General features: G+C 39.6%; 7 protein-coding genes across 13 annotated transcripts in view; 4 read left to right on the top strand and 3 right to left on the bottom strand.

Annotated features, from left to right (window-relative positions):
• Positions 1-302, bottom strand: part of LOC143021105 (uncharacterized) — a 561-nt gene extending 259 nt beyond the window's left edge. The window contains exon 1 of the mRNA XM_076178390.1: positions 1-302. This exon is cut by the window's left edge and continues 259 nt beyond it. Coding sequence (XP_076034505.1) covers positions 1-302 — 302 coding nt within the window.
• Positions 303-1,643: 1,341 nt separating this feature from the next.
• LOC143020931 (uncharacterized) lies at positions 1,644-19,553 on the top strand. 4 transcript variants are annotated; one of them, XM_076177885.1, is made up of 9 exons: positions 1,644-1,745; positions 3,232-3,414; positions 12,527-12,731; positions 12,903-13,083; positions 13,585-13,701; positions 14,141-14,280; positions 16,788-16,941; positions 17,959-18,035; positions 19,279-19,553. In XM_076177885.1, the coding sequence occupies exons 2-9, from the start codon at positions 3,233-3,235 to the stop codon at positions 19,414-19,416; spliced, it is 1,194 nt and encodes a 397-aa protein (XP_076034000.1). In that variant the 5' UTR covers positions 1,644-1,745; position 3,232; the 3' UTR covers positions 19,417-19,553. The 4 variants fall into 4 exon arrangements, with proteins under 4 accessions (XP_076034000.1, XP_076034001.1, XP_076034003.1 ...); XM_076177886.1 differs by lacking the exons at positions 1,644-1,745; positions 3,232-3,414 and adding an exon at positions 9,174-9,421; XM_076177888.1 differs by lacking the exons at positions 1,644-1,745; positions 3,232-3,414 and adding an exon at positions 11,183-11,248.
• Positions 19,554-37,392: 17,839 nt separating this feature from the next.
• Positions 37,393-85,309, bottom strand: Msh6 (DNA mismatch repair protein Msh6). Of its 2 annotated transcripts, none has more exons than XM_076177883.1 (25): positions 85,108-85,309; positions 63,976-64,135; positions 63,315-63,490; positions 61,519-61,674; positions 60,656-60,759; positions 59,735-59,905; positions 58,876-59,049; positions 58,209-58,343; positions 57,509-57,644; positions 57,007-57,146; positions 56,292-56,435; positions 54,505-54,715; positions 53,909-53,978; positions 52,173-52,308; positions 50,510-50,625; positions 50,064-50,219; positions 48,893-49,047; positions 48,299-48,402; positions 44,905-45,060; positions 44,044-44,270; positions 42,685-42,811; positions 42,060-42,260; positions 40,775-40,952; positions 38,698-38,849; positions 37,393-38,500 (listed from the first exon to the last, which is right to left on the bottom strand). In XM_076177883.1, the coding sequence occupies exons 1-25, from the start codon at positions 85,214-85,216 to the stop codon at positions 38,234-38,236; spliced, it is 3,861 nt and encodes a 1,286-aa protein (XP_076033998.1). In that variant the 5' UTR covers positions 85,217-85,309; the 3' UTR covers positions 37,393-38,233. The 2 variants fall into 2 exon arrangements, with proteins under 2 accessions (XP_076033998.1, XP_076033999.1); XM_076177884.1 differs by lacking the exon at positions 85,108-85,309 and adding an exon at positions 77,644-77,735.
• A 157-nt stretch (positions 85,310-85,466) lies between these two features.
• On the top strand, positions 85,467-109,650 carry LOC143020928 (pre-rRNA-processing protein TSR1 homolog). 2 transcript variants are annotated; one of them, XM_076177879.1, is made up of 16 exons: positions 85,467-85,743; positions 89,458-89,581; positions 92,027-92,297; positions 92,543-92,621; positions 92,747-92,887; positions 95,991-96,074; positions 97,280-97,477; positions 98,791-99,030; positions 103,618-103,768; positions 104,276-104,497; positions 104,621-104,838; positions 105,032-105,295; positions 108,439-108,549; positions 108,703-108,789; positions 108,911-109,031; positions 109,182-109,650. In XM_076177879.1, exons 2-16 carry the CDS (start codon positions 89,476-89,478, stop codon positions 109,421-109,423), a joined length of 2,535 nt encoding a protein of 844 aa, XP_076033994.1. In that variant the 5' UTR covers positions 85,467-85,743; positions 89,458-89,475; the 3' UTR covers positions 109,424-109,650. The 2 variants fall into 2 exon arrangements, with proteins under 2 accessions (XP_076033994.1, XP_076033995.1); XM_076177880.1 differs by lacking the exon at positions 95,991-96,074.
• Positions 87,802-88,158, top strand: LOC143021104 (uncharacterized). The gene has a single exon (XM_076178388.1). It carries the CDS (start codon positions 87,802-87,804, stop codon positions 88,156-88,158), a length of 357 nt encoding a protein of 118 aa, XP_076034503.1.
• Positions 109,651-122,612: 12,962 nt separating the features above from the next.
• LOC143020929 (pre-rRNA-processing protein TSR1 homolog) lies at positions 122,613-130,436 on the top strand. 2 transcript variants are annotated; one of them, XM_076177882.1, is made up of 5 exons: positions 122,613-122,751; positions 129,229-129,339; positions 129,495-129,581; positions 129,702-129,822; positions 129,968-130,436. In XM_076177882.1, exons 2-5 carry the CDS (start codon positions 129,271-129,273, stop codon positions 130,207-130,209), a joined length of 519 nt encoding a protein of 172 aa, XP_076033997.1. In that variant the 5' UTR covers positions 122,613-122,751; positions 129,229-129,270; the 3' UTR covers positions 130,210-130,436. The 2 variants fall into 2 exon arrangements, with proteins under 2 accessions (XP_076033997.1, XP_076033996.1); XM_076177881.1 differs by lacking the exon at positions 122,613-122,751 and adding an exon at positions 125,213-125,780.
• Positions 130,437-134,947: 4,511 nt separating this feature from the next.
• The window catches only part of O-fut1 (O-fucosyltransferase 1), a 16,754-nt gene continuing 7,522 nt past the window's right edge, over positions 134,948-144,179 (bottom strand). Inside the window, exons 5-7 of the mRNA XM_076177878.1 lie at positions 141,716-141,885; positions 141,038-141,271; positions 134,948-140,260 (exon numbers count right to left, since the gene is read on the bottom strand). Coding sequence (XP_076033993.1) covers positions 140,057-140,260; positions 141,038-141,271; positions 141,716-141,885 — 608 coding nt within the window. The 3' untranslated portion in view covers positions 134,948-140,056. The remainder of the gene's footprint in view (positions 140,261-141,037; positions 141,272-141,715; positions 141,886-144,179) is intronic.

Genomic DNA, 144,179 nt, shown 5'->3' with positions numbered 1-144,179 from the left:
AATAATTTAGTTGCTCTCCGCTGTACATTCTCCACAGCCTCCAAATCCTTCACTAGATGGGGACACCAAACCGGGTTGGCGTACTCCAAGTGCGGCCTTACAAGAGCCGTGTACAGAGGCTTGAAAATGTATGGTTCTAAATGTTGAAAGGTCCTGATCAGCCCTACTAACATATTGGCTTTATTGATCTTTTCTGCCAGATGTATGGAGAAGTTTAGTTTGTCATCTATGATCACCCCTATGTCTTTTACATTTCCTGTCTTACTGATGTTGCCGTACATACTATAACCCTTCTCTTCCATTGTGGTCCTCCCTAACCTCATATACTTGCTCTTCTCTGATATATATATATATATATATATATATATATATATATATATATATATATATATGTGTGTGTGTGTGTGTGTGTGTGTGTGTGTGTGTGTGTGTGTGTGTGTGTGTGTGTGTGATCCAGTGATGTGACACTTCATGTAGGAAGTTTCACCACTTTTTGTGTATCGACAGGAGCGAATCCCGACAGAATGAGAGCGAGAGTAAAAACAAGACTTGATGTCCCTTGGCTGGGCTATTGTATGTATGTGCATGCGTGTGTGTGTGTGCACGCGCGTTAGTCTACTGAATCTGTGTTTGCGTGTGAATGTTTTTATGTGGATGTGTGCGCACGCGTTAGTCTGCTGTATGTGTATCTGCCTGTGAATGTGTTGTGTGTGTGTGTTAGTGGGTTTGTGAAAATCGAACAGCAATTCAAGGATTTCTGCTTGGATCCCATTGGCTCACTGCTGCCGGGCTCGGCTTCGGTTTTTGTCGGTTTTTGTCGATTTCCCGCTTTGGCGAATGAATCGAAAGTGGGGGTGGTGGTTGGAGAGGACAAGAAGATGCTCTTGAAAAAAATAGTAACCAATTGATTAAATATATAAATAGACTATATCAATAACAGAAGATGAAATACTAAATACTAAAAATAAATACATAATATGATGATAGTAAAAATGAAAACAAGTTAACAAATTATCAAAGATAAAATAATAGTAATAACGAGCATGATGTATATCGTTTAGGGCAGTGAATGCAATAAAAAAAATCCCTTACTGGCAACTAGGAAATATTTTCTAAAACTGTTGACAACCAGAAACGTAGCCTCTTCCACCCACTAAGAACCATTTGTCGGGGGTGGAGTTCTTTGCCTGCCCCCCACCCCCCATTGGACGAAGAGCGGTTGGCGGTTGACATGATTTTGATAAAAAATTGTGACGAGTCTATTGCTACAGGGTATATGAAAATGGGTTTGTTGTTATTATTATTGCTATTGGAGTAGGATTTTTGTTGTAGCGCTTGTGTGATTAATAATCTATTGGAAAAAAATAATTTTCAACAGCGTGCAATCTTGTCAAAAATTGTGAAACACTTTTTGTCTGAAGTATGACATCACTGGACGTGACTGGTCGTCCATCTCAGGGTGTCTTCTAGCGGTATGATCTGAGTAACAACTTTCCAAATATTCCATATAATTGATTAGTTGATTTATATTTTTTATTGTTATTATTCCCTCGTTTGGATTACACTTAGACGATAACAACTGCATCAAACGCTGCCTGCCGCTTTTTTTAGCGGCAGCTTCCAGTGTTGCCACTTCCTCGGAGTCTTGATCATCTTGAAGCGCGTGGGACGTGCAACCGACTCAGTCATCATCTTGGACACACCTGACGCGAGTCGTTGAGCGCCTTCGTCCATTTTAAAAACAGGTGAGACATTTCTTGTTTGTTTTAGCAAATGTAGTTCATTTGTGTGTGTGTGTGCAAATATTGTCAACTAACAGGTTGCTGTGGTTGCAGTAAAGTTGGAGAAACAAGTTTCTTAATATATATGTATTCTTGTGCAATATTGGTGTCTGAAAAAGGAGAATTGTCGTATTTTAAGTAGTTTTATGTTATTTCTCCTGGTGGTACGCAAAGCGCTGAAGAACTTAATTTACCAACTTTACAACTGTTTGACAAATTATCCGTATAAAGTCTGAGTAACCCCCCATTGGCTGTGTGTGGCATTGCAGCGTGACGCAAACGGGTTAAAATCACGAAAGTTTGTATACATTATTGTAGACCTCAAATGATTCTAGATATGGGGCAATAGACCATGCCTCTCATTTGATCAGTTTATTCATATATTAATTAATCTATCTATTTGTTTATTAATTAAACAATGGTGTGTCCTCATTTTTTTATCCAATTTGAGGAACTAAATTGATGTTATGATCATTTTTAGACATTTAAGATGATATAGCTGGCCCCCCTCCCATCCCCTATGTATTGTGAATCCCCCTCTCCCCCTCCCACCCCAACCACACCCTGAATTTATCGTGACGTCATCCCTGGGGGGGATAGGAGTGCTGGTAAATTGTCGGTGGAGATGGAAGTTTAGCATAACAAGCTTAATAATATCGAGGCGACAGGTAGAAAAATCAACACTATATATCTCTTCTGTCAACGGGTTAAATTGGTTAATTATAACTATTAAAATTCCTTCTGAGTCTGTACAGTAGTGCACGCTGTCGACATGGAGCGGTAGTGACTTTGATCAGAAAAAAGAGATTTGAAGAGGATGACTTTGCATCTCAGAGAGATGCGTGACTGCTCCAATAGAGGCCAGTGACGTCGCTACTCTGTTCACACTAGCGGTTTCAACCGCCGCGGTTTGACCCGCTTTAGTTCAGTGACATTGTAAATCAGTTGAGGCGTTCACACAAAACAGCGCAGATTTTCCTTGACTATACGTTACCGCCACGGTGTCCGCGCGGTTCAAACCGCTAGTGTGAACAAGGCTTTCGTCTGTTGAGTACCCTGCCACCAGGTCGAAGTGTGTGTGTATTCACCTCGGATCTGCTGCAGTCTCTGTCGAGACAGCCAGACACCACCCTACGGCAGTGAGCTCAGAGCTCCTTATTAGCCGATCTCTGGGTAGGTCTGAGACCACTCACACACCACACACCGGGACAGCAAGGTCACAACTCCTTGACTAACGTCCCGTACCTACTCGCTGCTAGGTGAACAGGGGCTACACGTGAAAGGAGACAAACCCAACTTATCTCCGCCCGATCGGGGAATCGAACCCCGGTTCTCTGGCTTGTGAGGCCAGTGCTTTACCAATCCGCCACCGAGCCGGTGTATGTGTGTTCGTGTGTGTGTGTGTGTGTTTGTGTGTGTGTATAAGAACATTGGCTTCTTCCTTTTCCAGGATGAGCGTCGTGTACTACCTCCTCCTGGGCTTCTTGGGTACCTTGGAGGGCGCCTCTGGTCAGAGCGCGTTCCGGCTGCCTCCCATGTTACCTCCTTTGATGCAAACGTACCTCCAAAGGCCGCCGCCTCGTCCTCTATCTCCTCCTCCTCCTCCTCCTCCTCCTCCAGCGTCCTGTGCCAAGTAAGTCATGTAGGGCTCATGCAGGATGACCGCACTAACCCCTGTAAGGCAATACAGCCTGTATGTCTGAATTTGTGTGTGGATCTGTATACTGTACATATATGTGCATGTGTGCGCATATTTGCCTAATTGTAATATTCAGGGAAGAAGTTACAGTCTCTTTTTCTCCAACTGTCGTACCTAGATTTGAATTCGCTTGTGATTTTAGCATGGGCTCTATCATCTTGTGTAAGACTGGAAATTTGTCGTTCTTGAAGGTTCCTGTGCATACGTGTGTGACTTGCTAGTGAACCTCTGTCGCTTCAAAATCACGTGATCACTAACCTTCTTTCCCTCCCTTCTTCGCATTGCAACCGACATGTCCACCTTTCAGCATGTCGTCCACAAGCCACCAAAGCTTAGGATTTATACTTCTTGAAAGATTCCACGCAGCCATGAGAAAGCACGGGCTTAATCCGAAAATCGTCTTAGTGGGGATTTGTTGTTTGATGCTTAAAGTAATTCTCTCGCAAAATCTCACGATTCTGCACGTCGCGCGACATGACGTCACGACGTCATCGCTTGACTCTGCGAAAACACAAACCAAGTTTTTCTGAGGCAGTTCTTTCTCAACCTGGGGACGCGATAAATTACCGCAGGAAAAGGTAGGAATTTTCCAGACTGTATATCTATGGAATTAAAGAAAATTAGTAGAAACGCAGGATTATTAAATTGTTCCCTATTATACATTAAATTCGTTCATTTCATTCATCTAATATATTTATGTTTTATTTCTTGATTGATTAACTTGTCCTTTTTAATTTTTTTCGTGGAAGTAGTATGGAAGGCAGATGTAGAGGGAGTGAACATGAGGAGACGTTCTAGGATGAAGTGATGGGGTGAAGGGGGCTTTGGGGAAGAGGGGAATGTCTGTTGAGGAAGGAAGGGAGAGGACGGAAGACAGAGATGAGTGGAGAATGGTTGTATATGGATGATGTTGTGATTGCATGAGGAAGAATGGGCAGTAGGGGTAGTATGTGTGAGTAAATTTTGACGCACCCCGAAGGGATTTCTCCCCGTCCTCTCCTTATATGCAAGGGGGGACGGAGAGGGGGGGTCGCCGATTAAATGAAGCGGCCTTGCTGTGGATGTGCTGTGTCTTGCTACTCCTTCTGACCCAGGGCGGTGGGCAAGGTGCAGGGATGACCCGTCATCCAGGAGGTGCTCAGATGAGAGGGAGGGTGGGAGGGGGTGTGGAGTGTATTTAGGGATGAAATGGGTGGGAGTGTTTTTATGCCTTTCCCTTTTTGGCTACCTCCCTTGAAAGGGGGAAAAAGCCTTGGTATATGTGTGTATGTAGTATGGAAATATGAGTGTAGAAAATGTGTGAAAAATACTGTTCCAGATGAATTAAAATGTCAGCTTATCGAAATGACGTCACTGAGATTCGTTAACCCCTTCAGCATAACATCCCTCCCTCGGCTGAGTAAAATCGCCTGACAACAAAATTGAATATCCAACGGGTGTCATGTTGATGAAGAGATTAATTAATTAATTTATTTGTATGTTTAAATATTTACTTATTCTTTTATTTACTTCTCTTATATAACCTGTAAGCAGTACACAGTTTGTGAATAGATGTGTACCATTTTTATTTATTTCATCTCATCACCATCGGCTGCTGTACGACACGACGTCATAACGCTCATAGAATATCAAACTCTACTGCACCGCTTGTGACGCAGCGAGTACGAGTATCTCATATAAAACAGAATGTCATGCCATTTCATACCTGCGTTGCATACCTTAATATATGCATCCTGTAAGCATGTTTCACACTAATTTCTGCATCTGAATAAGGATGTTGATTCGCAGAACTGAATACGCGACTTAATTCACATTCAAAAGCTTGTAAATAGTGGTTCTTTCATCAATGTTTTGTACCTGAGAGTCTGAGAAAAGTTGGAACAGTGTATTGGTGAAATAATTCAAAGACGGCAATCCTGAACAAATTAAGGTATTAAAAAGTATATACACGAACCCAGAAACAGATATATTATACTCTCCAAAATTGAAAAAATCACAGTAAAGAAAAATAATGATAAAAATGAACAATTGGGATATCTTTTTCATTCAGTCAGCCGTAACGAGATGGCTGGGCATGTCTAGACCAAGGTATATACCAGGTCTAACCACTTCCGACCGAATTTCGAGGGTGTTGGCGCAGCGGGCCCGTGACGTCACCGGGCTGTTCAAAGTGGGGTTCGCGTGCCCCATCGCTGTTATAGTAGACGCAACGAGAAGTGACCGATAAGGCGGGGTTAGTGAATTCCCCGGTGTTGCCACATCTCCACAGATAACACGGCCTGCATGGCTCGCCCACCCTCTCTCTCTCTCTCTCTCTCTCTCTCTCTATATATATATATATATACATATATATATATACATATATATATATATATATATATATATATATATATATATATATATAACGTAGAAACCACTGTTGGAGTAGAAAAGACTGGAAACGGGGACTCTATATATTTCGATTGCAAACTGCAATCCTCTTCAGTAGATACAAATAAGAGAGGGCGTGCTGTTTAAGATTCTCCGTTTCCAGTTTTTTCTACTCCAACAGTGGTTTCTACGTTATTGACAAATGTGTATTTATCCATGGCGAGAACGTGCGTGTGGATGCAATGCTCTCTGAATGCAGTGTGAGGGCGTGGCCAGAGAAAGATGGAATGGCAAAGTCGCTCTCTCCTGCTCATATGCCATGTCTACGACTCGAGGAAACGAAACCTTTGTATAGAAAACATTGCTTTGATTTTTACCTCACTGGTGGTGTGTGACAAAAATTATAATATATGTGGCAACATTATAAAATTATAAAATAAAATTATGAAATAAAATAGAATAATAGAATAATTATATGTAGCAACACAGGGGGACTCCCCGTGCTCCGCCCTAACGGCCATTTTTCGATGCACCGAGTATAGTTGTAGCTGGTTCGTTGCTTGGATATGTTGCTGCCTCCGCTCCACGCAATTAGCTATATTCTGATAATGAAGATCTATATATATGGAAGTATCGGCGGTACCTGGTTCGAATCCTGCCCAGGGCTGAATTTTTTCAGTATCGCTGCGCTTCGAGTCGTTACTCCAACTCTCGTTGGGGGTGTGTGTGCATGTAAGGTCATAGATCGGACATACGAGCTCTGAGCTCTCTTCCGGGAGGGAAATAGCTGTCGATCACGAGTCCAACACGTGATCCAAAAGACCAAGGTGAATCACACACACACACACACACATGTGAACGTGTACACATATAAGCACACACGACGATATCTCCCCTTCCCGTAAAATACAAGTATATAAATACACACACACACACACACACACACACACACACACACACACACACACACACACACACATACACATACATTTGTGAACGTGTACACATATAAGCACACACGACTATATCTCCCCTTCCCGTAAAATACAAGTATATAAATACACACACACACACACACACACACACACACACACACACACACATGTGAACGTGTACACATATAAGCACACACGACGATATCTCCCCTTCCCGTAAAATACAAGTATATAAATACACACACACACACACACACACACACGCACGCACACACACATACACACACACATGTGAACGTATACACATATAAGCACACACGGAAGCAGCCTGATGACGTCAGAAGCTGCACAGAACGGCTCAAATGGTTAGACTCTGGTATATATATATATATATATATATAGACCTTGGTCTAGACATTACGCCTATCACCACGCAACTTCCTTGTATTCATTCCTGCTTAGAAAATATACGAATATAATTATCATCATTTTCCCAGATTCATTTTTACCAGTTCGACAACCTGACCATGTCTTTCACTCTCCTTCCCCCGACAGTCCATAACAACAACATGCGTTTGTCGAAAATATTCACTCCACCCCTCCCGGCATGACCATAACACCTCAAGTTAATTTATTGAATCCTTTATGTAGCGCAGTTTTGTTCTAAATATTTTTCAGATAAATATGTAAGAAATTAGACAATTTTGTGAAATATATAATTTTAATTTTTCACACGGGTTGAGGATTATCATCCACGTAAGAAATATCTATCAGGATATATGAATATTATAGACACCCCCCGTATGGTGGCGTCTTCCTCTGATTCTCAGCAATGATTGTTCATTACCTGCCCCCTCCCCCACCGCCAACAGATCCCAATGCGCATAATAAGGCTACTCAGCGTCTCCTGGCGTAATTTTCTTTAGGAATATTTCGAGAACAAGATGAAAATCAGTGCAGTGTAGTTGGGAGTAACTGCAATGATAATAATAATCATGGTGATAAAACAATAAGATACTATCAGATATTGTTATCGTTGTACTTGCCATCATTGCTATCTCTGTTAAATTTTTTATTATATTGCTATCTCTGTTAAAAAAAGCGAACGATAAGATAGCTTTTCATATCTACATTGTACCAACCGTCTCGCTGAGCAAGAGGGAGGGAAGGTGTGTGTGTGTGGGGGGTGAGTAATAGACTGAAAAACTGGCTGGCGACAACCTAAATAAAAGTATTTTTTATTTAAATGGTAAGATACAAAATCTAAATCCCCATTATCATGTTGTAAAATCTCATGGTTTTCCTCTTCCTGACTTCAATTTTATTCCACGCTTTTATCGCGACCAATAAAAGATGCCTTATTAACACCCTCCCCTCTGAAGGTGCAGCCTCAAAGGGCTGGCACACGATCCCCGGATCTCATCTAAGACATAAAAACAAATGAGGAAAGATTAGGAAAGAATTATACAAATGTGAAATCACAGTGTATCGATATATTGCAATACGATAGTTTTCTTCTCTTAAGATCCTTAATGGGTTAGGTCGACTGTGGCAGAGGTTCTTGGCTGCGACCCCCTACAAATTACTTCGATAGAGTCGCGACCCACTTCCCCAACAACAACGAATTTCTGACAATCACTATAACGCATTTCCCTGTCTCCGTGTATCTGCTTGCCTGTCTATGTATGCATGTATGTATGTATGTATGCATATAGCCTATGTACGTGCGCACGTATGTATGTATATATGCATGTACGTATGTAAGCTTGTATGGATCTCTCTCTCTCTCTCTCTCTCTCTCTCTCTCTCTCTCTCTCTCTCTCTCTCTCTCTCTCTCTCTCTCTCTCTCACCGTCTTTAAAGGCTGAACAACTTACCATTATCAATGGGAAGTATGGGCTTGCTTCTTGGAGCACAGCGTCTCCTGCCTTGGGGCGATGCTGGAAACCGCAACACGATCGCGACCCCTCAAAATTATTTCGCGACCCCTCTGGGGGTCGTGACCGCCACTTTGAGAACCTCTGGACTATGGCATCGTTTTGATATTTTCATAATTGACCACCTGTCTTAGAGGGGAGATATTTCATCTACCATCGCCGCAATATACAGAGAAAACGGAATAATACTCAAGTATTGCATGAGGGTTTTTTGAAATTAATTAAGATTTGTTATGCTTCCTCGTAGAGGAACGGTTGAGTCACTAGATATTAGGTAAACTTAATAAACTTTCGGCATATTAGAACTTTCATTCATAATAAAAGAGATATAAGTTAAATACAAGAAGGCATCAACACCAATTTATTTGAAAGTTTACGCGTGTAGATTTTACAGGCGCATGCGCGCACGCGCACACCCTATGTCGTCTGAAATTACGATGCTTGTCCAAATATCTCAGGGTGATGACGAGACGGGATGAGGCCATAACCTTGCCCCCTCCTCTCCACACACCTCATTGCCTTTCTGCGCACTCCCTATAGTATCTTGGTTCATGTTCAGCATGAAAACCGGAATTTTAATCTTGAGCAACCTCATAGTGGAGTGACAGCGTCCCGCAATCGTCTCTGGAACGCCGCGCAGACGACATCTTCCGTCGGTTACATCTGCTGTTTGTCCTGTCGACTTCTGCTGCTAGTCAAGGTAAATTAATTTTCTGTGTTCCATCGTTGTGTTCACCACTGAGGTGTGTGATGTATAATTATTTCGGTTTTTGTTCATGTTCGAGTGTAGAAAGATTAATAAAAATGAGGACCATGGGGACATCCGTGATGTCTATAATTCGACTTGTGTAACTGTAGCGTGGTGCTCCATTTTAAATTGTTCAATATTTTTTTTCAATCAGTCCTGAATTAGTTAATATTAAATTAGCTCAGTTGTACACCCAGTGCTTACGTCAAGAAGGCGTTCCTGATGCGTTGTGCAATGCTAAAGTGATTTTGCTTCATAAAAAAGGAGACCAGAAGGACTTCAGTAACTATCGACCGATAAGCTTGCTATCACATTTATATACAGTATTCTCCAAGATCCTTACAAATAGAGTAAGTCAAGTTTTAGATGGAAATCAACCGAGAGAACAGGCAGGCTTTAGGAGCGGATATTCGACTAGACCATTTGCGGGCGATGAACCAACTAATCGAGAAAACGACAGAATACAATATACCTCTCTGTTTAGCTTTTGTAGGTTACGAGAAGGCCTTCGACTCGGTAGAACAAATAACAATACTAAACTCTTTACGCAAGCAGGTTACAAACGAAAAGATCGTAAGAGTTTTAGAAAGGATTTATGCGAAAGGTACCGCTATAATTCGACTACATAAAGATACAAAAAAGATCAAGATCGAGAAAGGAGTACGGCAAGGCGATACAATTTCACCCATAGCTTACTTGAAAGATATTTTCAGAGGATTGAGCTGGGAAAAGAAAGTTTTAAAGATTAATGGCGAATATTTGAACCACCTAAGATTTGCAGATGGCATTATTCTTATTTCAGAAAGAGCAGAAGACTTGCAAGATATGCTGATTGATCTAAACAAGGGAAGTCTCAAAGTAGGTTTAAAAATTATTAAGAGTAAAACCAAAGTAATGATTGAAGAAGTTGAGGAGTATAATTATTTAGGGCAGATGGTGAAAGTGACGAAAGATCATGATAATGAAATAAAAAGACACATTACAATTGGTTGGAAAGTGTTTGGTAAGTATAATAAAAACCTGAGAGGCTCTCTACCTTTATGTTTGAAACGTAAAGTTTACAACCAATACATTCTGCCAGCAATAATCTACAGGTGTGAGACTTGGAAACTAACGAAGGCGATGGAAACAAAGCTAAGGACCGCATAGAGGAGAATGGAGAGATCGATGATAGGAATAACGCTGAGAGACCGAAAGAGAGCAAGTTGGGTGAGAGAGCAGACTAGAGTGAAAGATATTGTGGAGGCGGTAAAAGAGAGGTGGAATTGGGCAAGTAAGTTAGTGCGAACGACTGATGAGCGATGGAGCGAGTGTGTTACTGAGTGGACGCCGCGAGATGGGAAGCGTGGAAGAGGGAGACCAGACAGAAGGTGGAGAGACGAGATTGAGAAGTTTGCAGGATTGATGTGGCAGAGGATAGCGCGGCCTTTGTTCAGCAGTGAACTCAGGATGGCTGATTTGATTGACTGATTGAAATACGATTTGTGCACGGTGTAGTGGACATACGCTTACAATTATTCGAACATAATACGATAAATGGAACGATTTACAATGAAGGTGATGGTAAGAAAGTTTATTTTGAATTTTGCAAAAAATATAGTCCTATGTCAATCCAAGACACTCGCCCCACTCGATTATATAATTACTATACGACAGTTTTACATCTACGACTATTTGTCAACATTAGGCCAAGAACAGAAATTCAGCTCAAGTTCAGCGAAGTTGATTGGGTCAAGGAGAGTATGATAAGCCTTAAACATGCAACACGTGCTAGATTAGGTACATTGACTTTTGCACAATATCTCGTTCCTTTGAGCTCTGTGCCACTGAACAAGCCGACTCGCTTGAGCACGTGCATATACCAAAGTAGCTTGTGCACAACTTCTTTGACACAGGCTTGCAATAATAGGTAGGGGAATACTCGAATGTCACAATGTGTACTAACAGATCAAGCATGCTTGTTGTACACCTTACGTATATTCAATTATACGTAATTTCGGATTACATAAGTAGTAGAGAAGGCGATACCTTATATTGAACCTAAACCATATGTTGTCATTGGATACTATCTTTGGGTAATGATAAATTTTATCATTGACAGAAATGGCAGAAAGCATAATCATAATGATAATACTTTTATCATAAAATTATGCTCTCTGTCATTGTAAATGGTAGAATCAGTGAGAGCCATTACCATAATAGTTCTGTTGCCTGGGATGTACTGACTTATTCACACTTGGTATAAATCATTACTAACTGTAGACTAGTATTTACTTTGTAGCTTATTAGAATGTAGCTGTTTTTGTGACTATATGCTCAATGCTGTGCTTCTAGTGCATTACTAAATATAATTGCTTACAATACTTATTTCTTGCAGTTTGTTGAACAGAAGGTATAATCTTGTCACTCAACTAAGTTGTTTTTCTAGATATACTAGAGAAATTGAATAGAATAAGCTTCTGTAGTCTTGATGTGATTATTTGTAGGTTGATAATTAATTGATGAAGTTTAGCAATAACACCAAGGAATACATGTGTGGATGATTGTTTTGGCCCCAGTGGGTTTTCAAGTTTGGGTGGTTGTATGGTACTGAAGCTAGTCATTATTATATTGCTTTGATTCACTACTTCAGAAGACCTGCAGATTTGAGATATCTAGTGTCCAGTAACATTAATGTACCATCCAGCTGTGAATTGCATAATTATTTTTCTTATTCAAAAACCAAAACATCCTAATATTATATATTGCATACTGTAGGTCTCTTCAAAGACTAAATTTTTTTTATGGTTTCCTACAAGGTGTAACATTGTCACCAATGTTGTTTAAGCTGCAAGTACAATCTTTCCACCCAAAACATGTCAGAGTACTCATACACATATATAACAGTAATATCACAATACCACAACCACAAGATTATTATTGTGATATTATTTCTGTACTCTGAAACTGTTTATAGGTTTTTGAGAAATTACCAATTGACATAGTCCAAAGATTCATAGATTTGTCATTATTTCCTTCCTGAATATGTGTACAATGCTATATCTTAACAATTTTCAGTGCATTCCAAAAGAAGATGGCTCCAAAGGTGATCATTGATACAGATCCTGGTCTGGATGATGCCATTGCAATCTTCATGGCTCTTGAGGCCCATAAACGGGGAGAAATTGAAGTCATTGGTCTCACAACAGTGCATGGCAACTCTGGAATTGAAAATGTAACAAAAAATGCTGTTTTTCTCCTGGAGACTGTAAATATGACTAAGGTAAGTATGTTTTTATTAAATGTCATTCATCATTGAAAAGAATCTGCTTGTTTCCTTCAATTAGAAAGGGAAGGAAACCTTTGCTATATAGATATGTATGCACAATTTTTTTTATCATAATATGTGATGGTTTTGTTTAAATGTAACAAAGGTGATACTTTTCATTTCTAGATTCCAATATACAAAGGTGCTAGTGATTCCTTAGTACAAAAGTGGGTTTTTGAAGAAGAACCCTTCCATGGTCATGATGGCTTTGGAGATTCCAATGTTGTTCCAAACAGCACACCTGTTGATATTGTTCAACCACAACATGCAGTCTTTGCACTTGTGGATATTGTTAATCGTCATCCTAGTAAGTCCAAGTCATTGATTCTCAAGAACATTACAGTATGAGTGCTTTCTTACAGAAAGATGTGTTAGCAATGAGTGAAAAAAAATTGAAAGGGGAAGGTGAGTTTGAGTTTGTGAGTGTGGAAGGTAGGGTGTTATGAATGAAGATATGGTTGAGGAGGGAAAGAGTGTCTTTTGTGTAGTATGAAATGTGTAAGTGTATGATCAAATGGAAGTGTCATCAAGGATAATGTGATTATTTTATTTTTTCTTCTTTCCTTTCCATTCTTTCCTTTTAAGTGGGTGTATGGTTTTATTCAGCCACCCCCTTATCTCTATAAGGAAGAGAAATATATTGCTATGTATGTATAAATGTATTGTCATTTCAAGTGTTAAGCCAGCATGTATAACATTGCAATATTGGTATAATGTAATGTTGATCATGATTTCTTTTATGGCATGAAAATATCATTACATTGGTGGAACAGCATAGTTAATGCTCTGGTAAATACGTACCTTTCAGATGAGATTTACTTAGCTGCTCTAGGACCCCTGACCAACATTGCCTTGGCAATTAAAATGGACCCAAACTTCACATCCAAGTTGGCTGGAATATATGGAATGGGTGGCAACACTACAGGTTTGTCTTGTGCCTCAGAAAAGTGTGTTCAGGAAGAAAGATTGACATGGTCTCTCTTGTTTTTGTTTCCTTAAGTATTCATGAACTTTGAGAAAAGTAAAATACTAAACAGGCTAAAATAGTACTAATTCTAGTAGGACACAAAGATAACATGTTCTTTGTGTCCTGTGTGGCATTTGCTTCCAAGGCACTTGATGTCTGTTGTCAGGCAAAGTCAATGCTGGTACTGTTTTATTGCCAGATAACTTGAGTTTAGGCAAACTAGTACTGATATTTCATATGTTAGGAGTGATTTGTTGGCTGGATTGATATTTAGGGGTGTCTAGTGAAGTCATGATAAAATCTAATGATGTCCCCTTACTCTTTGCTACTTCATTACCTTTTGTCAGATATGAAGTGTCCTTTCGGGGATAACCAGGATTAACTCTTTGCCTTCTAGGTCAGGGGAACATAACGTCATCAGCAGAATTCAATTTCCATTGCGACCCTGAAGCTGCCTATGTTGTCTTGGAGGAAACCCAACAGCAGCTGAAGATTGTTCCTTGGGAAACGTGTATTCATAAAATGAAGTTGCCGTATGTAAGTGGTGTTGCTCATCTTTTCAAGAGTCCCTTTTTCTTTAGCATGAAGTTACCAAATATAAGAACTGTCATCAGTTATCTTCTTGAATGAAGTTTGGGTTTATCAACATTATAAATCAGTATGAGGTAAGTGAGACTTTGTGCATGATAGCATAGCATGGTATATAGGTAGTTAACATCTTTGTTAGTAAAACATTAATCTTAGTTGTTACCTTTTTTATGACAATTTTCCTCTCCTTTTTTCTATAGATATTAATTTTAGGCTGCACCAAATAATTTATCAGTGTTCATTTTTTGGTTGAATTTGTCTTTATGTGGGAAATCTCGATAATGGATAAGTAGGCATGAATTTTAACCTGTACAGCATCAACAGCTTTAATTTAATGAAGCAACATTCATCCAGCTTGAACATCAATGGCATTGATTTAACACCATGATAGTTACCGTAGCAGCTGCCTCCTAACAAACTGGTTTGGATGAGCTGCAAGGTTTCCATACATCCCCAGAAGACATGGCAATTGTATGCAGTCGTTGGATCCTTTTTTGAATCTACTTCTATAAAATTTTGATGAATTATAGGTGTCCTGCTGTAAACTACATAATTCTGCTGTCATGGGTTGACTTAGAGTTCCCCTCCTCACCCTTTTGTAACATAGTAACACTGCAGAGTGCTGGGGTGAGAACTGGCAATACATCGTCTACACATTTTGGCTAAAATTTTGGTGGTTGTAATGCTGTTTCTCCCATGACCTATTTTTTTTTAGTTACATGACATTCATGAGGTATAAATCCAGTAAGGTGGTATACACTGTAACGGGACGGGTGTAACGGTATCGTTACATCGTTTCCATCCAACGTCACTTGTAGACACAAAATGTAACGGGGTCGTCACATCATCACAATAAGGGGTCCACTGCACAATAATTGTACATAATAATTATGGGTATGGCCTACATCTTTCATAACATACATGGAAAGCATGAATGAGAGGGAAAGAATATACTAGGTTACCTTACCCTGTCAACTTGCTTACCATAGGCCTGTGTGTCTCCCCGATCTCTTGCTAGCAGTGGTTACAGATCCAAGATGTATTCAGCTGCGAGTACTTTTTTCATGCTATACCTTCATTCTATGCTATCTGAAGACAAATTATGCATAAACATACATAACATATACCAAGGGCTTTTTCCTCTTCACAAGTGAGGTAGCCAAAGTCAAAGGCATCAATCCACTCCCACCCATTTCATCCCCCACATACCTCCCATTCACCACCCCTCCCTCCTTCTTTTCTTCGTTCTTCCTGGATGATGGGTCATCCTGGTATTTTGCCCACTGCCCTGGGTCAGAAGCAATACAGGAAGACACAGCACGTCCACAGCAAGGCTGCTTCATTTAATCAGCAACTGCCCCACCCCCTTCGTCCCCTTGTGCAGAAAAAGAGAAGACTGGGAGAAGTCCCTTTGGGCTGCATCAAAATATTATTCACACATACTCCCTAAGCCCCCACATCCCCCCACCCACTCCCTTCCATGCATCACAACATCATCCATACAAAACCATTCTCCACTCTCTTCTGTCTTCTCCCTTCCTTCCTCAACAGACATTCCCCTCTTTTCCAACACCTCTTTCACTCCATCCATCCATCTCATTCTTGATTGCCCTCTCATGTTCACTTCCTCCACCTCGGCCTTTCACACTTCTTATAGTAATCTTTCTTCACTCATTCTTTCTATGTATCCAAACCATCCTAAAACTCTTTCATCAACCCTATCTCCCAATTCCTTTTCCACCCCTGCTTTCCTCCTCGTTTCTCACTCAATTCAGCCTAGTAACTCTTGCCATACTTCTCAGACATTTTATCTCAAACAAATTTGAACTCTTTCTTTCTTACATTTCATGTTTCTGCCCCATACAGTGTTGTCAGCACAATCACCCCTTCATACAATCTTCTCTTAGCATCCGTTCCCAAATGTCTATTTCTCATTACACTTTTTAATCCCCCAAGGCTTCTGAAGGATTCTTGCTTCTCTCAGTCTACTGATGCTGTATGGGATAAAGATGAAATTGCCATGTTGCAAGAGTTGTCATTGTAAATAGAATTAAGTTTGTTTTGCAGCAATTGGAAAGATAGTAGTTTTCAGTTCAAGTCACTTGTAGATATTGCAAATTGTAAATGTGCTGAAAGTAATCATCTTTTGTGTAAAGTAAACTGCATAAGTAGTTCATATTGTCTTCCTCTTTTTTATTTTATTTTATTTTATTATTATTATATTTTTTCTTCTTGTTCCTATTCCATTGACCCAGGTCTCCAGTTTGCTGCATTTTAGCAATTTTTCACAGTCTTTCCATGTCTCTAGATAACTTTTCTTAGTAATTACTCTCCATATTTCCCTCTCATATTTTACATTTAGCTGTTCTTGTTGTACAGTATGCATAAAAGATAAATAAGAAAAAAGGTAAAGTAAAATAGATTAATTCACTTTGCTCTTTTTTTTTTTTTTCCAGTCTTTCAGAGAAGAACTGGGAAGAATAAACTCACCTGTCGCTGAGATAATGAACAAAGGCGAACAGATAATGATTTCGAAAAGATCCTATGGGATATACATCACCTGTGATCAGATCACCATGGCCTGGCTATTGCACGACTTAAAAAAAATCGGTAAGGTGTCCAAAATTTATGTACATTTATCTATAATATATGACAATAATACAGGGTTAAGGAATTTTGCAAGAACATTATGAAACCACACATTATCACAGTGGCATGATTCACTTTTTTTTTTTTTTTTTTACCCACATTCATCCAGGTTGTGCCTAAATCTAATATTAATCAAACCAAAAATCTCTACTGCCAGGCTTAAGGGTTTTAATCTTGTTAATGTGTCGTAAAAGGTAACTCAAGAAGATGAAGCAAAAGTAATGTGGATTCTTTATATTTTTCTCCCACAAAATACTGAGGCAGAATTATACTTGACTTCCCCATCTTGGAATGAAGGCCTTTGTTTGTGTTTTAACTATCATTGGTCAGTATTACTTTAAATACATTTACCGTAAATTGTCTTGCTTAAGAATGAATGAGGACCCTTTGGGCCCATAATAATCACCAGCTCATGCAAAAGGCTGGTAATATCTGGATTTGGTTGTAAAGAATGGTGCAGGGAATTTGAATTTAATTTAATTTGTATTTATTTATTTGAATTTATATCTATGGATGCTTGCTGGCCAAGTGGGTTAGTGTTGGTACCTGTGATGGAAATCAAGGTGACAGCAGTTTGAAACTTGCTGCAAGCAAGTTGGGCCTAGGGCATGGTTAATTAAATTTCACACTGCAAAGTCCTCTGTAAGGGGCAGTGTCCTAACCTCCTTATAGATGGGAGTTCAAGACATTAAACCCAATTAATCATCATCATCAAATCAATCTATAGAGATCAGTTCAGTTTTTTAACCTAGTACACCAAAAATTTATTTACCACTGCCCATTACTTGCACATGTAGATGTGCTTAGCACTATAGTATGTTGTATATTTTTCATTATGGTGTAGTATAATAATGACAAACACTAACCCACTGCAATCACTACAAAGAATCTGGTACGGCTGATAGTATGAGCTCTGTGTAATGCACTATTGGGTACTTTAGTACATGTTTTGAAAAAACTGTTTTTTATCCTTTTCAGGATGTGATACTGAGAAACAAGATAAGGAAGACTTTGTAAAGACAACAACAGAGATGTTTGCAACCGTGGAATTACATGTAAGTGTCTTTTCTTCAACTTCAAGTTCTCCACTACAGACTGGAGGGGTTTCAATTGATTTCCACTCTTTTAGTAAAAAATTATTATTATTATTATTATTATTATATGTATATAGTACTCATCAAAAGTGCCTACCCCTTGTGGTGGCATATTTATGACAAAAAGAGGAAGGCATTTTCTGAGGTGAAATTATGTAGATAGAATGTATCTGGCAACCCCCTGCTGTCATGCTGGGCCAACAGAGTGGAACATGAGGGAGAACCCAGCCAGTTGCTCCCACACTGCTGTGGGAAGAGCATTTACAGGTAACCTCTCTTTGGGACCTTCCCTTTTTTCACAATGGTTTTCTTCATTTCCATAGGGTCTGTATTGTTACCATGGCCCCTACAAAGGAATTAACTAAAGAAATAGTTGCCTAATTCAGTTGACTCAAAAAGGTAGGCCATGGAACTAAAGAAATCAATGAAATGTTGAAGGTGGCCAAATCCAAAATCAAGAGATACACAGTGCAATTTTGTGAAGGAGTGCTGGAGATATCATCCCAGTAACTTGGTATAGGGTGTCCTAAGAAGACTTCTTCAGAGATTTTACTTTTGTTAGTGGATATGACTCTAAAGTATGCTTTATGATGTTCAAAATCCTTGAAGAAGTCTTCTTAGGACACCCTATCCTATTGTTTCTGGGATGGTATCTCCAGCCCTCCTTCCCTCCAGGAATTGCCCCATCTATCTCTTGACTTTGAACTTGGCCACCTTCAACATTTGACTGATTTCTTTAGTTCCATGGCCTGCCTTCTCAAGTCCAATGAATTGGGCAATTATATTTTTAGCTAATTCCTTTGTAGGCATGGTAACAATACAGACCCTAGGGAAACGAAGAAAACCAGTGTGAAAAAAGGCAAGGTTTCGAAGAGAGGAGTTACATGCTCTTCCCATAGCAGTGTGGGAGTAACTGGCTGGGGTCTCCCTCATGTTCCACTCTGTTGGCCCAGTGTGACAGTAGGGGGTTGCCAGATACATTCTATATAATTTCACCTCAGAAAATGCCTTCCTATTTTCGTTATAAATATGCCACTGCAAGGGGTAGGTGCTGCATACTTTTGACGAGTACTGTATATATATATTTTTTATTTTGTAGATGAATGAAATGGCTTTATTTTTGTCTGAACAAATTCTATAAAGGATGGCAGCATGTTAATTTTCCCTAATCTTTATTCTTCACTTCATTCAAATATGCCCACAGGGCAAAATGACTCGAGGTCAGATGGTGGTTGATCACACAGGAATGAAGAAGAGAACACCTAACCTCCTCATCCTGGCCGAAGGCAACATGGAACTGTTCAAACAGTATTTGCGTATGGCCTTTGGTGGCCCATTCTAGAAGCTCAGCACTTTTAAAAGGAATGCAATAGGGCTTTATTGGATTAGAAAATGAGATTTGTGTTTCCATGCTTGATTCTGCCAGAATTTCCAATTGGTATGGTTTATATTAAAAGGTCAACAAAAACCCCCAGTGAATTATTAGTCATTACACTATGGGGGGGGTCGCCGATTTAATGAAGCGGCCTTGCTGTGGATGTGCTGTGTCTTGCGACACTGCACAGGGCAGTGGGAAAGGTGCAGGGATGACCCGTTATCCAGAAGGTGCTCAGATAAGAGGGAGGGTGGGAGGGATGTGGAGTGTATTCAGGGATGAAATGGGTGGGAATGATTTTATGCCTTTCCCTTTTTGGCTACCTCCCTTGTAAGGGGGAAAAAGCCTTGGTATATGTATGTATGTACACTATGTTTTCCTATTTGAATATGAATATTGAAGTCATTATATAAATATTGCTTGTTGTAGGCTTAGAAAGTAGTAGCTCAATGTTAGTCATTAGAAAACATGAAAACAGGAAATGTTTTACACAAAGACCCTCATCTCATCCATTTAACCTCCATAGGCATCATGAGGTGCGAGTGGGTATGTGAGGATGCTGGTGTTTGTGTCTTGATTATATTTATTTTTGTAGTTGTAGCTGAGTGACCCCCAAATTCGGTGAACTGGCCTGATCATGTTATCTGTGTTTATTATTACACAGAGTGATAGAGAATGAGCAAATTAGGAGTGACTTTATATTTCATGATGCGACTATTGTGACGTATCATCATACATCAGGTATCCTATGCTGCGTATGAGACTTTGTCTCGTTTTGACGAGGTAAAAAGGGATGGATGTGTCAAAGTATACTTTTTGCCTCACTTTTAGATGGAGTTAGCAATATGTTTCAGAGAAAGCAATAGTTTCAGGGCATTAAAGTAAGTGAATGAGGTGGGGGGTTGCTGTGCAGGGAAGTAGTTGGGTAAAACCACCTCTTAACATTTGTACCCTGCTGTAAAAGAGTTGTACCTCACTTTTGACCCAAGCAGTGTGGTTGGGGAGAGTGTGACCCTTCATCCCCAAGGTGCTGGGATAGGAGGGGTGGTTGAATTGGTTTTATATTCACCTCGGATCTGCTGCAGTCTCTGTTGAGACAGCCAGACACCACCCTATGGTAGTGAGCTCAGAGCTCCTTATTAGCTGATCTCTGGGTTGGTCTGAGACCACTCACACACATATGTTTACAATGTGGGTAATGTGCTTTGACGTGGCCCTCCCCGTCATTATTTGAAACCTTAACCATTCCTGGCACATGCATTGAAGTTCATGCATCACACAACAGAACATGTACTTGATTTCAAATCAGATCAGACATAATTTTGTGTATATTATTCTATCTCGATTTTTCAGTACATTAATTCAGATTGTCATTGGCACAATTTGTATTACTATTTGTCTTGCTATTATATATCTGATGGTTAGACAAGTGTTAGTTTGCAACAATGTTTTTCTTTTCTATTACATTAAATTCTGTACAGTTCAAAAGCCTTGAAAATTGTACATATTGTAAGATGGCTGGTGTCTACAAATTATTGAATTTAACAACCTCTCAGAAAAGGCTAGGACATTACCTCATTACAGAGAACTTTTTTAAAGTATGGAAATTTATTATAGTGTGCCCTTGCTGTGTGGCACTACACAGTCTTGAAAAGATTTAGATTTCAAGACCACATATTCATATACATAAATAATACAACTAGGTAAATACATACATACATATATCAAAGGCTTTTTCCCCCTTACAAGGGAGGTAGCCAAAAAGCAAAAAGGCATAAAAACTATTCCCGCCCACTCCATCCCTAATACGTGTGGTATGTGCCAAACACACAGTATTTTGGTAGAAGTTTATTGCGGAGGTCTACACACAAGTATGGCAGGAAGTAATCTGTCAAAAGCGAATGCTTGGGGGGCCTAGCTTGGGCATTAAGACGGCTAGGCAGGAAAAAGATTGGGCAAAACAATACATACTAACATATCTAGGTATATACATAGGAATATACAGCAACAAGAGAACAATTACATATACTGATGAATATGCATGCAAAATGGTTAAGGGTAACATATATTTAGTTCCTTAATTCTACGACGTGTACAATTGGCATAGACGTATATGCATTTAGCGTACGCCTAATGACGTATATATATTCGGTTATATAATTATGTATAGGGCACTTATATAATGTAATGACTACATAGGCTTACTTATACAAAACATTTACAATAGATATATGTTGATATTAAGTCCTCATGTATAATAAAGAAGTGTGACATATACATTAAAGGAGATACATATACAATAAATATATACAATAATTAAGTAAGGAAGGGCTTCCCTACATACACTCCACTCCCCTCCACCCTCCCTCTTATCTTGGCACCTCATGGATGACTTACATAAAGGGTACATAAATAGATAGATACATAATGGATACGTAAAGGTACTTTCCCTTTATAGTGGGGCATGGCCTAACCAGGGCATGAACCCATCCTGCAAACATTTGTTGTCCTATCTATCTTAGTACCTTGTGGATAAGTTTGAGCAACAAATGGATGCGAGATCAGTGGGGGGTGGGTGTGTGCCTTGGCTAAGCATAGTTGGCAGGCAAGTTCATAGGAAAGACACCACATTAACTTCCCATGCTTCAAAAAGTCATTTTTAAGGAGGTATTTCAAGACGATTGATGCTCAAAAATATTAGCACTACCAACTTGAGTGAAATTTACCTTTTTCTTTCTCTCAATTTCATGTTATCTTGTCCTCTTTATTATCACACCAGCTTTTAACCCCTTTAATAAGTCATAGATTATATATGTATTCTTCCTATAGTTTTAAAACAGGAAAGGAGCAACACTAATGAGGGTCTCATCTACAGTGAGACCTCTCATTAACGGACATTAAATAGCTGTGTTTGCGGTGTTTTCGCTGTGTTTTCAGTGTTTTTGGTGCTGTTGTTTAGTGCATGCAATCACTATGCCACCTAAAAACCACTCCAAATCAACGGATTATTCACATCAACGGACACCGTTACCCCCTTTTAGTCCGTTAATGAGAGGTAGTACTGTACTGTGTGTATGTGTGTAATGTTGTCCTGTTGCATTGCCCCTGATCCAGATAATGGGTTGAGACAGGGATGGCCATTCATCAACATGGAGCTAAGATTTTTTAAAAGGGAAACAAATGGATAGAGGGTGGGTGCATGCCTTAGCTGACAACTTCCCTTATGAAGAGGGAAGAAGCCCATTGATATATATGTGATATATATGAATATACACACACACTCACACTATATAGAATCATAAAAGGAATGGAAATCCTTGACAGAAAAGATTTAGAGTGCTGGATATATGGAATAACTTAGATGAAAAAACAGTGTGTGCAAATACTATTCATGATTTTAAGAATAAACTTGATGCTGAAAGATACAAAGACGGGTCACCACGAGCATAGCTCCCTTCCTGTATAATACAACTAGGTAAATACACACACCTTTCATACCCCTGAAACATCTCATTTATATAAAAAAATAAACCAGTCCAACAACACTTTCCGACCCCATGCACTATCCATTAAAACCATCTCTGTTCCTATGTAGATATACTTCATCATGTGGCACAAAAGAAAATACTCATAGCTCCAGAGTCTACTATGAGTTACAGAAGTAAAATATAGCAACAGAGATTTTTTAGTTAATATGAGGTTAGGGTTTCCTCAGAAGCATACAATACCAAGGCTTTTTCACCCTTACAAGGGAGGTAGCCAAAAAGGAAGGGCATAAAATCATTCCCACCCATTCCATCCCTGAATACACTCCACACCCCTCCACCCTCCCTCTTATCTTAGCACCTCCCGGAGGACGGGTCATCCCTGCACCCTGTCCACTGCCCTGGGTCAGAAGCAGTGTCGCAAAACACAGCACATCCACAGCAAGGCCACTTCATTAAATCGGCGACCCCCCCCTCTCCGTACCCCCATGCATAAAAGGAGAAGATGGGGAGAAATCCCTTTGGGCTGCGTCAAATTTTGCTCACACATACTACCTCACCCCCATCCCCCTGCTCATTCCACCTCATGCATCACAACATCATCCATATACAACCATTCTCCATTCACCCCTGTCTTCTGTCCTCTCCTGTCCTTCCTCAACAGACATTCCCCTCTTCCCCAAAGCCCCCTTCACCCCATCCATCCACCTCATCCTAGGACGTCCCCTCATGTTCACTCCCTCCACATCTGCCTTCCATACCTCTTTTACTAGTCTTTCTTCACTCATCCTTTCCATGTGTCCAAACCATCCTAATACTCTTTCATCAACCCTATCTCCCAACTCCCTTTCCACCCCCGTTCTCCTCCTCACCTCCTCATTTCTCACTCTATCTAGCCTAGTAACCCCCATCATACTTCTCAGACACCTCATCTCAAACACATTCAAACTCCTTCTCTCTTCCTCAGAAGCACCCCACATAAATGGTAGTTGTCCACATTACATTGTGACATACTGCAGCTGACTGAAAACTAGACTACATTTACCAGACAATCCTTCCCTCATATCAGGGAGTTGGCCAGCCAAGGCATGCGCCAATACCCAATTGTTGTTCCTTTTATCTTAGCTCTTTGTAGATATTTTAGGATAAACTATTTTATTACATTGGTAGTTAACTTCTGGGCTGCGTGGTAGCTGAATGGATACCATGTTGAACTTGTGAGCAGGCAGTCATGAATTTGATTCCTGGGGCTTACTATGCTCTTCTTATGTTGGGTCCCAACACCCCTGGCCAGACAGGGAGGCATCCTAAAAAACCCAGCAGCTTTCCGTAACTGACAGGACTTGGCCTACCAGGGGTTTTCCACTTCCCACTTTGTGGGAGTGGGTTGGTAAGTTGAGTAGTTAACTTTTACTTGCATGGGTCAGCCTGTGTTGCAGTGAATCATACATCCATGGACAATTCTATACTTGACAACAGCATAGTACAAAAGCCATTGCCCTTTCCATATGATAAAAAAGCTTCACAAATTTTACTAAGCCTCAGGAACAGGTACACTTTTAAGACGGTTAGATTCCAAAGCAATCCAGTGTGTTAGCAGTTCATGGGCAGATCCTCATATGCTTGTTTGTGGTGATGAGATTGGTTCATTTTGTTCTGCATAAGGACATGTGGGTCGGTTCTAAGTATCCCTTTGCCGTAGGGCATTAGTTGCCCTTATTCAGAACAAAATTCATCATCATACTCCTAGGAGTTTTAAATCAGTAATGATAGACTTATGTTTCATACAGTTCCTGAACAATAGTACAGACATGTAGGGGCTCACCTGTTTCATTCATTGTTAAAGGTAAGATTTATATATACAGGTTTTGTTACTGGAGAATTAAATTTACAGAATAGATAAGTTACTACATGTTCACTGTAGAGAAAGTTAGTTCACACAGTAGCTTATTTGCTCATCCAATATGTGGTGCATTTAAAACTTGTATAACATTTAATTTTTTTAAGGTGGGGTTATATGGAATAGTTTCTAATTGTTGAAATGTGCCCACTGAACCATGTATTTGCTTTCTTTGGGGAGGGGGGAAGACAGGTTATTAGTAGAATGATACATACTACTTATTTGTAGCAAGAGTGTGGACTGAGACCCGCACATTGAATTTGGTGACCGTACACTTGTTACCCATGTGGAATAAAGAAGTGAACATTGTGTTTGCTTGGAATGTAGCATATCAGAAGATTGTTGCTGTTTATTTAATATTCATTATTTTATGAATATGATAGATGGAATGGACTAACGATGGGTACCTGTATGTGATGGCCCAGTTAGATGGTTATCAGTCAGTCATCAATTCATCAACAATCTCACTTCCATTTGGAAATGCAATCCAGAGGTGGTAGCCATCAGGTTTCTGGACTGGATCCAAGATCTTTTTTGGGTGCAATTAACTGTATTCCACCTTTTCATACAAGTAGAACTAACAACTGGCAACTGCACCCTTGCTGCTCCCATTACTCAGTGACAAAGAAATGGTCCCACATTGCAGACATCAGCCCAAAGTTTCTTCCGAGAGATCTGTCATAGGGCAGCAATTGCAGGTTTCCAGTCTGTGAAATATGAGGCATCAGCTGTTATTATCTTATTTGCCGGCTCTTTCCGTCTCGCCTCCACATTTCTCACTCTGTCCATCATTGTAACTATACTTCTTAAACATTTCATCTCATACAAGTTTAAGCTTTTCTTTTTTTCCTCCTATGATCCAAGTCTCTCCATATATTACATTAGACACAATTCCTAATACTCTTGTCTCAAGATACCTATTTCTCTTGACAGTTTTCATTTTCCTCAGGTATTTACTTACAGTATGGAAGTCTTTGTACCATTTTACATCTTGTATATTATAGATGTTGTAGATGAGCTGTAGGACATTAGTAAAGGCAGTATTATGATTGGACTTTGTAGCGTACAAAGAATTTTCATCATTAATATACCATTTGAATGTTTTGACTTGAAAGTAGTATTTTTATAATACATAAGCTTTCATATAGATGATTACATTAGTGTAAGTATAAATCAAATAGATGATACCTTAGTAAATATTGATCCCTTGATGAATATTAGTAACATGTTCACTATTCCCCTTTACTTGGATTGTAATGTTTATACATATCAGTAAGAGTAAGACTGAAGTTTAGCAATTTTTTTTTTTTTTTGTAAACAACAATTTAAGATGACATCGAGTCCTGTGTTACATTAATCAAAAGCATGTCCCTGGGGACCATAATTGTCATTCCATACTGAAAAGTTACTGATATGACTACCAGTAATCTGCTTAGTATCATAGCTTTTTTTGTACATATGACATAACTCCTTGTCTTCGCAATTGTGCAGGGGAGGGAGGGTTGCCATATAAATGAAGTGGTAGGTGTAAACCATCTTCAGCTGTCAGGCCCTGCTGTGCCTTGCTGCATTGCTTCTGACCCAGGCACTGGGGAGAGAACAGGGATGGCTCTTTATCTATAAGGCGTCAGATAACAATGATAATTACTATGTGATTTACCTTGACTTTAGCATAGTGTTCAACAAGGTGCCACACCAGAGACTAGTAAATAAAATCAAAGCCCATAGGAGGAAAAGTGTAAGAATGGATTAGAGCTTGGATCAGTAACAGAAAACAACGGGTCACCATAAATGGAGTAAAATCCAGGTGGAGCAATGTTACTAGTGGGGTTCCCCAGGGCTCGATTTTGAGTCCCTTGTTGTTCATTATGTACATAAATGACCTAGACAATGGGATAGTGATGTTAGTAAGTTTGCAGATGACACTAAAATAGGACGCCTAATTAGGTCAGGAGACAAGGCAGAGATTCTACAGGATGATCTTAACAAATTGTTCACATGGTTGGTGAAATGGCAAATGACCTTCAATATCACAACCCCAAAAATAGATACAGCTTAGATAACACATTTTTAGAGAAAACTGAGTGCGAGAGAGACTTGGGAGCTCTAGTGAGTCTGGACCTTAAAACCAGGAAACAGTGCATTAGCACCAGGAATAAAGCTAACAGAGCATTAGGTTTCATTGCTAGGACAGTAACAAATAGAAGTGCAGAGGTAATTATCAAACTAGCAATAGTTAGACCTATTCTTGACTATGCGGTACAGTTTTGATCTCCGTCCTATAGAATGGACAAATTCACTGGAGTCAGTACAGAGAAGAATGATCAAAATGATACATGGACTCAGAAATTTGCCTTACGAGGAGAGGCTTAGGCACCTTAACTTACACTCGCTGGAAAGATGCAGACTGCGGGGTGATCTAATAGAGGTGTTCAAGTGGGTCAAAGGCTTTAATAAGGATGATGCAAACAAGGTCATCATATTAAAACAACAGGACAGGACTCACAGTGATGGATTTAAACTGGACAAATTTAGATTTAAGAAGGAAATAGGCAAGAATTGGTTTACTAATATGGTGGTCAACGAATGGAACAGACTTAGTAACCATTTAGTGAGTGCTGAAACTATCAGTCGTTTTAAGAAACGGTTAGACAGCTTTATGGATGAGGATGACAGGTGGTGATGGATATGGAGCTGCCATGTGTAGCCTTATGGTCTCTTGCAGTCTCCTTCATTTTTATGATCTTATTAGGAGCCAAGAAAAAAGGTAAACGAATGAGCATATGACATCCTTCATGTACATATCAGGTTATGCTTACTGTAGCAGGTAGTTGTGATATACAGTTTTTAATGATTCACAGCTTTAATAAGAATTTTGTGGTTAATTAAAGTGAATGAATTACAAATTTTGGACAGAATAGACGCCTATTCACTACATGTTGACCTGTATTAATTCAAGTATTTGCTCAATGTAGCACTTGTGTGCTTCATGATAGTATTTTACAATATCTGAAAGTGATTTTAGTGGAAATAATAGTAACATTTGTGTGCAGGTGGGTATGTTAGCAGCTACACACAAAAACCTAAATTCATAGTGTGCCATATTTTTGTCAACTGTGATTAAGTATAATAAACTACAGCTGATTTTGATTTTTTTTTCCCTTTCTCCATCAAGAACTCTCTTTTTCTCCTAAAACACTCTTTCACTACTTTATTCTTCAATTAAAGGCCTAAATTATTGGCTGCATGCTACTGCACAAATTATACATACATTTACCAAGGCTTTTTTCCCCCTTACCAGGGGGGTAGCCAAAAAGGACAAGGCACAAAAACATTCCCACCCATTTCATCCCCGAAAACTCTCCACACCCCACCACCCTCCTTCCCATCTTAGCACCTCCTAGATGACGGGTCATCCCTGCACCCTGTCCACTGCCCTGGGTCAGAAGCAGTGACGCAGGACACAGCACATCCACAGCAAGGCCGCTTCATTAAATCGGCAACCCCCCCTCTCCGTCCCCCCATATAAAGAAGAGGACGGGGAGAAATCCCTTCGGGCTGCATCAAAAATTTCTGTTCACACACACTACCTCACCCCCATTCCCCCGTCCAATCCACCTCATGCATCACAACACTTTCCATATACAACCATTCTCCATTCACCCCAGTCTTCTGTCCTCTCCTGTCCTTCCCCAACCGACATTCCCGTCTTCCCCAAAGCCCCCCTCACCCCATCCATCCATCTCATCCTAGGTCGTCCCCTCATGTTCACTCCCTCCACATCTGCCTTCCATACCTCCTTTACTAGTCTTTCTTCACTCATTCTTTCCATGTGTCCAAACCATCCTAATACTCTTTCATCCACCCTATCTCCCAACTCCCTTTCCACCCCTGTTCTCCTCCTCACTTCCTCATTTCTCACTCTATCTAGCCTAGTAACCCCCATCATACTTCTCAGACACCTCATCTCAAACACATTCAAGTTCCTTCTCTCTTCCTCTCTCATGTTCCATGTTTCTGCTCCATACAGTGCTGTTGGCACAATCACTCCTTCATACAGTCTCCTCTTAGCATCCATTCCCAGATTCCTATTCCTCATTACACTTTTTAAACCACCAAGGCATTTACTCGCTTCTCTCAATCTACATTCTACCTCCACCTTCACTCCACCCTTTCCTGCCACATTTGCACCCAAACATCTAAAACTGTCCACTTCCTCCAGTTGCTCTCCCTTAATGCTCACTTCCAGATTACTGCCACTTTCACCCCTTGTACATCTCATCACCTTACTTTTACCCACATTTATCTTCAGCTTTCTTCTATCACACACTCTCCCAAACTCTGTCACCAGCTTCCTCAATCCCTCCGATCCTGCCACAAGCGCAGTGTCGTCCGCAAACAACAGCTGGCTCACCTCCCACTTTTCTCCATTTTCCTTAACCATCTCCAATCCCTGACCCACTACCCTTGCATTTACCTCTCACACCACCCCATCCATGTATAAGTTGAACAGCCAGGGCGACATAACACATCCCTGACAAAGTCCCACCTTTACCTCGAACCACTCACTCTCTCCATTTCTAATCCTGACACAAGCTCTACTACTCTCATAAAAACTCTTGACAGCTCCCAGAAGCTTTCCTCCTATCCTGTATATCCGCATAACCTCCCACAGTGCCTTTCTGTCTACCCTGTCGTAAGCCTTTTCCAGATCCATAAAGGCCCAGAAAACATCCTTCCCCTTACCTATAGCTTTCTCACATATGTCTTACCACAAAAATCTGATCTACACAACCTCTACCTGTCCTAAACCCACACTGTTCCTCACCAATTACTCCCTCTGTTCCTCTCCTAATCCTCTCAATCAAGATCCTCCCATAAGCCTTCCCAACTACATTTAACAAGCTAATCCCTCTGAAACTACTACATTCACACTTGTCCCCCTTTCCCTTGTAAAGTGGAACTATACACGCACTCCTCCAGTCCTCTGGCACTCTACCTTCTCTCCAGCAAACATTAAGTAACCTCACCAACCAGTCCACCATCACTATACCTCCTTTTTTAAGACATTCTGCATGGCATCCATCCAGACCAGGTGCCTTACCTGCTTTCATCATCTTAACTGCTGCCTTCACTTCATCCTTCCTTATTTCTCCTCCATTTTCCTCACTCATCACTCTCATTTTCTTAGCATTTCCCACTGCAGCTATCTTTCCCTCCCTATCCTCCTTCACATTAAGCAACTCCCTAAAATATTCTGCCCATCTTCCCCTTACTGCCTTCTCCTCCATTATCATCTCTCCATCTGCACCTTTTACCTTTTCTTCTCTACTTGATTCGCCTCTTCCTCTCTTAATTTCTTTCCAAAACATCTTTTTATTACTTTCAAAATTTTCTGTCATACTCTTACCCCATTTGTTACGGGCTGCTGGTATGTGAAGAGACGTTACGTATAACGTCTAAGTGCTTAAGAACCAGCGCACTTCTAGAAGCCACTGTAGGACTGAACTATCTGGTCAGGGCCTAGATAATTCGTAAGACTAGAAGTAAAGGTAACAAAGAAGATTCCAGGAAAGGAATATTAAACTAGCGATAAAACTAGTAAACGAAATTATTAATGGAAAATATTTACAGGCAATCAACACAAAAGAGAATGGGCAGTAGGGTCAATGGGACCGTTACATGATTATGGAAATTATCGTTCAAATAAGAAACACAAGATAAGTATACAATATGGTACTATCTAAGTACAAAGAGATCAGGAACATGCATCAGAATAAGTAATAAGTACAAATATAAGTAAAGTAATGCAATGTATATCAGACACGTAATGTAGGCAAAAAGAAGGGTGATCACTTCACACCAATCGTCTCATGAATCTAAACCTTCTAGTTTTTATCAAGAGATCAATATGTGGGAAATGACAAGGAATCAGCGAGTTCCACCGCTTATATACCATTGGACCGGAAGCGGGATACTTCCGGTTAAGGGTGCGGGTGAGGAGGAGGGTAAGTTAACACGTCAACATGGGTAGTTTTAGGACCCTCGACTTGCTTGAACAATCTATTTATTTAGTAACTGTCAAATCTGTGCGCTCCGAACTATTCAGGATTTCGCTTGTCTGTTTGTTCTACAAGAGTGCGCACCTCTCCGCACGTAGGCAAGATTACATATAGTGGACGGGCGTTACTGCTTAACATTGTTACAATACATACATAGACAAGAAATATGAACATAGTTATGTAATACAAAGGAACACAATTCTATAACATAATTACACATATGACGTAATATCTAATATTACGTTACACCTCCACCGTTTGGGAAAGCTTTTCACTTTCTGTTGAAAAGCTACGTTCTAGAAACTACGGAGTAGTTTTTCTGCGCAGGGGACAGCTTCTTGCTGTAGTAGGCGATAGCGTGAAGAACTTCATTATGTTCTTGCAAGAGGGCGGCACCGATACCGGTGTCGCTGGCGTCGACTTGCAGAAGAAAGGGTCGTTGGAAATCGGGTGCCCTTAGAACTGGTGCGTTAGTGAGAAGGGACTTCAGGTTTTTGAAGGCCGTCTCACAGGTAGGTGTCCACACGAAGTCGTGGTCTTTTCTCAACAGGTCAGTCAATGGTTCTGCTACATCTGAAAAATTTGGACAAAAACGGCGATAATAGCCACTCATTCCGAGGAATCGACGTACCTCTCTACGATTAGTGGGTGTTGGTACATCATTGATGGCTTTTATCTTGGCGTCTATTGGAAACACTTGGGAATTTCCAACTTTAAATCCCAAATAGGGGACCTGTGTATGTCCGAAATCACATTTGGACAAATTGATGGTAAGGTTTGCTTGGTCTGCTCTATAAAAGAAATTATTTAGGTGTTCAATGTGTTCTGTCCAAGACTGACTAAATATTATCACATCATCTAGATAAGTTTTTACTCCTGGCAATCCTGCAACAAGATTACTTATCATTCTTTGGTAAGTGGCAGGGGCATTTTTAAGCCCAAATGGCATTGCTCTGAATTGGAACAATCCCTCTTCCGTAATGAAAGCGGTAACTTCTCTTGAGCGAGGGTGTACAGGGATTTGATAGTATCCCCTTAACATATCCAACTTGGATACGTACTTGGCAGTTCCTAGACTGTCTATGATATCATCTATCCTAGGGATAGGAAAAGCATCGGCCTTAGTATGGGCATTGATTTTCCTGTAGTCAATGCACAGGCGATAAGAATTGTCAGATTTAGGGACAAGAATGCAAGGAGATGCCCAAGGACTACTGGAGGGTTCAATTATTCCCTGTTGAAGCAGAGTGTTTATTTCTGCTTTTATGAACTCCTTCTTTTTTGGATTGACTCTATAAGGGGCTTGTTTGATAGCCCTTGGCGAGTCTAGAATTATTTCGTGTTCTATCCAAGAAGTGAATCTTGGGGAATCTAGAAATAATTTTGGAAAACTTCTTAAGAGGAAAAGAATGTCTTTACCTTGTTTCTCAGATAAGTGTCCTACTTTCATCTGAAGATTTTGTAGTATCTGAGAGTTTTCCAAGGGAATCTCAGGAGGATTAGGCAGGTTATCAGGAGGCTCTTCGGATTCTATTGTGGTAGAGCTGCAAGCTGGAATTGGATCTCGGGAATGATAAGGTTTTAAGGTATTTATGTGACAGAGACGGGAACTCTTTCTTCTGTCTGGAGTTTTGATTATGTAGTTGAGATCACTGGCTCTGGACAAGACTTCATAGGGTCCTTTGTATTTAGCCTGCAATGGATCTCCTGGTATGGGAAGATAAAGTAACACTTGATCTCCTGGAGAGAAAGTTCTAAGTTTAGAATTTTTATCATACCGACCTTTCATTACTCGTTGAGCATTCGTCAAGTTCTCTCTTGCCAACTTCCAAGCTTCTAACAACTTCTCGGTGACCTGGGACACGTATTTCAAAGAAGGAACAGGTGGTTCTTCTTTCATCCATTGTTCATGAAGTATCTTTAGGGGACCACGGACTTCATGACCGAAGACTAATTCTGACAGGCTGAATCCAAGGCTTTCTTGAATTGTTGTTCGGGTGGCGAACAACAAAAAGGGGAGTCCGTCTTCCCAATTTCGCGTGTTCTCAGCACAGAAGATTCTTAACATTGTCTTGAGCGTTTGGTGAAAGCGCTCTAGAGCACCTTGTGATTGAGGATGATAGGCGGAGGAAGTTACATGAATTATACCTAGTGTTACAAGAGTTTCTCTAAACTTGTTGGAAAAAAAAATTACTTCCTTGATCACTTTGAATGTTCTTAGGAAATCTTACCATAGTGAAATATTTCAACATTTCTCTGATTATGTTTTGAGCTTTAATATTTTTCAAAGGAATTGCTTCTGGAAAACGAGTGCTCATACACCTGATTGTGAGAATGTACTGATTTCCTTTACTTGAAGGAGGTAAAGGTCCTACACAGTCAATAAGAACTTTTTTAAATGGCTCTTCCATTACAGGAATGGGATGGAGTGGAGCTTCTACAATTTTCTGGTTGGGCTTACCTACAAGTTGACATGTATGACATGTTTTACAATATTGGGCAACATCTTTGACAACCGTGGGCCAATGGAAATGTTGGGTTATGTTGAACAAGGTCTTTCTTACCCCTAAGTGACCTGCTAAGGGAGTATCATGAGCCAATCTTAGAACATTATTCCTGAAACCAAGAGGGAGGACTATTTGATTCCTTACTTGCCATGGCTGGTCAGCGGTTGCGGTGGATGCTCTCCATTTTCGCATTAGGACTCCGTTTTCTATATAAAAACCTCGTGACATATTTTCAACTTCTTCTGGAGATGAAACAATCTCGTACAAATTTTTAAGAGAATGATCTGACTTCTGTTCTTTGATTAATTCTGCTCTAGATAGAGAAACTGGTGAAGAAGAAGATGGGTCAGTTTGGGAGAATAGGGATTCTAAATTATAGGTCTCCTCTTCAGATTTCTTGTACTGAGATCTGGTTACAGCACAAGCGGGAAACAACTGTAAGTTATCTGAAGGTTCTACTGAGGTCTTAGGGTTATTTGTTATTAAGGGAGAAATGACTTTGCTTCCAGCGATGTCATTGGCCAACAATAAGGATATTCCTACTATGGGAAGAGAGTCTACTACTGCTACTTTAACCATTCCGGTTGTTAAATCAGACCGCAAGAAAACATTATGTAATGGACATTTTATAATTCCTCCAACTCCTTCTATCAATATATCATAACCTGTATATGACTCACCCAGATTCTGCAAGACAGAATTTAAAATCAGACTTTGCTTTGCTCCTGTGTCTCGGAGTATGGAAATAGGATATTGTTGTGAACTACTACTATGAGATATAGTTCCTGAAGATACAAATGGTTTGAAACAAGGATCATGATTTGATGAGGGGGGTTCTACATTACTTGACAATACCGGCTTCTTTGGTAGTGTATCCTGAATAGAGGATTTTGAATCGTCTGATTTTATATTACTTACAAGAGTTGGTGTCTTATTGGAGAATGAGGGTGTCAGTCTCTTTCTGCAATTAGAAATGTGATGGCCAACCTGTTTACAATATGAACAAGTTACAGGGGGATTAGTCTTAAACCTTTCCATTCTTTGCCAAGGTTGGTTTGGAGGATATTGATTGAAATCAGACCTGTAACTGAAATGTGATGGGCTAGACTGATTTTCAAAGCGTTTCTTTGGGGCCCAAGGATCAGAGTATTTTGTTGAATCTGGAATATATGACTTTGACTTTTGGGATTCCATTTGTCTTGACTTAGGTTTATGATTTAGTGTGAACTCATCAGCCAATACAGCAGCTTTAGTTAAAGTTTCGGGAACATGATCATCTATAAAAATCCTAAGATCTGTCTCTAAGGTATTCTTAAACTGCTCCAATAAAATCAACTGTTTAAGTCCATCTAAGGTGTCCGTTTCACTAGCCAAACACCACCTATTGAATAACCTCTCTTGTTGAGCCGCATATTCTACGTATGTTAACTGAGGTGTCTTCCTATAATTACGGAATTTCTGTCTATAGGCCTCTGGTATTAGTTCATAAGCTTTTAAAATACAAGCTTTCATATTATCATACTCGCTTTCTGCTTCTGAAAGAGAAGTATAAATTTGCTGAGCCTTACCCTTAAATTGTGTTTGAATGATTAATGGCCAATTTTCTTTAGGGATTTGTAACTGTTGCGCCAATTTTTCCCACTGAAGAAAGAAAATTTCTGGCTCTCCCTCTGAAAATATGGGTAAAAGTTTTACATACTTGGAAATATCTATACGACCTTCCTGAACTACGGGTTGTCTATCAACAATCCTAGCTTCTACTTCTGCCTTCTTTAATTCTAACTCTGCCAATTTGACTTTAGTTTCGTCTTCTCTAGCTTTAAATTCTGCCTCAATTTGCATTTGTTTCAGTTTAGTTTCCTCCTCTTTAGCTACTTGTTTCGCTTTAGCTTCCTCTTCTCTAGCTCTAAATTCCGCCTCAATTTGCATTTGTTTCAGTTTAGTTTCCTCCTCTTTAGCTACTTGTTTCACCTTAGCTTCCTCTTCTCTAGCTCTAAATTCTGCCTCAATTTGCATTTGTTTCAGTTTAGTTTCCTCCTCTTTAGCTTTAAGTTCTGCCTCAATTTTCATTTGTTTCAGTTTAGCTTCCTCCTCAATTTCTACTCTCCTGACCTTTAATTCAATCTCCTTAATCTTAAGTTCGGTTAGTCGTGCCTCTATTTCTAACCTATTTGAAGGAATTTGTATAGCTGTAATCTCTTCTGGAGATAAGATCTCATCTTCGATCAGATTTTCAACGAGTTCCTGAAGTATTTTTTTCTTTCGCAAACTTGTATCAATGTCTACTCCAAAGTGCTTGCCTATTTCTATCAAAGTGTCTTTAGTTTGTTTCTTTAAGAAACTTACCTTGGGATTTTGAACGAATTCTTGAACTATATCATCCATCTCTATAAGAATGTGTTAAATACCTTATAAAATATCCTTGGCAAGGGTCGCCACTTTGTTACGGGCTGCTGGTATGTGAAGAGACGTTACGTATAACGTCTAAGTGCTTAAGAACCAGCGCACTTCTAGAAGCCACTGTAGGACTGAACTATCTGGTCAGGGCCTAGATAATTCGTAAGACTAGAAGTAAAGGTAACAAAGAAGATTCCAGGAAAGGAATATTAAACTAGCGATAAAACTAGTAAACGAAATTATTAATGGAAAATATTTACAGGCAATCAACACAAAAGAGAATGGGCAGTAGGGTCAATGGGACCGTTACATGATTATGGAAATTATTGTTCAAATAAGAAACACAAGATAAGGCAATATGGTACTATCTAAGTACAAAGAGATCAGGAACATGCATCAGAATAAGTAATAAGTACAAATATAAGTAAAGTAATGCAATGTATATCAGACACGTAATGTAGGCAAAAAGAAGGGTGATCACTTCACACCAATCGTCTCATGAATCTAAACCTTCTAGTTTTTATCAAGAGATCAATATGTGGGAAATGACAAGGAATCAGCGAGTTCCACCGCTTATATACCATTGGACCGGAAGCCGGATACTTCCGGTTAAGGGTGCGGGTGAGGAGGAGGGTAAGTTAACACGTCAACATGGGTAGTTTTAGGACCCTCGACTTGCTTGAACAATCTATTTATTTAGTAACTGTCAAATCTGTGCGCTCCGAACTATTCAGGATTTCGCTTGTCTGTTTGTTCTACAAGAGTGCGCACCTCTCCGCACGTAGGCAAGATTACATATAGTGGACGGGCGTTACTGCTTAACATTGTTACAATACATACATAGACAAGAAATATGAACATAGTTATGTAATACAAAGGAACACAATTCTACAACATAATTACACATATGACGTAATATCTAATATTACGTTACACATTTGACATCTGCTCTCCTTTTTGCCTCCTTTACCTTTTTCTTTAATTCTCTTTTCTTTTCCCTGTACGTCTCATATGACTCCCTCGTCCTACTTTGTAACCAATCTGTGAAAGCTCATTTCCTCATCCCACCATTTACTACCCTTCCTTCTATTTCCTCCTGACCTTCTTGTTCCACACACCATCCTTGCACACTTTGTGACTCCCTCCTTGAACCATCCCCATACCTCCACCACTCTATCCTACACACCCTCCCACTCCTTCAGCTTCCTCTCCTTTTCCTCTTCGTTTAGAGAGTTCACTCTAAGCACCTCCCTACCTTTTGTCCCTTTCCTCTTCCTCCATCTGTCCTCCACTCTCAACTTACCTTCCACCAAAAAATGATATGATATTCCCCCACCCTCTCCCCTTAGCACATGTACATCCCTAACTCTTCCTATCATAATCCTATTTACCACTACATAGTCCATTAAAGCTCTATCTACCACCTTTCCCTCCACCACCCTCTCCCATGTGTACTTATGCTTGACTTTCTTCCGAAACACTGTATTTGCTATCAACTCTCTAGACACATTTCCACCATCAACTCTCCACTACGATTCTTTCCTGGAACTCCACATTTCCCAGACAGGGTATGGAAACAGTAAAAAACAGTATATATAAAAGTAGTTTAATTGAAATTAAGGACATACATGTGCAAACATTCCACTGAAAGCTATATACATAACATACACTGAACACACTAGTTACATTTAAACAAAGTATTCAAACTAGTCAAGATGCATTTTCTCTATCTCATGCATTCACTCCTCTTTCATGTTTCACATATATGGCTTATACTTTTAGATAATAATACTGCGAGTACAAACAGATCATATAGGCAAGACAAAATTCGCTGCACAATTTTGAGTTGTAAATTGTTCTTTAGCTCTACAGTGTACAAATCCCTGTGCACCATGCAGGATCAAGGACTGGCTATCCTTAACTCATGTCATACAAGTATCAGATGACATCTTGTTTGATGCAAACATACAATGAAAAAGCTAAGGGTCTCTTTCCCAAATGTTCCATTTTCCTGAGTTTATATAGTTAACATGAAGTATATAATTACTGATGAACTTGGAATGTCCTTATTCAAGTGATCAACTTTCTTTTTTTAGAAGGTTAGAGAATACATTACAATTATCCTTAATTTTTCATATGGTGTTTAACTCGTCAATTATCCTTAACTCGTGTCATACAAGTATCAGATGACAGCCTGTTTGATGCAAACATACAATGAAAAAGCTAAGGGTTTCATTCCCAAATGTTCCATTTTCCTGAGTTTATATAGTTTACATGAAGTATATAATTACTGATGAACTTGGAATGTCCTTATTCAAGTGATCAACTTTCTTTTTTCAGAAGTTTAGAGAATACATTACAATTACATATCTTCAAATAAAATTTCATGATATGACAAGTTATTCCTTGAGAAATATTACACAATAATTATCATTATGCTGCCAGAAGTTGGACAATTTCGAAAACCTTCCGCAAATTTCCCACATCCTTCTTATGCTGTAACATCTCCCTAAATATTCGACGCCTCAGGTTCTCTCTTTCTAATTCCTTTGCTTTCTTACTGCCTACAGATATAATACTCTGTGGCAAGTCAGCAAGCCTAGCAGCATTAAAACCGTAAGACTTAGGACATGCTCCTGAGGTAAATTTGTACAAAAATGTGATTGTTTCCTTTTCTCCTTCACCTTCAACCATACATGCCTGAAAAAGAAAACAGCATTAAGATGAAATTTAAAGCAATAATAACAATACACTACATCTATCTGTATGTATCAAAGGCTTCTTTCCCCTTATAAGGGAGGTAGCCAGCAAAGGTCACCCATCCATCACCCGTTTCCCTTCAATCTTAGACACATAACTACCATAAATCATTCAGAACTATGTTTAGTTTTTCTTACCATATGACCTAGTGACACTCCTTTTTCATCCTTAAAATCGTCAACAAGAGAATGGTAATGAGTTGAAAATAATGTTCTGCATCCAATGTTCACTATAGCACCAACTACTGATGAAGCTATTGCGGTTCCATCATACGTCGCTGTGCCACGACCTGGAGAAAAATGTAAGTAATTTTTAAAATTTTGGGCCTTTATGGATTTGGAAAAGGATTATGACAGGGTAGACAGGAAGGCAATGTGGGAGGTTTTGCTGTTAAGAGCAGTCAAGATATTTCACACGAGTAGAAAGAATGAGTGAAGAAAGATTAGTAAGAGAGGTGTGGAAGGCAGAGCTGGAGTGAACATGAGAGGGCGCCCGATCAAGGATGAGAGGGATGGATGGGGTACAAGGAGCACTGGGAAAGAGGAAGGAAGGGAGAAGACAGAAGATAGAAATGAGTGGAGAATGGTTGTGTATTGATGCTCTGATTCATGGAAGGGAGAGGGTGGGGGATGGGGGGGTGAGGGAGTATTATGAATGATATTTTGATGTAGCCTGAAGGGATTTCTCCTGATCTCTTTTCTGCATGAGGGGGTTGCTGATTGAATGAATGGTCTTGCTGTGGATGTGCTGTATGTTACTACATTGCTTTTGACCCAGGGCAGTGGGCGAGATGCAGGGATGACCCTTCATCCAAGAGCCAAGAAGAGATTGGAGGGAGGGGTGGTGAATGAGAGTGGAATATATGGGATTGAATTTGACTTTGTAAAGGGGAAAAATACTATGTATGTAGTAGAGCCTGTGTTAGAATTAGAAATGGAAAGAATGAGGAGTTTGAGGTAAAAGTGGGGCTTTACCAGGGATGTGTCGATGTCGCCATGGCTGTTCAATGTGTACCTGGATGGGGTGGTGTGGGAGGTACATGCAAGGGTAATGGACTGGGGATTGAAGGTGGTTAAAGAAAATGGAGAAAAATGGGAGCTAAGCCAGTTGTTGTTTGCTGATGACACTGTGGTTGTAGCAGGATCAGAGGAGGGATTAAGGAAATTGTGAGGGAGTTTGGGAAAGTGTGTGAAAGGAGCAAGTTCAAGATAAATGTGGGTAAAAGTAAGGTGATGAGATGTACAAGTGATGGCAGCATATTGGAAGTGAGTATTAAGGGAGAGAAACTGGAGGAATTGGACAGTTTTAGATGCTTGGGGGTGTATGTGGCAGGAAAGGGAAGAGTGGAGGTGGAGGTACAATGTAGATTGAGAGAAGTATATGCCTTGAGAGGTTAAACAGTGTAATGAGAAATAGACATCTGGGAATGGATACTAAGAGGGGATTGTATGAAGGAGTGATTGAACCAATAGCACTTTATGGAGCAGAAACATGGAACATGCGAGAGGAAGCGTTTAAATGTGTTTGAGATGAAATGTCTGAGAAGTATGGAAGTAGTTACTAGGCTGGAGTGAGGAAAACTGCAGGGGTAGAAAAGGAGTTGGGAAATAGGGTTGATGAAAGAGTATCAGGATGGTTTGGACACATGAAAAGAATGAATGAAGAAAGATTAGTAAAACAAATATGGAAGGCAGAAGTGGATGGACTGAACATGAGGGGGCAACCAAGGATGAGATGGATGGATGAGGTAAAAGGCATTGAGAAAGAGGGGGATGTCTGTTGAGGAAGGAAGGGAGAAGACAAGATAGGGGTGAGTTGAGAAGGTTATGTATGGATGATGCTGTGATGCATGGGTGTGTGTGTTGGGGGGGGTTAGGGAGTAGTTATATATGAATGATATTTAGATGCAGCCCAAAGGGATTTCTCCCCATCTTCTCTTTTCCTGCATGAAGGGATGGAGAAGGGGGTTGCTGATTAAATGAAGCAGCCATGCTGTGGATGTACTGTGTCTTGGTGCATTGTTTATGACCCTGGGCAATTGGTAAGTTGTAGGGATGACCCGTCATCCAGGAGCCATGAAAAGAGGGAGGGAGGAGTGGTGAATAAGAAACTATGTACTGTACACTCCTTCCAGCTCATCTGAATACAAACCTATATCAATAATTATAATAAATCCTATTATATAATAATACAGTTTTCTTGACATTTACATACCCAGCTCATCAACCAAAACAAGTGAATGTTTGGTGGCATGTTTCATTATAGAAGATGTTTCTGACAGTTCAACAAAGAATGTAGATTCGCCCATAGTGATACGATCTGAAGCTCCAATTCGTGTGAACACTCGATCTATGGGAGTAAGTGTGCATTCCTCAGCTGGTACAAAGCAGCCCTGCAAGAGATAAAAATATTAAAAACAACTATAATACATACCATGGGCTTTTTTCCCCCTTATAAGGGAGCTAGCCAAAAAACAAAGGCATAAAACCCACTCCCACCCATTCCATCCCTATCACACTCCACTCCCCTCCACCCTCTTCCCTCCCTCTTTTCTTGGCACACAAAAGGCCTCTTCCCCTTTACAAGGAAGAAGTCAGCCAAGCAATTCACCCACCCTTCACCCATTTGTTCTCCTGTATTAGCTTCTTGTATAAGCAAGTAAATGCCTTGAGGAATTGAAGTGTCACAAAAAATAGGCATTTGGGAGTGCATGCCAAGTTATATGAAGGGATGATTGTGTCAATGGTACTGTATGGGGCAGAGGAAGGGTTTATATGTGTTTGAGATGAAATGCCTAGGGAGTGTGGTAGGGGTCACAAAGTTGGAGATAGAGTGAGAAATGAGGCGAGGAGAGTTGAGGTTGAAAAGGAGATGGTAGACAGATCTGATGAAAAGGTATTGGGATTGGTTTGGACACATGGAAAGGATGAGTGAAGGAAGATTAGTAAAAGAGGTGTGGAAGGCAGATGTGGAGGGAGTGAACTTGAGGGGACAACCAAGGATGAGATGGATGGATGGGGTGAAAGCCCATTGAGCAAGAGGTAATGTCTGCTGAGGAAGGGAGAAAGCAGAGGATAAGGGTGGGTGGAGAATGGCTGTGTACAAATGATATTGTGATACAAAGAATGGGGATGGGGGGAGTAGAGAATGGTTATGTGTGAATGATATTTTCATGCAGCCTGAAAGGATTTCTCCCTGTCTTCTCTTTTTCTGCATGAGGGGATGAAGAGGGTTGGGGGAGGGTGTTACTGATTAAGTAAATAGCCTTGCAGTGGATGTGCTGTGTCTTGCTACAGTGATTCTGACCCAGGGCAGTGAGCAGGATACAGGAATTCTTATTTCTTACTATCCATCCTCGCATCCCCTACCATACTTGAGCATATCATCTCGTACACATTGAGACTTCCTTTCTGGACATATATACCTAAAGAAAACAATATAAGAATACAAGAAGATTTCTGGATTTAATGCATAACACTATCATAAGTGCACCACTTACCAACTGTGCCATTAAACAAAGGAGAGCTGTCTGGCGCATGAGGGTCGATTTGCCTCCCATATTGGGACCCGTAACCAAAAGAAGGGACGAATGAGCATCTTCACTTTCACCTCCAAACACCACGTCATTGGGAATGTAGTCGCTGCCACTGAAGGTTAGGATTTGTGCTGGATGACGCCCATCACGGATATTGATGAATGGCTGTTATTAGAGAAATATTAGAGAGGGAGTTATATTACTATTAGTTTGTGTGTACATAATATGTTCATTCATACACACATATACCAAAAGGCACATTTCCCCATATACCAAAAGGCACATTTCCCCCCCTTATAAGGGGGGTGGGGGCAGTAAGGCATGAACCCACCTTTTGCCTATCCCACAACCATTTCTTGTCCCTTATATTAAAAAGTATAGAAAAATATACCTGGAGTGTTATGGGTACAAGTCAAACTGAAATAATGGAAAAGTCCTTCTGAGGAACAACCTTAAGCTTTTTCCCCCTTATAGAGAAGGTAGCCAAGTCAAAGGCACCTATCTATTCCCACAATAACATAAAATTAATAACACAGCTATCAACCCAATTTGAATCACAACACCCCAGGGAAACAGCCTCCAGTCTTACCTGTGTATCTGTACCTGGTGTAACAATCTTAGGACAGCAAGTCTGGTTCTGTTGTGAGTACTGCAAGAAGGCTATCAAGACATCCAAGACTGCTAAACAGTCAGTGGCAGCCTCCCATTTCTCTGCACTGCAATAACAAAACCATCATCTTTAAGTCTCATTCATTACTACCCTGTTTAAGAGATCATGATGAAACACCTGAACTTTAGTTTCAATAGTTACCTACATGAATTGTACAGGAATGAGTATAACTTAATGAATCCTGCTTATTACTTAGTTGGAACCCCCCGGTACATCTATTATTACACTATAACTCATATTTCTACTGTTATGTAATTTAGGGTTAGATCTTAAAATGGATGGTATATATAGGAGTGTGGTGGGAAGGGGAGGATTGGAGGTAGTAGAATATAGATTGAGAAAAACAAGTAAATGCCTTGGAGGATTAAGAAGTGTAATGAGAAATAGACATTTAGGAAAAGATGCCAAGAAGAGATTATATTAAGGGGTGATTTTGCTGACAGCACTGTAAGGGGCAGAAACATAGAACATAAGAGAGGAAGAATTTAAATGAATGAGATGAAATGCCTGAAAAGCATGGTAGGGGTTAGGCTACATAGTGACCAATGAGGTGAGAAGGAGAGTTGGGGTGGAAAGGGAGTTGGGAGATAGGGCTGATGAAAGGTATTGGGATAGTTTGGACACATGGAAAGAATGAATCAGGAAAGAGTAGTACAAGAGGTGTTGAAGGCAGAGGTGGAAGGCGTGAACATGAGAGGGCTACCAAGGATGAGATGAGATGGATTGGGGTAAAAGGGGCATTAGGAAAAAAGGAGAATTTCTGTTGAGGAAGGAAGGGAGAAGACAGAAGATAGGGGTGAGTAGAGAAAGGTTGTGCATGAATGATGCTGTGCTGCATGAAAGGGAATGGGTGGGGGATGGGGGGGGTGAGGGAGTATGTGTGAACAATATTTTGATGCGGCCCAAAGGGATTTCTCCCCATCTTCTCTTTTTCTGCATGAGGGGATGGAGAGGGAGGGGGCCACCCATTAAATGAAGTGGCCTTGCTGTGGATGATCCATCATCCAGGAGGAGCCAAGAAAAGAGGGAGGGAAGGGTGGTTAATGGGAGTGGAGTATGTGGGGATGAAATGGGTGGGAGTGGATTTATGCATTTGACTTTGGCTACCTACCTTGTAAGGAGGAAAAGTGGTTGGTATATGTATGTATTTATATAGGAGGAAGGGCAAAAGAAAGAGAAAGAAGAGTAATATTTCAAAAAAAGAAACAAATCAAGACTTATAGCAAAAGAATTATCCTCCACTCGTAAATGAATCCAGTGTAAAATCAATATACTCACTGTTGATCAAATTGCTCAAATATTCTCCTAGCAATATCTTTAAGAGCTGTATTTCGCTGATCTTCTGCTTCCATTATATCGGCTAACAGTTCCTTGGTGGTTGATGTCCAGTAACGCTTAAAACCTTTCTTCTGGCTCTGCAGTTCATATTCATCAGTAGCCCTACGAGATGCATGGTCAGGTACTTCTAACTGGAAGCGCTTCTTATCGTTACCCCAGTATGTTACCTGTTTTGAATGTATTTAACATGTAAGTGACTACTTTGATATATGTACCACATATATCAAAGGCCCTTTCCCACTTATGAGGGGATGGCTGGTCAATGAGCACACCATTATACACAAATAAAACCCGTTTCACCATCCCTCCCATCTCAGCATCTCCAGGATAATGAATCCCCTTCATCAATTTATAAAGGTACAGAAGACAGAAATGTACATATGACATACTAATGAATAAATCTGCTCAATCAATCACCCAATCCAATATAACTCCTTGAGATCTACAGCCCCCAAGGAAACCACCCACACCTACTAGTTCATCCTGTCATTCTGAGATTTGGTTGCTGTCTGGAAAAAGCAAATGTAAAACACTGTAAAATAAGGTGCTCTATGTCTTCTGTGAGCTATGTGCTGGTGGGCCCTCTTTGAATCTATGTTGATTTAGCAAAATAGGTATATGTTGTTTGATTCTTTCCATCAGTTTAAACAGGGTGGAGAGGAGGGAGATGGGTTTGTAGAATGCTGGGGTTTCTGACAATTTGTGTGGTTTCAGGGCAGGAATTATGTGTGCTCTTTTCTATACTATTGTGGATCTCCTGAATAAAATTTGTGGTACAAGGCATTGCAAGATGATACTTACCTTTGTGCCAAAATGTTTACATTGCTCTTTGAGGTAATCTGAAAGTCTGTCTTTGGTCGTTTTGATGACCTCACTGGCATGATCATACTCGGCATCTACACCCGAGGATGGAATAATCTTTCCTTCACGCTTTGCATCTTCTTGATTAAAAGCATTCTGTAATATATTAAATCATTTTGTATAAGATCTTACATATAAAGGTAATGTCATAAAATTCTAACATGTTCAACTCATACATACATATACCAAGGGCTCTTTTCCCCTTACAAGGGAAGTAGCCAAAGTCAAAGCATAAATCCACTCCCATCCATTTCATCCATACATACTCCACTCCCATTCATCACCCCTCCCTCACTCTTTCCTTGGCTCCTCCTGGATGAGGGGTCATCCCTGCATCTTGCCCATTGACCTGGGTCAGAAGCAATAGAAATGTCTTAATTCTTGTTCTAGCTATGCAACATGCCCAAGAGACTACCACGGATGAACAGGGACAGAGATGGGTAAACATGGTACTTGCCCATAACTGATAACAATTCTAATTTGCAGTGGAGCAGAACCCAGAATGAAATGGATCTGAAAACAAGGCCACCTCTGTTTAGAGGTCTACATACATATACCAAGGCTTTTTCCCCCTTCCAAGGGAGGTAGCCACAAAAGGAAAGGCATAAAAACACTCCCACCCATTTCATCCCTAAATACACTCCACACCCCTCCCACCCTTCCTCTCATCTGAGCACCTCCTGGATGACGGGTCATCCCTGCACCCTGCCCACCGCCCTGGGTCAGAAGCAGTGTCGCAAGACACAGTACATCCACAGCAAGGCCGCTTCATTTAATCGGCGACCCCCCCTCTCCGTCCCCCTTTGCATATAAGGAGAGGACGGGGAGAAATCCCTTCGGGCTGCGTCAAAATTTACTCACACATACTACCCCACCCCCCCCACCCGCCTATTCCTCCTCATGCAGTCACAACATCATCCATATACAACCATTCTCCACTCACCTCTGTCTTCCGTCCTCTCCCTTCCTTCCTCAACAGACATTCCCCTCTTCCCCAAAGCCCCCTTCACCCCATCCATCCACCTCATCCTAGGACGTCCCCTCATGTTCACTCCCTCCACATCTGCCTTCCATACCTCTTTTACTAGTCTTTCTTCACTCATTCTTTCCATGTGTCCAAACCAACCTAGTATTCTTTCATCAACCCTCTCTCCCAAATCCTTTTTCACCCCTGTTCTCCTCCTCACCTCCTCATTTCTCACTCTATCTAGCCTAGTAACCCCCACCATACTTCTCAGACACCTCATCTCAAACACATTCAAACTCCTTCTCTCTTCTTCTCTTATGTTCCACGTTTCTGCCCCATACAGTGCTGTTGGCACAATCACTCCTTCATACAGTCTCCTCTTCGCATCCATTCCCAAATGTCTATTTCTCATTACACTCTTTAAACCACCAAGGCATTTACTCGCTTCTCTCAATCTACATTCTACCTCCACCTTCACTCCACCTTTTCCTGCTACACTTGCACCCAAGTATCTAAAACTATCCACTTCCTCCAGTCGCTCTCCCTTAATGTTCACTTCCAGTCTACTGCCACTTTCACCCCTTGTACATCTCATCACCTTACTTTTGCCCACATTTATCTTTAGCTTTCTTCTATCACATACTCTCCCAAACTCTGCCACCAGCTTCCTCAATCCCTCCTCTGACCCTGCCACAAGCGCAGTGTCGTCCGCAAACAACAGCTGGCTCACCTCCCACTTTTCTCCATTTTCTTTAACCATCTCCAATCCCTGACTCACTACCCTAGCATTCACCTCTCGCACCACCCCATCCATGTATAAGTTGAACAGCCAGGGCGACATAACGCATCCTTGACGAAGTCCCACCTTTACTTCAAACCACTCACTCTCTCCATTTCCAATCCTAACACATGCTCTACTACTCACATAAAAACTCTTGACAGCTCCCAAAAGCTTTCCTCCTATCCCATAAATCTGCATAACCTCCCACAGTGCCTTTCTGTCTACCCTATCATAAGCCTTTTCCAGATCCATAAAAGCCCAAAAAACATCCTTCCCCTTTCCTATAGCTTTCTCACATATCTGTCTTACCACAAAGATCTGATCTACACAACCTCTACCCGTCCTAAATCCACACTGTTCCTCACCAATTACTCCTTCTGTTCCTCTCCTAATCCTCTCAATTAAGATTCTCCCATAAGCCTTCCCTACTACACTCAACAGGCTAATCCCTCTGAAATTACTACATTCACACTTGTCCCCTTTTCCCTTGTAAAGAGGAACTATACAGGCACTACTCCAGTCCTCCGGTACTTTACCCTCTCTCCAGCAAACATTAAATAATCTCACCAACCAGTCCACCATCACTGAACCTCCCTTTTTCAGACATTCTGCATGACATCTACATGCAGATGAATAATCATTTCATACAAGCCAAGATAGAATCTCTTACTACGTCACCAGCTAAGGGGAGGAGGAGGAGGTTGACAACTTTCCTTATACGAAAAAGTGGGGGGATAACAGCAAAAGCTGAGAGATATCCCAGTCACAGTCCTTATATATAGAGTGTCACCCTCTCAGTGCTGCATCTGCATATGAGGTGGGATGTTGATGGATTTTGAAGAGAGATGCTTGGGAGAATATTCTCTACAATATCTATCTTGCATGATCACCACTGTAGTACTATTCCCAATTACTTTGATTCTACATTTAGCTAGGAATATGAACATGCATGGAATATCAATTACAAATATGCACCCCAAAACATATATCAAAGGCCTTTTCTCCCCTTACAAGGAAAATGGACAAGATCTATGGGAAGGCCCAAGGACTGCTGCCAACTGCTGCGGGACAGCGGGTTTCCCACTCAGTGAAACTCGAGCCAACAATTAATCAACTATAAAACACATTCATACATACATACACCAAGGCTTTTTCCCCCTTACAAGGGAGGTAGCCAAAAAGGAAAAGGCATAAAATCATTCCCACCCATTCCATCCCTGAATACACTCCACACCCCTCCACCCTCCCTCTCATCTTAGCACCTCCTGGATGACGGGTCATCCCTGCACCTTGTCCACTGCCCTGGGTCAGAAGCAGTGTCGCAAGACACAGCACATCCACAGCAAGGCCGCTTCATTAAATCGGCGACCCCCCATCTCCCCATTGCATAAAAGGAGAAGACGGGGAGAAATCCCTTTGGGCTGCGTCAAATTTTGCTCACACATACTACCTCACCCCTCATCCCCCCGCCCATTCCACCTCATGCAATCACAACATCATCCATATACAACCATTCTCCATTCACCCCTGTCTTCTGTCCTCTCCTGTCCTTCCTCATTCAATACATTAATAAACAAAGGACTTACATCAAAGAAGCTAAGAACTTCCTCAAGCTCAGGGAACTTCCCATCCTGTGAAGTAAGGCTTAGGATGTTTTTAAGAAGCTTGGATTTGAAAGACTTGTTCACACCTGCAAAATGTTATTGAAAAGCATAAAGTGAGAAATATGTTATATTCTTTCTATAACAACATAAAACATTATGCAACAAGCTGGGAAAATTAAAATTCTTTTTTTTTATATAGCAGTGTTAAGGAGAGATAACAGGAAAAAATTAAAAAAGAGGTACTCGGGAGGTGGAAGTGGAGAGAGAGAGAGAAAGAAAGGAGAGGAGAAAGAGAAAGGAGAGAGAGAGAGAGGAGAGAGAGAAAGAGAGATGCAGAGAGAGAGGAGACAGAAAGAGGAGATAGAGAGGGAGCAAGAGGTGAGAGAGAGTATATAGAGAGAAAGGAGAAAGAGAGGAGAGGAAAAAGAGAGAGTGAGGAGAAAGAGGAAAGAGAGAGGAGAGAGAGAGAAAGAGGAGACAGAGGGGGAGAGAAAGAGAGAGAAAAAGGGGGAAGAGAGAAAGAGAGAGAAGGGGGAGATAGAGAGGAGAGGAAAGAAAAATATCATAAAGCCTTACCTGAAAATGTCTGAATGATATCAATTGCAGATTTAAATCCTGACATAGCTGTAAGGAAGTCGTTAACCTTGCGCTTGCTATATTGATGGTCTTCGAAAAAGATTGCACGGTTATCAGGGTGGTCCTTGCTTAGTTTTAAACCTTGACTGTGGACCCTACAAGAAAAGTTTAAAACAATTTTAATGTGTAGGTTGGGTGTGTATTAGCTGAAAAGGCCTTTCTGCATAATACATGTATGTGGAACAATTTTATTTGTATATACAAGTCTCTATGGTGTTTATTAAGTAACTTGTTTATTAAAAATTCCCAGATGTTGACATTTCACTTCCAAATTTGCAAATTTTCTAAATCTGCATGTCTATAAATAACATCAAATCAATACACGACTCCTGAGTTAACTTGTTGAAATCTGATTCCAACATAAAATGAGGGTTATATAAATGGGTTTTAATTCCGTTTTCACGCTAACTCCTTCAACACCCTAATCACCTGTTACCTGGAAAGCAAAGTGGCTGGACATGGGAGAGGAACATCCTCTCTTCTTGGACTCATCACATGCATCCTTTCGATCAATGCAATGTCCCTAGTCTCTTGCAGATGACCTACAGCCTTCCTGCACCCTTCCACTCCTTCCTAAATCAAACTATGCAAAGATTGTCCCTCAGCACTTTCTCAGCAATACCCTAGTGCACCCTTTTCGTGGAACAGGTTATTGCATTAATCTACAAATTCTTCTTCAACGATGTCAGTGGCATTCTTTATCGTTTGTTTGACTTCCTGACCACAAGTTCTTATGGGTCTATTCCTTCTATCCACCTACCTTTTCTGATCTATCCCTTACTCTCATTCCCAGCACCATCAATTCATGCATCTTCCAAGGACATCTGGTGTCTGTTGCCAATTACCTGATAGCTATGGACCTTAAACCAACATTCACCACAAACAACTTGCTTTCATCATTTTCCATTTTCACACTGCCTTCACACTCATTACACATACATACATATACCAAGGGCTTTTTTCCCCTTTATAAGGGAGGTAGCCAAAAAACAAAGGCATAAAAACCACTCCCACCCATTCCATCCCTATCACACTCCACTCCCCTCCACCCTCTTCCCTCATTAATAAAAGCTCATTTTCCAGGCTTTCTAGCATTTTGACTAATACCCACTTGCTGAGGAGGCGCTGCAAGTCTGGAAGTTTCTTTAGCATGGGCAAGACCTCCTGTACCAAGGAAGGATGTTCCTGAAGATCACTTATGGCATCTAGACGACTGTTAATGGCAGAAGGCTTGCACAGGGGAGCACAGACCCAAGAGCGTAACAGTCTGTAGGCAATTAAATAATAAAAATTAGCATACCTCAACAGTATAATACCTTATAGATTTTGCTCTGGCAGATATTTCTTTTCGGGTGAAAAGGGCACTAGTAACCAGCAGAAGTTTTACATAAAACATCTTTTTAGTAAGGAGTCTGTCCCTAGACTATATAAAATCAATCAGCACCAACCAAAACAATGCCGCATCAAAACCTATATCCACCCTACATCCGTCCCAAACCCATCTAGCAACGTAAGAGCTAAATAAAACTAATTCCCCTAACAAATGGTGCAACTCACCTCTTCCCAAATGCAGTCTGACACTTGTCTAATTGCTCTATTAAAGTTCCTTCCATTGTTCCGTTATGCGAATTTTCGAACACTTCTAAATTCTTTAGTGTTACACCATCAAGAACCTGTGGAAGATCACACGTTAAATGAGGTCTGCCTAAGTTATCCAATTATATTCAATCAATCCTTTGACGTGGCGTCTTGCAGAAGGCCTCCAGCATTTAAGTAACCAGAATATAATTATACAATCCAAGATAGGAGGGAGGGTGGAGGGTGGAGGGGAGAGGAATATATAGGAAATGGAATGGGTGGGAGTGGTTTCTATGCCTTTTTCTTTTTGGCTACACCCCATGTAAGGGGGAAAAAACCTTTGGTATATCTATGTATGTATGTATGAAATAATAATCTGAAATCTGGAGAACAATCTTCATTATTCAACCATTTTGCAGTGACTCACAATGTACACATTGGTTCTGGCTGCTCACTGGTGATTTTATTCAGCTTTAGAAAATAGGGATGACCCGTCATCCACGAGGAGCTAAGATGAGAGGGGGGAAAGGATGGTGGATGGGAGTGAAATGGATGGCAGTGGGTATATTTCTGGGGTAAGGAGAAAAAAACTCTTGCCACCTTACACTCATATATATATATATATATATATATATATATATATATATATATATATATAATATATATATATATATATATATATATATATATATATATATATATATATATATATATACACACACACACACACACACACAGAGCGAGAGAGAGAGAAAACAACCTGGAGGGGATATTGTAAAAACTCCCAGTATCCTGAATTCTAAACTATCTGTCAACTCAAAGCCAGGGAATCAAATCTTGAATCATGATAGGTTTCTTTTTGAGAGCCATCTGATTTTATGGACAAATATTCAAATGAAGATTCTGAGTATGTGGAGACAGCTTTAAAGAGACTATGATATTATGTTAGGCTTTGATGTGGAGGTGCATAAACCAAAACGGCCTTTTCCCCAGTTACAAAGATGGTTGCTGACCGAGCGGGTTAGGGCATTGTTACTTGCAGCGAAGGTCAAGATGATGACGATTCAAACCCTGCTCAGGGCAATTGAACTAAGGGCATTATTCATTAAATTCTATGCCACAAAGTCCACTGTAAGGGGCACTGTCCTAGCTTCCTGATAGGGGGAGTTTGTGGCGTTAAACCAAATAAATCAATCATAAAGGAGGGGCACCAATTCAAAACATACACCCACCCATCCCAAATGCCACTTGTTGTCCCTCGTTTCTCAGCTCCTCATGGATGAAGGGTCATCCCTGTCTCCAGCCCACTGCTTGAGTCAGAGGCAATATAGTGATGCACAGCATCTCCAAAGCAGGTCCTGGCAGCCTAAGTTGGTAAGATGTGTAGATATTTCTACACCTTCCTCCCCAAAGTGCCGAAATGGGGATGGTGGTTGAATGTGTTTTGTTTATGATATAAAAGTGGGTTTGAGTCACACCCTCATAGAGGGTAAAGGACTTTTGAGACATGAAGAAACAGTGTGCGCAAAAACTATACAAGAATTTAAGATCAAACTGGTTGCTGAAAGATACAAAAGCAAGTCACTATGAGGATAGCTCTCTTCCCATAAAATACAACTAGGTAAAAATAAGTCGAGCTTACCATGTGGTGGTTTCCTGCGATGAAAGCGGGAATGCCATCTTTCTCTAGTTTTCCTCCCACATTATCCATGGGCATGTACAATTCAAACTGCTTCTGCGTTAGAATCTTCTCATCTAACCGACACTCCATCAAATACCTGTACGTGTTGACGTCCCAATTAGCAAATTTTCTGGATGACGCAATTCTTTTCAAATACATTAAACTTCTACTGATCATGGTTGAAAGAACAAGGGGAGTACCTACTTTCTTTGAAATATGGTTTGCTACTAAACCATCCTTGGATCAAGATCCCCTACCACTGTATATAATGAAAAGCATACATACATACACACATATACCAAGGCTTTTTCCCCCTTACAAGGGAGGTAGCCAAAAAGGGAAAGGCATAAAATCATTTACACCCATTCCATCCCTGAATACACTCCACACCCCTCCACCCTCCCTCTTATCTGAGCACCTCCTGGATGACAGGTCATCCCTGCACCTTGTCCACTGCCCTGGGTCAGAAGCAGTGTCACAAGAAATGAAAAGCAACAGCCAGAAAAATACTTTAAGTGCAAATGTCTCAATCTAATGAAGTGGTGAGAGTAAACTAGACCCAATGTTGTTGTTGTCATTCCCTAGGCTGTCTGGATGAGCAGTCCAATCTCCCTGAGGAATGCCACGGCTGGAACCGAGTTTTCCTACAAATCCCTTATAGACTGTATGTGTTGTTGGCATGCATGACTGTGCACAATGCAGTCTTACATAATGTGTTTCCACACCTGGACCAGATCCAGAGGTTTTGGGTCCTGTTGTGGAGGCACGGTTTCTCTCTGCAGAGCCTTAGACTCAAGCAAGGTGGCAAGGGATAGGGCTCAGTCTTCATCTAAAAAGTGCTCAGATGGAAAGGGCAAAGAATGGGCTTCCAATAGATGTGGGATGGGTGTGAGGTGGATGTACTTTGAATCAGCCACCCCCTTATATGGGGGAAAAGGTCTTTTGGTACATACATATGTACATGTCCAAAGTTCTGGGGCCATGGGTCTCCTACAAGAGAAAACAGGGGCAATATTCTGACTAAAAGTTCAATAAGGGGTAAGATGATAGATTTAACTCTCTCATAGTATAGTGCAGTGTTTCTCAACCAGTGTTCCGCGAACCCTTAAGGTTCCACAAAAGGTTATTGTAATGATGTAATATAGACATCATCCTATCTAACCTATCATTACGATGAAAATAAAATGAGAAAGATATAGTATACATGTTTTTTTTTGTGCAAGGGTTCCCTGAGACATGCAATTTATTTTAAAGGTTACGCAAGGGTAATAATGTTGAGAAATGCTGGTACAGAGTAATGTTACATGTGAATGAAGCCATCTAGCAACAACCTAGAAAATGCTAGTCCTGATGCACAGGAATATGGTGGTGGCATTCTTATCCCCCTGCTATAGGAGCATGAGACAAGAGGAGGTGGCCCAGGAATGGTACTGGAACCAATCATAAAAGAATGCTGTGGAACTCTGGTCCATATAGGTGTCACTAAATCCCCAAGATTATTGACTGTGTAAAATTATGTGGAAACTGTCAAAGTAAGGAACAAACTTCTTACAAACATTTACTTCATATACAAAATCACAGTACAAGTGAAAAAAGGAACTTAATACAACCATCCACTTGAATACACACAAGGAGACAACCAAAACAGAAACATGAATATTTGATGTTAGAAGACATAAACTGCAACATGCACTTACCAAACAAGAGCACCTAAGCTTCGCAAAGCCATTTCAGTCTTGTCATTTGCAGTTAAGCCCAAGGAATCACCTGTCAGGAAAAAAAGGGGAAAAGTGAGAGAGAGAGAGAGAGAAAAAAAAAAGGCAATACATAAAAACATATACATTTCCTAATGGCCTATTTCCTTTTATAAGGGAGGTAATTTAGTTCAAGCTGAGACCCACCCTCCATACATCCCACATCCACCCAAAAGATACTTTACCATAGGATACATAATGAAGTTTACTTTCTTATCTCATATTACTCGACACAGAAAAAGAAAAAGAGAAGGGAGAAAGAAAAAAACTAAGTGCACTCAGCGCAGTGTACCATACCTTTGATTAGGGGTGTCAAACTGAAAACAGACTTGAAAATGATCCCAAATCACTCTTCACAGACGTGGATGTTTATGAGCACATGCCAAATAATGACAATTTTCTGGAATTAACTACATCTTGGCATCGAGATGCATGCACCCACCCTTCACCTATTCCATATCCGTTTTCCTTGTATTTTGGCTCATTATGAGAACAAAAGTGTTGGATATGTGGTTAAACATGTCACATAATAAACTTACTGTCATCCATCATATCTCTAAGAGCTTCAGGCCAGGACACCTTCTTTGTTTCTTTATCCCTAAAGTATGACCCTTCAGCCAAAAAGGTCAAGGTTTTGTTAGCAGTCCAGAACTCCTTCTCGGGCACTAGAGCTTCACATAATTTTGAGGGAACAACACTGTGCATGACTTTCACAGTTCTGGCTGAAATACGTCCCCTTTCATACAGTATCTGATGGGATATAAAAACAGTTATTAAACACTCTTCATATTTTTGAAGTCCAACATAGATAAATTCAACTTATGAATTCTATGCATTCTATACTTCAACTCAGTTTTGTAATAAGAACATCACTCCAGGTTATGTCATTTCCTTGTTAATGTACCACTACCACTCCTCCTATAGAAGAATATACAAAAACTTCTGGGAGAGTCATGCCCATAAAGCAGTATGGTCCTGCATGTCCAAACAGCTATCCTTTGTGAAAATTTACTGGAAAGTCATTCTAACTTGTCTAACATGAGAGAATGACCATGTCTTACCTAATTATGCACCTTGTATAAGTACTGACAGCAAGTTTCATGTCACTAATATGTTAGGAGCTATACCAACACCTTTATGTGTATGAGTAAGAGCATACATTTATGACTGCATGGTTATCTCTACTCAGAAAAGAAAGCTGATCACTTTTTATCTTCTACTATGCTTCCTTTTTGCTATCCTCCTTAACCCCTTCTGTACAATGACGCCTACGTAGGCATCATGAGGCACAAGTGGGTATACGAGGGTGCCAGCGCCGGTGTCTTGCTTATATTTATTTTGTAGTTGTAGCTAAGTGACCCCTGAATTCTATGAACTGGTTTGATCATGTTTTCAGTGTTTATTATTACTCATTAGGAGGTGCTAAGATGGGAGGGAGGGTGGAGGGGTGTGGAGTGTTTTCGGGGATGAAATGGGTGGGAATGTTTTTGTGCTTTGTCCTTTTTGGCTACCCCCCTGGTAAGGGGAAAAAAAGCCTTGGTATATGTATGTATTATTTATTACTTATTTTTTGATGCAGCCCCAAGGGATTTCTTCCCGTCTTCTCCTTTTATGCATGGGGGGACGGAGAGGGGGGGTCGCTGATTTAATGAAGCGGCCTTGCTGTAGATGTGCTGTGTCTTGCGACACTGCTTCTGACCCAGGGCAGTGGACAAGGTGCAGGGATGACCCATCATCAAGGAGGTGTGGAGGGGTGTGGAGTGTATTCAGGGATGGAATGGGTGGGAATGATCTTATGCCTTTTCCTTTTTGGCTACCTCCCTTGTAAGGGGGAAAAAGCCTTTGGTATATGTATGTATGTATTATTACTCAGAGTGAAAGAGAATGAGTGATACAGCAGTGACATTATATCTTATAACACAAGTAGTGTGATGCATCATACATTAGGCATCCAATGCTGCACATGAGAATTTTGCCAGCCTCATAAAGAAAGTGCCCAAGTCATTTGTCCAACATTTCATGAAATTAAAAAAAAAAAAAAAGGTTTTCTATTTTATAAATGTACGTAATGTTCCTCCTAACGTAGTTTAAACCTACTCAGACACTAAATAAAATATTGGGAATTGTACCACAAGGAGCAATGAAAAATTTATTTAGGGAAAAATCCAGAAGTTGACGAAAAATGACTTGGGCAATTTCTTTACGAGGGTGACGATTTGACTCATATTGAAAAGGTTAAATCTCTCTAATCTCCTGACTTCATCTCTTTAGTGTAATACCTCCTAGGACATAAGTACTGGCTATTGGCAAGGAAATACAATCTTACCTGTGCAGGAGGATGATGAGCTACAAGAGTCCTGAGTCTTGACATGTGACGATCATCCACAAACTGACCGATGTTGAAAGTGCCAATGCTAGTATCGATAAAGGTAACACCAAACTCTCTTTGATCACCTGCTCCTTCTAAAACCTGTAACACAAGGGATGATCATAACCCACAACTACATTCAATCTATACCTATGTAACTACAACCCCATGCCCTGAGTTTCCACATAAAGTAGTAAAGATTGAATATGATTCAAAGTACCTTTCAAGATTTATATCATAATGGAGTATTATTCCATCCATTGCCCCTGATCCGCCATACACAAGACCCACTGTTCCTATGATAGTAAAATATCATTGCATATGCACAACCATCACCACTGTATTTTATCTAAATGAAGTTGATAAATATACCACTTCCACAGACACCTATTTCAACAAATGTATCTGATGAGTCGTACTGGGTAATGAATTGGGACTAGTCAATGGTTCTTTGTACAACACGGTACATCTATAACTTGCACGCAGAGTGACTCTGATGTGTACCTTATTTCTCAATTCAAATATCCAGTAACTGAATAGGTTTTATTTGTTGTCACTCCCTAGGCCCCCTTATCAGAGAGTAAGGACCTTCATTGCATTATGTTGTACATATACACTCATTACAGCCCCCTTCTTCACTTTCATTTTAAGGTCTAAAGATCATTCAATTTACCTTTTCTGTAATAGCAAAAAGGTAGTTGCATGCATCCTCCGTAGGATCTCCATCCTGCACTGAGTAGGTTCTTGTGCCTTTGGTTGTCAACTGGCATACTTCTCTCTTAACTACCTTGTCAAACTTTGTAGGTCTTGGAACTTGAAAAGGAAGAATGGATCAAATTTGAATTATTTCTTTTTTTGTAATTGTGTTCCTTTCTGTAACACACAGTATTCACACAAATTGTACAGAGATTATTTTTTTTCATGAATTCGTTTTCTAACTAAATCTTGTGTAATTCATTTTTACAAAACCAAAATTAATCAATTAATCAAACCACTGCCACAGTTCTCTCTTGCAAGAGACCTGAAGTCCCATGGAAACTGGCCACAGCCATCAATGCATACCATAAGTCACTCACTTAAGAGATTTTGTATTCCTGACAGAAGTGGCTTCTGCCATCCTATTTCTGTCATCTCCATGGGACCCCTTCAGCAGTTCATTTGTTAGCTTTACTTACTTTTTTTACATCGCTGTTCCATCATATCTGGTGTTTCTGTCTGTTCAATACGTGCAACCTTGTACCCCTTATCAATGAGGGTTGCAGAATATCTCCCATACGCAATCTCCGGGAAGCCTGAATGTGCAACTTCGCCCTGTAATGGAATCATTTAACTTTAAAGTGTGGTCTGACTGGTGGAATGAAGATCATCATCATTACCATCATTAACTATACCTCAATATGTGTATATATGTATGTATGTATGTATGTGTGTGTGTGTGTGTATATATATATATATATATGCATGCTCCATGCAAGGAGCAAACTCGTTATTCATTTCATGGTAATGAGAATACTTATCAAACCTGAAACTTAAATATTCTGTCCGAATCTGTGAACACTTACGGCACCTAGTCTAAGTGATATTCTAACAATCTTACCACTAAATTCTTCATGCAAAGAGCACTCATTCATTCCATGGTAATGAGAGCATCACACTTATCAAACCTGGACACTAACAGCACTGGGTCTAAGTAACATTTTAACAATCTTAAAACTTAATTCTTCCATGTCCTGTACCTATATGTTCTACATTTCCAGCCTTACATATGTTTGGGTAACTCTCTTACCAGGAAGCTTGCAAGCCACGGACTTTTATGAATCTTGTTTTCTACAACAAAACATCAAAGATTAGTATCAAAACTCACTCTAGTCTTACCTTCATCATGAGAAGCCCAAGTTCATTTAGTCCAATAACAGCATCCATGTGGAAAAACTCGTAGAATTTGCCCATTTTGAAGAACAGAACTGTATCATAGTACCGCGACTTCAAATCCCACCATTGACGTAATGCCTTTGAACAAAAAAGAAAACTACTCTGGAATTACATCCTTTTATCATTAACGAGATAAACACCATATGAGGACGGAGCCTTTATTTGTACGACGTTTCACTTATTACAGCTTTTTCAAGTACAAGTTGAGATACAAATGCTTGAGATTAAATAAGGGGAAAGGAGGGAACGTTCCCTCCTTTCCCCTTATTTAATCTCAAGCATTTGTATCTCAACTTGTACTTGAAAAAGCTGTAATAAGCAAAACGTCGTACAAATAAAGGCTCCGTCCTCATATGGTGTTTATCTCGTCAATCTTGTCGGCAACTGCCACTTTTAAGGAAGATCCTTTTATCATATTCAAAATTTTCTTTCCACACTCTTTTTGTTAGTCTTTCTTCATTCTTTTCCTAGGCCTAAACCATCTTCGTACTCTTAGATCTATTTTATTCAACAGCAATCTTTCCTTTCACCTCTACATTTCTCATTCTGTAAATCACATTATTAGCATGATTCTCTTGTGGTTGATGCTCCTTACTAACACTAAACTTACTGGAGTTTGTTTATTAAGAAAATCATCAGGAAGATGAAGTGTCCTTGGATTATATTCTGGGTCAGTGGGTCGTTTGCGAGCTTTGTCTCGGATATTTTCAGGCTTCAAGAACTGGTAACTCAGATGTGGCCAGTTTCCTTCTCCAGATGATGTTTCACCACTGCTACCAGTGTTCTGCTTTCAGAAATTTCAAGTCAGTAATTATGACAACATTCACAGTCGTCTATGATTTCTGTGCTTACAAAGATAGCATACATTAACCTAAGAGGGTTAACAAAGTCTAATCATAACAATTCCTACTGTGAATTTTGGTAAGTGGGTGTTGAGGGGATGGAGAGGAGGGGGGTGGGTCGCCAATTTAATGAAGCGGCCTTGCTGTGGATGTGCTGTGTCTTGTGACACTGCTTCTGACCCTGGGCAGTGGACAGGATGCAGGGATGACCAGTCATCCAGGAGGTGCCAAGATAAGAGGGAGGGAAGAGGGTGGAGGGGAGTGGAGTATGTAGGGGATGGAATGGGTGGGAGTGGTTTCTATGCCTTTGTCTTTTAGCTACCTCCCTTGTAAGGGGGAAAAATGCCTTTGGTATATGTATGTATGTATATATATCAAGTAACATAGTAGTAGGGTAATGGCCCAAATAGTCTTGTTTTGATGAGAGGGTATTACCACAGGGAAATATTATGACTTTTGTTTTTAGTCCCTCCGATACAGAAACACCACTTAGCCCAAAGGACTTCCTACAACAGTTCACTTAAGACTTCTACTTCCTCTAACTACATCACTAAAAAATTCAGTCATAAATTTAGAATAAAACAATTGGGACAACACAACTAAAATCAATCTTATTCATTCCCTTACCTCCTTAGCTGCAAAAAGAGCGAGTTTGCTCTTAGTGTTGGCAGAAACCGTTGGGGTGCGAGCAGGGGTGGCTGGGCTGCGTGACGGGGTGTTGACACTTCGGTTAGCAAGACCCAAACTGCGCTTGGCACTTCCTCCTGGGGTTCCACCCCCTTTCCTTTTTGGCGTCGCCTGCATCAGTAATTGAAATGTTACACGAGTCAAGGCACCCATCCACTTTACAACAATCCAAACCCTCAGGGATGAGGGGGTCACATCCCCCAACCCCCACTACTCAAGTCAAAGGCAATGAAGCAAAACACTACTTCTACAGCAGGGCTGAACATATATATAGCTGGTTTTACAAAGGATTACAAAGGCGGAACATGCCAATAGGAGAACTTTTGGTCCATATCTACGTCGGATGCGAAAAATCCTAATAATAATAATAAATAAATAAATAAATAAAAACTATAATAATGTAAGTATCAAATTAAATACATAAATAAACGCACAGGCACAGTCAAACAACATACAAACAGGTAAATAGTAAATAATAAATTGACATATAACTAATAATAAATGAGAATCAAACAGACAAATGATAACAAAACAAAAACAAATAATATAAAATAAATAATAATCATTACAGTATTTTGCTTAGGTGTTTATCTAAATGATTTTTAAAACTTCGAACTGAACTACATTGCACTGCCTCTGCAGGAAGTTTATTCCCTTTATTAACTACACGGTTGGCAAAGTTGTTTCTACCCACTTCCAAATTGAATGCCCCTAATACCGCTTTTCATCCTGCCTATGCTTTACTTGATTCCTTTATTCATTTCACATAGAATCTATTAAAGGATGCCATTTGGTTAGGGTGATGAAAACCAAATAAAAACAAGGTAACTGCCCATTCGACAAACATGATGCCTCACTGACCTTTACTGGGGAGTCGACATCAGTTTCGGTGTCTGGTTCTGGTTCCGATACTTCCCCTTCATCCACACCTGAACTGGCGCTGTCTTCACTACTATGCTCTCTCTCTACAAAGTATAAACATTTATCTTTTTACACTATACTCACATGAATAAATACATACATATACCAAGGGCTTTTTCACCCTTACAAGGGAGGTAGCCAAAGTCAAAAGGTACAATTCCACTCCCACCCATTTCATCCCCTTTCCTCTCATCTTGGTTCCTTCTAGATGATGAGTCATCCCTGCATCTCACCCATCACCTAATAAGATATAACTCCTTTGGTACTAGGTAGGACCCTAACTTTTATCGATGCTTCCATATGGCTATCTGGCTACAAAGATGTCTTCAAGCTCCCCATTTCTGCAAAGCATATAAGCCCATCTTTAGTAACCCTTCCCTACTAGGTGCTACAACCAGTCTAATTTATAATTTTTTTTTTTTTTTACATTCATTTGATAGCAAAAACTTCATCACTTTAGTAATAAGATTGCTAGGGCAAGCAGCAATCACCAGAATCTGTTGGAATCAAACCCAATCCTGTATCACAGAAAACAAGACAAAATTTATGTGCAAAATTCCAACATCAACTTCTATTCAATAACTCTACTAAATTGGTTTCAATCAATCAATCCATTGCCCCAGGTCTCTACTGCAGAAGATCTATGCCTCCCTGCCATGAGAGCAGTGAGTCACAATTTCTTTACCCCTAATAATCACTACAATTTTGCCTTTTTCTCCTACAATTTCTTTCTCCCGAGTTACTTCCATATTAATTCTCTTATGATACCACTTTCATTCCTCCTGACCTATATACACCATTACCATTTCCTGGTTTGTATTCATCCTCCGAGGGCTCACTGTCAGACTGCAACACAATACGGCGCTTCTTTTTCACAGGCTCCTTGTCACCATCCTTGTCCTGATCATTCCTCTTCCGACTTATATTTAAATCCACATTTTCTTTACTTCTGTCACTTTCTGTGAAAACAAAGCCCACATGAAATCACAAATAAAATTGCAAATACTTATCCTAGGTGATAAAAGCGATGATGGGATGACAAGGGGAAGGCAGTGGTGTAAGAGAAGAAGCAAACTTAACCCCTTCCATACGGTGCCGCACACGTAGGCGTCATGGACTTAGATCTCGGTGGCAGCAGCCAATGCCAGCCGTACGTGTCGTAATAATACTCGCATCATAAAATATAATCACCGCTTATATCGATCGTTCTCTCTTCACCCGTGAATTTTGATAACCATAGAAAATGCGATTACAAAAGAATTAGAAAGAATGTCATTATGGAGGGGCGACTACAATAAATATAATCAAGACGCCGATATGGCAGCCTCGCGAATACACTCGCTCCCCATGACGCCTACGTGTGTGGCACCGTATGGAAGGGGTTAATGAGGATTACGTACATACATATACCAAAGGCTTTTTCCCCCTTAAAAAGGAGGTAGCCAAAAAGAAAAAGGCAGAGAAACCAATTCCACCTATTCCATCCCTAATACACTCTACTCCCCTCCACCCTCCAGTCTTCTCTTGGCACCTCCTGGATGACAGGTCATCCCTGCATCTTGTCCACTGCCCTGGGTCAGAGGCAGTGTCGCAAGACAGCATATCCACAGCAAGGCTGCTTCATTAAATCGGCGACCACCCCTCTCTGTCCCCTGCCCTGGGTCAGAGGCAGTGTCGCAAGACAGCATATCCACAGCAAGGCTGCTACATTAAATCGGCGACCACCCCTCTCTGTCCCCTCATACAGAAAAGAAGAAGACGGGGAGAAATCCCTTATGAGGAATGGTTACACAATATATCTGGGGAGGCATATGAGAGGTACAGAGAAAAGAGAGAAGCAAAATGTAAGTTGCAAAAGGTGAAGAGGAGAGATGTAAAGAGGGGCAAGAATTTGACAAGGATTCTGAAAAGAAACAAAGAGAAATAGAAATATATTTCTTTTACAAGAAAATGAAGAATAAAGGGGGAGGGGGAGTTTGGTATAGAGGAAAAGTAAAGTGTACAGGCTTAAACTATGGGTACAGAATAACTACCTTTATGAATGTCTATTGGATGCAATTGTCTACAAGGATAAGTGTTGATTATTTGTTAAAATATCCCATTAGGAAACAGGTGGAGGAGGAGGATGAAGAGGAAAAGAGAGGGGAGGATGTGGAGGAGAAGGAAAAGGAGAAAAGAAGGAGGAGGGGAGGTAAAGCAGGGATGGAGGAGGAGGAGCATTTTATGAGCAATAAACATTCTTGAAGATAATGTCATGTCAAGTAGGTGGAGTCACAGAGATGGCCAAAGAGACTGATGGTGGGTGGCAGAAGTTGAAAGTGATCAGTACGCTTCTTTGAGTGGAAATTAGTCTCTGATCATAAAAAAAGACTACAGCTTTTGTCTGTAGTGGTATCACTCAAGTCGAGGTTTTGATAATGCCCCTTAAGGGTGCATTTTTCAATCGTTTAGATGACCTTCTCCTCTATGATACAAACCCTTTCCACCTTATTAGGGGGGCTGGCCAATTCTACTACTACTACTACTACTACTAAAAAAATAATTAAATAAAATAAATAAATAAACAAAAATAAATAAATAAAATATCACACAACCTCACCATCAGTTTCCATTGTATCTTCATCATCCGAGGGAAACATTTCAACAAGGAGGAAGGCCCTGTCACTAGGTTCCATATTAACCACTTTGGCTGCCTCTTCTACAGCCTTGGTCCAAGCAGGGTCCTTATATGATGGAATTCCTGATTCTGAAGCTGGACCATAAGCCTTCACAAAACTGCAATTTATGTGACAAGCAAGAATGTTAATTAACTTTATCCATGCAAAATAAATAGAATAGCTGATCACATATCCTCTGTCTTAAGATCCTAACTTCAAATCCTTGACCATAAGGCTGGCTAAAACTAGATTTTATTAGATAAAATTACAATATCATTATTGGAATTACATCACAAATTAACCAATGCTTGCTTATCAACATATTTCAGCACTCTTTCAATTCTTTTTAGTGCATGACAGTTATGAGAAACAGGGGAATATGCACACTAATCACATATATGTATAGAAACAAACACACACAGAGAGAGAGAGAGAGAGAGAGAGAGAGAGAGAGAGAGAGAGAGAGAGAGAGAGAGAGAGAGAGAGAGAGAGAGAGAGAGAGAGAGAGAGAGAGAGAGAGAGAGAGAGAGAGAATGGGGAACAAGAAGAGGTAGAGTAATACTACAAAGACGAAGAAGCAAATGAGGAATGGGAGATACTTACGCTTCCTTAACCCACCCTCGTGTCGGTGGGTCATCAAAGAACTGCACATGAATCTGGTTACCACGTGTGAAGGTCTTATCTGTTGGATGTTCACAGATCAGTGCTGGCCACCATGGGTAGCCTTCCATCTTGGCCCAAACCATTTCCAGTAGCTTAAAATCTGCAAAGATTAACAAACATACTAAGTATGAGGTTTTAGTATGACATGAAAATGATGGGGGATAAATAAAATGAGAGGAATTACTATCTGACTTTGGGGTATGTTTTCAAGACTTAGTTCTAACTAATGTCATATGTCATCCTTGGAAGTGGCCAAGACCTGATAGGCCTCTTCATTTGATGAGGAACCCTTCAGTCTTACAGCCACCCTTCAGCTGAATAAACACATCAGGCAACAACTGTATGATATCTTGCCCTAACTTGAATAAAATCATTAATCATTACCCAAATCAAATACTATACAGATCCTCCTTGATGCTAATAACAACGAAAAATTAATGGAACCACATAAAGGCAGTCAATCAATCCATTACACCAGGTCTCTTGCATGAAACCCACAGCTTCCATCAAAGACATCATGTATGCCATGACAACAATTACAATACACTTGTTATAGTTTCTAACTTGTCAACCTCTGAAGAAAAAAGTTAGTATCAATTGTAGAATTTCCACCCCCACACACACTTGGGGTGGACATTCTACAATTGAGAGTTGCTGGTATGGGCATTCTACAGTTGATTATGGCTTGTGATGCATAACCTGATTTAACCTAACCAAACTTTGCCTATGTTAGTTTGGGTGGAAAGTCTGTAGTTGATCAGTGTGGGGGGAAACTCTACAATTGAGTGTAACTGGGGTGGAGATCCTATAGTTGATCAGCATTGGGGGGAAATTGACTCACGGGTTCTACTCCAGCATCATTCAAAAAGATTTTCCACTTTTTTTTTTTTCATTTGAAAAATTTTCACAATCTGAAAAAACTGCAGTTACATCTGGAGTATGACAAGGACCTGAGTTGGGACCTGTTTTGTTCCTGGTCTTTGTAAATGATCTAGTGGGTGAACTTTAATGTGCCATTTTTATTTTTGCTGATGATCCCAAGATTTTCAAGTATGAAAACCCAATGATGATATACATGCTATGCAAAGAGATCTTAACAGGTTAAAAAAGTGGAGCAAGAAATGGTTTTTATAGTTCAATGCGAAACAAAGCATATTGGACACAGAAACCCTGAATTTTGATATGAACTAAATAGAGAAGAGTTGAAATCATCAAACTTATTCAAATATCTGGGAGTTTTTGTCTTACTGAATATTAAACTAGCACAACATATTGCTAGGGCAGCAGCAAAAGATAAAAGGATGGTTGGCCTTATTAGGAGAAACTTTTCATACATGGACATTGAGATATGCAAGACATACTGTTCCTTAGTAAGGGCACACCTGGAATATGCTATGCATAGTCCCCATATTATAGAAAAGACATGCAGGAATTGGAGAAAGTTCTGAGACAAATGACAAAATTAGTTCCAGAGCTAAGACACGTTAACTATGAGGATGGGTGTAAAAAAAATTAAACTCAGAACATTAGAAAAAAGAAGGCAGAGAGGAGACCTTATCGATATGTATAAAAGCTTGAAAGGGATTGAGAACATTGACAGAAGTGGGAAAATTTTTAGAAATACACACCTACGCAATGTAGCAATAGAAAATTAAATATTAATTTTGTAAGTTATAATACATTAACATACGTTTTTCTTAGCAGAAATCAAAAACACAAAAAGCTGCTACAAGTGATACACAAACATAGCAGCTTCAACTGCTTGAGATGCCATTTTTGTTTAGGTAGATGCAGAGACCACAGAAATTAAAGTATGATAAATGTGTCTATTCTATCCTAACCTACCAACCAAACCTAATCTACATTTGGTAATGCAATATCTGTAATTCTAGAGATCATCAGGGTTGTTGTCGTTGTCGTCTTCCCTGAATCTATCAAAACAATGATGATGTCTTAAGGAGTCAATATGACTTCGTTTGTCAGTGTATAGCTTTTAGCAATATTTTTGGTTATTGATTTCCATGAAAAACATATATTAGGTTGGTGTATTAGAATTTACAAAATCAATACTTTTCTAATGTTATATTGCATAGGTGTACACTTTAAAAAATTACCCAAAGTGCCTTCTTTGGACTTTGGTACAATGAAATTAGTACATAATTCAACACATGCAAACTAATGGAACAAGGGCACTACAAAACTTTAGTTCAAGCAAATTCATTAAGTGCAAGACAGTAAGGGTTGTGAATTTATAGAATACACTTCCCGAGGATGTTGTCATCGCCCCAACTATCAACAAAGTTAAGGAATGACTCAATCAGTGCCCCCAGGCAACTGAGCAGTAAATAAGCATAATCATTAAAACCCTTCACTCCGGACATTCAAACCGTGCGCGAGCCAGCAATACGGGGGGTGAGGGGGGCAAGGACTGCGCGCGACAATGAATGTGTTTCAGGGAAAACTTAAACGTTTCCGCTTATAATCAGGGTGCTAATTATTCAATTGAAAATCTGATAATACTGTGAGAATCCTCATAAAATTCTGCTAATATAAATGCATTTACTTTTGAATGTTGACTTACAAAGTTGTGAGTTATTGACAGATAAAGAGAAGGCAATTTGAAAATTTCTTTGTAGACAATTTATTCAGCGTTCAAAACTCGATATATATATTGTTGTTTATCACGATTTTTTTTTGTTATGTTACTACATATAATAATGAAGCCAGTGATATAATAATAAGGATGAGTGCAGTCTTCAGTAGTAAAAACTTATGGATAATGAAAACATTGGAGCGGCAAGAATTGAGCTTAGCCAATCATTAATTTCGATAAAGCCTGACCCATGACATCTCTTGTTTATCTGCAATTACAACCTTGAGAAGAGGGAAACTCGCCTTCTCCCAAACATGGAACTGGAGTTCCATTTCTCTGCATTTACTTCATTACCTAGTTGAAAATAAACAATATATTATGCTGTATATATCACTTATTTTTGTTTGGACGATTCTAATGTTTTATCATTCTTTTTTATAGCTTGGGAATACTGTTGCATGTATAAACTTTCAACAACCTATGTGTAGGGATTCCACCCCACCACTCCCGGACGTACTTGGGCAATGGGGGGCAGGCAGGAGTAGCCGTACCCCCACATACACACACCCCACCACCACCACCAATAATTTCGGGGAAAAAAAACAAACAAAAAAAACAACAACTGATATGTTGTTTTATTTACCTTTCCCATTCATCATGAAAATATGAACAAGATAGAGTGTGTGAGTGTGTGTGTGTGTGTACGTGCATATTTACATAGTTGTATTTTGCGGGAAGGAGAGCTATGCTCGTGGTGTCCCGCCTTTGTATCTCGCAGTGTCTAGTTTGCTTTTAAACTCATGAATGGTTTTTGTGCATACTATTTCATTATCCAGTTTGTTCTAAGTGTCCAATACTCTAAGTGGAAAACTGTTTTTCTTCAGTTCTCTTCTATAGCTAGGTTTTTTGTTTTTCTATCCATGTCCTCTTGTGTTTCTCCTGTCCGAGTTTAGAAAGTCCTCCCTATCAAGTATCTCTGTGCCTTCCATGATTCTGTAGATTGTCAGTAGGTCACCTCTCTCTTCTTTGCTCCAGTGTCGGTAACTCCAGTTTAGGCAATCTCTCCTCATATGATAGGTTTGCAAGTGCAGGTGCCATTTTTGTTGCTGCTCTCTGGATTCTTTCTATTTTCTTTATATTCTTTTTGGTACTGGGGGACCACAATGTTGCCACATACTCTAGTCTAGGTCTTATCAATGTAACCAACATTTTTTTATCATGTCTTCATCCAAGTATGCAAATGCCACTGTTATTAATCTTAGCAAGTTGTAAGCCTCCCCAACAATTTTGTTAATCTGTTTATCATAGGACAAGTCGTTTGTGATAATTACCCCCAAATCTTTTTCGGATCCTTCCTTCTTTACTTCCTTGGTTCCAATTGTATATTTTCCTGATATTCTGTTTTTGCTTTTTCCAAACTCCATTATGCTACACTTCTTAGTATTAAAGTCCACTTCCCATTTCTGGCTCCAGTTCCATACCCTATTCAGGTCTTCCTGCAGTGCTTCACAGTCCTTATCAGTTTCTACTTTCCTTAACAGTTTGGCATCATCTGCAAAGAAGCTCATGTAACAGTTCAAGTCTTCGTCCATGTCATTCATATAGATAGCAAACATTATTGGTGCCAGTACAGATCCTTGTGGTACTCCACTGATCACCTCTTTCCAATATGAATATTTTTCTCTGAGTACTACTCTCATCTTTCTACCAGTCAGGAAGTCCTCTATCCATTTTAGTAGGTTCCCTTGTATTCCTATATGTTTCAGTTTTTTTTTTTTTTAGTAATTTCCTGTGTGGTACTTTGTCAAAGGCTTTTTGGAAGTCTAGGAATGCACAATCAGCCCATCCATTTCTTTCTTGCACTATGTCTATTAGCCTTGGGTAGAAGCATATTAAGTTTGTGGTGCATGATCTTCCTTGCCTGAACCCAAATTGTCTTGGGTTTAATATGTTGTTGTCTTCCAGGTGTTTTACCCATCTATTCTTGATTAATTTCTCACAAATTTTGGCTATAGTGCTTGTTAGTGATACTGGCCTATAGTTGGTGGGTTCTTCCTTGTTTCCTCCTATATATATTGGTACAATGTTAGCATTTTTCCAGTCATTAGGTATCTTTCCTTCTTTGAGTGAGTTATTTATTATGATGTGTATTTTGTCTGTTAGTTCTTCTTTGCATTCCTTTAGAATCCAATTTGCAATACCATCCGGGCCATGTGATTTTCTGACATCCAGTTTTGATAGGTGTTCTGATATTTCTTTTTGTGATGTTGTAAACTCGCTCATGTGGGGAGATTGCTTGTTATTATCTTTGTCCCAATTTTGTATTTTCTCTCTGGTGAAGACAGATTTAAAGTGGTTGTTCATGACTTCGGCCATCTCTAATTCTTCTGTGTATTCTATATTTCTTTGGTGTAGTTTCACCATTTCCTGTTTTTTTTTTAAGTTTACCATTCACATACCAATAGAATAGTTTGGGTTGATCTTTGCATTTGTCTATAATATCCTCCTCATGGTTCCTTTTTTCCTCTCTTCTCACTTTAACATACTCATTTCTATAGTTTATATAAATTTGCCATTTGCTCTGTTTTTTGTCTTTTCTCCACCTTTTCCAAGCTTTGTCCCTTCTGTCTTTTGCCTCTGCATCTTTTGTTGAACCAACATTTAATGTACTCCCTCTCTCACTTTTGTCTTGGTACATGCCTGTTCACCCCTTCGTTGTAATTTTCCATCAATATATTCCATTTCTCTTCCAATGTTGTCTCTTCCATATAGAATTTTTCCCAGTTTGCATTCTGGAAGAATATCTTTAGTTTTGCAAAGTCTGTTTTGTTGTACATCAATCTTCCTTTCCTATGCTTTTCATTTCTCTCCATGCCTATTTCTTCCTTTAGTACAGTTTCGATGAGTATATGGTCACTCTTTCCAATTGGTGTCTTGTAATGGATTTTGTCCACAATTTCAGGTTCTGTTGTACATATTAAATCTAGTTTCGATGGCTCTTCATTGTTTCTGTACCTGGTGTTTTCACTGACCCATTGGGTCATTGTGTATTCCATGGTCATGTCTAGCAGTACATTGCCCCACAAGTCATCTCCTCCTCACACTGTCATGTTATCCCAACAAATTTCTTTGCAATTGAAGTCCCCCATAATTACCAGATTACCACTGCCCATTAGTATCTCATTTACTGATTTCCTTTATCTTCTAGCATTTTAGTATGTTCGCTCTCTTTCCAAACATTCGTTTTTCGGGGCACATAGGTCACCACAAACTTTCTACTTTTCATATTCTTGCCTTCAACTTTTATCATGATCAGTTCAACATCACCTTTGCCCTCTGCAATTTTTGTCACATTTAAGTCTTTCTTGGCCAAAAACATGATTCCTTCTCCCTGTTTTTTATCCAGTAATTATATAGTCCTTGTCCAATATCGATGGATGGTATTTCACCTCTTAGTTTAGTCTCTACAATTCCCATTATGTCTGGTTTTTCTTCTAACAGGTAATCATTGAGTTCGTTCAGACCTTAAATTAATCCGTCAATGTTAGTACAGACGCTCCTCTACTTACGTTCATTCGTTTTACGTTTTTTCGATTTTACGTTTGAACTAAAAATTTTTTTGTAAAAATAATTTTTTTTGTGAGTGAATTTTTTAGTTTAGCACGCTCTCCGTAGTACGAGACGTTCAAACGATACTTACGCATGACGCTGTGTTCAATGTTTACATGGCACAAACGACAGACTGAACATGCCTTGCCTCCTCCTCCTCCTTCTCCTCCACCATCTCACTTTATGTTGCTTGAATTTAATTTATTTGAAATTAATGTTATTATTTTACAATGTTATGTTTATAATTAATGATTTAGGGGTGTTTTATAAGATACGGTAATAGAATTTATGGATGTATAGTACAGTATGAACGGTCATACATTACTGGAACGTACAGTAACAACTTACATTCTTTTTCACGTTACATTCGGCCGTTCGGAATGTAACTAAAACGTAAGTTGAGGAGCGTCTGTATAGGCCACTTTTAATTTTCTTCCTCCTCCATTGTTTTTTCTGTCCTTGGTTTTTTCTTTTTGATGTGCCATTGTCTCAATCTCATGTCGATTACTCTCCAATGGAATTCTTTGTTTTCTGTCTCCATTCTCATCAAGTTTTTTTCCTTTGCTTCTTCTCTTAGTTACTTTTCCTTTTCTAATTCCTCAGTATTCATTTCTCTTTTTATCCATATCTTATTGTACTTTTCACTCCTTGCCAAGTTGCCTACTTTTTCAAATATGTCTTCTACTACCATCTGCGACCTTAATTTTATCTTTAGAGGTCGATTTCTATCCTTAGAATAGCGACCGATTCTATATGTCTCTTCCGGGTCTTTGGCTGCATCTCTTTCTCCCCCTTGAATTTCATTTAGGATTTCTACTGCTCTCTTTTTCTTCTTTTTTTCTCATGTACCTCGCCAATCCCTGTTTTTCTTTTAGTCCATATACCACAATACATTCTTTCCTATCTACTGTATCCCTGACCCAATTAGCTTTTTTGTTAATCACTTGGATGATTGTGTCTTTTGCATTATCCTGCATTTGCTGCTTGACTATTTCTTTGAAAGCAATTTCCTTATTTTCAGTGTTTTCCTTCCACTTCTTCATTTTCTGAATACTTCCCTTACCTAGGTTCTCTTCAATTTTTTGTGTCAATTCTTGCAATTTATTGTTCTCCTCTTTCTTTAAATTTTTGCTATTGTTATTATCATTAGTTTTCCTCTTTTCATTATCATTCTTCAGCTCATTTATATCCCTTTTTATTTCTTTAATCTTGTTTGTAAGATCCAAGTTGGTTTTTCTTTGGTCAGAAATTTCGTGATTCGCTGTGCTAAGCAATCTATTAATCCAATTATATCGTTTAAGTCCATAATTTCATTCTCCCACCGAATCCTATTTTTGTTCATATCTCTATCTCTAATAATCGACTTAAGTTCCTGCTTTCATACTTACTAAATCCTGGGAAATCTTTGTCACTATTACATGTGTTTGAGTAGCATTTGTTTGAAATGATGATGGCAATCCCTCAAGGTTGAGGATGATAGTCTTCGCGCAAAGTTACTGGTGAGTCCGTAGGTGACTAATAAGACCAATTCTTGCTCGAAAAGATCGGTCGCAATGTGGACATTTTGTGCCGGAAGGAAGAGTCAGCCGTGGTTGTTGTTGGCGCTCCTTCCATCATCTTCTCTTCTCCTCCAGCTCTGTAGACCTTTTTGACTCAAAAGTTGTTGTTCCCTCATGGATGGTGGTTTTCCAGAGTGGTCTATTTTTTGCCATTTCCTCAGGTAAAATGTTAGATTTAATCAATAGGTGACCCAAGCTGCAGTGTAGAATTCACTATAACATGTTGATACAGCTGTAGAATATTGTAGTATATCATTAATGGTACAACTCTGATATAGTACTCACTCATACATGTTGATACAGCTGTAGAATAATGCAGTATATCATTAATGGTACTACTCTGATATAGTACTCACTCGTACTGTTTTGTTACAGTTGATTACAGTTGAAGTTTACTGGAAGAGGCCTCATGTGGCCTGTGACTCCAGTGTGGCAGCCCGATTTCTAGTATGGTGTTGGTGTTGGCCGCGTGCAGTGATAATTTGTGCTCTATAGGTAAATATTTGCTCTTGCTCCTCCCAGAATTTGTCTAGCCTTGCCTCAAACTTTTTGACTGAGTCTGCATTTACCACCCACTGGCAGCTCATTTCAATTAGTAATGACTATTGTTAAAGGGGTACTTTCTCAGGTCCAACCGTGCTCTTGGCTTAAATATTTTCCAAATATTTCCTCTTGTACTGGACCCCTCTCTAAATTCAAAGAGATCCTCAGTGCAGTCTCTATCATATACACCAGGGACGATTTTGTAGGTCTCAATTTGGTCCCCCTGGGATCTCCTGTACGCCAAGGTGGGCAAGTTCAACTTCCTCAGTCTCTCTTCGTAAGGTAACTCCTTGAGGGATGGCATTAATTTAGTTGCTCTCCGCTGTACATTCTCCACAGCCTCCAAATCCTTCACCAAAACACCACATCGGGTTGGTGCACTCCAGGTGCAGCCTTACAAGAGCCGTGTACAGAGGCTTGAGAATGTTTGGTTCTAAATGTTGGAAGGTCCTTCTGATCAGCCCTACAAACATATTGGGTTTATTGATCTTTTCTGCCAAGCGGATGGAGAAATTTAGTATATCATCTATGATCACCCCTATGTCTTTTTCATTTCCTGTCTTACTGATGTTGCCGTACATACTATAACCCTTCTCTTCCATTGTGGTCCTCCCTAACCTCATATACTCGCTCTTCTCTGGATGAAAACTTAGGAGCCACCTCTCTGTCCATTCTTTGAGTTCGTCCAGATCCCACTGTAACCTATCACAGTCTTCATTGCTTTGTATTGTCCTGTATATCTTAGTGTCATCTGCATATAGATACACTTTACTTCCATTCACTGCTGCTTCTGGCAGGTCATTTATGAATATTACAAAGAGCATGGGGCCAAGAACAGAGCCCTGTGGGACTCCGCTTTTTACTTCCTTCCATCTAGAAGCCTCTCCATTTATCAACACCCTCTGTTTTCTCCCTGTTAGAAAGTTCAGAATCCATCTTAATACTTTACTTTCTATGCTGTAGCTTGATATTTTTTCCATCAGATGTTTATGTGGTACTCGGTCGAAGGCTTTCATAAAGTCCAAATACACCACATCCACAGCCAACCCTTCATCCATTGTCTCAGTAGTCCAGTCATCCAGTACCTTTATTAACTGTAGTGTAGTTGATCTCCCAGAAATGAAGTCAAAACTGTTTCTCACTAAATAACTTATTCTCCTTCATATGTTTAATTATCTCCTCTCACAGCAGTGACTCCATAACCTTGCATAAGACACTTGTTAGGCTGACAGGTCTGTAGTTTCCTGGGTCGTATTTGTTGCCTTTCTTGTAGATGGCCGTAATATGGACAATACGCCAGTCCTCGGGTACCACACCGTCCTGCAATGAGCTGTTATATAATATTCTCAGAGGTTCCAGTAAGTCCTCCATCAACTCCTTAATTACCCTTGGATGTATCCCATGGGGTCCAGGTGATTTGTTCCTCTTTAGCTTTTGTAGGGAATTCCTTATTTTGTCTGTAGTGATCTCCATGCTATCCAGTGTTGGTGCATCCCTTGTAGCTGCCCTAGGTGGATCTTCATCTGTTTCATGTATGAAAACCCTTGAAAATTGCTCTGAAAGTATGTCAGCCTTTTCCTTGTCACTTGATGCCTTTTGAGTTCTTTCTTCATTTTTATACAGTTCTCCAATGCGGGCCTTTGTTCTCGTCTTCAATGTTTCATACTTCCAGAACACTTTCAGATTCTCCTTCACATCCCTTGCTATTTCCCTCTCTTTTAATTTCACAGCATTCCTAGTTTGTCTTCTAACTTGGTTGTTAACATTTCTGTACTCTCTTTGTGTGTCTTGGTATCTCCTTTTTAGTGTTCCACCATTTTCCTGTTTCATTTTCTTCAATTTTTTCCACATTCTTTGTTTCCTTTTAATCTTAGCCCATAGTTTTCTGTTCATTGGTAGGTTTTCATTCATTCTTGTTCCATTGTTATTTACCGCTCTAATATGTTTCCTGGGAACACCTTCCTCCATCACTTCATGTAATTTATTGGTGAATTTCTTCCACATTTCCTCTGTACCCAAATCCTGCAAATACTGGTTCCAGTCAATTCCAAGCCTCTCTTTCACGAGCTGATAGTCTGCCTTCTCATACATATAAATTTGTCGCTTACTGTTATCCATCTGCTCCTGAGTGTCACAAGTGAACAGAATGCTTGCATATCACTTTTTCCCAGCGGGCTTTCTACTCTGATTTCTCCAATTATTGTTTCATCATTGGTAAATATTAGGTCTAGTGTATTTCCTGAGTTGTCCCCTCTTATTCTGGTGATATCAAGTATGTGCTGGGTAAAAAAGCAATCTCTCACTTTCTCAATAAATTGACTATTGTAATCTATATGACTAGATTCTGTTGTATAGTTGCTCCAATTAATGTTAGGAAGGTTAAAGTCCCCTAGTAGTACTTTATATTGCACATTCATATCATTCACCTCCTGCATCAGTTGGAGCAGCCCAGCATTATTTCTTTCATCACTGTTTGGGCCTCTGTATATAGATATGACCATTAATTTCTCTTTTCCACATTCTATCAGTACACCACAGTACTCACAATATTTGGTTTTCAGATCGACTAGATTAAACTTTGTACCTTTCTTAACGTAGATAATAAGTCTCCTTCCTATGTTATTATGTAAGTTCTGTTCAATGAGATCGTATCCTTCTGTGGCCGACAAGCCCCCCACATGTGCTTCTATGCGGTATTTCGGCTTATAGCATCGCAGCGTCAGAAATGAGATGAACCAGAAATTGAAAGACTGTGTAGAAGTAGTTGGCCTTCGGCCTTATAGTTAGTGTAGGTAGAATAAGTCTATAGTACGCCTGTATTACATGCATTTGTATCCTCATAGAAACACACTTCAGGCCTACGCCTGGCAACCCTATGCCAGCCAGAGGGGCGCTACTTTTCGGTACTCACCACGGGTGCTTAAGGGGTGCCGGGGTCAGGTCGAGGTTAGTCCCTCTCTTGTACTTGTAACCAATCGAGCTCGCGGTCGACTCGGTCGACTCTCGCTCTAACCAGAATAAAGCCACGAAACTCACCGGAGTCTCCTTCACTCCTTCGGCACCTAAGCACAAGTAACATTCGCGTAATGTTACGTTGGTGACCACCGGAGTTTGGACACAAGTACACCCAGCCCCTTCGCCTGACATCCCAACCGCCTCCTCGCGCTCGATCACCGGAGTTTGGACACGAGTACACCCAGCCCCCTCGCCTGACATCCCAACCGCCTCCTCGCGCTCGATCACCGGAGTTTGGACACGAGTACACCCAGCCCCCTCGCCTGACGTCCCAACCGCCTCCTCGCGCTCGACGTCACGACTGCCTCTCAGCTCGACGTCACGAGCGCTTCTTCGCTCGACGTCACACGGCCGCCTCCTCGCTCGACGTCACAACCGCCTCCTCGGTCGACGTCACGACTGCCTCCCAGCTCGACGTCACGAGCGCTTCTTCGCTTGACGTCACCCACGGCCGCCTCCACGATGGATCCCACGAGCAGCTCAGCTCGACGTCACAAGCGCACCCTCGCTTGACGTCACTCACGGCTGCCTCCACGATCAGCTCAGCTCGACGCCACAAGCGCACCCTCGCTTGACGTCACTCGCGGCTGCCTCCACGATGGATACCACGAGCAACTCAGCTCCACGTCACGAGCACCTCTTCGCTTGACGTCACTCGGCCACCTCCATGATGGATCCCACGAGCAGCTCAGCCCGACGTCACAAGCGCACCCTCGCTTGACGTCACTCACGGCTGTCTCCACGATGGATACCACGAGCAACCCAGTCGGACATCACGAATCCCGCTGTCACTGACATCACTCATGGACGCCTCCGCGACGGATACCACGAGCAGCTCAGCTCGACGTCACACGCGGCTACTCCTGCGGCCTTCGCCGCAGCCATTGCTGCCAACGCTACCGCCGTCGCCGCCTCCTCCTTCCTTTGACGTCACCCACGCCTCCCCCCCCCCTGCTCGGACATCACGATTCCACACTTCGCAGGGGAAGGGGGTTAATGTGGCGGACAAGCCCCCCACATGTGCTTCTACGCGGTATTTCGGCTTATAGCATCACAGCCTCAGAAATGAGATGAACCAAGAATTGAGAGACTGTGTAGAAGTAGTTGGCCTTCGGCCTTATAGTTAGTATAGGTAGAATAAGTCTATAGTACGCCTGTATTACATGCATTTGTATCCTCATAGAAACACACTTCAGGCCTACGTCCGGCAACCCTGTGCCACCCAGAGGGGCGCTACTTTTCGGTACTCATCGCGGGTACTTAAGGGGTGCCGGGGTAAGGTCGAGGTCAGTCCCTATCTTGTACTTGTAACCAGCACTTGTACCCAACCGAGCTCGCGGTCACACTTGTGGTTTAGGGCGGGGCCCTGAGCCCCGCCCGCCGACCCAGCCTCGGTCGACTCTCGCTCTAACCAGAATAAAGCCACGAAACTCACCGGAGTCTCCTTCACTCCTTCGGCACCTAAGCACAAGTAACATTCGCGTAATGTTATATTCTGCATTGGTCCTTTCATATCTAATTTTTTTTTGTTTGACCTCCTGCAGTTATGATGAGGTGTATTTTCCAATTCACTTATTCTAGTGCTTAATTCTAACTTTTTTTTTTTATCAAATTTACAATTTAACATTACAAACATTAATAATTATGTAACATTTTAACATTGTGTAATTATCATTACATTATTAATTATGTAACATAATTATTTAATATCAATAAGTTACAAGTTAACATTATTTTGTTGTTCCTTTGCTCAATGCAATGTTCCTTTTTGTGATGGTGCTCAATTGTTGGTCTCAATATCCTATGAGTACAAATATTTGAGTAATATTAGCAAAACTATAACAATGTTTACGTGTCATATGCGTACTGACTGGTATTACTCATGATTGTCTCTGGTCCCTTTAATTAATCCCCTACGTATGTTGTCTGTGCGACTTAGTTTAGAATAACAATCTGATGAGGACCACAATGGAAATAAGCGTACATGCTTTTTGTGTTATCCTCGGCAATTTGCAGTTATTATTCCGAACTATGTGTTCTTGTCATTATTTGCATTTCATGTACATTGATTCATTGCCAAATAAAATCTATCTATCGAACCGCGATGTAAACAAACGTTTGTTTACATCGCTGTTCCATAGACTGACGCCAGATGGCTCTGGTTCGTGACTGGCTTTCGAGTCGTTGTTTTAATTTATTTTCGCTAATTCCTTGTTAATAAAATTGACTAGCACTCCAGAGATATCATTTCGGGCACTTACGACCAATCCCCACCCCTACAATACAAACCAGGATTCCTTTTTCGTCGTAAATCCTCTTCTTGGTCCCGCGTCGACGACGACGACGACGACAGAGATGCTTACGGCGTGTAGCCTCTTCTCACTATGATATGCGTTTGTGTGTGTTTCTGCACAAGCTTATCATGTTTTCCTACCCGCCTTTCTTATCTCTCTTTCCCTCTCTCCCTCTGACCTTAGTGTATCGAATACAGCAGAAACTGTAGAGCCTTTGACGTGGTCATGAGTGATTCAGACTTGAGCGATTTCGAGTGGGTGCCACTTTCTAGTGACACAGAGAGTGATGGCACCATTGACGAAGAATTCTCTGATGATTTATCTAGTGATGATGAACAAGTGGTCAGTGATGGGTGGCAATTACTCTCTGATCCATTTAGTGATGTACGTCCTGATGATGTGCCTCCCCTCACTACCTTATATGAAGGTATAAATGAAGCCTTGGAAGGCTATACCTGTAACACACCGTTAGATGCTTTCACATTGTTTTTTAATGAAGAGGTGATAAAAAAGTTATGCCAGTGGATAAATGAAAAAGCAGAAATCTTTTTCAATGTGCACCCAGAAAAAAGGAGAAATATAAACAATCTTGTATGGAGGGAAGTGACGAAAGGTGACCTGTACACTTTCTTAGCCCTTGTGTTAGCAATGGGACTGAATCCACTTCCTATGATGCACGATTACTGGGCAAATGACTGGGTGAGAACAGGATCACCAGTATTTTGTTCCGAGGTGATGAGCAGGGACAGATTTTATAGCATAATGAAGTTCTTGTGCTTTTCATCACCTGCGAAGGTAGTAAAAACTGACCCTCGCACACGTATTGAGCCATTTATGTGCTTGCTTAGAGAAAACTGCCAGATGGTCATGAGACCTGGACGCCATGTGGCAGTTGATGAAGCCCTTATCTTGTGGAAAGGGCAGCTTCGCTTCAGGCAGTATATAAAACGTAAAAGGGCAAGATTTGGAGTGAAGCTTTACGTGTTATGTCCATCAGATAAAAATTGGAATGGCTATTCTTGGAACATAGATCTCTACTACGGTAAAGATTCCGACCAGGTACAAGACAAGTGTGCCTCCCGCTTATCTGTATCAGAGAGAATTGTTGTCTATCTGATGAAAGATTTGTTAGATGAAGGGAGGCATGTCATAACTGACAACTGGTATACTAGCCTGAGATTGGCTGAGTACCTGGAGGAAAGAACCACAATGATCACTGGTGTTGTAAGGTATGGAAGAGGGCCTCCCAAGGAAGTGCAGGACATGGCATTGGAGACTCACCAAACAGCCTTTGCAAGGAAAGGCAATGTGTTGATTGTGAAATGGGCAGATAAAAAAAACATTATAGTGCTGACTACCAAGTACAATGCTGGTATGGTAGAAAAAACAAAAACGTACTATGGAAAAAAAACAGTATTCTATAATAAGCCACTACACATTGAAAAATACACCGAAAAGATGGGCAGTGTAGACCTGGCAGATCAACTCCTTAAACCTTACGCTACACACAGAAAAAGCATGAAATGGTTCAAGAAAATCGGCATACATATGCTCTTCAGAATGGTGCTGAATGCCCACATTACGTATAAAAATTTCAGTGGTGAAGACACTCCTCTGCTACTGTATATCACTTCCTTAATAAAAGAAATCCTGCTTGAGCACAACATGGGGGCAGCTGCTCTGGCTTCGTGTTTCACTAAGGTAAGCAAGCAACTCAAGACAGGGGGCTGCCATCCAACTGAAGCAACACACCAGTTTGTAAAGCGGGAAACCAGAACAAAAAAACGGTGTAGAATTTGCTACCCTAAACGTAGAGAAACGCTATATTACTGCCCTGGATGTGAAGATCACCCAGGCTTGTGTTCCATGGAGCATTTCAATATATGGCACAACAACCCTAAACAAAAGAGAGTGAAGCGCTGAGATAAAAGACAATGGGTTGTAAGGCATCAGAGACAGAGGAAGAGCCCATCCCTGGTAAAAATAAACCCTCTGGTTGATGACGATGTCTTACACGAACCCCCAGGGGTGATGGAGTAATCCAGGCAAAGGCTAAACAAACCCCTTCTTTCCCTTCACTGGAATCATCTGCTATTCCTATCCTGACCACACACATCCCCCCTCCCTCCCTCCCTATCTCTCTCTCATTCTTCCTCTCCTGATAATGCATCACAGAATGTGTGCGTGTGAGAGAGAGAGAGAGAGAGATCAGATAAGACTTCCTCATTTTAGATAGAAGGCGGGGCATATTGTAGCTCATTATCGTGATTTGTGGGAACAAGGATGGTGGGAGGAGCAACATAATCTCAAGTACAGCATACGGAGTCTTTACTTACTACCAGAACAATACACGGGATAACGCAACAAGAGCAAAAACAAAATTAAATTATGCCGCCTACGTAGGCGGCACCGTATATGCTCCTGGGGTATCATGCCGCCTATCTAGGCAGCACCGTATGGAAGGGGTTAATAATAATAATAATAAGTTTGGGATTGAATTAATATCCATGAAGTGCAGATAATGAAAAGAAAGGTAAATTTTTAGTTTCGACCATGAGCGCAATATAGCAATAGAAAATTATCAATTTTGTAAATTATAATGTATCAATGTAATATACAATTTAGTGAGCGGAAATAAAAAACAAAAAAGGTGCTAAAACAGATTTTGTAAGTAACGAAGTCGTGTCGGATGAATGGTGCGCCATGTTTATGATAGATGCCGACGTCGAAGAAATGAAAGGATGATAAATTCGTCTAAACTAAACTAACCTTACCTGTGTTTAATAAATCATTACCTACAAATTAAATGTCATCCGGCTCATCGTCGTTGTGAAAGACATTGGCGGGCTTTTCAACCACTCTCTCAGCTTGCGGGATATTCAAAGTTCCTGCAGCTTGAAGGAATGCATGTATCTCCGCTCCATAACATTCCTTCAAGAAAATGTACCTGGCGAGATACTGTCGAAAGTACCGAGGCTGTCAACTGACAGACAACAAGATGGCGTCCCGATCCTATGCTACTGACTTTGTTCATTAGCATATTTGCTTGTAGCAAGGTATTTTTTATTTTCATTTCCGCCCACAAAATTGCATATTACGTTGATACATTTTAATTTATAAAATTAATCATTTTTCTATTGCTATATTGCATCCATGGTCGAAACTAAAAAATACAGAAAAGAACACATAGTTCAAAATAAAAATTACAACTGCCAAGGATAACACAAAAAACGGTTAATTTATAGTTTCACCCAACCATAGAATTTGATATGTGGCTTATATGTTTCTGGGGAGAAATGTTGTGATATGAACGATGGTGTACATCATTTCTGTCACAAATGGGTACTTTGGAAGTAATTAAGTATTGAAGTTATGCACTTATGCGTACAACTCCCAAACACATGAGTGTGAGGAATTGGGGGTTTTGGGTGGGGAAGACTAATAAATGGAATAATGTGTGTTGCAAAACAGGTATAATATGAACAAAAACACAAAAAAAAAAAAAAAAAAAAAAAATTTAGGGCCGGAGTCTGCCTAACGCAAGCGGTAGCCATGTTTGTTTTTCCCGATTCGAAAAATGTCTCGCTAGATCAGCTACATTTAGCAAAGTCCACTCCAGCCGCACAAGACTTCCTAACCGTAAACTAACGTTACCTCCGATAGGTTAGGTTAGTTTACGGTTACCAACTCTTATGCGAGCAGCCTCCCTAAATCTAGCGGTTATAATCACAAATACTTACAATCGTTAGTAAACAGACATGGCGCCGCGCACAGTACCCGCCGAAATGAGATATATATATATTTTTTTGTGTTTCTTTAGTCTTTTTCTTCATTTTATACCTGTTTTGCAATGCACATTACTCCATTTATTTGTCTTCCCCACCCAAAAAAACCGATTCCCCACACTTATGCGTTCGGGAGATGTACGCATAAGTGCATAACCTCAATACTTAATTACTTCAAAAGTACGCATTTGCGACGGAAATGTTGTACAGGGTACACCATCTTTCATAGCACAACATTTCTCACTAGAAACACGTAAGCCACATATCAAATTCTATGGTTGGGTGAAACTATAAATTGACCATTACAACTGCCGAGGATAACACAAAAAAGCATGTAAGCTTATTTCCATTGTGTCATTAAGCTTACTTCAATTGTCTTGGTACGGGCACAAAATTTCATTTTTTTTTAACCCTTAAATTATTGTTGCATATGAAAGGCAATTCTATTATAAACAAAATGCTTTTTAATTTTTTTAAACAGCTCGAAAAATAAGGGAGATATGATTTTTTTAAATTATTTTTTTGGCTGGACTTCACCATAGCAAAATGTTAGAATTAGGGTGGTCATTTGTAAAGATTTCGGTAAAGAAATACACATTAACTCTAAACCACTGGTCCAATTTCATTAAAATTCGGAATACTTGGGTTTTAAGGATAAACAAATCACATGAGTATGTCAAAAACAATGCAAGACATCTCCATCATACCATATTTGCCTTTTCATGGCAACCATAAAGTTGTCATTTTTCAGATTATTATCAATAAAATCCAAACCCCTGGGCCAACTGACATGCAACTTGGCATGTCAAGGTTTTATGGGTCAATAAAACACCTGAGCATGTCAATAACATTGCAGGACCTTCTTCTGATACACATTCTTACTAACACCTATCACGTTGCCATGGCAACTGTTGTCAATTTAGAAATAATCAATAAAATCCAAACCCCTGGCCCAACTGACATGCAACTTGGCATGTCAAGGTTTAATGGGTCAATAAAACACCTGAGCATGTCAATAACATTGCAGGACCTTCTTCTGATACACATTCTTACTAACACCTATCACGTTGCCATGGCAACTGTTGTCAATTTAGAAATAATCAATAAAATCCAAACCCCTGGCCCTACTGACATGCAACTTGGCATGCCAAGGTTTTATGGGTCAATAAAACACCTGAGCATGTCAATAACATTGCAGGACCTTCTTCTGATACCATTCTTACAAACCCCTATCACGTTGCCATGGCAACTGTTCTCAATTAAGAAATAATCAATAAAATCCAAACCCCTGGCCCAACTGACATGCAACTTGGCATATTTAGGTTTTATGGGTCAATAAAACACCAGAGCATGTCAATAACATTGCAGGACCTTCTTCTGATAAATCATGGGTCAACAATTCTCCTGAGCATGTCATTAACATTGCAGGACCTTCTTCTTATACCATTCTAACACCTATCATGTTACCATGGCAACTGTTGTCAAATTGAAAATAATAAATAATATCCGAACCACTGGCCTAATTGACATCCAACTTGATGTGTTAAGATTTTTGGGTCATTTCTTGACCAAGTGTATATTACCCAACGATCTGGAGCTGCTCATATACGGGAGAAAATAGGTTAAAAACAAGTTTATTACATTGCAATAGAATATCAATGATGTCTTACCTTAATATTTTCACTCAGAAAACTAATTTGCTAAGTTGATAACCAAATTTGCGTTGGAATCAGTGAATATTTGTTTCCTTTAAAAGATTTGGGCATACACTTGTACAATAACAAGATAATTTGAATGTCCTGTGCATGCGCTGGATGCTCAAAACATTCAAACTTAGCAAAACAAAATCAAATATGTCGCAAAAAAATGGCGTTGTAAACAGTACCAGCGCGACGGTGACACCATGCTTGTTTTCACGCATACCTACATTGTCATTCATTAAGCTTATTTCCATTGTGTCATTAAGATACCATATACATATACCAAAGAAACGTTACCATAAGTGATATAGGTTATCGATATCAACACACCACATGACATGAATCATGATGTACCAAAATGAAAATAAAATTACCATTTTTAATATTGTGTACAAAATTGTGTAACCTAGACCTAGTAAAATTTACTTATCAACTTTCACACCCAAGATTTATTAGATATGGGAACCACATAAAACTGTCTCGTAACCTCTCTTTAAGTTGAAATAAGTAACCTTGAAATAGGCATATATTATGGATGAACCTGTTACTAGGTAGGTCAAACACCACCAGAGGCGCCACCGTCGATGACGAGCACAATAGCGCGTCATTTTATGCGCACGCCGTTCAAACGGCCAAATTTACATACCGCGGGAAATTTAATTAATAAAAATGTTGCGTGAGTGTATTTACTACGATCGTAATAAATTTCAAACATTCACATCATCAGTTACATGTCGGTCAATAAAAACATTAGATAAACATGGCGGCCTGCATTCAGCAGTATATCAAAAATTGGTATATGTTTCAACGTAAAAAATGAGCTAACAAATTTATTGTGCGGGCAACTGACCATAATTAACCAAAACTACTAGTATCGTGGATTATTCTAATACCAAAATAAAGTCAGTATGTTACGGTAGAGCTGAGAAATTGGTTGTTAAAATTAGTTTTTTTTTCTATCGGGTCGGATTATCGGATAACAACATCAACATCCATCCCGCCATCTTATCTATCACTGGTGATATGGACCAAACTTCACTCTATTAAGTTTCTTACTATTATGTTATTAGTGTAATAGACTTATAGTTGAATTATTTTAAATATTTCCTTTAAAATGTGTGATTTTCATGTAATTTGATCGAAGAGAAGTTACGTTTTCATCCTCCGTAATATTACGGACCACAGCTACGATTCGTCCTGCCCGCTATCTATGATCACTGGTGGTATGGATCAAACTACACTATTAAGTTTGTTACTATTGGGTTATTAGCGTAATACCTTGCATATAATTGAATTATTCAAATTATTTTCTTTAAAATGTGTGATTTTCATGTAATTTTACGGTATTCGTAGCTGTGGTGGGTAATTTTGCAGAGGATAAAAACGTAATTATATGATCAAATTACATGGAAATCACACATCTTATAGAAAATAGGTCAAATAATGCAACCATATGCTAATTTTTTATATAAAATTGTGCCTGTCAGTAAAAACCGTCATTGTTTACGTTTGATCGGCGATCAGTCAGACCGCACGTTTCGGCCCGATTTCCTCGGACAAAATAGGCCCGATTTAATTCCATTCAAAATGCAATATCTCGAGAACTAGGACAGCTAGATGGATAAATCAAATTGCATTATACTCATAGCGACTTTTTCCATCCCATGAGAACTACTTCAGCTCAAATATCAGGAATTCCATTTTCATATTGACCTAGCTACTGTTACCTGTGGTCCCATTTATGATTTTCAATCATCCATTTAGTATTTACATTAACATAAGGAAATAAGTACCTTAGTACTCTGTATTTTCGTAAAAAACTTAAACAAAACACCACGAAATTTAATAATTCGCAGAACTAAAATGCTGACAACAAATTTATAAGTTGATAAAGTAACTTTTATATAGTGGGTATAATTCTGACGACTCTCACTCTGTCTACCTAGACCTAGCAACATCATGAAAAACAATCACCTTTCCCCTTCAATTTAAGGCCAGTCTTGCTAGGTGTTCCATTCTTCTTTTGGGAGCCAGATGAAGGCGACTTGGTGAAGAAATTGAATATTTTCGGTTGTTTAGACATGTCAATACCATGTAACTATACTAATATCAATAATAGCACTGTTCCGCGGCTGGACTTAGACCGGATTCGTTTGCCGCCAAGACGTAAACAAAGACCATTTGCTAAAGACTACATAATAGTTTGGCATTAGAAACAATATAATCGTTATTGTTAAACAATTTCTAATAAAAATTCTTCGGAAGGTTAATATATAATAATAATGTAAGAAGATATATGATTTGCCCGCGGGCTTATATTTCCTTCTCAAGAAAGTTATTGGAAATGTGTGACATCATATTCATTCTAAACTCAACTTGTTATATATCATAGATATTTCTAATATGAAAACATGTGAAACTTTTATATTCTGTTACCCACACAGTTATACTTTCACATGAATCGCATCCCGATTCTCATATGTTACTTGCACGTGTAGTCAGTCTGTTTTGGTGTTCTGAAAGGTTGGGCATTGGGTCGTGAGGGGAGTGAGAGAAAAGTGTTGCGATTACGACTGCAGATCTAGTACGAGGTTGACCACCAATGAACAGGTATATGATGACCTAAATATTACCTATTTCATTGTGAACTGTTCACAAAATGTTGCCTAGCTTAGTGTTTCACAGAGCGAATTGAATGAATTAAAGAAAAAATATATCACATATGCCCATGATGTTATCATATGATATAAACCTGTCAATCAGTTCTAACCATATTACATTTTAACATTATTATATGAAAGTTAAATAGGAAGCTCTATTGAATAAGTTTCTGCCACTTATGAAGATATAATTGTAATTATAGGCAGGTCGTAATTTGATTTTTTATCACTTCAAAAGAAAAGCATGGCAGTGCCAGTGCTGAGTGTAGCTGTAGGGTACATATAATTTGTGCTCTTGATGTATTTGGGTCTCTCTAATTGCCGAACAAACCGAACAAAACCGATAAAAGCTGAACAAACCAACAAAACCCAAACAAGGACGGTTTTTCCTCATATGCACACTACTATATATATTATATATATATGGTTGCATTATAATTATTTGAACTATTTTCTTTAAAATGTGTGATTTCCTTGTAATATCATAATATGATTAAAGAGAAATTACGTTTTTATCCTCTGCTAAATTTTCGAGGAAACTGAAGTGGATGACAGTGTCTTTAAAGAGGAAAATTGAGGCTAAGGAGAAAGCATGGGAAAGATACATAAAGAGGAAGACAATGCACAGATACCAACACTATTGCAGAACAAGAAACATTTGCACCACGGCAGTTAGGGAGGCTAAATTCTTATTTGAACAAGACCTTGCTCGGGAAACTAAAACTAACCCTAAAGCTTTTTATGCCTATGCTAGGAGCAAAACTACCATAAAGGAGGAGGTAACACAACTAGAAAAGGATGATGCCTCACTCACCGCCACGAACCAAGAAGCTGGAGAACTCTTGAACCGTGAATTCCAGAAGGTTTTTCAACGTGAAGAAGGGAATGTACCTGAGATCACTGCTATTTTTAATGGTACAGAGCTTAGGCTATCCACATTCTTAGTCAATGATGTCAAAGAAGAAATGAGTAAGCTGAAAAGCCCATCAGCACCAGGCCCTGATGGAGTCCACCCAACTGTCCTAAAGGAATGTTGCGCTAGTCTTGCTTTTCCCCTGTGGTGTATCTTCAGAGAATCTCTCAGGACTGGAAGTGTTCCTACAGACTGGCGTTTAGCAAATATTACTCCGATCTTCAAAAATGGAAGAAAAACTGACCCCCTAAATTACAGACCTGTGAGCCTTACCTCTGTACCCTGTAAAGTCTTAGAAAAGCTAATACGGAAAGACCTAGTGGAACACCTTGAATCCAACAACATCCTCAGTCAACAGCAACATGGTTTTAGGGCGAGAAGATCGTGCCTTACCCAATTATTAGAATACCTAGAGGAGCTTGAGACTACCATCGATGAACGGGGAAGCGTGGACGTTGTATATTTAGATTGTAGGAAAGCCTTTAATACTGTTCCACACAAAAGACTTATTGCCAAACTACAAGCTCTAGGAATCAGAGGACAATTATGTAACTGGATTAGGGGCTTCTCACAAGATCGAAGACAGAGGGTGGTGGTCAAGGGAGAACTCAGCAGCTGGAGGCAAGTCTGGAGTGGAGTTCCGCAGGGAAGTGTCCTGGGAACTGTTCTTTTCCTAGTTTATGTGAATGACATCCTGGATAATTTGAGATCTAATGGGAAGCTTTTTGCAGACGATGCAAAGATATATAGGAAAATCAGGACATCAGATGATGCAATAATTCTGCAAGGTGACTTAGAGAAACTGGAGGAGTGGAGTCTCAAGTGGCTTTTAAGTTTTAATGAAAAGAAGTGCGGTGTGATGCATGTAGGAAGGGAAAATCCAGGCCACAGTTACACCTTGGCAGGAGTGCAGTTGAACACCACAACCTCTGAGAAAGACCTAGGAGTAACCATCACAAGTGACCTAAAATCAGGCACTTATGTATCTAAAGTTGCTGCTAAGGCCAACCAGATGCTGGGGAGAATAAGAAGCACATTTACCTATATGAACATTGAAATGTTTAAATCCTTATACCTGGGTCTGGTACGACACTGATGGAATATGCAGTTCAGGCCTGGTCTCCACAGGGCCGAGGGGACATTGAGAGGCTTGAAAAAATACAACGTCGAGCAACCAAACTTGTCCCCGAACTGAGTGACCTAAGCTATGAAGTGAGACTAGAGAGGCTGGGTCTTACTACACTGGAGGAGAGAAGAAGCAGGGGCGACATGATTGAAGTGTACAAAATACTTAACCATTATGAAAACATAGACGCAGACCAGTTTTTCAAGGTGGCAGCAACTACAACTAATACTCAGGTTCAAACAAGAGGACATCACATGAAGCTTATAAAACCACAGCACGGAACAACAAAAAGGAACAACTTTTTCAACACCAGAGTGATAAACTAGTGGAATAGCCTTCCTGAAAGTGTAGTTGCCAGTTCAAGTGTAAATGCATTCAAAAATAACAATGACAACTACATGAAAGTTTTTATGAGAAGAGGCAACCTATGAGCCATAGCTCCCTAGCCTCTTAACTATTACTACGAACCAACGAACCGACCACAGCTACGATTCGTCCAGCCATATACATCATCAATTAATTCTTGATACAAGTAAAAGAATAATCTCTAATCACAATCGGGTATTTAAAAACGCCCCCAAAAAATGCCACCCTACAAATTTTCCTGCCAAACACAGTAAAAACATGCCAAAAATGCAAAATTTGGCATTAAAAACACCAATCTGGCAACCCTGACGCTCAGTGATGATCTGCACTCGCAGAACATAGATGACAGGCTAGCGGTAAATTTGTAACCACCTGTCAGTAACTTTGCAGAAGCTAAAAACATAACTTCTCTTTGGTGAAATTATATGAAAATCACACATTTTAAAGAAAAGAGTTGAAATAATTCAACTATATGCAATCTATTACACTAATAACACAATAGTAAGAAACTTAATAGAGTGAAGTTTGATCCATACCACCAATGATCATTGAGGACGGGCTGGATAAAAACGTAACTTCTCTTTGATCATATCACATGGAAATCACATATTTTAAAGAAAATAGTTCAAATAATGCAACCTTATATATATACCGGTATAGAAGTGTGCATTTGAGGAAAAACCATCCTTGTTTGGGTTTTGTTGGTTTGTTCGGCTTTTATCGGTTTTTGGTTTGCTCGGCAATTAGTGAGACCGATGTATTTTAAAAATAGTAGTGATTATGATAATGATGTCGAGGAGCAGTCATTTGTAGTTGCATAGAAATAAGACAAAACCTCTATATTTTGACACTTGTAGTGCCCTACCTGTGTGTGTAGGACATTGACAAAAATATTCACAGATTGTATAAGACACATCTTTATTTATCACATGCATACTTAAACATAATTAGTGATAAAATAATAATATACCTTGTGATGATATCCCCCACCTCTAGTAGATTGATTGCACAATCTTTAATTCACACCCCATATGTTTATCATACATTGCTTTTTATATTCAGCAATTGTAGATGCTATTACAAGTAACAGTACTTTGATCTTTATATGCAGCAATTGTAGGTACTATTACATTACTTTGATAGTTAATATTTCATCCATATAATTCTATATTACTCCTCCAAACCTATTCACTATCCATCTCCCCTCTGATGAATTCTTAGTTGTATAACAAATTATGTATGTTTATTTGAATATGCAGCATAGCTATCGCTGAAGGATGACCATGTCAAATGTCCATCGCCCATCAGCCCTCAAACAGCAAAACAAAAAGCACAACACTTTAGGGCATCGGAGTAAAGGGCAGCTCACTAAAGCCTTTAAAGGTAGGTTTCTATGTACACTTACTATATATATACATATACCAACAGCTTTTTCCTCCTGACAAGGGAGGTACCTAAAAACAAAGGGATAAAATCCATTCCCACCCACATACTCCATTCCCATTCACCCTCCCTCCCTCTTATCTTGGCTCCTACTAGATGCCATGTCATCCGTGTACCTCACCCACTACCCTGGGTCAGAAGCAATGTACCAAGACACAGCACATCCACATCAAGGCTACTTCATTTAATTGGTGACCCCCTCTCTGTCCCCTCACACAGAAAAAGAGAAGACAGGGAGAAATCCCTTCAGGCTGCATCAAGATATCATTCACACTTACTCCCTCACCCACTCCCCATCCCCCACCCACTTCCTTCCATGCATCACAGCATCATTCATACACAACTATTCTCCACTCATCTTCAGTCTTCTCCCTTTCTTCCTCAACAGACATTCCTGTCTTTCCTAATGCTCCTTTTACCCCCATCCATCCATCTCATCCTTGGTTGCCCCCTCATGTTCACTCCTTCCACCTCTGCCTTCACTCATTCTTTCCATGTGTCCAAACCATCCCACTACTCTCTCATCAACCCTGTCTCCCAACTCCCTTTCCACGCCTTCTCTCCTCCTCACCTTGTTTCCCACTCTATCCAGCCTAGTAATCCCTACCATACTTCTCAGGCATTTCATATCAAGCACATTTAAACTCTTCCTCTCTTATGTTCCATGTTTCTGCTCCATACAGTGTACACACAGTACTTGATATAAGATAATATGGCATTGTGCGGCTGTTCTTGTCACTGTTATAAGAGGTGAAATGTTATTAGTTGTGAACTCTCCTGTTATGGAAAGGTGGAAGAAATACAGTTGAAATTTATGAGATAACTTGGGCTTGGTCTACAGACTGGATGTCAACTCTTTGAGGATATGCAGTGAGTGGTTACTTAGTGATAGATGAAAGGAATTATGTAGTTAAACATTGTCATAATACATAACCCTGGCTAAAGTAAACCTTTTAACTCTCAACATAGGATGTGATGTTTGTATATGAGATAGACAGCATTAGTTGTTTAGGTATGGTGTACTTTTAATTAGTGGGTAGACTACTATGTGTTTTTTTTTGTTTTTTTTTTGTGGAATATTTAAATAAATTAGTGGGTGGGTATATGTATGTGTGTGTATATATCTATATACAGGTTGTCGTCGACTTACGACCGAGTTCGGTTCCGACAGACACAAGTCGGACTTTATATATATACAGTATATATTGTATACTATATTTTGCATAGTGAAATAATCTTAGCATCTTTGAACTATGTTGTATAGTATTTTTCACCTTTTTATAATTTTATCTGATTTTCTTTGGGAAACGTAGCTTAGGCCTAAGCATACTGAATAAAATTCTATCATCTTTGACCTATGATATTAGATGCTGTATTTTTTTTTAAATTTTTATTATTATACCATCAGACTTTCTTTAGGAAACGTATGCATACTGAATAAAATCGTACTATCTTTGAGCTACGTTCTTTAATATTCATTAACTTTTTTATAATTTTCGTTAGGAAACGTAGCCTAGGCCAACGCATATTGAATAAAGTCCTGTCAACAGTCATCTTTGACCTACAAATACTTTTTTGTTTGTTAAATTAAAATCATTGCAAGGCACAATTAGGAAAATTTCTATTTCAAAACACATTCTTTTTGTTTACGTACTATACCGAAAATATTGTTATCGACAATAGACTAGGCATAAACAAGGTTTACTGTTACATTTTATTATCACAAAACATAAAAATACAAAATGCTGTACCGAACATATTTTTATCGACAACAGACTAAGCATAAAAAAAGTTTTACTGTTACATTTTATTAATTGCAAAACATATAAAAATACAAAATGTAAGGTAAAATTTGATTTAAAAACACATTCTTTTCGTTTACGTACTGTACCGAACATATTGTTATCGACAACAAACCAGCCTAGGCATGAAAAAATTTTGCTGTTACATTTTATTAATTGCAAAATATATGAAAATACAAAATGCAATGCAAAATTAGGAAATATTTTACTTCAAACAAACAAAATGAAAGAATATTTAGCTGGCTGAGATGCTGACGCTGCCGGCAGCCTGCCAATACTATCGTACTTGCGTCTCGCGGCGTGCAAAGTAATTGTACTGCACTGCCAGGCATAACATTACAATTCTATTACTCTATTAAATGTTGAATATTATTGTACTATCTCGTGGTCGTAAAGTCGATCAGTCGTAAGTCGCATATGTCGTAAGTCGACGACTACCTGTATAGATCAATCAATATGTAATTCAGCAGTAGCAAGCTGCAGGTACATAGATATTTGCAAGTAATATATGATGGTTGTAACTTAGTAAGTAGCTTAGTATTCCATAGTCTGTATAGCCTTTTATATTACACTGATTTTACAGGAAGGGTCAGTGCTAAATCTATCTCAAAAAAGTGCAAAAATGAACTAAGTCGTGAACAGCGTCGTAACCAAGCCAAACAGTTGCGTTCTCAGAAACGAGAATGTACAGCTGCAAAGAAACGTGGCCTAGGAACTGCAAGAAGCCCACCTTTTCTTGTAACCATAACAACTCTTTGTCCGGACATCAATCCCCGTGCCGTCATCAAGCAGCTCACATCTTGTGACTGTAATGCCGTGGTCAATACGAGTCCACAGGGAGTTACTCATATTGCGTAAGTAGCCTGTTCCTCTTGATAAATGTATGGCTTATGTTCACATATTTAGATAACTGCATTGATTTGGAATAAGTTTTCTAATAGGCTTTTGAACTGAGGGTTTCTTCAATATTTTTCTTTTACTTTTCCAAACCTCTTCCATTAACTTTTATTAATGAAATTTTATCATTTATATTCCCATTTTGATTCTTTAATAAATTGTCCTTTATCAGTTCATTGTATGTGATATTTTACTATTTCAGGAGTCCTAGGTTTAAGCAAAGGTTTGCTTTTGTCATACCTCCTGTTAATGACCTCTTTGCAATTTTAGATTCAGCAAAGGTATGTATATATTTGTCCTGTTTTGATTAAACTTATACAACTTTATGGAACATGTGAAAATGTTTGATATAATTAGGAGTTGCATTGTATAAAATGCAGTTACTAAGAGTTAATTGTACCATCAGGTTAGCAATACTGTGCTTCTTGTGTGGCCCAATGATGGGGAGGTAGGAGATGCAGGAGAACTCCTTTTGTCGTGTATCTTAGCTCAAGGATTGCCCACACCAGTGCACGTCACCCTAGACCCAGGAGAAATTTCTAAAAAGGTAAAATAAAAGAGTTGATAATGTGAGAGGAAGGCAGTATGTAGTTGTCTTCATTTCTTTATACTTCTGTATAATTTCATCTTTTTCTTCTTCTTCTTTCCTCCTTTCTTATTCTTCTTCATTTACCTTCTTTCTTTTTCTTATTCATTTTTCTCCATTCTTTCTTTTTCTTCTTCCCTCTTTTCTTTCTTTCTCCTCCTTTCCCCTTTCCAAGTCATGTAATATCTCGCACCTCCCTCCTCACCCGTCCTCTATAGGGTGAGTTGAGGGGAAGGAAGGAAGTTACATTGGTTGTGTGTGCCTGGGCTGGTCAGGCCAAGGTCCATAAATTAGGCTTTTGTGTGTCAGTTTGTGGCAGAGAGGGCAAAGTTGGGAGCATTAAGCCTTGTCCAAGGAGGTTCATGGTGATAGATGGAAAGATTTGATATATATGTATGTATGTATGTATGTAGCATATTTTTTATAATAATATTATTTTTTTTTCTATATTTTTTTTTTTTTTTTTTTTTATGTGCTGTGTCTTGGCTATCTCTTTTGAAAGGGGGAAAAGGCCTTGGTATATGTATGTATGTATGTGTCTTGCGACACTGCTTCTGACCCAGGGCAGTGGACAGGATGCAGGGATGACCCGTCATCCAGGAGGTGCCAAGATAAGAGGGAGGGTGGAGGGGAGTGACTATATAGGAAATGAGATTGTTGTTCCTTTAGAAATTATTTTCAAGAAATCCATCATATCCGGAGATGTCCCAAGAGAATGGAAGCTAGCTAACGTTACTCCCATATTCAAAAAAGGTGACAAAAAGAAACCAAATAACTATAGGCCTATAAGTTTGACTTCAATCGTAGGAAAAATAATGGAAACTATCATCAGAGATGCTATCGAACATCATTTAGAAAGTAACCGTTTGATAAATGATAGCCAGCATGGTTTCAGACGGAAACGTTCTTGTGTGACTAACTTACTCGAATTCTACAACACAATTATATTGAATTATGACAAAAGAAACAATATAGATTGAATATATCTAGACTTTGCAAAAGCTTTTGATACTGTCCCACACGAAAGACTACTTACTAAATTAGCTTTACTCAGTATAAGTGGTAGCCTATTAAGCTGGACTAGTAATTGGTTGAATGGTTGAAAACAAAGAGTTGTTTTAAATGGAAAAACTTCTAGATGGGAAAATGTTACAAGTGGAGTTCCTCAGGGTTCCATTCTCGGGCCACTTCTATTCATAGTATATATAAATGACATAGACCATGGACTAAAATCTACTGTTTCCAAATTTGCTGATGATACAAAACTGTGCGGAATGGCAAATGATCACTTAAACCAATTAGATATTCAAGAAGATTTAGATAAATTACAGCAATGGTCTGAAAAGTGGCTAATGAAATTTAACACGAGTAAATGCAAGGTAATGCACATAGGTAAAAACAACAATAAGTACGATTACAAGTTATTTGGAAATTCGTTAACAAAAGTTGATAGTGACAAAGATCTCGGCGTAATTATCAGTAACGACCTCAAATCATCCAAGCAGTGTATTTCAGCCTCTGAAAAAGCAAATAAGAGTCTAGGACTGATTGCACGATCTTTTGACTTCAAAAGTTTATCACTCATTAACAAGCTATATAAATCGTTAGTTCGTCCACATTTGGAATATGCTGTTTCCGTATGGTCACCGAATCTCATTAACCCCTTCCATACGGTGCCGCACACGTAGGCGTCATGAGGAGCAAGTGGATTCGCGACGCTGCCATATCGGCGTCTTGATTATATTTATTGTAGTCGCCCCTGTGTTTTTACATTCTCCCTAATATGCCCTTAATCCCATTCTCTGTGGTTTTCAAAATTCACGGGTGAAAGAGAGAATGATCGATATAAGCGGTGACTATATTTTATGATGCGAGTATTATTACGACACGTCGTACGGCTGGCATTGGCTGCTGCCCGCGAGATTTAAGTCCCGTACTGAAGTGGTTAAAGACATTGACAGACTGGAAAAAGTACAACGGCGAGCCACAAAACTGATTCCAAATATCAAAAATAAATCATACGAAAATCGACTAAAACATATGAATCTATTTTCCCTAAAAAAGCGTAGACTCAGAGGTGACTTGATACAGGTCTTTAAGATTCTAAATGGAATTGACAACATCAAAAGTGACAAAATTTTCACATTGAATGAGAATCAGACAAGAAACAATGGTCTCAAACTATCCGGAAATAGATTCAATTTGGAAGTAGGTAGAAACAACTTTGCCAACCGTGTAGTTAATGAATGGAATAAACTTCCTGCACAGGTAGTGCAATGTAGTTCAGTTCGAAGCTTTAAGACTCATTTAGATAAACACCTAAGCAAGATGCTGTAATGATTATAATTTAATTATTCTATATTATTTGTTTTTGCTTTGTTATCATTTGTCGTTTGATTTTCATTTATTATTAGTTATGTGTCAATTTATTATAATTTACTGTTTACCTGTTTGTTTGTTATTCAACTATACCTATACATTTATTTATGTATTTTGTTGCATACATTATTATAGTTTTTTATAATTATATTATTATGATTTTTTTTTTTTCCTCCGCATCTGACCTAGATATGGACCAAAAGGTCTCCTGTTGGCATGCTCCGCCTTTGTAATCCTTTGGGTGGGAGTGGTTTCTATGCCCTTTTCTTTTTGGCTACCCCCCATGTAGGGGGAAAAGGCCTTTGGTATATGTATGTATTCATTTTCAACCTATGTGGGGGTTACCAAGTTACATGATGTATCTGTTTTGCCTCCATAGTGGACTTAGGATAGGATGGGACTAATCTATATTATGGAGTTATTGACTAGGAGAAAAGAGGAATAGTTCTAGTCCCCTCTCTGTCCCAGGTAGTTGTCTTGTATGGGAACATGGTGGTGCTATTTAAGAGAACCCTGGTTACAGAGGGTTAAATTGTTTACTAAGGGTTTATATGAAGCCCAGATAAAGTAATATGATCATGAACAGGTCATGTTATGCATAGGAAATGTCTTCATTCATACTTGTTTCTTCCTTAATGATGCATAGACTTACAGACTAGTTCAACTACACTTTTGCCATTCATAGGAAGATGAAGATGCAATGAGCAGTGGCAGCCTTGATGAAGAGCTAAGCACCAGACTTGTATTGAACAATACACAACACAGCCGTGTACTCATTTTACTTTTAATAGAGTGGCATGCCTGATTTGTTACTTAAAATGTGTGCCCTGGAATTTAATTTTGTAGTTTATGCAGTGATGAACTAACATATTAATGGTTTATTTTATGTTGATTTAGGTATTTCAGATTGATTAACCCTGTAGTGGTTGATTGCAGTGTTTTTGTATTTCTGTAGATGTGAATTAGTTTCATGAGGGATGTGTAGAAACACCAAAGGGTTCACCAGTAGCATGGAATAATTCATTTACAAATGAACAGGGTTTCCAGTGACTTGAAAAATCTAGGAAGTAGAGAATGGTAAGGGCAATATTGAAAAACCAGCCTATTCAGTTGCTGGTATATAGTGGTCATGAATGATACTGAGATGGAAAGGGTGGTGTGAGTGTTTTTGGTGTAGGTGTGTGTTTTGATTACCACCTTCCTTTGTAAAGGAGACTGAGGCATTAGTATTTGTTTTAACTTAATTTGCATTATCCACATTATTGTTTCTCATTGCTATCTGCTCTCCATCATGTCTCCCCCCCCTTGCCCTTTTATTTATTTATTTTTATTATTATTATTATTATTTTTTTTTTTTTTCTCTCTCCCAAATATTGTATGTCAATACATTCATATCTTTTTTAAGCCCCAAAATCTTTTCCTTGTTGTTTTGCATATATTTTCATGGTATTAAAATTCCATAACCCATGTGTATATGTGGCTATTGATTTTGAGCTGCTTTGTAGCTTTTGAGTCAAAATCTTTAGTATTGTTTTTTGTTTGGCTATATTGGAAGTACTGATGTTAGCCAGTGTCAATTGTTGTTTAATGTTAAAAAAATAGGTCCATAAACCTTGAGTTTATTCCAATGACTTGGTGGTAAATAAACATTTGTGCTGTTTTAAACCACTAGATTTGAACCTCTTGATTATATGATGCACTGTAAAGATTCTTTAAAGTTGAATATTATAAATTTTCATTGATCTCGGTGATAATTTCCAGAGTTAAACAACTACTTTGAAACACACATTATAACAGATCATGTTGGTAAAAAAATGCTCATAGTACAAGAAATATAGATTTTATTGGCTTTAAGCACTCATATGCATAATATAATATATTTAGGTACATATTAAAGAGGAACATTTTATTGTAAGATTGTCCTTTACAAATTTCAAGCATTTTTTTCATGTTCTATTTGCATTTATTTGACAGAGGAAGATTCGAATGAAGCAGAACTTAGTGCTGGAAATCAGTTCCCGATTTCCAGGTGAGGCGAAGTTTCATATCTTGGAACGAAGTGAAGATGCTTTGCTTCTTCTTCGGCAAATTGGGTCACAAAAACAACGTCCAGTTTTCTTCCGGGATCATAGACCGCACCTTATGGCAGAAAAAGTGCTCTTTGATGGAGAAGTAAGGAATCTTATTTTTTCTACAACCCTTTTGTATACTTTTCTGGATTCTTCTTCAAGTGTTAATATGAAATTTGTATAGATAACTAATGTAGACATAGTGGTATGTGGCTGTGTGGTAGCTTTGGTCATTATACATAAACATGTACCAGTGGCTTTTTCCCCCTTACAAGAGAGGTAGCTAAAGTCAAATGCATAAATACACTCCCACCCATTTCATCCCCACATACTCCACTCCACTCCCATTTGCCACCCCTCCCTCTTTTCTTGGCTCCTCCTGGATGATAGGTCATCCCTGCATCTCACCCACTGCCTTAGGTCAGAAGCAATGCAGCAAAACACAGCATATCCACAGCAAAGCTGCTTCATTTAATCAGTGACCCCCCTCATGTAGAAAAAGAGAAGACGGGGAGTAATCCCTTTGGGCTGCGTCAAAATATCATTCACACATACTCCCTCACCCTCCCAACCCCCACCCACTCCCTTCCATGCATCACAGCATTATCCATACACAACCATTCTCCAGTCACCCCTATCTTGTCTTCTCCTTTCCTTCCTCAATAGACATTCCCCTCTTTCTCAATGCCCCTTTTACCCATCCATCTCATCCGTGGTCATCCCCTCATGTTCACTCCCTCCAACTCTGCCTTTGACACCCCATTTACTAATCTTTCTTCACTCATTCTTTCCATGTGTCCAAACCATTCCAATACTCTTTCATCAACCCTATCTCCTAACTCCCTTTTCACCCTCTACTCTCCTCCTCACCTCGTATCTCACTCTATCCAGCCTAGTAACCCCCATCATACTTTTCAGACATTTCATCTCAAACACATTCAAACTCTTCATCTTTTATGTTCCATGTTTCTTCCCCATTTAGTGCTGTCGGCACAATCACTCCTTCATGCAATCTCCTCTTAGCATGCATTCCCAAATGTCTATTTCTTATTACACTTTAATCATCTAAGGCATTTACTTCTCTCAATCTACATTCTACCTCCACCTCCACTCCTCCCTTTCCTGCCACATTCACACCCAAGTATCTAAAGCTATCCACTTCCTCTAGTCTATCTCCCTTAATACTCACTTCCATTTTGCTGCCATATATATACACATACACACACACATATATATTCTTATACATACACCCAAGGCCTCCAAGTAACCAACAGTTGTGGGAGTATCTATAAGAATTTTTTAATCTCAGCATGTCAAAACAGGAAATTAGTTTAGAATGGTTACAGGGCCTGTATTTTATAGATACCCCTGTAGACAGAATCCATTACAATCTTTGAATTCTTCCTCAATTTTCAGGGTTCCAGTGGTACTCTCCAAGTGCATGGCTGTGTCCGTGGTCAACAATTATCTGTGAATGGTTTGGTGCATATTCCTGGTTGGGGAGAGTTCCAGATGTCTCACATAGAAATGGTTGATGACCCATATTCTGCAGAGTTCCACAAGTCAAAAAATGACATGGCACAAGACAACAGTGAGCCACAGCTTTTAGAAAGGGCAGATCCCGAGAAACAGGTTTCATTGATTTCTGTGAATGAGGTAAGTTTGTTAATACAAAATATAGTTTAAGAAATAACAATTAGGCATACACAAACACCAATAGAATATGTACTACAAAAAATCAAAACCCATTTCATACATACATATACCAAGGCTTTTTCCCCCTTCCAAGGGAGGTAGCCAAAAGGGAAAGGCATAAAAACACTCCCACCCATTTCATCCCTAAACACACTCCACACCCCTCCCACCCTTCCTCTCATCTGAGCACCTCCTGGATGACGGGTCATCCCTGCACCCTGCCCACCGCCCTGGGTCAGAAGCAGTGTCGCAAGACACAGTACATCCACAGCAAGGCCGCTTCATTTAATTGGCGACCCCCCCTCTCCGTCCCCCCCCATAGAGTCAGATATTGAATAGATTCCATTATGTAATTACTTTTGATGGTTTGTTAGCAAGAATGTAATAATAGTACAGGTAAACGTCGACTTACGATGGTCGCGACTTACGATTGTTCGACTTTACGATGACGACGACGACGATATGATAATTTAACCCCTTCCATACGGTGCCGCACACGTAGGCGTCTTGATTATATTTATTGTAGTCGCCCCTGTGTTTTTACATTCTCTCAAATGATTCATTCTCTGTGGTTTTCAAAATTCGCGGGTGAAAGAGAGAACGATCGATATAAGCGGTGACTATATTTTATGATGCGAGTATTATTACGTCACGTCGTACGGCTGGCATTGGCTGCTGCCCGCGAGATTTAAGTCCGTACTGAAAATACATATTATAGTGTTTGAATATGGTAAAAAGGATAAAAATAATTAAATAAACTACTGTACATGTTTAATAGGCTATATTCAGTATCTCTGGTGGTTAATATACAGGTAGGCTAGGTACAGTGACCACGGAACAGAGTGGGGATCGACTTACGATGAGATCGTCTTACGATGGCTCTATCGAAACCTAATGCCATCGTAAGTCGACGTTTACCTGTACATACATACATATACCAAGGCTTTTTCCCCCTTACCAGGGAGGTAGCCAAAAAGGACAAGGCATAAAATCATTCCCACCCATTCTATCCCTGAAAACACTCCACACCCCTCCCTCCCATCTTAGCACCTCCTACATGACGGGTCATCCCTGCACCCTGTCCACTGCCCTGGGTCAGAAGCAGTGTCGCAAGACACAGTACATCCACAGCAAGGCCGTTTCATTAAATCGGCTACCCCCCTCTCCGTCCCCCCATATAAAGGAGATGACGGGGAGAAATCCCTTCGAGCTGCGTCAAAATTTTGCTCACACACATTACCTCACCCCCCATCCCCCCGTCCATTCCACCTCATGCATCACAACATATTCCATATACAACCATTCTCCATTCACCCCTGTCTTCTGTCCTCTCCCGTCCTTCCTCAACAGACATTCCCATCTTCCCCAAAGCCCCCTTCACCCCATCCATCCATCTCATCCTAGGACGTCCCCTCATGTTCACTCCCTCCACATCTGCCTTCCATACCTCCTTACCTAGTCTTTCTTCACTCATTCTTTCCATGTGTCCAAACCATCCCAATACTCTTTCATCAACCCTATCTTCCAACTCCCTTTCCACCCCTGTTCTCCTCCTCACCTCCTCATTTCTCACTATCCAGCCTAGTAACCCCCATCATACTTCTCAGACACTTCATCTCGAATACATTCAAGCTCTTTCTCTCTTCCTCTCTTATGTTCCATGTTTCTGCTCCATACAGTGCTGTTGGCACAATCACTCCTTCATACAGTCTCCTCTTAGCATCCATTCCCAAATTTCTATTCCTCATTACACTTTTTAATCCACCAAGGCATTTACTCGCTTCTCTCAATCTACATTCTACCTCCACCTTTTCCTGCCACATTTGCACCCAAGTATCTAAAACTATCCACTTCCTCCTGTTGCTCTCCCTTAACCTCTTCAGTACGGGCCTTAAATCTCGCGGGCAGCAGCCAATGCCAGCCGTACGACATGTCGTAATAATACTCGCATCATAAAATATAGTCACCGCTTATATCGATCGTTCTCTCTTTCACCCATGAATTTTGATAACCATAGAAAATGTGATTACAGACAGTTTAGGGAGAATGTCATTACGGAGGGGAACTACAATAAATATAATCAAGACGCCGATATGGCAGCATCGCATATCCACTTGCTCCTCATGACACCTACGTATGTGGCACCGTATGGAAGGAGTTAATGCTCACTTCCAGATTACTGCCACTTTCACCCCTTTTACATCTTATCACCTTACTTTTACCCACATTCATCTTCAGCTTTCTTCTATCACACACTCTCCCAAACTCTGTCACCAACTTCCTCAATCCCTGCTCCGATCCTGCCACAAGCACAGTGTCGTCCGCAAACAACAACTGGCTCACCTCCCACCTCTCTCCATTTTCTTTAACCATCTCCAATCCCTGACCCACTACCCTTGCATTTACCTCTCGCACTACCCCATCCATGTATAAGTTGAACAGCCAGGGTGACATAACATATCCTTGACGAAGTCCCACCTTAACCTCAAACCACTCACTCTCTCCATTTCTAATCCTGACACAAGCTCTACTACTCTTGTAAAAATTCTTGACAGCTCCTAGCTTTCCTCCTATCCCGTATATCCGCATAACCTCCCACAGTGCCTTTCTGTCTACCCTGTCATAAGCCTTTTCCAGATCCATAAAGGCCCAAAAAACATCCTTCCCCTTTCCTATAGCTTTCTCACATATCTGTCTTACCACAAAAATCTGATCTACACAACTACCTGTCCTAAATCCACACTTTCTCACCAATTACTCCCTCTGTTCCTCTCCTAATCCTCTCAATCAAAATCCTCCCATAAACCTTCCCAACTACACTTAACAAGCTAATCCCTCTGAAACTACTACATTCACACTTGTCCCCTTTTCCCTTGTAAAGTGGAACTGTACAAGCACTCCTCCAGTCCTCCAGCACTCAACCTTCTCTCCAGCAAAAAATAACCTCACCAACCAGACCACCATCACTGTACCTCCTTTTTTAAGACATTCTGCATGGCATCCATCCAGACCAGGTACCTTACCTGCTTTCATCATCTTAACTGCTGCCTTCACCTCATCCTTCCTTATTTCTCCTCCATTTTCCTCACTCATCACTCTCATTTTCTTAGCATTTCCCACTGTAACTATCTTTCCCTCCCTATCCTCCTTCACATTTAGCAACTCCCTAAAATATTCTGCCCATCTTCCCCTTACTGCCTTCTCCTCCATTATCATCTCTCCATCTGTACCTTTTACCTTTTCTTCTCTACTTGATTCGCCTCCTCTTCCTCTCTTAATTTCTTTCCAAAACATCTTTTTATTACTTTAAAAAGTTTCTGTCATAATCTTACCCCATTTTACATCTGCTCTCCTCTTTGCCTCCTTTACCTTTTTCTTTACTTCTCTTTTCTTTTCTTTGTACGTCTCATATGACTCCCTCATTCTATTTTGTAACCAATCTGTGTAAGCTTGCTTCTTCTCCTCTACAACCTTCTTCATTTCCTCATCCCACCATTCACTACCCTTCCTTCTATTTCCTCCTGTCCTTCTTGTTCCACACACCATCTTTGCACACTTTGTGACTCCCTCCTTGAACCATCCCCATTCCTCCTCCACACCTACCTCTACTCTATCCTTCACTCCCTCCCACTCCTCCTTCAGCTTCTTGTACTCCTTCTTCTTTTCCTCTTCATTTAAAGAGTTCACCCTAAGCACCTCCCTACCTTTTGTCCCTTTCCTCTTTCTCCATCTGTCCTCCACTCTCAACTTACCTTCCACCAGAAAATTATCTGATATTCCCCCACCCTCTCCCCTTAGCACATGTACATCCTTAACTCTTCCTATCATAATCCTATTTACCACTACATAGTCCATTAAAGCTCTATCTACCACCCTCTCCCATGTGTACTTATGCTTGACTTTCTTCCGAAACACTGTATTTGCTACCATCAACTCTCTAGACACATTTCCACCATCAACTCTCTACTACGATTTTTTCCTGGAACTCCACATTTCCCAACCACCCCATCAATTGGATCCTTTCCTACCCTAGCATTAAGGTCTCCCAGTACTATTACATTTACACTTCTCCCTAAACCCTCTATGCACTCATTTAAATCTATCCAAAAGGCCTCCCTTTCTTCTACACTCTTCTCACTGCCAGGCCCATATGCACTTACAAAAACCCACATCTTTCCCATACATATACCAATGGTTTTTTCCCCTTACAAGGGAGGTAACCAAAGACAAAGTGATAAATCCTTTCCCACCCATTTCATCCCCACATACTCCACTCTCATTCACCACCCCTCTCTCCCTCACCTTTTTCTTACCTCCTGCTGGGTGAAGGGTCATCTGTGCATTTTGCACACTGCCCTGGGTCAGAAGCAATGTAGCAAGACACAGTACATCCACAGCAAGGCCCCTTCATTTAATCAGCAACCCACCCACTCTGTCCCCTCATGCAGAGGGGATGGAAAGGGATAATAGTAGAGTGTAGATGATAGTAATGATAAGTGTTTACTTAACATCTCAGGTCTAAATAACTTGTGTTGTGTTGACATATAGGTTGATCCAATGGAAGGAGAGCAGACTTGGCCAACAGCAGAGGAATTAGCAGAAGCTGAGGCTGAACAGAAGGCCCAGAAGAAGACGAAACGAGTACCTAAAGGTACTTCAGAATATCAGGCAGCCTGGATCTTAGATGAGGATGAAGATGGTAAGCACAGAAATCTTTGATGGGCTTTCCTGATTGTAATACAATAATCCCTTATATATCTGAAATGAAAGATCCATAGCACTTGCAGTTACCAGGAAAGTCCACATATAGTCAAGTGAGCAATCAAGAGCCCTATCTCTAGAGTCTAAAGAAATAATGAGTGTATCCCCCCTGTCAACTGCTGTATTTTTAGTGTATGTAGAACCAATCCTAGATACCTGCTAGTAATGGTCCTGTTAGATGTACGTAAGATACATCTTCAGAACCCATTAACACCCACACCTTCACGTGGAGGTCTCTGTATCAACCATTTTCATTCACTTTTACATGTAAGGAGAGTTAACAGACGGGTACTGTTCTCCCCCCACATTCAATACAATATGGACAACAGTCCAAAGTCTCTTCTGAGAGGGTTCCCTGGAAGAGTCTGAAAGGACTATTAGTAGCTTCTGTGGGGCTTCAGGTTTCCAGTCACTGTTTTATACTGAATGAAGCTTTCCTCCATAGATGCTGATGATGAAAGCCAGGGAGACTTTGAAAGTGACATGGATGACGATGATGACCCTATGATTAAACCTCAAGATGCCTTCTCTCAGAGTGGTAAGGATTCTTCAGAAGAGGATGAGGATGATGATGAGTATGAAACTATGACAGTAACTGAAGCAGACGATAATTACGATGAAAAGATTGATTATGGCGAGGAACTGGATGCATTTGAAAAGTTGAAAGGTAAAAGTCTATTCATATATTCAAAATTTGTCTACGTTCAGAAACCTGTTTTGAGTATCTTGTTTGAGTGTATTCTTGTGTCACTTCTATGGACTTGTATTCATTATGATAACTTTTACACAGCTGAAAGACAAGACCAGCTCTTCCCAGACGAAGTGGACACTCCCCAGGATATGCCGGCACGGCTACGCTTCAGCAAGTATCGTGGTCTTCAAAGCTTTAGAACTACAGTATGGGATACAAAGGAAAACCTTCCAGTAGATTATGCTCGCATTTTCCAGTTTAACAACTTCCGTAACACAAGAAAACGGGTCTTTAAGGAAGAGATGGAAGGAGCCATGGTGTGTAATGTGTTTTGAATAACAACCTGTCATCTTTGCTTTTCCTTCCAATTGCTTTAGTCACAGTTTTTATCTATTTTTTAATAACTTTACATGAAGGGTAATGATTAATTCTGAAACCATAGGTTTGCCTAAAGTGCACCATTATCTGAATACTTAAAAACTAACCAATATCTTCACTTTTGCCTTATAGCTTGGCTGGTATGTTATTGTTCACATCAAGGATGTACCTCGTCATCTCTACGAAAGTCACCGAATGAGTCAATCTCCTCTAGTGGTATTTGGTCTTCTCAATCATGAACAGAAAATGTCAGTAATGAATGTTGTAATGAAGTCTCATCCTTCGGGTCACTTTCGAGCGATCAAATCTAAAGAACGGCTGATTTTCCACGTTGGCTTCCGAAGATTTGCCAACTGTCCCATATTCAGTGAGCATTCTACAGGCAACAAATTTAAGGTGAAGATCAAGCAAGCATTCTAGCTGTTTTGTTGTATATTAATACAGTGAGTCCTCATTATACAGTATATATGCATTCCTGAAAACCTTACTGCAAATTGAAATTACTGTATACCGAACCCAAGTTTCGACTTGTGGTAGACGTACCTTCCCCCTGCTCTTTCCTCTTCAAAATATCTAATTTTACCTCCAAAACATGAGCAGATACCATATCTGTGAATTTTTCTTACCATAAATAGAATCAAGCAATAATTACCAAATACCATAACTGTGAATTTACCAGATAAAGAATTGCTCTATAAAGAGGACTCACTGTATACTGTATGTCTATATACCAAAGGTTTCTTCCTCCTGGTGGAATGGGCGGGTGGATGGGGGATGAGGTAGTATGTGTGAGCAAAATTTGACGCAGCCCGAAGGGATTTCGAAGCGGCCTTGCTGTGGATGTGCTGTGTCTTGCGACACTGCTTCTGACCCAGGGCAGTGGACAAGGTGCAGGGATGACCCGTCATTCAGGAGGTGCTAAGATAAGAGGGAGGGTGGAGGGGTGTGGAGTGTATTCAGGGGTGGAATGGGTGGGATTGATTTAGTGCCTTTTTTTTTGGGCTACCCCCCCTTGTAAGGGGGAAAAAGCCTTGGTATATGTATGTATGTATGTTCTTCCTCCTTACAAGGGAGGTGGCCTATTCCATTCCCTTTCACCTTCTTTATTTCCCTCTCATCTTAGCTCTTGATGGATGAAGTCATCCCTGTCTCCTGCCTACTGCTCGGGCAAGACAAATAATGTAGCAAGACACAGTAGATCCATAACAGGGCTGCTTCACTTACACGGCAACCCTCCCTCCTCATATCCTTGTGCAGAAAATAGACATGTGTACATATACCAAGGCTGCTTCATTTAATTGGTGACCTCCTTCTGCAGGGTTAGTGTCTTCCGTCTGGTCCTTGATGCTGGGTCCCTCGAGAATCATGCTGACTAGTGCAAGCAGCAACGGTGGCACAGATTTTTCTTGACATCCTTCAGGGAATCCTGTGAAGGGCTTGGCTTCTCCAAACATATGACGGCGAACAATGTGTGCAGCACATGCAAGATGGACTGCATCACTATCACTGTCCAGTTTGCAGGCTTTGTCAAGAGCAGCACCGAGATCTTCTTCAAATGCCATCATTATGTCTCTCCCCTTGGTGTGTGCTCGCATGTCAGGAAACTGAGATAGCAGTCTCTGTTTCAGTCGTGTGGAGTGGACTCTCGTATTGAGCTGCACTCCAAGCTGTTCCATTCTCGACTGATAGAGGTGGATAAGATCGGCCAATCTAAGTACTGGTGCTGTCTCCTCATCTTGTCTTGTTTCTTCAATGTAGAGGATGAGTTCAGCAAAGACTACTGCCGACATTGCTCTCTCTTGGTCTGAGTCCTGTGGTCCTGTTGATTGGACCGATCTCGCGCGGTTGTAAAGTCCTATTAAGCACTGCAGGTGATACTGGGCGTCCAACGCAACCATGTCCCCACCACTGAGACAGCCAAGCAGTTCTGTATCGCCAAGGAGGTTTGCACAGGCACGGACCTGTCTGTCAATTTCGAATGTTGCAGCTTTCCGAAGACTATTAGTCCCCGCAGGTTGTCCACAGAAGAAACAAGTTTCTGGAACCTTCTCTGTACTCGAACGTGAATGCGCCCTGGTGCGTTAGCATAAAGATTGTTCCTCATCGCTCTGACCTTCTTTCTTGAGTGCTCTCTGTAGTTTGGCATTGTTGTACTGGAGCTTGCACGTATGGTGATATTGTGCGCCGTGTGCAACCATCGCAGCTTCAATGCCATGGCCATCATCAAGTCTTTCCAATTGGAGTGATCCTGGAAGCTCTCCAAGTTCATTGAATTTGATCAATTTCTCTGCGAGTGAACTGTATCCACTACCAATGTCTTTTCTCTTAGATTGTTCAGGTTTGGTCACTGTGTTCATCTTGTCCTCGACATATGATGCATAACCTCCAAGTTTGCTCAGCATGAGCTAGTGTGAACCTCTTGGACATGGTGATCGAACTGTCTTCAGAAGAACAACCAGCACCGTCAGTCTACAGGCATGCATGTGTCACAATGAACCTGAAAAGACACAATGTAGCATTTCTGTAATCATAAACGCCACAAAAACTGCTACTACAACTACACTCTTAAAAGTTCCGTGTCAGACCCAGAAAAGGATCAGTTGGGGCCAAACTCCATTCTGGATCAAAAATGACTCGGAATAGAGTTAGATTTTACACAGAAAAGGTCAGATCTGACCCAGAAATGGTCATATTTATTGTACCTTATTCTGTCATTTTTACCCGAAATGGAGTTTAGCCCCAACTGATCGTTTTCCGGGTCATTCTTACACGGAATTTTTAAGAGTGCACTACTACCACCACCCCACCACCAGAATCAAATCATTAGATCCTCAGATAATGAAAACCGTAAATGGAGAAGCGGCCATGTAATGTAAAGCACCGATTTTGAAATCCAAAGTGGCGGTCCATAGGTAAAAATATGCAATGAATTTTTTATCATTAGAATCTTTGTCCCCCAAAACATACATTTAGACACCAGAATTGAGTCAATAAAAGCATTTGACTTAGAGATAATCACACATGTTGATTTCAAGTGGCGGCCATTTTGAAATCCAATATGGTAGCAATGCAGATTGTTACCATTGGATTCCTTGCCCCCCAAAACATACATTTAGACACCAGAATCGAGTCAATAGCAGCATTAGACCCAAAGATAATCGAAAATGTAGATTTCAAATGGCGGCCATTTTGAATTCCAATATGGCAGACATGAAGAGATAATTCCGAGTGGCTCAATATCTGAAAATGTTCGACATATGTCAATGTACATTTGTGCCAAATTTGGTGCTTGTATCAAAAAATGCACAATAGGTTAGCTATGCTGCCCCACTACTGCTGGTTATGTGGGAATTACGGGGCTCCTACAAGCAAGACCTGAGGCACCAGACTGACTGACTAGAAGTCAAAACATACACTTGCCCCACATTCATCTCATCTTTGTCCAAAAACCAATTCATTGCTCCACTCATCAAAGCATGGTAACTTCTTGCCATATATACCTAATTCATTTTTATATATAAGTCTGCCTTTTTTTTCAGTTTGAACGATATTTCCGGCCAGGTTGCACAGTGGTAGCTTCTATGTTTGCTCCCATCACATTCCCACCTGCCTCAGTTATGGTATTTAGGGAAAGACCCGACGGAGCTCAGGTTTGCATAATATCATAACATTGTTTTACTGATTTGTCATGATTTTCCTGTGGTTCATATTTGCTTAGAGCTAGACTATCTCTGTTGGAGTTTAGCTTAGGGTTGCATATGCAAATTAATTGAATCCATATAATGACTTGTCTTGTGCATCAGGACTTGGTGGCTACTGGCTCGTTATACACTATGGATCCAGACCGGGTGGTGTGCAAGCGGGCAGTGCTGAGTGGTCATCCCTTTAAGGTAAATGATTTCTCCATTTTCTCTTGAAGGAATTTCTAGTTCATCTGTGATCATCCTGATAATTTCAGTTTTAATGAAAGGCCTATTTTACCACCTGCAACTAACACCTAATTTTTTGCAGATCAACCGCAAAACGGCAGTAGTCAGATATCTATTTTTCAACCGAGATGATGTTGCATGGTTCAAACCAGTAGAACTCCGAACTAAGTATGGTAGAAGAGGCCACATCAAGGAACCTCTAGGTAAGATATTTGGTAGTTTAACATGTTTGTTGGATGCTATGCCCTCAAATCCCATGAATCTTAGGTATCTAAAAATGTGAATGAGAAAAAATATTGTAACAGTTCCTATCTTATTATTGTACATAATATAATTTGCTTATATCATTTCAGGCACTCATGGTCACATGAAGTGTTTCTTTGACGGCCAGCTCAAGTCTCAAGATACAGTTATGATGAATTTGTATAAACGGATGTTTCCAAAATGGAACTTTGACCCACACGTATCCAGACCACCTCCTCTCTTCACATTCAAAACTCGTGAGGATATTACGGGAGACATATTTGAAGAAGATCCAAGTGCAAAAAGAGCAAAGAAAGTTCATTTCCATCATCCAATAAAATTGAAATCGTAAGCTTTAATATAAACTAGATATATAATAGCATTTCATCATCCTCACATAAACGAGTTTTGCTAACATGTATAAAATTTTAATTTTGTTAAAAGTTGGAAGACCTGACCAAGAGGATATCTGATTTATATTGTTATGCATGTGTGCAAGTTTTCCAATTAACAGGCCGCAGTTATGTCGTAAAGCTGTTAATTGAAAACTGAAATCTATTTATTAAAGTTTATGATGTATATGTGTTTAATTTCCAATAAAACGTACATGACTTTCCCCACTAAAGTCTGGGATACATCATCAAAGCTCTTATATATGTTACAGTAAGAACACGTACCTAGGGATTACGCGTAATCCCTGAATGTTTAATCAGTGAATACGCATAATCTCCGTTTCACTAACCGTTTATTCAGTGAATACGCGTAATCCCCGTTTCACTAACCTTAGGTTAGGTTAGTGAAACTGGGACTACGCGTATTCACTGAATAAACATTCAGGGATTACGCGTAATCCCTAGGTACGTGTTCTTACTGTAACATATACACTTATAACTTAATAATGATGGTCCAACACTGCAACTACAAGGATACACATTTGCTGTCCCCCCCACCCACACACACACACACACTTACGTCGGACAGACGGCGAGGATTGACGTCCTGAAGAAAAAGTGAAAGGAAGTACCTATTGTATTTGCAGGGAAGGGGATTGCTCGTGGTGTTGTGGGAAAGTGAGGAAAAAGGAGAAGGGGAGGGATTACTGAAGGAAATGAGGAAGGAGAGGACTTGGTCCAGGCAGGCAGACGCCATGTAAACAAGCGCGGGCCAGAACAATATAGTGACGATGAAGGGACTAAAAATGTAAAGATTAGAAACATAGATAAGAGCAGCACAATAGAAGGTGAGGATAATAATTTCCATGGATTTAATGATACCAACCTCCCCCGACTGGCAAGACTAGAGGAAAAACTTGAACAAATGACCGAACATTGTCAAAAATTGCACAAAGGGTTGAAAGACTGGAAGAACTAGAGAAGGCGAACAAAAACTTAACTGATGAAATAGAACTAAAAAGACAGTTAAGAGGAGAATGAAGAATTAAAAAGGAACAATAAAGAGGCAATAGCAAAAGAGGCACAGGGGTGGAGGAAAATACAGGAAAACAGTAAAGTTGCATTTACTGATATAATTAAACAGCAAATGAAGGAACAAACTGAAGACTGCTATCAAAGTGATGAGACAGGAGGAGAATATTGTGAGAGACTTAGCAGATAAAAAGAAATGTATAATCATATTAGGAATGGAAGAGAAACACAACCCAGATAGAACCACAAGAATCAATGAGGAAAATGAAAAAGTAAGCAGATTACTAGAATTAGTTCAGGAAGATGAACCTGAAATAATGAAACAAATTGAAGAGAAGTTTAGACCTTAAAGTATAGTACAGATAAGACCAGACCAGACCAATTAAGATTAAATTCAGATCACAAACAACAGCTGAGAATATCTTACCAAAAACAGGGAAGCTAGCAGCAAGTGAACAATATAAAAAGGTATGGATAAAAAGAGAAATGAATAAAGAGAGAGAGGAAGAAAAAATGAAAACTAAAGAAGCTAAAGAAAAAACGAGACCAGAACGGAGTCAGAAAAACAAGAATTCTACTGGAGAGTTGTGAATATGAAATTGAAGAAATGGACCATAACAGAGAGAAACAAAAAAGAAACACAGAATACAATGGAAATAACAGAAAGTTAAGAGTATCCTACACAAATATAGATAGATTAATAACAGGACTGAATGAACTGAACAAGTATCTGAAGGAAAAAGTTCCGGACATAATGGGAATTGTTGAGACAAAATTAAAAGGTCCACTACCACCCAACAGTATAGGACACAATGCATATAATTATTGGATTAGAAACAGAGAGATAAAACAAGGGGGTGGAGTTATGTTCCTGACTAAGAAGGATATAAACGTGAAGAGTGTCACATATGGAAAGAATACAGTAGAGATGATTATGATAGAAGTAGAAGACAGAGATAAGAGCAGAAAGTTTGTAATAAACTATGTGCCCCCAAAAACAGCCTCGTGGGAAGAGAGTGAACATAAAAGTATGTTAGAAGACACAAGAATAACACTAAACAAGATAATGGAAGATGGAGGAAGAATAGTTATGATGGGTGACTTTAATTGCAAAGAGGTCTGCTGGGAAGAGATGACAGTAAAGGGTGGAGAAGACTCATGGGGAAATGTTCTACTTGAGATGATTATTGACCACACAATGACATAATGGATCCAAGAGAACATTAGGTATAGAAATGAAGAACCATCAAGACTAGACCTAATAATCACATCAGAACCTGAAATAGTGGAAAAGATAGAATACCAGGCACCAATAAGTAAAAGTGACCCCCTATTGATAGAACTAGAACTAAATGAGAAAAAATACTGTACATGAAAAGAAATGAACAATATAGAAAAGGAAGATTGATGTATGAAAAAAAAAATTTTGATAAAAATAAGAGAATTCTTTCAAAATGAAAACTGGGAAAGAATACACAAAGAAGATACAACAGTAGACGAGAAATGGAATATTTTGACAAAAATTTATAAAAAAAATAAAAAAAAAGGAGTGGAAAAGTATGTCCCAAGACAAAAACAAGAAAAAGAATATGTAAAGTGCTGGTACAACAAAATTTGTAGTGTTAAAAGACAAAAGAGACAGAACTTGGACCAAATGGAAGAAAGACAAAATACCTGAAAAATGGAAAATTTATACTTGTTATAGAAATGAATATGTACAAGCGTGCAGAGAGGAAAAGAAAATATGAAAAAGATGTCATAGAAAAATGTAAAGATCAACCAAAACTATTTTACAGATTTGTAAACAACAAACTGAGAAACAAACAAGACTTGGAGAAATTAAGACAAGGAGTTGAATACACAGAGGAAATAGAAATGCAGAAATGAACTGGCAGACAAAAATACATAGCATAATAAATAGTTCCTTGAAAGAGGGAAAAGTTCCAGAGGATTGGAAAAAAGCAAATATAGTACCTATAAAGGAGGTAATAAAGAAGACCCTACCAACTATAGACCAGTCTAACAAGTACAATAGCAAAAATTTGTGAAAGAATTATCAAAAGTAAATGGGTAAAATATTTAGAAAAAAAAAAAGCGTGCTTAATCCAAGACAATTTGGATTCAGACAAGGACGATCATACGTCACTAATTAATATGTTTCTATTCAAGGCTAATAGATATAATACAAGAAAGAGATGGATGGGCTGATTGTGCATTTCTTGACCTAAAAAAGGCCTTTGACAAAGTATCACATAAGAAGTTGCTTCAGAAATTAGAAACTGAAGGAGGAATACAGGTCAAACCGCTTAAATGGATGGAAGACTTTTTGCTAGAAAGAAAAATGAGAGGAGTGATATGAGACCAACACTCAAAATGGGATGAAGTAATAAGCGGTGTTCCACAAGGAACAGTTACGGCCCCAATAATGTTTGCTATATATATTAATGATATGGATGAAGAAATTGAAAGTTATATGAGCTTTGCAGATGATGCAAAACTATTAAAAAAAGCGAACACGGAAGAAGATTGTGAGTCACTACAGAGTGATCTAAATAAAGTATGGGAATGGGGTCGGAAGTGGGAGATGGAGTTCAACACTAAAAAGTGTAGTATAATGGAATTTGGAAAAAGCAAAAACAGAATAACAGGATCATATAAATTGGGAGAAAGAATAAAAAAAGTAGAAAATGAGAAGGACCTGGGAGTCATTGTTATGAATAATATGTCACCTGAGAAACATATAAATAAGATTTTTGGAGAAACTTATAATTTAATAGGAACAATTAAAGTGGCATTCACATACCTGGATGAAGAAATGGTGAAGAAAATTCTAATCACTGATAAGACCAAGATTGGAATATGCAGCAATGATATGGTCACCAAGTACAAAAAAATGTATAAAAAAAAATTGAAAGAATACAAAGAGCAATTACAAAATTGGCACCAACACTCAAAACTATCATATGAAGAGAGACTAGCAAAACTTGAACTACAGACACTAGAGCAAAGAAGAGAGGAGATTTGATAGCTATTTACAGAATCATGAAAGGCATAGAAATTATTGATAGAGAGAATCTGATAAAATAGGATGATAGAAATACAAGAGGGCAAGGAAAGAAAATCAAGAGACAGCTATAGAAGAGATATGAAAAAAAAAAAAAAACAGCTTTCCTCACAGAATAATAGACAGTTGGAACAAGTTAGATGAGAAAGTGGTGTGTGCAAAAACAATATATGAATTTAAAAATAGTTTAGATAAAATGAGATATGAAGGCGGGACACCACGAGCATAGCTCCCCTTCCCGTAAAATACAACTAGGTACAACTAGGTAAATATACACACACACTTTTGTCGGAGTTCTGAAGAAAAAGTAAAATTTTCGTGGATCTCAACTCAAAGGAAGTACCTTATTGTATTTGCGGGAAGGGTAAAGCTCGTGTAGTGGGAAAGTGAGGAAAAAGGAGAAGGGGAGGGAAATGGAAGGAAATGAGGAAGGGGAGGACTTGGTCCAGGAGGCCAGACATCTTGTAAACAAGAGAAGGACCGTGATTTTGGTGAATGGATTAACAAAAATGTAAAGATTAGAAATATTGATAAGAGCAGCACAATGGAAGGTGAGGATAATAATTTCCAGGGATTTAATGAGGGGGGGGAATACCAACCTCCCCCGATTAGCAAGACTAGAGGAAAAACTTGAACAATTGACCGAAATCACGAAATAAATTGAAAAGATGTTTAGACTCGGAAAGTATAGTACAGATAAGACCAGACCATTTAAGATTAAATTCAGGTCACAAACGACGGCAGAGAATATCTTAGCAAAAACAGGGAAACTAGCATCAAGTGAACAATATAAAAAGGTATGGACAAAAATAGAAATGAATAAAGAGGAAAAAATGAAGACATGAAGCTAAGGAAAAAAATGAGAATAGAACAGAGTCAGAAAAAGAGAGATTCTATTGGAGAGTAGTGAATATGAAAGTAAGGAAATACAACATACTAGAGAAAAACAAAAGGGAAACAGAGAACACAACGGAAGTGGCAAAAAACTAAGAGTGTCTTACACAAATATAGATGGATTAATAACGAGATTGAATGATTATCTAGGGGAAAAAGAACTGGACATAATGGGAATTGTAGAAACAAAATTAAAAGGTCCACTACCACCCAACAGTGTAGGACATGATGCATATAATTATTGGATTAGAAACAGAGAGACAAAGCAAGGGGGTGGAGTTATGTTCCTGACTAAGAAGGATATAAACGTGAGGGGTGACACATATGGAAAGAATACAGAGATAATTATGATCGAAGTGGAAGACAGAGATAAGAAGAGCAGAAAGTTTGTGATAAATTATGTGCCTCCAAAAACAGCCTCATGGGAAGTGAGTGAACATAAAAGTATGTTAGAAGACACAAGGATAACATTAGATAAGATAATGGAAGATGGAGGAAGAATAGTTATGATGGGCGACTTTAATTGCAAAGAAGTCTGCTGGGAAGAGATGACAGTAAAGGGTGGAGACGGCTCATGGGGAAATGTTCTACTCGAGATGATTATTGACCATACAATGACACAGTGGATACAGGAGAACACTAGGTATAGAAATGAAGAACCATCAAGACTAGACGTATAATCACATCTGAACCTTGAATAGTGGAAAAGATTGAATATAAAACACCAATAAGTAAAAGTGACCACATATTGATTGAACTGGAACTAAATGAGAAAAAATACATGAAAAGAAATGAACAATATAGAAAAGGAAGAATGATGTATGAAAAAACAAACTTTGATAAAATACGAGAATTCTTTCAAAAAGAAAACTGGGAAGAAATATACAAAGAAGAAACAACAGTGGAAGAGAAATGGAATATTTTGACAAAAATCTATAAAAAAGGAGTGGAAAAGTATGTCCCAAGACAAAAACAAGAAAAAGAATATGTAAAGTGCTGGTACAACAAAAGTTGTAGGGAGTCAAAAGACAAAAGAGATAAAGCTTGGACCAAATGGAAGAAAGATAAAAGACTGAAAAATGGAAAATATATACCGGTACTTGTTATAGAAATGAATATGTACAAGCGTGCAGAGAGGAAAAGAGAAAATATGATAAAGATGTCATAGAAAAATGTAAAGATCAACCAAAACTATTTTACAGATTTGTAAACAACAAACTGAAAAACAAACAAGATTTGGAGAAATTAAGACAAGGAGGAGTTGAATACACACAGGAAATAGAAATGGCGGAAATTATGAACAAGCATTTTAAATCAGTGTTTACGAGGGAGAGCATACAACCTGAAGAGATCGAATGGAAAGAGAAGTCCCCCCTATGAAAGAAATAGAAGTAACAAAGAATGAAATAATGAAACACTTGAGTAATCTTCATGTCAGAAAATTGCATGGACCAGATGAAATAGCAAACTGGATTCTGAAAGAATGCAGGAATGAACTGGCCGACAAAATACATAGCATAATAAACAGTTCCTTGAAAGAGGGAAAAGTTCCAGAAGATTGGAAAAAAGCAAATATAGTACCTATATATAAAGGGGGAAATAAAGAAGACCCTACCAACTATAGACCAGTCTCTCTAACAAGTACAATAGCAAAAATTTGTGAAAGAATTGTCAAAAGTAGATGGGTAAAATATTTAGAAAAAACAATGTGCTAAATCCAAGGCAATTTGGATTCAGACAAGGACGATCATGCGTCACCAATTTAATATGTTTCTATTCAAGGCTAATAGATATAATACAAGAAGAAGATGGATGGGTTGATTGTGCATTTCTAGACCTAAAAAAAGCTTTTGACAAAGTACCACATAAGAAGTTGCTTAAGAAATTAGAAACAGAAGGAGGAATACAGGGCAAACTGCTTAAATGGATGGAAGACTTTTTGCAAGAAAGAAAAATGAGAGTAGTGATATGAGACAAACACTCAAATTGGGACGAAGTAATAAGGGGTGTTCCACAAGGAACAGTTTTGGCCCCAATAATGTTTGCTATATATATTAATGATATGGATGAAGAAATTGAAAGTTCTATGAGCTTCTTTGCAGATGATGCAAAACTATCAAAAAAAGTGAACACGGAAGAAGATTGTGAGTCACTACAGATCTAAATAACATATGGAAATGGAGTAGAATGTGGGAGATGGAGTTCAATACTAAAAAGTGTGGTATAATGGAATTTGGAAAAAGCAAAAACAGAATAACAGGATCAGATAAACTGGGAGAAGAAAGAATAAAAAAAGTTGAAAATGAGGACCTGGGAGTCATTTTTATGAATAATATGTCACCTGAGAAACAAATAAGATTTTTGGTGAAACTTATAATTCAATAAGAACAATCAAAGTGGCATTTACATACCTGAATGAAGAAATGGTGAAGAAAATTCTAATCACTCTGATAAGACCAAGATTGGAATATGCAGCAATGATATGGTCACCAAGTACAAAAAAAAATGTACAACAAAACTGGAAAGAATACAAAGAGCAATTACAAAATTGGCACCAACACTCTCAAAACTATCATATGAAGAGAGACTAGCAAAACTTGAGCTACAGACACTAGAGCAAAGAAGAGAGGAGATTTGATAGCTATTTATAGAATCATGAAAGGCATAGAAATTATTGATTTCTCCCACCTGAATTTCATTTAAGATTTCTACTGCTGTCTCTTTCTTTTCTTTTTCTCTCATGTACCTCACCAATCCCTGTTTTTCTTTTAGTCCATATACAATACATTTTTTCCTATCTACTGTATCCCTGACCCAATTTCTACTGCTGTCTCTTTCTTTTCTTTTTCTCTCATGTACCTCGCCAACCCGTTTTTCTTTTAGTCCACATACAATACATTTTTTCCTATCTACTGTATCCCTGACCCAATTAGCTTTTTCGTTAATCACTTGGATGATTGTGTCTTTTGCATTATCCTGCATTTGCTGCTTGACTATTTCTTTGAAAGCAATTTCCTTATTTTCAATGTTTTCCTTCCACTTCTTAATTTTCTGAATACTTTCCTCACCTATGTTCTCTTCCATTTTTGGTGTAAATTCTTGTAATTTATTGTTCACCTCTTTAAATTTTCGCTATTGTTATTATTCTTAGTTTTCTTCTTTTCGTTATCATTCTTCAGCTCATTTATATCCCTTTTTATTTCTTTAATCTCATTTGTAAGATCCAAGTTGATTTTTCTTAGGTAAGAAATTTTATGATTTGCCTGTGCTAAGCAATCTATTAGTCCAATGATATCTTTTCTTAAGTCCATAATTTCATTCTCCCACCGAATCCTATTTTTGCTCATATCTCTCTCTATCTTTAATAATCGACTCAAGTTCCTGCTTTCATACTTACTAAATCCTGGGAAATCTTTGTCACTATTACACGTGTTTGAGTAGCGTTTGTTTGAAATGATGGCAATCCCTCAAGGTTGAGGATGATAGTCTTCGCGCAAAGTTACTGGTGAGTCTGTAGGTGACTAATAAGACTGATTCTCGCTCGAAAAGTTCGGTCGCAATGAGGATATCTTGTGCCGGAAGGAAGAGTCGGCTGTGGTTGTTGTTGGCAATCCTTCCGTCATCTTCTTTTCTCCTCCAGCTCTGTAGACCTTTTTGACTCAAAAGTCGCTGTTCCCTCATGAATAGTGGTTTTCCAGAGTGGTCTATTTTTTGCCGTTTCCCTAGGTAAAATGTTAGATCTAATTAATAGGTGACCCTAGCTGCAGTGTAGCATTCACTATAACATGTTGATACAGCTGTAGAATATTGTAGTACAGACGCTCCTCTACTTACGTTCATTCGTTTTAGGTTTTTTCGATTTTACATTTGAACTGATAAAAAAAAAATTGTAAAAAAAGTTTTTTTGAGTGAATTTTTTAGTTTACCGCACTCTCCGTAGTTCAAACGATACTTGCGCACGACGCTGCGTCCATTGTTTACATTGCGCAGACGACAAACTGAACACTGCCTTGCCTCCTCCTCCTCCCCCTCCACCATCTCAATTTATGTTGCTTGAATTTAATCTATTTGAAATTAATGTTATTATTTTACAATGTTATGTGTTTAATTAATGATTTAGGGGTGTTTTATAAGATACGGTAATAGAATTTACCGATGTATAGTACAGTAACAACTTACGTTCATTTTCAACTTACGTTCGGCCGTTCGGAACGTAACTAAAACGTAAGTTGAGGAGCGTCTGTATATCATAAATGGTCCTACTCTGATATAGTACTCACTCATACATGTTGATACAGCTGTAGAATAATGCAGTATATCATTAATGGTACTACTCTGATATAGTACTCACTCGTACTGTTTTGTTACAATCTAACATTATTTTGTTGTTCCTTTTTGTGATGGTGCTCAATTGTTGGTATCAATACCCTATGTGTACAAACATTTTAGTAATATTAGCAAAACTATAACAATGTTTATGTGTCATATGTGTACTGAATCTCTCTCAAACGGGACAGTAGAACTCCTGAAGATCTACATAAAAAGTCTCAACATGCTAGTAATGACAGTATATAGACCACCAAACACAACCCCGGACCAGTTTGAAGAAATACTTGTAAGGATGAGGGGGGTTTTGGATATCCTGCCAAAAAGCACAACAGAAGTAGTGATCCTTGGGGATTTTAATCTCCCGCACATAAACTGGCCAAATAGGAAAATTCTCGGTGGCACGCTAGAGGAGAAGCAACAATCCCTAGCCCTGATAAATGTGATAAACAAATACTTCCTCCTCCAAGAAATCAGAGAGCCTACCAGAGGAAAAAACATACTAGACCTAATGTTGACAAATAGTAACAATTTAATCTTTTCTTGTGAAATAAGAGACACCATTCTGTCAGACCACAAATATATATTAGTACAAACAATGTGTGTCAACAAACAAAAGGATCACGAGAGGAGAGCTGCACAAGAGGAACACCTAGGAAACCTAAACTTCTATAATAAGAATATAAACTGGGACCAAATAAGAGCAGAGATAAAAGCCATAAATTGGGAGGCTCACCTACAAAAGGAAAATGTGGATGATATTCTCAGGGAAATAGTTGAAAGATGTCGGGAAATCTGCTCCAAACATATACCAAAGAAAACAAGCAACAAGAAAAGAAGTATCATCCCTAGGGACTGCAAAATCCTCATGAGAAAGAGACATTCATGCAGCATCAGGTTAAGCAAAACATACTATCTACCAGCCCAGTAGAAAATTAAATCTCACATAGAACAGATTGAGAAAAAGATTAAGCCATCCCATGAAGAGCAACACTGGAGGGAAGAGCTAGAAGAGGTACTCTGGATAAAGGATAACCCAAAATACTTTTTCTCATACGCCAAAAAGAAATTAAAGAACAGATCAGTAGTTGGGCCTCTTTACAATCTGAATGGTGTACTGACTGGAGAACCTAAGCACATGGCAAATATACTTAAGTCACAGTATGAGAGTGTCTTCAGCGACCCAAAGAAAGAGAAGATGGTAGAAGACGTAAAACTTTCTTTACAGACTCTCCAAACAGCACCCAAATACTCTCATCAATCAAGATCAGTGAACAGGACATAATAGAGGCAATAAAAGTTATTCCACCTGACGCGGCAGCGGGACCGGATGGTTTCCATGCACAACTACTAAGAAGCTATGGACAGGAGCTAGCAAAACCACTTCAGATGCTTTGGGACATATCACTAAAATCTGGCACAGTTCCTACAACACTGAAGACTTCCATCATCACCCCCATACATAAGGGAGGTAGTAGAGGTCAGGCAAGCAAATACAGACCGGTAGCCTTAACTTCTCACCTTGTGAAATTATATGAAAGAATCATAAGGAAGAGGATGGTGGAGTTCCTGGAAACTAAGGAAGCCTTCAATGATGGACAGCACGGTTTCAGGCAGGGTCGATTGTGTCTGTCCCAGTTACTCCAACACCATGAGAGGATCCTTGAAAGCACTCAAGACGGCTGGAATGCTGACGTGATCTACCTTGACTTAGCCAAGGCTTTTGACAAGGTAGATCATGGCATACTCCTACATAAACTACAAGATCACGGAATAATGGGCTCACTTGGAAGATGGTTGCACAGTTTTCTAACAGGTAGAACTCAACAAGTATCTGTCCAAGACGAACTGTCCGAGCCCAGTAGGGTAAAAGATGGTGTACCACAAGGATCAGTGCTAGGGCCACTCCTCTTCATTATCCATGTAGGAGATATTGATAAGGAACTGAAGTATACTGAAGCATCCTCTTTTGCCGATGACACCAGGGTGAAAAGGCATATAACATGCCCAGAAGATGCAGCAAATACTCAGAAGGACCTCAATGAAATACAAATTTGGGCAGCACCAAACAACATGGCATTGAATGGTGAGAAATTTGAACTTCTACGCTATGGGAGAAATGAAGACCTCAAAAACTCCACAAGCTACAAGTATAACAGCCAACTCATCAAAGAAAAAGAGCATGTCAAAGACCTGGGAGTATACATGAGCGATGATGCAACATTCTCACACCACATCAACAAAGTAATAGAAGCAGGAAGAAACTTGAGTGGGTGGGTACTCAGAACTTTCAACTCCAGAGAAGGGCAGTGCCTGAAGACCCTATGGAAGTGTCTGGTAGTCCCAAGGCTTGAGTACTGCTGCCAGCTATGGTCTCCATACAAAATACATGAAATAGCCAACCTAGAAGCTATCCAGTGTTCCTTCACTGCAAAAATTCAGGGAGTACAGCACCTAAACTATTGGGAAAGACTAAGCCAGTTAAAACTGTACTCTCTGCAGAGGAGAAGGGAACGGTACATAATTATTTATATGTGGAAAATCCTAGAGGGCAGAGTGCCAAATGTGGGGATAGTGTCAAACTATCATCTTAGAAAAGGAAGACTGCTTCATAAAGGGTACTGTAGGCTCCGTACAAAGAGTGAGGACAATAAAACACAACTCCTTCACTCACAATGGACCCCATTTCTTCAACTGCCTCCCAAGAGATCTCCGGGACCAGACAGATACTAGCCCGGAGACCTTCAAGAGAAAGCTGGACAAATGGCTGGATGGGTTACCAGACCATCCACTGATACCAGGATACCCCTACAGCCACCACAACACCCTGCCAGAAGCAGTACAGAACCAAGGACAACTTGGAACGTGCGGAAGCCGACTTCAGCCGTGTCATTAACAGACAAAATTACCGAAAGTATACCGAAAGTGACTGGGTGACATCGACAAATACATAGGCTCCTGTTCTCACCTCTTTTGCTGATGACACAAACATCAGCCACACAGTGACCAGCCAAGAGGACGTAAACCACCTACAAGAGGACCTCAACAAGGTGTACACCTGGGATCCAGAAAACAATATGCAGTTCAATGAAGGAAAATTTGAAATGCTGAGATGTGGTCCATACCAAGACATCAAGCGGGAAACTGCTCTGCACACTGAGGGGGACTTAGTCATCCCCCCAAAGATGCATGTAAAATGCCTGGGAGTCCACCTCAGCGACGACACCAGCTTTCATCATCACATTGATGAAACAATCAAGAAAGCCAAGGGAATGGCAAGCTGGGTACTCCGTACTTTCTCATCAAGGGAACCACAGGTTATGCTAACCCTATGGAAGGCCCTAGTCCAACCCACACTAGACTACTGCAGTCAATTGTGGTCACCCCATAAAAGGGGAAATCCAGCGACTGGAAGCAGTTCAAAGAAGCTTCACCCAGCAGATCCTTGGGATGAGGGAACTAAATTACTGGGACCACCTCAAGGAACTCAATCTGTTCTCCCAACAAAGGAGGAGGGACCGGTACAGGGCCATCTACCTGTGGAAGATCCTGGAAAAGCAAACACCAGACCCCACAAACTCCTCTACACTGCACTCACAATACAATAAACGAACAGGTTACAGGGCGGATGTGCAAAAGAACCCTTCCAACCAAAGCCCCTGAGCGAATCAAGACTTTACTTGCTGCCAGCCTGGGGCACGAAGGACCAAGGATCTTCAATGCACTCCCTAAACAAGTAAGAGACATAACAGGCTGCACGGTGGACACATTTAAGGCTGGCCTGGACAAATACTTAAAGTCCTTACCTGATGAACCACCGGTACCAGGCTATACAGACAACTGTCGGGCAGCCTCAAACTCCATCCCAGTTCAAGTGGACCTACTAACTAGGAACGCCAAAACCGGATTCAGCGGCAGATCACCGTGACTGTGAGGGATCAACCTCAGAACAACACCAAGTAAACCAAGCAAGTAAGCAAGTAAACCAAGTAAGGTATTACTCATGATTGTCTCTGGTCCCCATAACCCCCTACGTATGTTGTCTGTGTGACTTGGTGTGGAATAACAATCTGATGAGGACCACAATGGAAATAAGCGAACATGCTTTTTAAGTTATCCTCGGCAATTTGCAATTATTATTCCGAACTATGTGTTCTTGTCATTATTTGCACTTCATGTACATTGATTCATTGCCAAATAAAGTCTATCTATCGAACCCCGATGTAAGCAAACGTAAGTTGCCTTGGCGTTTTGTTTACATCGCGGTTCGATAGATTGACGCCAGATGACTCTGGTTCGTGACTGGATTTTGAGTCGTTGTTTTAATTCATTTTGGCTAATTCCGTGTTAATACAATTGACAAGCACTGCAGAGATATCATTTCGGACACTCACGATCACTCCCCACTCCTACAATACAAACCACGATTCCTTTTTCGTCGTAAATACACTCTTGGTCTCGCGACGACGAAGACGACAGAGATGTTTATGGCGGGAAGGCTCATATTAGTGTGTGTTTCCGCACAAGCTTATCAAGTTTTCCGACCCGCCTTTCTTATCTCTCCCTCTGACCTTAGTGTATTTAATACATTAGAAACCGTTGAGCCTTTGACGTTGTAAGTCATGAGTGGTCCAGAGTCGAGCGATTTCGAGTGGGTGCTATCTAGTGATGAAGATGAATTCAGTGATGATTTACCTAATGAAGATGAACAAGTGGTCAGTGATGGGTGGCAATTATTCTCTGATCCATTTAGTGATGTACGTCCTGATGATGTGCCTCCCCTCACTACCTTATATGAAGGTATAAATGAAGCCTTGGAAGGCTATACCTGTAACACACCATTAGATGCCTTCACATTGTTTTTTAGTGAAAAGGTGATAAAAAAGTTATGCCAGTGGATAAATGAAAAAGCAGAAATCTTTTTCGATGTACACCCAGAAAAAAGGCGGAGTATACACAATCTTACATGGAGGGAAGTGACGAAAGGTGACCTATACACTTTCTTAGCCCTTGTGTTAGCAATGGGAGTGAATCAACTTCCTCAGACAAACGATTACTGGGCAAATGACTGGGTGAAAACTGGATCACCCGTGTTTTGTTCCGAGGTGATGAGCAGAGACAGATTTTATAGCATAATGAAGTTCTTGTGCTTTTCACCACCTGCAGAAGTAGAAAAAACTGACCCTTGCACATGTATTGAGCCATTTATGTGCTTGCTAAGAGAAAACTGCCAGATGGTCATGAGACCTGGACGCCATGTGGCAGTTGATGAAGCCCTTATCTTGTGGAAAGGGCGGCTTCACTTTAGGCAGTATATAAAAAGTAAAAGGGCAAAATTTAGAGTGAAGCTTTACGTGTTATGTCCATCAGATAAAAATTGGAATGGCTATTCTTCGAACATATATCTCTACTACGGTAAAGATTTGGACCAGGTACAAGAGGAGTCTGCCTCCCACTTGTCTGTATCAGAGAGAATTGTTGTCCATCTGATGAAAGATTTGTTAGATGAAGGGAGGCATGTCATAACTGACAACTGGTATACTAGCCTGAGATTGGCTGAGTACCTGAAGGAAAGAACCACAATGATCACTGGTGTTGTGAGATATGGAAGAGGGCCTCCCAAGGAAGTGCAGGACATGGCACTGGAGACTCACCAAACGGCCTTTGCAAGGAAGGGCAATGTGTTGATTGTGAAATGGGCAGATAAAAAAAACACTATAGTGCTGACTACCAAGTACAATGCTGGTATGGTAGTAAAAACAAAAACCTACTATGGAAATAAAACATTAATTTATAATAAGCCACTACACATTGAAAAATACAACGAAAAGATGGGCAGTGTAGATCTGGCAGATAAACTCCTTGAACCTTACACTACACACAGAAAAGGCATGGCATGGTTCAAGAAAATCGGCATACATATGCTCTTCAGAATGGTGCTGAATGCCCACATTACGTATAAGAATTTCATTGGAGAAGACACTCCTCTGCAAGAGTATATCACTTCCTTGATTAAAGAGATCCTGCTGGAGCACAACATGGGGGCAGCTGCACTGGCATCATGTTTCACCAAGGGAAGCAAGCTTCTCAAGGCAGGGGGCTCCCATACACCTGAAGTAACACACCAGTTTGTAAAGCGGGAAACTAGAACAAAAAAACGGTGTAGAATTTGCTACCCTAAACGTAGAGAAACACTATATTACTGCCCTGGATGTGAAGGTCACCCAGGCTTGTGTTCCATGAAGCATTATAATATATGGCACAACAACCCTAAACAAAAGAGAGTGAAGCGCGTGAAGCGCTGAGATAAAAGACAATGGGTTGTAAGGCATCAGAGACAGAGGAAGAGCCCATCCCTGGTAAAAATAAACCCTCTGGTTGACGACGATGTCTTACACAAACCCCCAGGGGTGATGGAGTAATCCAGGCAAAGGCTAAACAAACCTCCTTCTTTCCCTTCACTGGAATCATCTGCTATTCCTATCCTGACCACACACATCCCCCCTCCCTCCCTATCTCTCTCTCCCTCTCCTTCTTCCGCCCTTTCTCCCTCTCCTGATAATGCATCACAGAATGTGTGTAAGAGAGAGAGAGAGATATCAGATAAGTTACCAGTCGTATGCCCTGCAGCCTATACCTCACTGCTGCTGGTTGCCCAGGGAGGGAAGGAGGGAGAAAGTGAGTTCAGGGGGGGAAAGCAAGCGCATATCTATCTTTGTCACCTCCATCCCTTCCGCTGCCCTCCCACCCAAGTGCCCAGCTCTGAGAGAGAGAGAGAGAGCTTTACCCAATGAGACTTCCTCATTTTAGATAGAGGGTGGGGCATATTGTAGCTCATTATCGTGATTTGTGGGAACAAGGATGGTGGGAGGAGAAACAGAATCTCAAGTACAGCATACGGAGTCTTTACTTACTACCAGAACAATATACGGGATAACGCAACAAGAAGATTTGCCAACTGTCCCATATTCAGTGAGCATTCTACAGGCAACAAATTTAAGGTGAAGATCAAGCAAGCATTGTAGTTGTTTTGTTGTATATTAATACAGTGAGTCCTCATTATACGGTACATATGCATTCCTGAAAACCTTACCACAAATTGAAATTACCATATACCGAACCCAAGTTTCGACTTATAGCAGACGTACCTTCTCCCTGCTCTTTCCTCTTCAAAATATCTAATTTTACCTCCAAAACACGAACGGATACCATATCTGTGAATTTTTCTTACCATAGATAGAATCGAGCAGTAATTACCAAATACCATAACTGTGAATTTACTGGATAAAGAATTACCGTATAAGAAGGACTCACTGTATACTGTCTGGCTATATACCAAAGGTTTCTTCCTCCTTACAAGGGAGGTAGCCTGTCAATGCATGTACCTGCTCCCACCTATTCCATTCCATTCCACCACTCTTATTTCCCTCTCATCTTAGCTCTTGATGGATGAAGTCATCCCTGTCTCCTGCCTACTGCTCGGGCAAGACAAATAATGTAGCAAGACACAGTACATCCACAACAGGGCTGCTTCACTTACACGGCAACCCTCCCTCCTCATCTCCTCATAACCCTCCTCATATCATACATGTGTACATATACCAAGGCTGCTTCATTTAATCAGTGACCTCCCTTTCCATTCCGTCATGCAGAAAAAAAGAAGACTGGGAGAAATCCATTTGGGCTGCATCAAAACATCATTCACACATACTACCTCACCCCCATCCCCCACCCACTCCCTTCTATACATCCCAGCATCATCCATACACAACCATTCTCCTCTCCTGTCTTCTCCCTTCCATCCTCAACAGACATTTTCCTCTTTCCCAACGCTCCATTTACCACATCCACCCATCTCATCCTTGGTTGCCCCCCTCATGTTCATTCCTTCCACTAATCTTTCTTCACTCATCAACTTTATCTTCCAACTCCCTTTTCACCCCTACTCTCCTTTTCACCTCGATTCTCACTCTGTCCAGCCTAGTAACCCCTACCATACTTCTCAGGCATTTCATCTCGAACACATTTAAACTCCTCCTCTCATATGTTCCATATTTTTGCCCCATACAGTGCTGTCGGTACAATCACTCCTTCATACAATCTTCTCTTAGCATCCATTCCCAGATGTCTATTTCTTATTACACCTTTTACCTTTTCTTCTCTACTTGATTCACCTCCTCTTCCTCTCAATTTCCTTCCAAAACATATTTTTACTTTCAAAATTTTGTCATCCTCTTACCCCATTTCACATCTGCTCTCCTCTTTGCCTCCTTTATCTTATGCTTTACTTCTCTTTTCTTTGTACCTCTTATATGATTTTCTCATCCTATTTTGTATCTGAATGCTCGTTTCTTCTCTACAACCTTGTTTCATCATCCCACCACTCAGTACCCTTCCTTCTATTTCCTCCTGTCCTTGTTCCATACACCAAATTTGCACACCTTGTGACTCCCTCCTTGAACCATCCTATTCTTCTGCTCTGTCCTTCTCCCTTTCACTCTTCTCTTAGCTTCTTCTTATATTCCTTTTCTTTCTCATTTACTCCAATCACCTCCCTACATTCTGTCCTTTTCCTCTTTATTCCCCAATCTCAACATACCTTCCACCAAAAAATTTTCTAATATTCCCCCACTCTTTCCCCTTAGAACATGTACATCCAAAACTTTTCATCCTCTTCTCCTGATTACCACTATGTAGTTCATTAAAGATCTACCACCCTTTCCCATATGTACTTATGCTTGACTTTCTTCCTAAACATTGTATTTGCTATCATCAACTCTCTTTCTAGACATATCTCCACCATCAGCTTTCCACTATGATTTTTCATGGAACTCCACTTCCCAACCACTCCATCTGTTGGTTCATTTCTTATCCTAGCACTAAGGTTTCCCAGTACCACTACATTGACATTTCTCCCTAAACCCTCTATGCATTCATTTAAATCAATCCAAAAAGCCTCCCTTTCCTCTACACTCATCTCACTACCAGGCCCATATGCACTTACAAAAACCCACATCTCCTTTCCCAGTTTCACCTTCATCCACATTAACCTTGAAGAAACCTTCTACTCCACCACACATTTACCTATCTTTTCACTTGCTAGTATAGCCACCCCTTCTTTCCCTCATCCTCTCTTAACTCCAGACACACTGCCAATTACGCTTCCAAACTCAAACTCGTCCCTCCCTTTCAACTTAGTTTCACTCATTACCAACATATCCATCTTTCTTCTCACAAACATACTGCCTATCTCTTATCTTTTACTCTCATCTGTACCACATCCACACATATTAAAAGACCCAAACCTTAGGGTTCTGGTTGGAAAACTCCTCCCAGATTCTCATGCCTTTACTTTTTTTAGGTTACAGGGAATAGGATGAATAGGCCCATCCCCGTCCCATTTTTGTCGCCTTTTATGACTCAAGTGGGAACATTTGGTGGCAGTATTCTTCCCTACTGCAGGGTATGTTGAAAAAAGGAAATTAATATTCAGAGAAGTGGTACAGGACAGTATGAAGAGTGGAGGGACAGCATTACAGAGGGACAGTCACAGTATAATAAAATCCCATCATTTCTCTATGAATAGAGGTTTCCTCTATCGCAGACAAAATGTGCGGCTCTGGTCTATAGGGGCACTCCATATAGACCATAAAGTATCAGCTGCATGCTACCAAGCTCACAGCCTCTTTTATATTAATGTACATACTAAAAGACACGTAAGACAGGGCACCTCATCCTACAATGCTGTACTGTAATATTACAAGTACCTACACAACAGTACAATATTTTTTCCCCATGTGACTTATGGGCCTGCCCAGTGGCTGCTGCTAGTTATGTGGGAATTATGGGGCCCCTGTAAGCAAGACCTGAGGTACCAGACTGACTGACCAGAAGTCAAAACAATACACTTGCCCCACATTCGTCTCATCTTTATCCCGAAACCCATTCATTGCCCCTCTCATCTAAGCATACAGACGCTCCTCAACTTACATTTTAGTTACGTTCCAAACGGCCGAACGTAACGTGAAAATGAACGTAAGTTGTTACTGTACGTTCCAGTAATGTATGACCGTTCATACTGTACTATACATCCATAAATTCTGTTACTGTATCTTATAAAACACCCCTAAATCATTAATTATAAACATAACATTGTAAAATAATAACATTAATTTCAAATAAATTAAATTCAAGCAACATAAAGTGAGATGGTGGAGGAGGAGGAGGAGGCAAGGCACATTCAGTCTGTCGTTTGTGCCATGTAAACAATGGACGCAGCATCATATGTGTAAGTATAGTTTGAATGCCTCATACTACATAAAATCGTAAAAACGTAAAACGAATGAACGTAAGTAGAGGAGTGTCTGTATTCCATATTATGCTTCTTAGTAGCTTCTTGCCATATATACCTAATTCAATTTTATATATAAGTCTGCCTTTTTTTTTCAGTTTGAATGATATTTCCAGCCAGGTTGCACAGTGGTAGCTTCTATGTTTGCTCCCATCACATTCCCACCTGCCTCAGTTATGGTATTTAGGGAAAGACCCGACGGAGCTCAGGTTTGCATAATATTGTACCATTGTTTTACTGATTTGTCATGATTTTCCTGTGGTTGATATTTGCTCAGGGCTAGATTATCTCTGTTGGAGTTTAGCTTAGGGTTGCATATGCAAATTAATTGAATCCATAAAATGACCGTTGTCTTGTGCATCAGGACTTGGTGGCTACTGGCTCGTTATACTCTATGGATCCAGACCGGGTGGTGTGCAAGTGGGCAGTGCTGAGTGGTCATCCCTTTAAGGTAAGTGATTTCTCCATTTTCTCTTGAAGGAATTTCTAGTTCATCTGTGATCCCCTTGATACTTGCAGTTTTAATAAAGGCCTATTTTACCACCTGCAACTAACACCTAATTTTTTGCAGATCAACCACAAAACGGCAGTAGTCAGATATCTGTTTTTCAACCGAGATGATGTTGCATGGTTCAAACCAGTAGAACTCCGAACTAAGTATGGTAGAAGAGGCCACATCAAGGAACCTCTAGGTAAGATATTTGGTAGTTTAACATTTTTGTTGGATGCTATGCCCTCAAATCCCATGAATCTTGGGTATCTAAACATGCGAGAAAAAATAGTTAACAGTCCCTATCTCATTACTGTACATAATATAGTTTGCTCATATCATTTCAGGCACTCATGGTCACATGAAGTGTTTCTTTGACGGCCAGCTCAGGTCTCAAGATACAGTTTTGATGAATTTGTATAAACGGATGTTTCCAAAATGGAACTTTGACCCACACGTATCCAGACCACCTCCTCTCTTCACATTCAAAACTTGTGAGGATATTACGGGAGACATATTTGAAGAAGATCCAAGTGCAAAAAGAGCAAAGAAAGTTCATTTCCATCATCCAATGAAACTTAAATCATAAGCTTTAATATAAACTAGATATATAATAGCATTTCATCATCCTCACATAAACGAGTTTTGCTAACATGTATAAAATTTTAATTTTGTTAAAAGTTGGAAGACCTGACCAAGAGGATATCGATTTATATTGTTATGCATGTGTGCAAGTTTTTCCAATTAACAGGCTGCAGTTATGTCGTAAAACTGTTAATTGAAAACTGAAATCTATTTATTAAAGTTTATGATGTATATGTGTGTTTAATTTCCAATAAAACATACATGACTGTCCCCACTCTCAAATCTGGGACATGTCATCAAAGCTCTTATATACACTAATAACCTAATAATGATGGCCCAACACTGCAACTACAAGGATACACATTTGCTGTCCCTCCACTCATTGTTACTGTCACATACCCTTTCGCTGTTTTTTTTTTTTTTTTTTTTTTTTTTTCCCTCCCATACCCTGTGGCGGGGTAAAGAATACTGCCACCAAGCTTCCCACTCGAGTCATACGAAGCGACAAAAAATGGGACGGGGATAAGACTAGACATCCTTCTCCCTGTAGCCCCAAAGGGGACATTCCTAAAAAAAAAAAAAGGCATAAGAGGGTCTAGGAGCTTTCCAACCAGTGCCCTTAGGTTTGAGTCTTTTAATGTGTATGGATGTGGTACAGATGAGAGTAAAAGGGAAGAGATAGGCATTATGTTTGAGAAGATGTGTTGGCATTGAGTGAAACTAAGTTGAGGGGGAGGGGTGAGTGAGTTCAGGAGTGTAGTTAGGAGATTCTCAGGAGTGGAAGACAAGAGAGAGAATGGGTGGCTATACTAGTAAGTGAAGAGATAGGTAAGATTATAGTGGAGTGGAACGAGGTTTCTTCAAGGTTAATGTGGATGAAGGTGAAACTGGGAAGGGAGGTGTGGGTTTGTTAGTGCATATGGGCCAGGTAGTGAGAAGAGTGTAAAGGAAAGTGAGGCTTTTTGGATGGATTTAAATGAGTACATAGAGGGATTAGGGAGAAATGTCAATGTAGTGGTATTGGGAGAGCTTAATGCTAGGGTAGAAAATGAACCAACAGATGGAATGGTTGGAAAGTGTGGAGTTCCAGGAAAAAATCATAGTGGAGAGTTGATGGCGGAGATTTGTCAAGAGTTGATGATAGCAAATACAATGTTTAGGAAGAAAGATGAGCATAAGTACACATGGGAGAGGATGGTAGATAGAGCATTAATAGACTATATAGTGGTAACCAGGAGAATAGTAGTAAGAGTTAAGGATGTACATGTTCTATGGGGAGAGAGTGGAGGAATATCAGGTAAGTTGAGAGTGGAGAAAGAAGAAACAGAAAGTAGGGAGGTGCTTAGAGTGAACTGCTTAAATAAGAAAGAAAAGGAGTGCAAGAAAAAGATGAGAGAAGAGTGGGGGGGAGTGAAGAAAAGAGTAGAAATAGGAGTAGAGGAGGAATGGGGATGGTTCAAGGAGGGAGTCCCAGGGTGTGCACAGATAGTGCGTGGAACAAGGAGGACAGGAGGAAATAGAAGGGTAGTGACTAGTGGGATGAGGAAGCAAAAAAGGTTGTAGAAGAGAAGTGAGCTTTCACAGATTGGTTATAAAATAGGACAAGGGAATCATATGAGAGGTGCAAAGAAGAGAAAAGAAGTAAAGCATAAGATAAAGAATGCAATGAGGTAAGAGTATGACAGAAAATTTAATTTTTTTTTCTTTTTTTTAAGAAATTAAAAGAGCAAGAGGAGGTGAATCAAGTTGAGAAGAAAAGGTAAAAGGTGCAGATGGAGAGACGATAATGGAAAAGAAGGCAGTAAGAGCAAGATGGGCAGAGTATTTTAGGGAGTTGCTAAATGTGAAGGAGGATAGGGAGGGAAAGGTAGTTGCAGTGTGAAGCACTAAGAAAATGACTGTGATGAGTGAGGAAAAATAAGGAAAGATGAAGTGAAGGCAGTTGTTAAGATGAGAGGAGGTAAGGCACTTGGGTTGGATGGATGTCATGCAGAATAAAAAAAAGGAGGTACAGTGATGGTGGACTGGCTGGTGAGGTTATTTGATGTTTGTTTAAGAGAGGGTAGAGGACTGGAGGAGTGCCTGTATAGTTCCACTTTACAAGGGAAAAGGGGACAAGTGTGAGTGTAGTAGTTTCAGAGGGATCAGTTAAAGTGTAGTTGGGAAGGTCTTGATTAAGAGGATTAGAAGAGGAACAGAGGGAGTAATTGGTGAGGAACAGTGTGGATTTAGGATGGGTAGAGGTTGTGTAGATCAGATTTTTGTGGTAAGACAGATATATGAGAAACATACATACATATACCAAGGCTTTTTCCCCTTACTAGGGAGGTAGCCAAAAAGGAAAAGGCATAAAATCACTCCCACCCATTCCACCCCTGAATACACTCCACATCCCTCTTATCTTAGCACCTCCTGGATGATGGGTCATCCCTGCACCTTGTCCACTGCCCTGGGTCAGAAGCAGTGTCACAAGACAGCACATCCACAGCAAGGCCGCTTCATTAAATCGGCGACCCCCCCCTCTCCGTCCCCCCATGCATAACAGGAGAAGACGGGGAGAAATCCCTTCAGGCTGCGTCAAATTTTGCTCACACATACTACCTCACCCCCCTGCCCATTCCACCTCATGCATCACAACATGCAGTTGCAGTTGATACTTTAGGGTCTATATGGGGCGCCTCTACAGACCAGAGCCACACATTATTTTGTCTATGATAGAGGAAAACTCTTCATAGAGAAATGATGACACTTTTATACTACGACTGTCCCTCCGTTATGCTGTCCCCCAATCCCTTGCTGCTATCCTGTACCAATTCTCTGAGTATTTATTTTCTGCTGTGGGGGAAAAGAATACTGCCACCAAGTATTTCCACTTGGATCGTAAGAGACGAGAAGAAAGGGACAGGGAGTGGGACTAGGCATCCTTCTCCTTGTAGCCCCACAGGGGACATTCCTAAACGAAAAAGCAAAGGCATATATGAGAAAGCTTTAGGAAAAGGTAAGGATATTTTCTGGGCTTTTATGGATCTGGAAAAGGCTTATGACAGGGTAGACAGGAAGGCACTGTGGAAGGTATTGCAGATATATGGGATAGGAGAAAAGCAGTCGATAGTTTTTACGAGACTAGTACAGCTTGTGTTAGGATTAGAGTGGGGGGTGAGGAAGTATATGTGAAATTAACACAACCCATAGTGATTTCTCCCCGTCTTCTTTTCTACATGAGGGGATGGAGAGGGGGGGTTGCTGATTTAATGAAATGGCCTTGCTGTGGATGTGCTGTCTTGTGACACTGCTTCTGACCCAGGGCAGTGGGTGAGATGTAGGGATGACCCATCATCCAGGAGGTGCCAAGATAAGAGGGTGGAGGGGAGTGGAGTATGTTGGTGATGGAATGGGTGGGAGTTGATTTTATGCCTGTTTTTTGGCTACCTCCCTTGTAAAGGGAAAAGCCCTTGGTATATGTATGTATTATTACTCAGAGTAAAAGAGAACGAGTACTACAGCAGTGACTTTGTTTTATAATGCGAGTAGTGTGATGCATATTACATATGGCAGCCGATGTGGTGTGTGAGAATTTGAGTCATACTGAAGTGGTTAATGGACTCTTAGGCAACATTTAATCATCATGAATCTAGAAAGTACCTATGGTGCTCTCCACATGAGCAGGTTAGGGCATTGCTACTTGTAACGGAGGACAAGGTGATGGTGGTTCCAACCCTGCCACCAGCAAGTTGAACCAAGGGCATGATTCACTAAATTCCACACTACAAAGTCTTCTGTAAGGGGTATTGTCCTAGCCTCCTGATAGAAGGGAGTTTATGATGTTAAATAGAATCTTCCCTAAAAAACATGCTTTCACATTTGATATATTAAGGACCTCACATTGAAGTCAAACAAGAAACTAAATGCAGAACAGTAACAAGTATATGATTTGGGTGTGCCTTTAGATTCAGCCATGACTGGTTTTGGACACAAGGAACAAATGAACGAAGAAAGATAAGCAAAAGAGGCATGGAAGGCAGAGGTGGATGGAGTGAACTTTAGATGATATCTAAGGATGAAATGGATGAATTGGGTGAAAGGGACTTTGAGCAAGAGGCAATATGATGAACAGGGAAAAGATAAGGGTGAGTGATGGATGGTTGTGTAAGGATGCTATTTTGATGAAACCCGAAGGGATTTTCTCCTAGTCTCCTCTATTTTCTACACGAGAGGAAGAGGAGAGGGGGTCACTATAAGTGAAGTGGACCTATTATGGATGTGCTGTGCCTTGCTGCACTGCTTCTGACCTGGGCAGTGGGCAGGGATGACCCTTTAGTCATGAGAAGCTAAATTAAGAGGGTGGGAGGGGGTGCATTACTTGACTTGGCTAGTTCCCTTATAAGGTGGAAGATGTCTTTGGTATATACAGTAGATAGAAAGTGCAGTACAAGGCCAAAGACCAAATCCTGAATATATTCTATCATTCTCATTCAAATCCTGAAGTAGTACTTGGATATATATAATCTAACACTAACACGATCCTTGTCAAAATACAATACTGCAGCCAAGATTGTACAATTCTATGGCAATGGCTGACAAAAAATTATTCCAGTTTCCCACAAAGAATCTAAGTTCACTATTCACCTTTGGCAACTGTAAATCTTCAAAACACCCATTTCCAGCTTCTCTGGGGCGACTACAGTTTGTTAAATGATTCAGTCATGTTGCAGTTACAAGGCAGTCTTAATAAAAACAAAGCAAGTCTTCAATCAATTTATTTTAGAAAAGAATTGGTCAGAAAATAAAGCTAAAAGTGGATTTGTAACAATATATTCATCTTATACTTTCTTGTACACTCCACTGTGTGTGAACAAGTTGGAAGATTGACTGCAAGATGCAATAATTTCTTTCATACATCATGAAAGACTAATGAAAACATGGACCTCTTTTTCTCTAAAAAAAAAAAAAAAAATCTTAAACCTGTTGTATAGCTAAAATGCATAAACTACAGTAAGAATACAATTTCAATAACAGGGTAATCTGAGAAGTGTTTCAAAGAGGCTTATGAATACTACTTATATATATACATATAATAATCCCATTTCCTCCATTCGTAACTGATCACAAAAATATAAAATGTGTTTCAGAGGATGGAAAACTTTTTCACCAATACATTTTATTTAAATAACTTCTTAAAAGAAAACCTGGCCTTGCAATTCCGAGCCAGCACAAGAAAATGTTAAGCTCCAATCCCTTTGTACTTTACACGAGCATGACGCCTTAGTCCCTTTCGCCTGGTGACTTCTTTTGTCTTTTACCGTAGGATTTCATTCAGTTACGGGATACCACACAGACCGAAGGGACTTGGGTTACGTAATCCAAATAATGCCAACTTTCACTAGACAATGGGCTAGCCCACGGAATGATCATTCTCTTCGTACTCCTAACATTGACTAAACAGAAAGACTGATATATTATACACTTTGATCATGTGTCAAGTATGCACTTGGATAACATGGGAATGGAAAGTCAGATGTCTGACTCGAAAAGAAGAGCAAGTTCCCACTTCAGTAGTTGAAAAGTTGTAGAGACAAGTGCAGAATGGTAGAACCTATATGGATCTTCCGAGCCCTGTCAAAACAGGAAGGAACTGCACCATAAAAGTAGCACCTTACATGAACCTGCCACAGAGCAAGAAGATGTAGCTAGCATAGAGCGACCGCCCAAAAACTCAACAAGAAATTAGTCTCATTGATGAGGGATTCTCTAAATACAGTGGTTTTCAAACTTTTAACTGCTGACCCTCCCAACCTATATTATGCAATACAGTATATCCTTGTTTTAATTCACTTCCCTATAAAAGATCTAATGCACACATCATTGTCACCTTCCATAATACACAAATCTTCATCCTCTTCCAATTCTATGGTACATTTTGCATTTCCCTACTTTTTTTTATCTTTACATACCAGCCTTTGGTATATGTACGTACATATCAACATATATTTCCTTGTATAATATTTAGTTATTATACTTAAAAAAGTACCCTGTATATTATACAATGAAGTTGCACTATTTGGAGGTATGGACAGGATCAAAGGCAGTTGTCTTAGAAGTAATGGAGATCTTCACTTTAATTTACATTTAACCGTTAGTAGTTTCATATCTTATTTTGTGCACAAAGACTAGTTAATTTGTTTGTATATAAAGAAAGAGTACATGGAAAGAGTGTAGTTTGTCTTCCCTTTAGCAGATGCCAATTGCCAATTGTTTTGATCTGTAGTAGTTCATGGCTATATTGGTGACAGCTATTAAGTTACATATAGTATACAAAAAACTACAGTAAACTCTCAATCATCTGTATGTCCACAATCCAAAACTAAATTATTGGCATGATTAACTACATATGAAAAACTATCACAAAGCAATATCTACAGACTGAGGTAAATATATGTATATTCTACATATCTCCAAGAAGTATGTTATGCTAACATTTTGTTATGAGCATACAGTATTCTTAAAATATATCACCAATTTATAAATGAAAATCAATATAGATTCCTACAATCAATAAACCATTTCTAGAAGTCATGCCATTAATACTCCATAACTGAAGACAATAGTTGATCCTAAAAATAAGTGTTATTATGGAGCCTGTTTTTTTTTTGTTTCAATATTTAAATTCATTTACATTTATTATGCAATATCTTACAACAATAAGTACTGATGTGTAGCGTACTGTTATACATTTATACTAATTTGTCCAATGCTAACATAACAGCATTGAATTGATGGGTTATCATAGAAGGTATTAATGTACTTTTTAATATCACACTCAATATTATATATAACTATATGCAATATCAAATGTGTCACTCAAAACAGCTATGGTTGAATAACTGGAGAAAACTGAGAATTTACTGTAGTATTGTCTTGTCTTGCTTGTGGCAGCTGTCATTCAAAACTCAATGTTTTGGTCTGTGCAACTTCACATAATGGCAGTAATGGCTGCTTCAAATTATGAGTTATTATGAATTCATATTTATACGAGAAATATAGTCTATCCTGCTCTAGAGTTCATCAATCTATTTTGTTAGATATAGTACTGTGTCTTGATGCATTGGTTCTGACCTGGGGCAATGGGTGCGATACGGGGATGACCCATCATCCAGGAGGAGCCAAGAAAAGAGGAAGGGAGAGAGGGGTGGTAAATGAGAGTGGAGTGGGTGGAAATGAAATGGGTGGTAGTGGAATTATGCCTTTTGACTTTGACTACCTCCCTTGGTATATGTATGTATGTATGTATTGTATTCCCTCATTAGATTCAGTCTGTTTCTGTAAGACCTACTTAGTGAAAAAGTGACAATAATGTCAATACTCAATAGACGGCATGACAAATAACCATACCAAAGAACAACGAAACAACGAAAGTGTCATGACTGCAAACAGTAGTGGTGCAAATCAGTTATGTGACTCTTTGTTCCGATTTCCAATATTCTTCATGCTATATCATCAAACTGTATATAGGAAGCAAGATATTGTCCCAGGTCTAAAATTTTCTTAATCATTCTTATTCAATGTATGACCCACGTAAGGTAGTCTACAACTCTATATGCTTATAATGCAAAACAAAATGTCTCATATTACTGTGAAAAATACTATTATACTGTAAGGTAGGAAGTTTGTATTTATTGCAACCTTTGCCTTATTAATGCAATAGTACCTTTCACACATTTTTATAATGTCTTTTCAAAATTAACATACATGGAAATAGTTATATTCAGGGTGACGCAAAAGTATTCTTGCTAAAAGTACACTGGTGTACTTATCAAAATGAGATTCATTTGCAGGATACTACTACATTATATCATGTGATTGGGCATACAATTTAGGCCAAACTCTATAATACGAGTATTGGAACTGGTATGTTTGTAATGTCCTGTCTGTAATATAATCACTTCTACTGTCTGACTGTACTATTTCTTCTTCCATGTTGTTCTATAAATCAATACATCTGAATGTAAAGCTATTCCTTATGTTTTTTTGTATACTGTTTTTGTTTTCTTAATTGGTGGATACTGTATCATGAAGAGTTGATGACTGGTGAATACTGCTCTCCTACTACAGTAAATTCGCGCTTATCCGAACGCGTTTTAACCAAATAATTGCATTAACCGAACATTTTCTCAATACAGTAGCCATCGCTTCAACTGAACGTATTTGGATCTCAACTGAACATTCAAACACCCCGCCACCTCTTCCGCCACCCCCACAAGCTTCATTAAGTGCTCACACGGTGGCAGCACACTCCATGTTTAAACCTGATCGGCTGTTTATACTCTATAGAATATGTTTATGAACTATTATAAGCATTTCCATGTGTATGTTAAGTTTACTGGTACGAATATTGTAGCTGACATTACCGCATAAAACTCTACAGGAATGAAACATACAAAGTCGGATTAACCGAACACTTCGGTTAATCGGACATTTCTAATCCCCCTTGGAGTTCGGATAAGTGGAAGTTTACTGTACTACTATAAGCCAGTGAAACAGTCTCGTATTAATACAAGACAGACAACAGTCCAATGTTTCTTCCCCAAGAAAACTAAGGGATAGCCTGAAGAACCAGACACTGGGACTTTGGGGTTGAAGTCAGTGAAACTTGAAGTAATAATTGCATTTCTTGTCTCTTTAAATTCCCAAACTGAGTTTGTGCATTAAATCAAGGATATACTACAATTCTGTCATGACCCCATTGCTTATTCTTCGAACACAATGACACCTAATACTACACAACAATGACAATTTAGAATACAGGACTATCTATCATTTCAAAACTGATTGTTCTTCAATTCATAAGGCTTTTTGGATTTTAATTCTACGCTGAAATATTCCTCTCACTTTTCTGCTGTGCAAATCTTTCTCAGATAAAGCTCATTCAACTCCCCCACACCCACACACACATCCAGATCACATTTCCCAGTTTGAAAAACACTGCCTTAATCTACATGAGAATGAGTATGATACATGACATATCAATTGCATAACTGTAAAGTTTATACCAAAGATGTACTACTTTTATTATCGAGTGAATGATTGTAAAATTTGCAATACTTCTACAGTACTACTTTTACTATCAATTGAATATTTGTAATGGTTATCTCTAAGCAACACTACTTTTACTGTCAAGTGAATATCTGTAACATTTCTATCGATGGAGTCCTACTTTTACTATTAATTGAATATCCATAAAGTTTATATCTAAGCAGCACTATTTCGACTATCAATGAATATCTTCAGTACTATTTTATCGAGTGAATATTTGTAATGTTTATATCTATGTAGTACTACTATTACTGTCAAGTAGATGATTGTAAAGTCTTTAATACTGATGCGCTTCTACTTTTATTATTATGTGTATAATCATAATTCTTTTTTTTTCTAAACTATGCAATAATAATTTCACTAACTTGCAGGGCTACTAAGATAAACATTAGGCACCTAAAGCTTGTATTCAACTATAGTTAACACTCTATTGTGATTCAGACTCTTGAACTATATGCTAACTTTGTTTTCTATTGGAGTTGGGTATTAAAGTTTCCAATGGTGGATGCATCTCTTCACTATCTCTATATGAACTATTACATATTGCTATGTTGCACCAAAAGAATTAAGTCTGCCACTGGAAATATGGTAACTTTCAGTTACGTGCAGAAAATACGATAACTTTCTGTTACGCGTGCAGAGAGAGAAAAAAAAAAAAATCTGCCTTCATAAATAAATGAACACTTTACAACGAGTTTCCACCAAGTGATTATGACCATGAAAATATACATGAGGGGGAAATGAGCTAAAATACTACTATCTTAAAATTCATCATGTACAGGTCTTTTCTTTTTGTCTTTTTCAGGTGGAAAAGCCCAAAAGGATGAAGGAAATCCAATGGCATCCCTTTCCCTCTTGGCAAAGGCTGAGAATGAAGACACACAATTGGCAATGAAGTGGTTGGAGCGTCCAAGAATTGCTAAGTCTACATGTGGGTTTGAAGGCTTCAACATATGAGCTGTTACCTGTAAGATAAGGAATACTGGATTAATCTGGACTGCCCACTTACTACATACAATATTAGTTTACGCTAGTATGCTAACAGAGGATGAAGCTAGGAAGAATGGATAATCTTTGAGATGAAGTGTTTAAGACAGCGTTTCTCAATCTTATACCCTTGCGTAACCTTTAAGATAAATTGCCCGTCTCAAGGAACCCCTGCGAAAAAAAACATATGCTAAGTATTTCTCATCTTACTTTCATCATAATAATAGATTAGATAGGATGATGTCTATATTACATTATTACAATAACCTTTTGCAGAGCCTGGGTTGAGAAATGCTGGTCTAAGAAGTAGGTAGGTGTGATGAGGAGATGGACAGTGACAAATGTGGAGGTAAGACAGAGAACAGGGATGGAAAGAGGTGTCAGACAGGGTAAACCAGTGAGTCCCAAGGTGGTTTGGGCATTTGGAAAGAATGGGTGAGGAAAGACTAGCAAAAAAGTGTGATAAGCACATGTGGATATAGCAAACTTGAGAGGAAGAACCAAATGGTTGAATGAGGTAAAGGCGCCCTGGATGTGAAAGATATATGTATTAGTCAACAGGAGAGGATGCAATCTTAGTAATGAGTGGAGACTGGTTGTAAATAGGTGATGAAAAAATGTGGCCCAGTAGAATGTCCATCTTCTCTCCCAATATGCACTGCCAGCTACACTCAACAAACTAATCTCTCTAAAGTTAATACATAAAATTAAAGCATGAAAATTAATGAGTACATAATAAAATTTATATTACTTACCTTCATCCTTTTCAGAGCTTCATTCAGTTTGTCAATCATGTGATCACTGTCCGATGCCACAAAGATACTCTTTGCCCCAATATTTTTGATGACCCTTTTAAGTTGCTTAATGATCAGATTTTCTGGGGGTAGGCAGAGATCCTTTGTTGAAACACCATGTTCATTGCGATAGCCAAGGCACTGCGGAGCTGCAAACAAGTTGGGGCTATGCTCCACGTGTTCACAGGCTCTTTCCTGCAACCACAGAGAACTGTCATTTGATACAAGGCCTAAAATCATCAAATGAACAATGTAATAAGTTTACTGAAAAACATGTTCACAGGCTCTTTCTTGCAACCACTGTGAACTGTCATTTGATACAAGGCCTAAAATCATCAAATTATTGACTGAACAATGTAATAAGTTTACTGAAAAACATGTTCACAGGCTCTTTCTTGCAACCACAGTGAACTGTCATTTGATACAAGGCCTGAAATCATCAAATCATTGACTGAACAATGTGATAAGTCTACTGAAAAACATGTTCACAGGCTCTTTCCAGCAACCACAGTGAACTGTCATTTGACACAAGGCCTAAAATCATCAAATTATTGACTGAACAATGTAACAAGATTACTGAAAAACATTTTCCATAATCCATAAAACCAACCAATAAAATGAACTGACAACACTACATACCCAATCTATGCCATTGCGAAGATGCACACCAATGAATGGACCTTTAGGTAGAGTCTTTATGAAGGACCAAGTTTGTTCTTCAATGCTATGGCTCCACTGTAGGTACTTGTGTAAGTAAATATTCTCCTTCTGGACTGGAAAACTTGCTGGTGCTCCCACAAAAGCAAGAACTGCAGAAAAAAGAAATATATGTAATGATACTCTCTATGAAAACACTCTAAATACCGGTCACCTTCTTTACTAAAATACTTTCTTCCCAAAATTGTTGTCAGTTTCTTAAGAAAAAAACTGTATTCATCCTTGTGTGACCTAAGATAGTGAAAGTTTTGTTTGGGGTGACAGTTGGATGCTTTATGAGTATGTTGACTCACAATAATGGCAACCTCATTATACAACAATTTCATTGCATTCCTGTAATACTGATTGTATAATAAATGATCACATAATGAACATTTTCAGTAGGGTTACACATGGGAAAAGTTTACAAGAATGTGAGATCACATAAGACCTTATAAGAGAACATTTGCTCTTTGTGGGGATTTATATATACATACGTACATATACCAAAATCTTTTTCCCCCTTACCAGAGAGGTAGCCAAAGTCAAAGTCATAAATCCAGTCCTACCCATTTCATTCCCACATACTCCACTCCCATCCACCACCCTTCCCTCCCTCTTTTCTAGGCTCCTCCTGGATGATGGGTCATCCCTGCATCTCACCCACTGCCCTGGGTCAGAAGCAATGTAGCAAGACACAGCACATGCACAGCAAGGCCACTTCATTTAATTGGCAACCCCCTCTTTCCATCCTCTCAAGCAGAAAAAGAGATGATGGGGAGAAATTCCTTCAGGCTGTGTCAGAACATCATTCATACATTCTCCCTATCTCTTCCCTCCATCTCCCACCCACTTCCTTTCAAGCATCACAGCATCATCCACACACAACCATTCTCCACTCACCCCTATCTTCTGTCTTCTTCAATCCTTTCTCAACAGACATTCCCCTCTTTCCCAATGCCCTTTTTACCCCATCCATCTCATCCTAGGTTGCCCCCTCATGTTCACTCCTTCCACCTGTCTTCCACACCTTTTTTATTAATCTTTCTTCACTCATTCTTTCCATGTGTCCAAACCATTCCAATACTATTTCATCAACTTATCTCCCAACTTCTTTTCCACCCCCACTCTCATCCTCACCTGATCATTTCACACCCTATCCAGCCTAGTAACCCCTACCATAGTTCTCAGGCATTTCATACATATGAACTTTTCCTCTCTTATGTTCCATGTTTCTGCCCCATACAGTGATGAAGGCACAATCACTTCTTCATAACATTATCCTCTTAGCATCCATTCCCAAATCTCTATTTCTCATTATACTTTTTAATCCCCCAAGGCATTTACTTGTTTCTCTCAATCTACATTCTACCTCCACCTCTACTCCTTTTCTTGCCACTTTTGCACCCAGATATCTAAAGCTTTCCGGTTCCTCCAGTCTCTCTACCTTACTACTCACTTCCAATTTGCTGCCATATTCTCCCCTTGTACATCTCATCACCTTACATTTACCCACATTTATATTCAATTTCCTTCTTTTGCACACCTTCCCAAAATCTGTCACTAACTTCCTTAATCCCTCCTCTGATCCTGCTAAAAGTGCAGTGTTGTCAACAACCAACAAATGGCTTATCTCCCACCTTTCTCCCTTTTCTTTAACCATCTCCAATCCCTGGCCCATTACCCTTGTGTTTACCTCTTGCACCACCCCATCCATGTACACATTGAACAGCTAAGATGATATAACACATCCCTGATGAAGTCCCAACTTTACCTCAAACCATTCAATCTCTTCATTTCTAATTCTCATAAAAACTCATGACTACTCTTAACAGCTTTCTACTATCCCATATATCTGCAATACCTCCCACAATGCCTTCCTGTCTATCCTGTCATAAGCCTTTTCCAGATCCATAAAGTCCAAAAAAGACATCCTTACCTTTTCCTAAAACTTTCTCACATATCTGCCTTACCTCAAAAATCTGATCTACACAACCCCTAACAGTCCTTAACTCACACTGTTCCTCTCCTAATCCCCTCAATCAAAACACTCCCATAAGCCTTCCCAACTACACTTAAACTGATCCCTCTCAAATACACTCACACTTGTACCCTTTTCCCTAGTAAAATGGAACTATACAGGCATTCCTACAGTCCTCTGGCACTCTACCCTCTTTCAGACAAACATTAAACACCTTCACCCGCCAGTCCACTATCACCGTAACTCCTTTTTTAGACTCCGTATGACATCCATCCAACCTAAGTGCCTTACCTGCTCTCACCATTTAAATAACTCTTTTCACCTCATTTTTCCTTATTTCTCCTCCATTTTCCTCATTCATCAAGGTCATTTTCTTAGTGCTTCCCACTGCATCTACCTTTCTCTCCCTATCCTCCTTCATATTTA

The sequence above is a fragment of the Oratosquilla oratoria genome, chromosome 41, assembly GCF_046742065.1.
Source record: "Oratosquilla oratoria isolate Oo_2021 chromosome 41, ASM4674206v1, whole genome shotgun sequence".
Lineage (NCBI taxonomy): Eukaryota > Metazoa > Arthropoda > Malacostraca > Stomatopoda > Squillidae > Oratosquilla > Oratosquilla oratoria.
Note: the sequence above shows the minus strand (reverse complement) of the source record. Positions and strands in the feature narration are given on the sequence as shown.

What these genes read in the sequence shown, in the direction of transcription:
- LOC143021104 (XM_076178388.1), top strand. Translation starts at nt 87,802, where the DNA reads ATGGAATATGCAGTTCAGGCCTGGTCTCCACAGGGCCGAGGGGACATT.
- LOC143020931 (XM_076177885.1), top strand. Translation starts at nt 3,233, where the DNA reads ATGAGCGTCGTGTACTACCTCCTCCTGGGCTTCTTGGGTACCTTGGAG. An exon ending in AGACTGTAAATATGACTAAG is followed by an intron (nt 12,732 to 12,902) that starts GTAAGTATGTTT and finishes TTTCATTTCTAG; the next exon opens with ATTCCAATATACAAAGGTGC. An exon ending in AATGGGTGGCAACACTACAG is followed by an intron (nt 13,702 to 14,140) that starts GTTTGTCTTGTG and finishes TTTGCCTTCTAG; the next exon opens with GTCAGGGGAACATAACGTCA.
- LOC143020928 (XM_076177879.1), top strand. Translation starts at nt 89,476, where the DNA reads ATGACCATGTCAAATGTCCATCGCCCATCAGCCCTCAAACAGCAAAAC. An exon ending in CAGGGAGTTACTCATATTGC is followed by an intron (nt 92,298 to 92,542) that starts GTAAGTAGCCTG and finishes TTACTATTTCAG; the next exon opens with GAGTCCTAGGTTTAAGCAAA. An exon ending in AAGAGATGGAAGGAGCCATG is followed by an intron (nt 104,839 to 105,031) that starts GTGTGTAATGTG and finishes TTTGCCTTATAG; the next exon opens with CTTGGCTGGTATGTTATTGT.
- LOC143020929 (XM_076177882.1), top strand. Translation starts at nt 129,271, where the DNA reads ATGTTTGCTCCCATCACATTCCCACCTGCCTCAGTTATGGTATTTAGG. An exon ending in AAAGACCCGACGGAGCTCAG is followed by an intron (nt 129,340 to 129,494) that starts GTTTGCATAATA and finishes CTTGTGCATCAG; the next exon opens with GACTTGGTGGCTACTGGCTC. An exon ending in TGAGTGGTCATCCCTTTAAG is followed by an intron (nt 129,582 to 129,701) that starts GTAAGTGATTTC and finishes AATTTTTTGCAG; the next exon opens with ATCAACCACAAAACGGCAGT.
- Msh6 (XM_076177883.1), bottom strand. Translation starts at nt 85,216, where the DNA reads ATGTCTAAACAACCGAAAATATTCAATTTCTTCACCAAGTCGCCTTCA. An exon ending in GGAACAGCGATGTAAAAAAA is followed by an intron (nt 57,147 to 57,508) that starts GTAAGTAAAGCT and finishes TTCCTTTTCAAG; the next exon opens with TTCCAAGACCTACAAAGTTT. An exon ending in TTTTTGCTATTACAGAAAAG is followed by an intron (nt 56,436 to 57,006) that starts GTAAATTGAATG and finishes CTTGTGTTACAG; the next exon opens with GTTTTAGAAGGAGCAGGTGA.